Consider the following 122,675-nt stretch of genomic DNA (forward strand, 5'->3'; position numbering starts at 1 on the left):
TGGGAGTTGCAGGCCAAAACATCTGGAGGGCCGCAGCTTGGGGATGCCTGCTTTAGACTATTCAGCCCATGCAAGAGACCCTTTATACAATAAATAAATAAATCACTCTTAAAGGATGCCGCCCTCTTCACAATCCTGATATTGCCTTATGGCAGACCTTCTGAAGGCACTTGCTAAAAGTGGGGAAAGCCAGAAAGGGAAAATGGGTGGTGGGGCCAAAGTAAACAAGGAGGCAGGGTTACAATTTCCCTTTTGCTTGACATAACAATGCCTTCAGTTAATCAACTATGCAATCGTTGTGGACTGGCACACTCCCCTGACACATGAGTGACGTTGCTTGCTGAGATGTGCCGATTCCCTTAAAAGCTGCCTTTCAAGAGCAACAGAAGCGCTGGATGAGACTGGCAGTGCTGAAGCTGGTTGCAAAGCTTCTGATTGACAGAGGAAGCAATGAAGAGAGATCAATCTCACTGGGTGCTTCGGGTTCTGTACCAAGTTCCCTATAATGCCAGTGATGCACATAGTCACAAGCCAAAGTGGCTGAGGCAACCACTGCAATTTTCTTTGTACACACACACACAGATAAAATAAAAAAGGCCAGGGAAAAGCAGAGCAGGCCTGGTGAGGGTTGTGATCTGGTGAGCATCCCAAAGGCTAGAAAGAGAAGCTCTGGGCCTGAGGTTCCCCATTCCTGTTTGAGTTGCTTTTTGTTATTGTGTTTGATGCTGATTTTAGCTGGGGTCTGAGTTTCTTTATTTTTGCCTGGCCTTTTTTATTTTATTTCTGAGGGATTTTATTCTAGTTTTTTTGTGTGGATGGCATTTTGCAATTCCTTGCTTACGCCAACTGCCCAGAAAACTTGGCTAGGTGGCCGATATAGAAATGTAATAAAATGTCGCCATCATTATCCAAGGTGCAGGGACCAAATCACCACCAGATGAAAAGATGGAGCTGAGCAGTGGGATAATTTCTGGGATCGTTCTTGGGGTTGTTGCTGCAGTAGCCATTGCAGGGGGCAGCCTTTTCGCCTTCTTAGGTGAGTAATATATTCTAGAACCAGAGATTCTGGGGTTGTGTTCTTTCCCCAGAGATCAGATAGGAACCAACAGGTGATTTTAAACCATTAATATATCATCATCACCACCATCATCATCACCACTGATGACATTGGATAGTCTATTCTCAAAGTGATGAAGATGAAATGTAAACAGCAAAACCGACAACAATTACAAACCAGAAAACTGAAAACAGTGAGCCATAGAAAATACCTCAAATGCTCCTCTAGTAATGTAATGAGATGCACAAGTTCTACCTACCCCACTAAAAGATTAGCTCCACCACAAGACTCACTCTGGATGCGATTGTTTTTGTTTCTAACATTGTTGTGGCCCACCGTGAGAGAGCAGGGCAATTAAAGGCACAGAAGTCCTGTCCTCTATTGAGTCTGGCAACCCTAGTAATAATACCAAAGGAGAGAGGTTAGCTCAGGGATCAGGGAAACCCTTTGAAAAGAACCTCCCAAAGATGTCTGAAGCAGGTCGCAGAAAGGGCCCCTTTACAGGTTACCCAGGCCCATGCAGAGGAGGGGGCAGTAGGGTATACTTGACCCAGGCATCAGAGGGCTAAGCCAGATGGGGTGCCCCACCAGGGGCCTGGCAGACTTACGTTGTCATGCCAAGAACCCCCCCCCCCGGCCTCCCAGCCAACAGGACTCCCTCCTTGGCTTAGACAAGCTTTGTACAGGTTTGGGATAAACTCAATACAATGCATGTAACCTTCAAGAATTGCCCACATTTTTAAAAGCAGAACCAGGGTTGTTGTTTTTTTTAAAAAAAATTGCTATCCAGATCAAGGAACAGGGTAAGATGGGAATTAGAAAACACCTGTGCAGGTAAACCTGTGACTAAATATAGACTAGGATGGCCAGCTTACAGCACCTGGGTCTCTTTAAAACTGCTCCTGGTGCCCCATAGCTGATAAGATAGGACAGGATACAAAAATAGAATAAAGGAGCTGAGACTAGGGTTGCCAGACTCAATAGAGGACAGGACTTCTGTGCCTTTAATTGCCCTGCTCTCTTTTGAGTCTGGAAACCTTAAAGAGAAACCAGCAGACCCTTTGCTTGGAAATTAAACAAAGGGTCTGCTGGTTTCTCTTTAAGGTTTCCAGACTCAAAAGAGAGCAGGGCAATTAAAGGCACAGAAGTCCTGCCCTCTATTGAGTCTGGCAACCCTAGCTGAGACTAAGATTGGGCCTGAGCATTTGGAATGGATCTAATTCCCATTATTCTCCTTCTTCCAGGGTTCCGTCAGCGATTAACCAACGTATCAGTGATTTGACTTCAGTTTTTACAATGCACGTTGATATTTTCTATTCAATACAAGTGAGGGTCATATAAGATGAATCAAGCACAACATGCTGTATATTATTTCATGTTTGCATTAGTGCCTCAGCAATGCGCAGTTTAGATTAGATGATGGAGCTGGTGGAGGGTAGAGTACCTTCCATTGTATTCGTAAATCAATTCTTGGCTGCTGGAACCAAAGGACTGAAGGGAGAGGAAACCAAGAATGGATTATGTACCAGCAGAGGGTGTCTCAGAGAAAACCTGCACCTGGCTTCTTAAATGGGTAGAGAGGCAGGACACAGCAGTTTTTCAGTTTTTTTGTCAGGAGGTAATGCCACTCCACATATGTACAGAGGTATTTTTCCTCACTACTTAAAATGGCTCTCAGTTTCAGTTTTGTAAGTCCTGATTCTTTATTTTAAAGGTGAGGGGGGAAAGTTGAAAAGCACAGTCCTGCTAAAAAGGACTTTTTGATCTGTTTTTGTATTGTTTAAATTCTATAATAATTTAATCACTTTTAAACTATTGTTCTTTTCTATGTTTTCTTTATCAGCGCCGTTTTAATCTGTGTAAGCCACCTTGAGTCCCAATCTTGGAGAAAGGCAGGATATAAATAGAATCATAGAATCACAGAGTTGTAGAGTTGGAAGGGACCCTGAGGGTCATCCAGTCCAACCCCCTGTAATGCAGGAATCTCAACTAAAGCATCCATGACAGATGGCCATCCAACCTCTGCTTAAAAACTTCCAAGGAGAGTCCGCAACCTCCTGGGGGAGTCTGTTCCACTCTCGAAAAGCTCTTACTGTCAGAAAGTTCTTCCTGATGTTTAGTCAGAATTGCCTTTCTTGTAACTTGAAGCAATTGGTTTGTGGCCTACCTTCTGGAGCAGGAGAAAATAAGCTTGCTCCATCCTCCTTGTGTCAGCCCATAAGATATTTGAAGATGGCTATCATATCTTCTCCTTCTCAGGCCAAACATACCCAGCTCCTTCAACCGTTCCTCATAAGGTTTGGTTTTCAGACCCTTTGATCATCTTGGCATAGCTGTTTTCCCTTTTCTCGTGAGGAAGCCTATTCAGCATAAGGGAATTTCCCTTAAAAAAAGGGAGAACTTGACAGCTATGTATCTTGGTGGCCCTCCTTTGCACACATTCCAACTTGTCAATATCCATCTTAAATTGTGTCGCTCAGAACTTTTCCTGCTTGGCAGGGGGTTGGACTGGATGGCCCTTGTGGTCTCTTCCAACTCTATGATTCTATGACTCCAGGTGTGGCCTGACGAAAGCAGAATAAAGCTGGAGCATGCAGGATATAAATGATTTTTAGGGGGGGAGCACTCTCTCTCTCTCTGTGTGTGTATGTGTGTGTTATGTACTGAGCTGAATCCTAGAACAATAGGATTCAGAATCAGTGGGAGCTACCCAATCCAACTCCAGGTGGAAGTGAATCCGCAACCTGAGTGGCCTGCTGGAGCAGCCAATCAGGCGGCTGGCAGAAGCGAATCTGCTACCTGATTGGCCTGTAGGAGCAGCCAATCAGGCTGCAGGCAGAAGTCAATCCACAATATAATTGGCCCACAGGTGTAGCCCTGAAGTAGCCAATCACGCAAGGCCCATTGTGTAAATAATGTATATAAGCAGATGGTTTTGGGAAAAGAGCCATTCGTCTTCTCTTCTCCTCCTTGATGACTATGAGCTGAATAAAGAGCATGAAATTCACTCTCGACTCCGAGTATATTTCACTGGCGACGAAGGTGGGATCCTGCTGAGCTGACCGCCACCACGCACTGCACCGCAGCACCGCCACCTGCTGCACCGCTGCATCGCACCGTGCATCCAGGCTTCAGCTCCAGGACCCAAGGAACCCAGAATGGCAACCGACAGCAGCTTCTTGCCATTCAAACCAGCATCAGGAGACTGGGAAGGGTACGCCGCCCGTTTCAACTTCCTCCTGCAAGCGAAAGAAGTCACCAACGATGCCATGAAGAGGGCGACATTCTTCAGCGTCTGTGGAGAGGAGACGTTTGAAATCGCCCGGGCTCTCCTTGCACCTAGAGATGTCGCTACCGTCTCTTACAAAACAATAATGGAACGGCTGAAGGAGCACTTCTCACCACAGCCCTCGGTGGTAGCTTGCCGAAATGCCTTCTACGCAAAGCGGCAAGCCCCGGGGGAAACCATAACTGGGTTTGTGACCTCCCTCCGCCAAGCCGCCCGGTTATGCAACTTCTCAGAATTGGAGAACATGCTTCGTGACTGCCTCGTCGGTGGCCTGAGGGACGAGATGTTGCAACGACGCCTCTACGCCAAAAAAGACCTCACGTTCCAGATTGCTCTGGAGGAAGCCCTGGCAACCGAAGCTGCCGAGAGGTCAACGCAAGAGGCACGACCGGCCCCGCCATCCCAACCGAGGGTCTACCACGAAGACCTCACCGACGAATCCGAATCTGACAGGGAGGAAGTACACAGAGTACAGCGGCGCACTCAAGCAGCACACACACCACAGCAGCCTCGACGAGAAGGAGGGAACTGTGCAAGCTGCGGGGAGAACCACGAGAGGAGGACCTGTCATTTCCGCAACGCAGAGTGCAGGCAGTGCAGAAAATTAGGACACATCGCCCGGGTGTGTCGGGCTCGACTCACACGTCGACAAGCATCAGATGACCGACCCAGGAGCCCCAGGTCACACGGCACCATGCACCAAGGCAACTCGACGGAGATCACGGACTACCAGGTATTCCAGTTGCCCCATCCCAGCACAGAGAAAATTTATATAGAGGTACAGATAGAGGGAGCCCCATGCCGCATGGAGCTGGACACGGGTTCAACTCTATCCATAATCTCGGCCCGAACATTAAGGGAACTGTGCCCTAATGGGGGTCCCAAACTAAGGCCGGCCCCATTCACCCTCCGGGACTTCCAGAAACGTAAGGTCCCTACTATGGGGGTGGGGACCTTCAGGGTGCAATATCGAGGGCGAAAGCAACAATTGGACTTGCTGGTAGTTAAGGGCCCCTACGTTAGCTTACTGGGACTGGCATGGTTTGGACCTCTGGGGCTAGCCGTTACCGGGGTGAACCGCACTAGCTTACAAGTGGACGTGGACGCCATATGCAAAGAGTTTCCAGGGGTTTTCGATGGGGCATTGGGACGATATACAGGACCCCCCATTGCCCTACAGCTAGACCCCGCTGTACGACCCATCAGGCACAAGGCCCGCCGGGTCCCGTTCGCCCTGAAACCCCGCATAGACGAGGAATTGGACCGGCTCGTGGAGCAAGGAGTGCTGGAGCCGGTGCCCAACGCCCCCTGGGAAACTCCAATTGTCACACCCGTCAAGCCTAACGGTTCGGTCCGCATCTGTGCAGACTACAAATGCACCATAAACAAGGCTCTCACGGCCCATGCATACCCAGTGCCAGTGGTCAGCCATGTCCTCGCCACCCTGGCTGGGTCAAAAATCTTTGGCAAACTGGACTTGGCCCAAGCGTATCAACAGTTGCCTGTGGACGAAGCCACAGCAGAGGCTCAGACGATTGTGACGCACAGAGGTGCATTCAGAGTAAAGCGGCTGCAATTTGGCGTTAGCGTGGCACCAGGCATATTCCAGAATCTAATGGACTCTCTCCTTAAAGGGATTCCTGGCGTCACCCCCTTCTTCGATGATGTACTGATCGCCGGGCCCACACCAGAGGAATTTGAGGACCGCCTCCGCTCCGTCCTGCACCGTTTCCAGACAGCGGGCCTCAAGGTGAAGCGGGAAAAGTGTTTACTGGGAGTGCCGCAGGTGGACTTTCTGGGATTTAAGGTGGACGCAGAAGGGGTCCATCCAACCGGTGACAAGGTACGGGCCATTTGTGAGGCCCCAGCGCCCAAGAGCAAGCCCGAACTTCAGTCATTCTTGGGACTATTGAACTTTTACCATGCCTTCCTTCCCCATAAGACAGCGGTAGCGGAGCCCCTACACAGACTCCTAGATAAAAGGGCCCCTTGGGTGTGGGGCCAGCGACAAAGGGCCGCATTCCAGGCAGTCAAGGACTTGCTCGTCTCGAACTCGGTCTTAGCACACTTCGACGAGAGGCTGCCAGTGGTGCTGGCATGCGACGCCTCTCCCTATGGCATTGGCGCTGTCCTGGGACACCAACTCCCGGATGGAAGAGAGGTGCCGGTGGCATACTTCTCCCAGACGCTTGCTGCAGCCGAACGAAACTACTCACAGATTGACAAGGAGGGTCTGGCAATCGTGAAGGGCGTAAAAAAATTCCATGATTTCTTGTACGGGCGGCCCTTTACCATAGTGACTGACCACAAGCCGTTGCTTGGCCTGTTTGCCCCTGAGAAGCAGACCCCCCAAGTGTTGTCTCCACGTGTCCTCAGGTGGTCAATTTTCCTTGCCGGCTACCAGTATGCACTAATCCACCGCCCTGGGAAGGCGATGGGCCACGCAGACGCCCTCAGCAGGCTACCACTACCAGAAACAGGCCCCGACCCAGCGCCTGCGCAAGAGGTTATGACCCTGGAGCTGCTTCCCGACCGACCCATTCAGGCACAAGAAGTTGCGCACCATTCCACAAAAGATAGGGTCATCTCCCGGGTCCTGGACTGGGTGTGGCGAGGATGGCCCAGCAGCAGCCCCGGGCCAGAATTCGCTGGCTACACAAACCGCAAACATGAACTGTCGGCCCACAAGGGGTGCCTGTTATGGGGAAGCAGGGTTGTTGTTCCCCAGCCCCTCCGCAAAAGGGTCCTCACAGCCCTACACGAGACACACCCAGGGGTAGTGAGGATGAAGGCCCTTGCCAGGAGTTATGTGTGGTGGCCGGGGATTGACAGAGAGATAGAGGCCTGGGTCCAACACTGCCAGACCTGCCAAGAATCCCGCCCGGATCCCCCAAGGGCCCCAGTCCAGCCCTGGGAGTCCGCCCGACATCCATGGTCACGCTTGCACGTGGACTTCGCTGGCCCCTTCCAGGGAAAAACATTCTTCATAGTGGTGGATTCCTACACCAAATGGCTGGAGGTCGCACTGGTACCATCCACTTCTACGGCGGCAGCCATCCGGGTACTACGTAAGCTGTTTGCGACCCACGGGCTCCCTGACACCCTCGTCTCGGACAATGGAACCGCATTCACGTCAGAGGAGTTCCAGACCTTCACAGCGCAGAACGCCATCCGCCACATCCGCTCAGCACCATTCCACCCTGCCACCAATGGCCAAGCGGAGCGCATGGTGCGGACCACCAAGGACAGCCTCCGCCGCATGACACAAGGGGACTGGGAATACCGCCTTGCCGCATTTCTTCTAGCACAGCACAGCACCCCAAGCACAACGACGGGCCGGAGCCCAGCTGAATTACTAATGGGCCGGCGCCTTGCAACTAGACTGGACCGACTTCACCCCGACAGAGCTCAGGATGAGGTAGTGGTGGGGAAAGGCAGGAACCCCCGGACATTTGTGGCCCAGGACCCAGTGTATGCAAAGAATTTTGGGGCAGGCCCAGCATGGGTACCCGCCACAGTCACCAAGGTGACCGGTCCCGTGTCGTACGAGGTACTAACGGAAGGGGGGCAATGTTGGCGCCGCCACTGCGACCAGCTACGGCGACGATTCCCAGGAGGAACCCGGGAGGAGAGCGGGACAGAGGGGTCCCAAGGGGACAGCAGGGCAGTGAGGCCTGTAGAGCGAGAGGGGTGGGCAGGGGAAGCAGAAGCAGTAGGCACAGAGGGGCGCCCCGAGGCTGGAAGGACACCGGAACCAGAGCTACAACCTAGTGGTTCAGTGGCGCCAGACCAGACAGCCCTGGCACAGCCAGCAGCCTCGGAACACGAGCCAGAACCAGAACCCCTGACCAAGGAACACCCCAGGCCACAACGCACACGGAGGCGGCCAGCAGACCTTGGGGACTACGAATGCAACTTCCCGGGCAGGACTGGAACTTAGAGGGGAGGGGTGTTATGTACTGAGCTGAATCCTAGAACAATAGGATTCAGAATCAGCGGGAGCTACCCAATCCAACTCCAGGTGGAAGTGAATCCGCAACCTGAGTGGCCTGCTGGAGCAGCCAATCAGGCGGCTGGCAGAAGCGAATCTGCTACCTGATTGGCCTGTAGGAGCAGCCAATCAGGCTGCAGGCAGAAGTCAATCCACAATATAATTGGCCCACAGGTGTAGCCCTGAAGTAGCCAATCACGCAAGGCCCATTGTGTAAATAATGTATATAAGCAGATGGTTTTGGGAAAAGAGCCATTCGTCTTCTCTTCTCCTCCTTGATGACTATGAGCTGAATAAAGAGCATGAAATTCACTCTCGACTCCGAGTGTGTGTATGCATTGTGTGTGTATGCATAGCTGCCAAGTTTTCCCTTTTCTCATGAGGAAGCCTATTCAGCATAAGGGAATTTCCCTTTAAAAAAGGATATGGTGTATGGCTTCTTGAAATTCAGCTATTGACTCCTTCCTCATCACTGCCTGTTCATCTCCACCATAAAAAGGTGTGAGGTATGTATGTGGTTTTCTGCTTGCTTCATTCTTTATAGGCTCAGTAACGTATTAAAGCAGAAAATATTGCATGCATAGCATCATCAAATCACCAGAGCATATGAAGAGAGCTGCTGGATCAGGCCAATGGCCCATCTAGTCCAGCACTCTCTTCTTACAGTGGCCAACCACAAGTAGGACCCAACTGCACCAGCATTCCCCCCACTTGTGACTCCCAGATATTCAGAGGCCAAAAATGGATGTAGAATGTAGTCAACATGGTGTGTAGCTATCAATTGCTTTCTCTATGCACTTGTCTAATACTAAATACTTGAGACATACTGGATGTCTAAAGACATCCAGCTTGTTGGTCAACACTGCTTGTTGTCTTTTGAAGATGCATCAGAATTTACTGCAGAAAAACGTCCCATCCTGCCCATGAGTCTGCAATGATGTGTTTCAACAAATGAATTGACACTGCAGTGTCCTAAGTCCTGGCCCAATCCCAGATGCCTCCTTGTTTATACAGTTTATACTGCAGGCCTATGTTGGGAGCAAATGCTGTGCAACCAATTTGGTTGAATCTCCAAATTCTGAATCTTACTGGATTCAAATTGGAGGGTTCCCATTCAATCCTGAGCTCAAAACACTCTCTAAGAAAGCCAGGTAGCCGGCAAAGTGTTGCTGATTTGCAAAACACCACCATAAAAGGAGAGAGACCAGGTAAAAAGTGGGAGAAGGAGAGCTGGACTTTTTGCTCTCTCAATATTAGGAGTTTGGTGGCATTTGCTTAGTTTTTCATTTGTTTATCCTTTACAGCAGTACCCGTGTGATAGCTTACCAGTCATTTCCCAATCAGTCTAGTTAGCAATGTCATTTCCCCGATCTCTCCCTGCCTGCTGCATTTTGGCCTTAGATGATGATGATGATTGGTTAGTTTTGCATTTTATTTACAATTCTATTCTGACATAATAATAATAATAATAATAATAATAATAATAATAATAATAATAATTTATTACGGTCAAAGACCAGCTCCCATAACACAATAGTGACAGCATTCATAAAGATAAAATATACAATTAGAGTAAAGGTAAAGGGACCCCTGACCATTAGGTCCAGTCGTGACCCACTCTCGGGTTGCGGCACTCATCTCGTGTTATTGGCCGAGGGAGCCGGCATACAGCTTCCAGGTCATGTGGCCAGCATGACAAAGCTGCTTCTGGCAAACCAGAGCAGCACACGGAAATGCCATTTACCTTCCCACTGTAGTGGTACCTATTTATTTACTTGCACTTTGACGTGCTTTCGAACTGCTAGGTTGGCAGGAGCTGAGATTTGGCCTACCATAAAAATTGATCCTAAGGGACTGAACAACGGGAGTTCACCCCATCGTGAGGATTCGAACCGCCGACCTTCTGATCAGCAAGCCCTAGGCTCTGTGGTTTAACCCACAGCGCCATTCTACAATTAGAGTAGATTGCAGCAATAGCTCATGAGTTAAAATGGAGATATATACATACATCCGTACGGCTGAGATTTGGCCTACCATAAAAATTGATCCTAAGGCATCCCAAAAGGGGACTTCAGCTTTTCCCTAGTAAGCTATTTTATTCTAGGGGATGACCAGTGCCTACAGATCTGGGCACAGAATCTGGCCAGGTCATCTTGTGATATTTGCCTAAGAGGAGAGAATTAAGTTTGGACTTGTCTGGTAGATCGGCGAGCCTCTTCAGCAAAGGGTCGATGGTTTCTCTACAAATCTCAGCATAAAAAAGACATTAAAAATATATATGTTCGGGGTTTCCTATTTCCCCTAATGGGCAGGCGCAAAGTCTCTGTGTGTAGGGGACTCTTCCATAGGAGCCTTCCAGAACCGGTGAGGGCAAGGCCGAGCTTCTAGTGAGGGTGAAAGCCCTTCTTGCATTTCTGGATGTGAGGAAATAAAGATATGTTGCTGCAGCGGCTCTCTTTTGACTTACGTGTCTTGCCTTTGTTAGTGCTTTGTCATGTGTGTGCAAATGCATCAGGAAGTCTTGCACAAACACACACAGCCCATTAGATTATGCACAGGAACAGCCAGCGAACGATCACCATACAAACAATGTGCACCTCAACCATAAAGCTTGGATTTGTTTTTTAAAATCTTCATGGAACAGACCAGACAGGTGCACAAGAACTGGCAGGATTTAGCACTCAAGCAACTCTTTGTCCCTCTCTCTTACATTTTGAAGAGAGAAAAGGCGATCTTTAAAGATGTCTAGCACAAAAAGCTCTGGACTGACCTGTATGACATTTGGCAGGCTTAAACCCTTCTTGAGGGCTACCATATATCCAAATTTTATGTATTGTATCCAGGTAAGAAAAAAAATGGCACATGCATCTGGCAGTGCAAATGAACGGAGCTACAGAAGATGTGGGTTTCTGGATTTCAGTTTGGATTCTGTATCCAAATCAGGTTGGATCAGGAACGAATCAATCTAAACAGGTAGGTCCAGGGGCTTTCCGCCCTCAGATGTTTTGAGACTCTGACTCCTATCATCTTCCCAACCAGTGGCTGGGGATTATGGGAAAAGGAGTCCTACAACTTTTGGGCACCTAACAATGAAGAACTCTGCTGTAGCCCATATAATAGACAAGTGTTTTGCCCAGTTACTATTGTTACATGCCATTCTAGTGAGAGATTCTGGGGGGTTCTAAGAGCTTCTCCAGGGTTTGGTTTCCTTGGAATGAAGGTCAGCAGAGATTGTGGTGCCTTTAGGACAGGGGTCAGCAAACTTTTTCAGCAGGGGCCGGTCCACTGTCCCTCAGACCTTGTGGGGGGCCAGACTGTATTTTTTGGGGGGGAATGAATGAATTCCTATGCCCCACAAATAACCCAGGGATGCATTTTAAATAAAAGCACACATTCTACTCATGTAAAAACATGCTGATTCCTGGACCATCTTCAGGCCTGATTTAGAAGGCGATTAGGCTGGATCCGGCCCCCGGGCCTTAGTTTGCCTACCCATGCTTTAGGATATACAGTTTCTATATTCACATATATACAACCTGAGCATAGGATTTCTGAGAAACTCAAAAGGCGAAGAAGGATTGCATCATTTGTATTTCCCTCGGTGGATCTCCATGAGCTTTCTTTCTAGTTTGGTTCCTGCTGGCTTCCCCGCTTTCCTTCTTCATCATAATGGGCTTCTATTTCTGGATGGGTTGAGACATGAAAAAGAAAATGTTAGTGAGGAATGGAAAACCTTACAGAGTACTGGTAATTGCTGTGGTGTCATTTCTTCATCTGTTATTTCCCTTGCCATCGCTATGAAGTTTCCAAGTTGCTCAAGGGGGTGCCTGAAGTTGTGAAAGTGTTTTTTTTAAAAAAACAAATTACTGCCCTTGGAGTTTGTTGCAACATCCATTTTGCCTCCATTCTTTATCTCTTTGCTGGGGAGAACATTCCAGTGGGTCTTCATGATGTCTATTGTTGATCTGTTGAGGGACGATTTTGTGGAAGATCCGAAGATACCCAAGGGCTAGGAGGGACCCCTCTCTGAATGCCTGGAATGTCAGTGTAGGCAGAGCTAGATCATTTACTTATTTATCATTTATGGTACTTATTTATAATTTATTTCTACAGGGGACGCAGGTGGCGCTGTGGGTTAAACCACAGAGCCTAGGGCTTGCTGATCAGAATGTCGGCAGTTCGAATCCCTGCAACGGGGTGAGCTCCCGTTGCTCAGTCCCAGATCCTGCCAACCTAGCAGTTCGAAAGCACTTCAAAGAGCAAGTAGATCAATAGGTACCGCTACAGCAGGAAGGTAAACGGCGTTTCCGTGTGCTGCTCTGGTTTGCCAGAAGTGGCTTTGTCATGCTGGCCACATGACCTGGAAGCTGTACATCGGCTCCCTCGGCCAATAATGCGAGATGAGCGCTGCAACCCGAGAGTGGGTCACGACTGGACCTAGTGGTCAGGGGTCCCTTAACCTTTACCTTAATTTATTTATAAAGTGCACATGCCTAGAAAGAGAGGGGGAAATGGGGACATGTCTGATGATGTTCATTGTTGCGTCATACCACAGCCCCCCTTATGAATGAAACTAAGCATAATGTAGTTGAATATCAAGTTGAAAAGTGTGGCTGATTCTTAGCCAAGAGATGTTTGCAGATGATGCAGACTTGACAGTGCACTCCGAGGAAGCCCTACTCATCAACCATTTTGCCCAAGCCTGCAGGGAGTTTTCATATAATTGCTGAATCTCCAAACAGAAAAACACACCAGATAGAGAGGAATTTCATTCCTCACCATTTACAGGCTTGTCCATTCACAGTGCTCCTCCTATCTGGACTTCCATATTTCAGTTGTGGGCAGGATTGTGTTCCTCCAGTAACTAGAATTGCCCCATATTGCAATCCATGCAGAATCACATTAAGTTCTCTTTGCAGTTCACCTCCCAGTGGTTGGTGGGTTGTTTTTCCCGCACAATCCGAATGGGCTCACAATGTCTCTGTTTTCACAGAATATTATCAGAAGAAAGCACATGGCTGCTCCTTGAAGTTGGAGGAGTGAAGGAGTTCATTCAGGAAACTAAGCATGACGCAATGCTAGTAGTTACAGAGAATTCATTTTTAAGATAAATCGGTGCTTCATATTTCACAACTTAAAGACATTGTGCACTAATATGCCTTCATCATTTCTTCTTCGGAAGCAGACCCAGATGGCAGACAGCTTTGAAGACCAGCCTTTCTAGACAAGTGGATTGAGGCCATCAGGTGAGTGAGGCATACTCAGCAGATAGGGGGGTTTGTGGAGTGTTTGGAGGTCAACTCTCCTAGACTCTGTTGCCAACTTGAGATGCAGAAGAGTGGAAGAGAGGACATCAGTGTTGCAGGTAATATGAGGGTCTGTTGTCTAGAGATCTGAATTGCAGGAGATTCAGCATTTGCTACAGGGATGGGAAACCTGTGGCCCTCCAGATGTTGTGAGATCCCACCTCCCCCCATCAGGCCCAAGCAGCATGAGCAGTGCAATATCATACTGCTTTAAATAGCCATGGCTCACCTCAAAGCACCCTGGGAAGTGTTTGCTAAGGGTGCTGAGAGTTGTTAGGAGAGCCCCCCTATATAATAATAATAATAATAATAATAATAATAATAATAATAATAATAATATATTATTTATACCCCGCCCATCTGGCTGGGTTTTCCCAGCCACTCTGGGTGGCTTACAACAGAATATTAAAATACAATAATCTATTAAACATTAAAAGCTTTCCTAAACCTATATGTAAGAGCAGGGCTCTTCAGGCCCCTTGTGGACCTCCAGGCATCTCTATCGGGCTCTTGGAACTCTCCCCAGGCCACACCCCTCACTGGTCCTACTTTGCACCTCAAGTATTTTTGCTTGGCTGGAATGTGTCCTTGAACTTTGCCACCCTGGTCTCCTTTGGATGGAAGGGCAGGATATTAAACCTCTTCCCTGCCTGTAAGGAGGATAGTGAAAGGTGTGTGAGTGTGTGTGCTTACTGCACAAAAGTACAATTAGTTTTTTCACGCATATGTGCCTTTGGCCCTGGCCACCACTCACATGAGCCTTGGAAAGTTGCCCAGAAGCGAATGCAGTCCTAAGGCTGAAAAGATTCCCACACCTCTGGTTTAAGGTGTATTGAGACTATTGGTTGGTTCTAAAGAACATCTAAATTACTATCTTATTTTGAGCTTAGAATGTGAAGTTCATTAGCTTAGAAGTGCAGTGGAACCAATTGTTTTTCCAGATCTCCCCAGAAGTTCTCAGCCTCTTTGCATCTTATATTCTTTTCTTTCTTGCATTTCTTCTTCCCTTCATCTGCCTCTCTCTCCCATCTTCTTCCAAGATCCTATGGAAAAAGGCAACATGGCCAGACCAACAGAAATGAACCTCAGCCAAGATGACCCAACAGATGAACCTCCCCTGAGTTGGGGCCTTGCTAGCATCATCTTGATATCCTTCCTGGTGGGAGCAGCTATGAACAGGCACATCTTCTGGTTACTTTGTGTGAAGATGAAGAGGACAGTGAATACCATCTGGTTCCTCCACCTCACTCTGTCCTACTTGGTTTCTTGTTCCTGCCTGCCTTTTTTTGTTGTCCAGAATATCCTCAATTTCCGCTGGGTCTTTGGCGCATTCTTGTGCAGGGCGGTCAACTTCTGCATTGCTGTAGGTATGCTCACCCCAGTCTTTTTACTCGCCATCATCAGCCTGGACCGCTACTTGATAACCTGCCATCCGGTCTGGTCCCGACAGAACCACACAAAACCCAGAGCCAGGAGAGTGACTTGCAGGAGTGTGGACCCTTTCTGTGGTCATGTGCCTTCCCTATCTGGTTTCCTATGTGATTCAAGATGGCAAAAACAAGGTCTGTGTGAATTTTTTTTGCTTTCTTTATCACTGAGGATAAGGACAAAGCAGAGGCCCTGCACTACAAAATTGATTTGGCAGTCTTTGTTGTTCGGCTTCTACTCACCTTCTTGTTCCCCTTCTTCATCATTGTGGGCTGCTATCATTGGATGTGTCAGGAAATCAAGAAGAAAAAACTGGCGAGGAGGGCTGGGAAGCCTTTCCAAGTCCTTGTGGTTTCCGTGGCATGCTTCTTCATCTTCAGGCTTCCGTTCTACCTCTATTATGCTCTCTCGCTGTTTCATAAAAACCAGGGGACAATAGAAGTCCTGCGGATCATTTTCAGCATTAGCCTCTGTTTGAATATCTGCCTCACCCCAATTCTCCATCTCTTCGTTGGGGAGAAATTCAAGCAGGTTTTCAGGACATCCACTGTTGTTTTGCTAAAGAAAGGTTTCATCATGCCGATAGAGGATACAAATGCTGGTGAAGAGTCCGGCCACATGAATGATGGCGTGGCACCATGCAGATGATGCCAACTCAATGGAATAATCTAGGATCTCCTTGAAGAAGCTGCTATAGAGAGAAAAGCAGCCATTTCTATGAACAGTTATACCCCCGCCCCAATAATTACAATAGATTCGGAGTAGCAGTGAGGTGGCCTCCCTCTAGATATTGTTGGGCTGAAGGACTGACGGGAGCTGGAACTCAGCAACAACAACTTAGATGCACCATGTTGGCTGCTGATAAAAGATGTGGTTGTCAAGACACACTATTGCCCCTACAGGCTAAGGCTGAAGGGCACTGGAGAGCAGCGACATCTTGAGGTTGCCACGTTGACTGTAGAATTTAAAGATTTGGGTGTCGACTCAGAAAACGACTGTGCTTTGCTTTCCCATTTATTCAATAAAGGTAAACACGATCTAGTTGTTTCACTGATGTATTCCTGCTTTACACATATGTAGTTTTTGTTGGCAGAGTAGCTAATTAGCAGCTAGGAAGCCCAATCCTGTGGAGGACTGATTCTTTTCTTGAAATTAAAACAATGTCCAAACACTCGTCAAGATATTCAAAAGCTTTTACTTGGAGAACATACAGCTAAATAAGAATACCTGCAAAGTATTTACATTTACTGTATTGGCCTGAATATAAGCCACCCCCACCCCCCAAATTCTGACTGTGAAAAGTTAAAGGTGTGACTTATATTTGGAGCCGAGTGCCAGCACGGGCTTGGGGAGCGGGGCACTGAGCGCCGGCCGACCCCCCTCTTTCCAGTACTTGCACTCAGTCTTCTGGGTACATTACCCAGCTCGGCCATGTAGTTCCTTCTGAGAGGTTTCCACTTTTTCCTTCCAGCAGACTTCTCCTGACTGCTTCTTTGGGAGAACATCAACTTCAGGACTTCTCTCTGTCATGAAGCATTAGCACTCGGCTCTATTGCATTTAGAAAGAGAGTTATCTAACACTGTCTCTTCTTTGGTGTTCCTGGAGATGCAACCATTACAAGTCACTTACACACAAAACAAAATGGAGAATGTAATAAGGTACCTCCCATGTGACTAAAGTTAACCAAACACACAAGAGTTACTTGGGAACATTTCAGAATTAAACGCACAGTAATGCATTTAAGCAATCCCAATTTCAGTAAATTAAATCTCTATACTGAAGAGTTTTGCACTCCTCTGCACATTCATTCATTGTTACACTTTGTGGCACCTGCATTCATTATTGCTAAGAACAAGAGTTTATAAAGCATGTATCATTTTTCAGTACTATACAATTTTTTTTTTAAGGCAGTCCTAATCGACAGGCTTAACAATCACAACACAAGAGGGGATGAGGAGGAAATTCTACTTCCACTCTACGGTAGGGATGAGTTAGCCATATCCGAAATCCCCCCACAAGATGACTCAAGTGGTTTGTCCTGGGGAGGCGCTAGGGGTGCCATGGGTAAAGCCTTGGCCAATTGTCAATGGGGACGGCTTGGTTTATAAGCCTGCTCCTCCCCAAACTTTCCCCTCTTTTTTCCTTGTGGTGCCCTCCCTCCATCCCTCAACAGTATGGGCTCTGTTAGCCACCTGTTAAATATTTTGGATAGCCTCCCATTGGCTCGGGACTCATCATTTTTGCCTTCCTCATGGAATCATAGAATTTTAGAGTTGGAAGGGACCCCAAGGGTCATCTAGTCCAACCCCTGCAATGCAGGAATCTCAGCTAAAGCACCCAGGTAACCACCCTCATGTTGTAGGGAGTATTATGTTCGGAGTGGCATTTTCATTTGGTTTAATCTGTCTTCTAGTCTGAGCAGCAGAAGATCTTGTGGGGGAGATTCCTGTGGCATTACAGAGTAGCAACACTGTTTGTCATCCTACACCGCATTTGCTTTGTGCATTATTTGGGGTGCCCTGTGGGTGGAACATGCATGTCATGCTAGTGGGGTGACAACACACATGTCTCATTCACAGGCCCAAGGCCCTGAGAGCAGGGAGGAAGACTTTGTTCCAGTCTTTGCTGTGGGGACACAAAACAAGTTAGTCACCCTGACCATTCTTTAAGGGAATTTAGGAGGTAGTCCAAGGAGAGAGGAGCAGCTATTTTCATGGAGTTAGACTAGCAAGTTGCACAATTTTTCTGCAGAGATCACAAGTGGTTTTCACACCTCAGACATGAACGTGTATTTCTTACACAGCTGCTGGCGCTGAGGGAGGAAATGCAGAACCAATATAGCAAACCGCAGACTTCAGTACATTTAATTTACTAATCTCAAAATCTGAAAAAAGAAGGAAATGAGTAAAGTACAATTAAAACCCCCATTAATATGAAGAATGTGAATGCCCATCACCAGGGAACATTGAATGCCCTGCTCAAGACATGTTGGTATTTATAGAGATTGAAACACAAGCCTTAGTTTATTACAAAACACGTTTATGTCCAAAGGTGTGAAATTAGTTATTGTGGTCTGAGGTCATAAAAAAGGCTTAGAGAATTGCTCTTCCGGCTCATCTTCTCTGAATCAGCCTGCAAGAAGGACTCAGTACCTCTCTGGGAGAGTACCGGTAAGTATCACATCTGGTGACTATAACCTGTCTTGGCTAAGAAAACTATTTTGTTTTGTTTTGTATTTTAAAATAAATCCACTGTGTGGCATCCAGCTAAGTTTTACTCTGAGTAGGCTCATTGAACTTAATTAACTTCAGTAGGTCTATTCCGATCATGTCTATTCATTTAAATGAGACTATTCTGAGTATGACTATTTTTGAACTAAAATTAAAAAATTCCTTCAGTAGCACCTTAAAGACCAACTAAGTTTATATTTTGGTATATTTTATACCAAAATATAAACTTAGTTGGTCTTTAAGGTGCTACTGAAGGAATTTTTTTATTTTGCTTTGACTCAGACCAACACGGCTACCTACCTGTAACTATTTTTGAACTGTAATCCTAAGATTGCAAAGGGGGAAAGGTCCCAAAGGAGTTCATGTATCATATTCTGCACCCTTCTGGGCTCAAGGCGGCATGGTAGAAGTGAAGACAGTGCTCATCCATTTCCTGTTATTATTATTATTATTATTATTATTATTATTATTATTATTATTATTTTGCAATTTGGAAACTTGGGGAGGGAAAGGGGAAGGAGACATGATTTTGGGTACATGACTAAATTGAAGGACTGTTGCTCAGTGTTCAAGCATCTGCTTTGCAGGTAGAAGGTTCTATCCTCAGCACCTCATAGTAGGATTGGGACTGTCTCCTTGTCTGAGACACTGGCAGTCAGTGTAGACCAGGCATCCCCAAACTTCGGCCCTCCAGATGTTTTGGACTACAACTCCCATCATCCCTGACCACTGGTCCTGTTAGCTACACTCTGAGCATTCGTTTTCTTTCTTTTTTGTAATGTAAGTATTTAGCTCTCCTAGAAAGGAAGTTATGAGACAAAATGTGCTGCTAACTTCTAAGCGATCTCTGTGAGTCAAGAGTAAGCACAGTTTGACCACCTTGAATATTTTTCCTGGTAAAATATTTTAAACACACGCCGATGCATGCACATCTCTCTCTCTCTCTACCCCAATCCTCACAAGAAATGTTGTGTTTTTATGCAATCTCTTATCACTTAGGGAAGTGGAACAGGCATGACAGATTCTGGATAATTTGCTAAAAGGAAATGAGAAGTGGGTTTTACAGAAAATCTATTTGGAGAAGTGAAGGTGTTTAATTTGCACCCACAGTGAAATACCCCGTATTCTCTAAGCATTTTTTTTCCAGATTGGTCCTGACAGTTCGGATGACAACCACTTCTAGAAAAGAAGATCAAAGGTATCAAGTGAGTGGAGCTCTCAGGCTAGGTGCAACGGAGAAGGAATGGTTGGATAGCAATAGCCTCCAGTTCAGCCTGAGGTGGGGAAAGATGGGAATCAGAATGCCAAAATTCTGGGCCATGGATGTTCTACTACTTGGATGAGCTCTGGATGATTGGAGATTTAGCAGTCGGGTTTTAGAGGCTACATCAGGCAATGCAAGCACCAGGTATTGCTGAACCACAACTCCCATCACCCCTGGTCATTGACCATGGTGGCTGGGGCTGATGGGAGTTGGAGTTCCACAACATCTGGGGTGCTGAATCTGCAGCTCTGATGTGGTGGACAAAAGACTGCATTACTGTAATTTGTTGTTGGGCAAAGATATTATGTGCAGTGGGGTGGGGGAAGGAAGCATGGAAAGTTGAGAGCCAGCTAAAATCGAGTGAGGTCTTTGGATATAAAATTGGAGAAATCACATGGGAAAAAATAGAGAGGAGAGAATTGGAAATTCTTTTTTTTTAATTTTAAAAACAATCTTTATTTCAATCATTAAAATACAATGCAAAAAAGACAATAAAGAAAAAATAAATCCATACATATATAATAAAGTATACACCACTATACACCTACTATTAAAAAAGAAAAAAGAATAAAAATTAACTTCCAAATCATAACACATCGCTTAGCTTTCCCCTTTTCTTCACTTGAGATTGCTTACTTCTAAATAATATATACCTCTGCTACTAACTTTGTTTATATTTCTTTTCTTTTCTCTATTTTCCCCCCAAGACTGCCTAATTTAAACAGACCATCAATTCCGTCTTTATATCTCTCTTTTTTTAAATATTCTTCAACCACCCCCCATTCCAATTTAGATTTTTGTTTTGAAATATTTCTAATCGCTGCTGTCATTCTCTCCATATTCATGAATTCTATTAATTTTAGCTGCCATTCCTGGATTGTAGGTACCTCTTCTTTTCTCCATTTCTGGGCTATCAAAAATCTTGCTGCTGCACACGCATATAGGAAAATATTCTTTCTATCATTTGGCATATTATCTGGCAATATACTTAATAAAAAATATTCTGGTTTCTTCCCAAAGGTAATTTCCAGCAATTTTTTTAATTCTTCATATATCTTCCCCCAAAATTTGTATATCTTCTTACATCCCCACCAGCAATGAAAATAATTCCCTCCTTTGACATCACATTTCCAACAGTTATCTGTTTCTTTCTTGTATATTTTTGCTAATTTTTCAGGAGTCAGGTGCCACCTATAAACAAGTTTTAGCATATTCTCTTTTATACCCATGCTGGCCGTAAATCTCATTGATATTTTCCACAAATTTTCCCATTGTATTTTATAGATTGGTCTCCCCAAATCTTGGGCCCATTTTGTCATCACCTCTTTTATTTCTTCATCTTTTAATTCCCATTCGAGGAGAAACTTATAAATTTTTGATAATGTTTTCACATTATTTTCTAATAATAATTCTTGTAATTTTGATTCCCCTTTTCCAAATCCTATTTGATTATGCTCTTTGAAAATACTTTGTATCTGGTAATACTGCAACCAACTGTTGCAGTATTGTTTGACTTCTTCGTATGCTCTTAACTTCCATTGTTCATCTTCTCTAATTAATAAATCCTGATATGTCAACCATTTATTGTTTTTACCTTTCCCTCCCAATGTTGTCATCTCAAAGGGGGATGCCCACCAAAGGTACCTAGGGTTCTAATAATGGTTTGAATTCTTGCCTAATTTTAAATATTGATTTTTTCATCACATGATCAGAAAATTGTGTATATTTCCCTTTTTCTTCCTGAAGTAAATATGTGTGCCACCCCGCTATATTTCTAAATCCTTCCAATTCTAGGAGTTCCTCATCATCCAAGACTATCCAATCCTTAAGCCAGCACATACATGAATTGGAAATTCATCTACCGCTGTTCTATCTATGCATCTTTAGATAGGCTACCATGTACTGGAGACAAACACAGGGAAGAGTTGCAGCCTTTGTGTCCTGCTTATGGGTACATATTGAGAAGAAATTTTATCCTCCAGCAAAACTAGTAAAAATGTATAAAAATATATCACCCATATGCTGGAGATGTAAAAAAGAAATGGGGTCTTACTTGCACATGTGGTGGAGTTGTGTAGTAACTCGAGAATTCTGGAATAACATCTATGATGAGCTTAAAAAAAATATTTAAATTCAATTTCAAAAAGAGACCAGAAGCCTTCCTCCTAGGCGTATTGCCAATAGAAATAAGGGGAAAAAAACATAAGACCATTGTTCATGTATGCGACACCAGCAGCCAGAAATTTAGTGGCAAGAAATTGGAAGAACGAAACAATACCTACAATAGCAGAGTGGCAAGCCCTAATGATTGAATACCTCCAGCTGGCAAAGATGACAGGCAGAGTAAGAAGTCATCCGAAACAGAGAGTCTATAAAGAATGGAGAATATTTAAAGAAAAAACATTGTATGAACAAGAATCTCTTGGCAGAATTAGAGTGATTCTTGTAAAATAAAAAGTGTAAATTATATTCTGTGTGGATGTATGAGATAAACTAGCGTAATACGAGACAGTGCAGTACAAAGGAAAGAATAGATATAGTAAATGAAAATATTTGGAAGTCTTTTTAGTTTAATTCTAGAAACCTTTTCTGTTCTTTTTGTGAGTTTGTATTTATATGAATTCTGTGTTAATATGTTATTGTATTCATGTAGAAGAAATGTATTGTGCCTTGTATCTCTTTGTCCCTTTCCTTTCTTCTCTTTCCTTTTTCTGTTTCTGTACTAAACATTATGTACTTATGTTTTTAATCTAAACCAATAAAGATTATTGAGAAGAAATTTTATTCATTTCCCATTTAAAGAAAAAACAAACAAAAGTAATTTGCACTTTCCAAAAAGTACGTGAACTAAAATTCAGCCATCCTTTGAAATTTCCTCTGCTCTGAATTTTGTGGTGCAGTTCTGGAGCCAAGCAATGTGAATAAAAATCCACAGAGCAGAGCCTCCCCCCATCATCCTGACCAGCACTTCGCCCAGCAATAGCACAAGCAGTGAGTCAGGAGGAGGGAATGAGGAATGGAGCGGAATGGAGGGAGGGCTCAGTGAGGCGTCCGAGCCCTGGCAACGCTATGGGGAACAGAGCGGGCAGGAAGAGCTCAGAGACACATCAGAGCCTTGGCATCTGGTCGAGAGACAGCGGATGAGGGGCTCAGCGAGATGTTGGAGCCCAGGCGCCACCCCAGCCAGCAAGAGGGGAGACCTCTCCTTCCAGCACCCGAATTGAGGCCTGCGCCCACACGTAGGGCTAAGAGGCGGCGTTTCGGGGTGCCCAGGCTTTTATGCTGGCTCCAAAGCAGAAGGAAGCCATTGCCGGGTTCTGAAAGTGACTAGGTGGTCATGTTTTCTGCTATCTCTGCACTGCAAATAGTATGCACAATAAAACTCTTAAAGACTGGAGCGTCTTTACTCGAGAGTAGCCGCAACAACCCCCTGACAGTATGTTAGGTGAAATTTGTATAAAATGAAGATGATTTTTCATAAAGGCTTTCTTTCTTTGTTGAGTTGCAGACTAATGTGGTAATGTGGAGAACTGAATTTAGGATTGCAAAAATGAGGAAAAATGAAACTGACATACTAACTCACCCTCACTTGTGGGTAGCCACCGACATTCTTAAACTTAAGGCATGCAATAACCAAGGCAAGTGTATCTTTCAGTTTCTGTTTGTATCATTTTCTCATTTTTCCAGTGTTAATGGTTTACATTTCTGCATCAGTTTGCAATTGTTGTTGCAAATACTTTTTTTAAAAAAAACATTCTTCATGAGAATTGATCAGTATTTTAGTGTGAATTTCTCCTGATGAATTTATCTCTGTATACAGTTTTGCCTAATGTACATTTTAAGCATTTTTTCCTTGATAAGAACTATAATGTCCAGATAAAAGGAAGTAATAGTAACACTCTATTCTGCATTGGTCATACCACATCTGGAGTATTGTGTCCAGCTCTGTGCGTCACAATTTAAGAAGGAAATTAACAAGCTGGAACATGTGCAGAGGAGGGTGACCAAGATGATCAAGGGTCTAGAAACCAAGTCTTATGGAAAATGACTAAGGAAGCTGGGTATGTTTAGCATGGAAAAGAGGAGACAGAGAGGAAAGATGATAGCCATCTTCAAGTATCTAAAGGGCCATCATATGGAAGCTGGAGCAAGCTTGTTTTCTCCTGCTTTGGAGGGTAGGAACCAAACCAATGGCTTCAAGCTACAAGAAAGGAGATTCCAACTAAACATCAGGAGAACTTTATGATAGCAAGTGCTGTTTGATAGTGGAACAGTCTCCCTCGGGAGCTTGTGAACTCTCCTTCACTGGAGGCTTTTAAGCAGAGGTTGGATGGTCATTTGTCTTGGATGCTTTAGTTGATATCCCTGCATTTCAGGGGTTGGACTAGATGACCCTTGGGGCCCATTCCAACTTTAAAACAATATGATTCTATGATAAGGCAGGGAGGAGGTCTTTTAGAACTCATAGCCAAGGTGATCTCATTCTCCTAGCCCTATTCCTCCAAATGTAACATTGCTTGGCATCATGAACATTTCTGTTTTCAGCTCCTCCTGGGAGACCTTGTGGTTCTCGATTCAATTTTTAAAAGCTATGCAACAACTGGAGAAAATGAGTTGGAACACAAGGGGACTAATGTCTTTATATTTCTCTTTTGTGGGTTGCCTGTTTCCACTCCAAAAAATTACCCACCTGACTAGTAAATTTAATTTCCAGCTGTCTACATGTTATGTCCAACATTGTAATCCTAGGGCATAATGCTTTTAATTTCCATATCAACAAAAAACTGTTAAGGATGTTTCTTCTTGTTGCCTTGTTCCCCTCCTCTGCTATTAACTCAGTCTACTGTTTTCTATCTTCCTCCAGGGCTTCATGGAAACAACCATCTTGGAAAATGCATCATCAACAGTACGAACAAATGCCAGCCATTCCTATGTAGCCATAAGGCCCATGAACTTAACCATTGCCTGCTTTATCTCATTGTCTTTCCTGGTGGGGGCAGCTGTGAATGGGCTCTTTCTCTGGGTGCTGGGTGTGAAGATGAAGAGATCAGTGAACACTCTCTGGTTCCTCCACCTGATTCTCACCCACTTAATCTCCTCTTGGAACATGCCATTCTATGTTGCCTACATTCTTCTTGGTTTCCACTGGGCCTTTGGCACAGTTACCTGCAAGCTCGTGAACTCGCTGGGTTCTCTGGGGATGTTCAACACTGTCTTTCTTCTCACCATTATCAACCTGGACCGTTACCTCCTCACCTGCCACCCCATCTGGTCCCAGCATAACCGCACAATCTGTCGAGCACAGAGACTGGTCACAGGAGTTTGGCTTTTGTCCTTAGCCCTGAGTGCCCCTTACTTAGCTTTCCGGGAAACACGAGAGGTAGAGAACGGCAGGCTTGTGTGTGACAATAACTATGCTTTCTCAAATGACTGGGATGATGAAAAGACAAAAGCCCTAAGGTATCGCGTTCAATTTGCTTTCTTTGTGACTCGGTTTCTCCTGGCCTTCCTGGTTCCCTTCATGATCATTATGGGCTGCTCTTATTGCATAGCCCAAGAAATGAAGAAGAAAAAGTTGGTGAGGAGAACTAAGAAACCTTTCAGAATCCTGGTGGCTTCCGTGGCATCATTCTTCATCTCCTGGCTTCCTTATCACCTCTACCATGCTTCAGTGCTCCTTGAGGGATCTGGAATGATGGGAAATGTACTGAAGCCAATCTTCATCACTGGAGCCTGTTTCAATTTTTGTTTCACACCCATCCTCTACATCTTTGTTGGGGAGAAATTCCAGCAGGTCTTTAAGACATCAGTTCTTGCTCTAGCTCAGAAAGCTTTTCTTGATGAACCCATCACATCTGCCTATAATATAAATTTGACAGAAGGGGTGGGGAGGGAAACAATTGACAGGAGCAGCTTGGTGCTGACAGTGACTTAAGACAGTAATCTGCCCAGATTCCTGAGGAAGTAACCTTGGGGCTATACAGACTCTTCCCTGTCTTCTCCCTCTTCTCCCTGTGACCGCTCATCATTGTCTCACCAACAATCCCCGGACTCTGAGCCTTCTTCTGAGCCCCAGCTGATTCCTGCCACCATTCCTTTGCAGCCAACCAGTCCAGGACATCTGGCTATACTCAAACATATTTCATATCAGCATCAATTTCACCTGGACCCCTGTTTGAACATTTGGATGACTTATATTAAGGTATTACTTCCATGCACTGATTGTGGCTTACTATCATTATTAGCATTATTTTTGTATTATTTTTCTTTCTATTTTCATTTAATTTTATCCTTCCCCTTTCTCCACCCCCCTCCTGCTCCTTCTTTTTGTTAAATTTCCAAATAAAAAAATTAAGTTAAAAATTATGGAATGCCCTCCCCCCAATAAAATGCATCTGTTTCTCTCGTTATTAATTATCAGTAGGAATTTTAAAACTTTCCTGTTCAGCCATGCATTTCATGTCTGAAACATACTGTGCCTTCCTGCCATCTTTGAAATTTTTAATTGATAGATTAAAGGGCTGTTAATGTTTTCAATGCTTTAAATATTTTTAAAACATTTTAAAAATCATATTATTTTATTACTTTGGTGTTTGCCACCCTGGGCTCTTTTGAAAGAAGAGCAGGATAGAAATTACATACAGAAATAAACACATACATGATAGTGTTATTTTTGTGCTCCTGGGATTTGTTGGGTACTGTTAATTTGTCTGCTTGTCCACCAGGTTTCTCGTAGGCACAGCAGCCCAGGTCATATGGGTGGTGGTGGTGGTGGTGGGGTTGCAGTGATTTTTAGGAAGTCACTAGTTTACACCGGGCATCCTATTGGGAAGACCCAGTTCTCTGAGTGCATGTTCTGGAAGTTGGGCAATAGGGGCAGTACAGGATTCCTTCTGGTGTACCGACCTCCCCGCTACACCAAGGATTCCTTGCCCGAGCTGGCACTAAAATTTGTGGGTGCCTGTTGTAGTATGTTTGTTTGTGGGTCATAAATCCTTTGACCCATGGAGTCTGCTGCCCGGCACTGTAATTAGCTCGATTTACGATCTGGTCCGACATTTATGGCCACCCTGCATGCTTCCTCAGCGGATCAGCCACGCTTCTCTCTTGTCGGACGTTGCAGAGTTCAAAACGCAGCAAGGAATGACAGCTGTCTGTGTCTTAGTGATGTCTCAAATGAACAGCTCGACACCAGTGCTTCTATTCTAACAGAAGTCTTTATTACTTTAGTACAAATGAACAGAAAATCCTACAAAAGCAAGCTGCATGGCTGCAGTGCTTTTCTCTGTCTCTATCTCACCAAAACAAAAACCAACTAACACAGAACAAAGAAGAAATGCCCGGATAGTCTGGGCAGGCACCCAGTGAATAAGAACGCCTCCTGGAGTGTTAACTCTATACTGTCCTGAATCCCAACAGTGCCCATCTCCTTCATTGGGAATATTGTGGGTGCTGGGGAACACAGGGCTCCTATGCTGCTTCTTCTTCTTCTTCTTCTTCTTCTTCTTCTTCTTCTTCTTCTTCTTCTTCTTCTTCTTCTTCTTCTTCTTCTTCTTCTTCTTCTTCACCCCACCCATCTGGCTGGGTTTTCCCCGCCACTCTGGGCGGCTTCCAACAAATACCAAAATACATTAAAATATCACAGATTAAAAACTTCCCTAAACAGGGCTGCCTTTAGGTGTTTTCTAAATGTCAGGTGGTAGTTTATCTCCTTGACCTCCAATGGGAGGGCGTTCCACAGGGCGGGCACCACTACCGATGAAGGGCGATATACAATTTTAAATAATAATATTAATAATAATAAATACTACCAACTAACTCCCCATTGTCCCTGCACAAGGTTCCATACCTTTAACACATGCATGTCAGCCAGGAATCTAACAGATGCATCTTTTCCAGCATGGAGATGCAGTATTTGTGAAAGATACACTTGATCAATATTTCTTTGTCATTCATATGCTAAAGGAATAGATCTGCTATTAGGAGGAAAGGTGGCAGTCACCCTAAAGCTCAGCAGGGAAGTTTTTAATGTTTGATGTCTTACTGTGTTTTAATTTGTTGGAAGCCACCCAGAGTGGCTGGGGCAACACGGTGAGATGGGCAGCATGTGAATAATAAATTTGTTGTTGTTGTTGTTGTTGTTGTTGTTGTTGTTGTTAAAGCTAGGTGTACTTACCATATAAACAGGACAATGAGCCCCTCTGTCTTTTTGGCTTCTTCTCACAGATTGGTATTTCACAGGACACGGCTAGAATATATTAATACAGTATAAGTAGGAAAGATATAAGCACAACTTACAGGAAATGACATCTGTAAAACATGCCACAATCAAGATAAGAGCTCGTGTGGCTTCAGTGACATTTGCACAGATGGGAAATATTACAGAACTTGCCTGGCTTTATATTTCATGCAACATTCTGTGCTCTATGGAGTCTATTACACCAGCTGTTTTTTTTTACACTGGTCATATATGATCATATAAATATATCTGATGTGATCCTGCTGCTGCCAACCTTTGGTGATGACAGGGTAATGATGGGGAAATTTCAGGTTCTCACTTTCCCAATCTTACAATCAGTTATCCACTTTTCAACATCAGATTGTGGGTCGTTGTTGCTACTCAGAATGCACTTTACTCTGAATGCCTCCTAATGTTTGTGTGCAATTTTGCCTGTTATTCACATTTTTGCCAAGCGATGCTCCCTAATATAATACATTTTGTATGTTATTTTCACTACTATATTCAATCTTATGCACATTCTACCCTGTTATTTGTAGTTTTTGGACACACAGCTTGGTCAGAGGATTGCATTGTAAAATTCTGAGATGTGTGAATTTTGCAGGATAGTTGTGCTTCAGTTCACATATTGCAGGCATGTCCAACAGGTAGATTGTGATAGATCACAGGGTGTTCCTGGTAGATCCTGGTTGATCTCTGGTCCCCCAGCGATCTCCTTAGAAAAAAGCAAAACAAAAACAAAAACTTTGGTTTTCTAAAAAAGCTCCACAACTTTGGCTTCCTAAAAAAGCTCCACAACTTTGGCTTCCCAAAAAAGCTCAAAACTTTGGGTAGATACAACAATGGGTAGATCACTATCAGTTTTTTAATACTGTGAATAGATCGCAGTCTATTGAGAGTTGGACATCCCTGACATATTGTTTTGGAAAGTGAGAATTAGGTAAGCTTGCCTTTAAATGCAGACTGGATTGTATTTCTCTCCCATCCCCACTCCACTCTCTTCCTGCATTCATATCATTCGAAACTAAAGAATTCAATATTTTAAATTCTGAATGGTATGTGTTTGTTTGTGTGTAACATTTGATGGCTCCTAATAGTGTGGGGTCTACTCTGACATCTTCTAAGTTATGGAAGGAATTATTGGATTCTTAATGAAAATTAAAGCTATAACTGTTGGTGATAAATGCTTAATGGATTTAGGTAAGGTAGAAGTTCAGAAACTTAGAGAGATATAGAACAGGGAATGATAAAGTATTATACAACCAGTTCTACTTACAGTGAGAGGGACCCAGGTGGCGCTGTGGTTAAACCACTGAGCCTAGGGCTTGCTGATCAGAAGGTCGGCGGTTCGAATCCCTGTGACGGGGTGAGCTCCCGTTGCTTGGTCCCAGCTCCTGCCAACCTAGCAGTTCGAAAGCACGTCAAAAATGCAAGTAGATAAATAGGAACCGCTACAGCGGGAAGGTAAACGGCGTTTCCATGTGCTGCTCTGGTTCGCCAGAAGCAGCTTTGTCATGCTGGCCACATGACCTGGAAGCTGTACGCCGGCTCCCTTGGCCAATAATGCGAGATGAGCGCGCAACCCCAGAGTCGGTCACGACTGGACCTAATGGTCAGGGGTCCCTTTACCTTTACCTCTACTTACAGTAGCTGACTGCAGCTTCTGGAAACTCGTGACCAGAGGTTTATGAACAGGACTCACAAGCACTTATCTGAGAGCAAGAACTGTTGAATTTAGTAGTACTTCCAAGCATAGGAGTCAACTCCTAGGGGCTGTGGGGACTTCAGTCCCCCAATAAAATATTTGAGGGAGCGGCCGGCCCTCCCCATGCTGTACTTTGGAGAAAACACTATTGTGCTCAGTGAGACTTACAACTGATGAGACAGGCATTCTAGGGTTTCACTATGAGAAGAGAATAGTGAAGGTGAAAGTGACAAAAAAGGTCAGAACTTAAACTTAGGGGAAAGAGAAGTGAGGAGGAAGGCGGTTGATCCAGAAGAGAAAATTGACAAGAAATACCGTACTGGTGAAATGAGAAGTGAGTAATGAAATGCTTAGAAACAGTGGGCTACAACAGTGGGGGGAGGAAGGGGGTGCAGGCTGCCCTGGGTGTCACCACTGAGGGGGCTGGCAAAATGCTGGGTGGCACTCACCACATGGCCTGCAGCACGCCCGAGCCATGCGTCTCTCCTGGGAGAGACACTGTGGCTCGGGCATGCGCAGGCTCTGTGCTGCCCAAATGGTCTGCCCGATGCCTCCTCCCCAGCTGCAGGGTGGCTGAGTGGGAGGAAGTGTGCTCCTCCTCTATGGGTGGCTTGCCCCTCCCTCACCCCACCCCTATGGGCAGCTCGTCCCACCCCAGGCACCCCAAGCAATAACTAAGCCTTTAAACTAAAGTCAGGTTATTATTTCCTGAGTAGGCACAGATCAGGAGTAAAAATGAAACATAGCAGACTTTAATTTAGCAAAGCCAATGATTCATTCTGGATTGTGTGCTAGATAAGCACAATCAACGGAGGCCAAGTTGACTGTGACAGAAAAGGAAGGAACCGTCAAAAGGCAAAGGCCATCTTCAAGTGGTAGAAAAGTAAATAATAATAATAATAATAATAATAATAATAATAATAATAATAATAATAATAATATATTATTTATACCCCGCCCATCTGGCCGGGTTCCCCCAGCCACTCTGGGCGGCTTCCAACAAAACATTAAAATACAGAAATCCATCAAACATTAAAAGCTTCCCTAAACAGGGCTGCCTTAAGATGCCTTCTAAAGGTCTGGTAATTGTTGTTTTCTTTGACCTCTGGTGCAAATTCCCCACCCTGAATGGCTAGGTTTTGTATTCTCCGAGACTCATAAAAAGCAAAGATCCATTGGGAGAGTGCACAATCCACACATGGGCAGTGCCAACCAAAATGTTGCAAAATGTGTGGGTATAGATTGAACACTTTATGCTGTAAGCTTAACCATGTCTGTTTGGAAGCAGGGGTGCCAACTTGAATAAAATATTGGGGGAGCCCAGATAAGCCTCACGCCGCATAATCAATCACATGACACAGTGCACACCCACCATTCGAATGGCAAGGCCCATCAACTGGGGAGGGGCTCAAATACTTTGGGGGTGGGGCTCCTAGGAGTTGGCTCGTATGCCCGTGGAGCACTGTGCGTCCTATTAGAGGAGGTGTGTGTCTGTGTGGTCCTGGTAGGGAATTCATTCACATATTTTATCCCTGCTATTTATAGGGATATATCCCAAAAGGCTATTTATATCCCAAAGGCTCAGAGGCAGACAGAGGCTTCAGCAGAGAGCCAGGTATCTTTGCAGGTACTCACCACTCTCAAAAGTGGTTCTGTTGGGTAACTATAAAACCTTTCTATATTCTGAAAAAGTACCTTCTTTCGTCGCTTTTGTGGGCATCGTTGATGGTGAGGGGACAGTCCACTTGTTCCAAGTCCCCTGACAGATGGAAGTGATCATGAACAAAGGGTTCATCATCTTATAGAGGTTTTCTTTCAATGATGTACAAGTTGTAAATTTCATTCTTACGTTCCATAATTTCTGCCATTCTACGTAATCGATGTTGTATCCTAAGTCTATAGCCCATTTGATCATGACAGATTTGGTTTGTTCGTCTTTAGTCTTCCACTCTAGTAAAAATTCGTAAATTTTAGATAGCTTTTTTGTGTTATCATCCATTGCTATTTTCTCCAAAACTGTCTTAGATTGCTCAAACCCCTTTGATCTTTTGTCTTTCACAAATGTGCTATAGATTTGTTGGTATTCCCACCATCCTTGTACCATATTTTTTAGTTCTTCGTATGGTCTCATCTTAAATGTATTATTTTCCATTGTTATTATGTCCCTATACGTCAGCCAATTTCCCTTCATATTAAGCTTCTTCACCGATAGGGCCTCTTGGGTTGATAACCACCCTGGAGTCTTCGTTTCAAACCATTCCCTGTATCTTAACCACACTTCCAGCAATGGTTTCTTTATGGTGTGATGTAAGAAGTCCCTATGAACTTGTGCTTTGTTGTACCACAGGTACGCATGCCAACCAAATTGATTTTGGAAGCCTTCCAGATCTAATAATTCTACCTTTTCCAATTTTATCCAATCCGTTAGCCATAATATACAGGCAGATTCATATATAAACCAAGGTCAGGAAGGGAGAAGCCGCCCCTTTCTTTTTTATCAGTTAGTATTTTGAATTTTATCCTGGGCTTCTTACCCTGCCATATAAACCTTGAGATACCCCTTTGCCACTCTTTAAATTGTGTTGTACCTGTGATGATTGGAATTGTTTGAAACAGAAAAAGTAACTTCGGCAATATTGACATCTTTATGTCAATTCTGCCACACCATGATAAATTCAGTTTATTCCATGTTTCTAGGCTAAGTTTCACTTCCTTCCATGTTGGTATATAATTATCTTTATAGAGATTTGGATTTTTTGGTGATAACCAGATACCTAGATATTTTACCTTCTTTACCACAGTTATTTCTGTTTCTAATTGTAACTGGTCTGCTTGCGCTATACTCAGATTTTTCACCATCATTTTTGTCTTGTTTTTATTCAGTTTTAGCCCCGCTAATGTTCCATACTCCTCAATTATTCTCAAGGCCTCCTTTAGTGAAGTTAGCGGATATTGTAGCGTTAGAACTATATCGTCCGCGAAGGCCTTTAGTTTGTATTCTCTTATTCCATATCTTATTCCTGTTATGTTTTTGGTTTTTCTTATTTTCTGTAGAAGAACTTCTAATGTGAGTATAAATAAAAGGGGCGAGAGCGGGCAGCCCTGTCTCGTACCTTTCGAGATTCGGAAGGGTTCTGTCAAATCGTTGTTTATAATGATTTTAGCCTGCTGTTCTCTGTATATTGCATCTACACAATTCATAATGATCTTCCCCATCCCCATTAGCTCCAAATTCGTTTTCATAAAACACCATGAGACATTGTCAAAGGCCTTCTCGGCGTCGATAAAAATTAGGGCTGCTTGTTTATTAATTTTAACGTCTAGATAGTCAATTATGTTTAAGATGTTTCTCATATTTTCTCTAAGCTGTCGTCCGGGTATAAAACCTTGTTGGTCTAAATGAATTTGTAGTGCCAATATTCCCTTGGGTCTTTGTGCCAATATGCTCGCAAATATTTTATAGTCTGTATTTAACAGTGATATTGGCCTATAATTTTTGACGTTGGTTGGGTCCGTCTCTTCTTTATGGATCAGTGTAATGTAGGCATCTCCCCATGTTTTGGGTAGTTGACCCTCTTTCATTATATTATTCATCACTTCTTTCATGGGAGATAAAATCTGTTGATGTAGTTTTTTATAATATTTTATTGTGAAGCCATCTGGCCCTGGGGCCTTCCCATCCTTACCTTTTTTTTTTATAGCATCTAAGATTTCCTCTTCTTTCATTGGTCTTTCTAGTTGAGCTGCCAGGTCTTGTGGGATCATATTCAATTTATGGACTTCTAAATATGATAGGATCTTTCCCTTGTCTGGTCTCGGTGCTTTATATAAATCCTTGTAAAATTTGAAAAATGTCTTTTTTATCTCCTTCTGATTGTCTATTGTTATGTTATTCTGGGTAATTTTGTTTATAATATTTTCAGACCTTCTTTTTTTCAATTGTCAAGCGAGCCACTTCCCGGTCTTATTGCCAAATTCAAAACTCTTCTGTTTTAAGATGTTTATCTTCCATTCTATCTCTTGACTAATTAGTCCATCAAATTGTGTTTGCATCATTTTATATGCTTGTTTTAATTTTTGATCTTCCGGTTTTTTTGCTAATTGTTTCTCTATCTCCTTAATTTTTGTCAGGATGGTTTCTTTATTTCTTTCTTTTTCTCTCTTATGAATACAATTTTGCTGTATTAAGAGTCCACGCATGACCGCCTTACTGGCGTCCCATACTGTCTTAATGTCGGTGCCCTTATTCGAATTCATCTCAAAATACATTTTTAGTTGTTCTTTTATTTTTCCTAAGATCTTACCATCATCCAATAGATGGTCATTCATTCTCCATCTGAATGCTTTGGTTTCTTTCACTTTCCATTCTATTAATGTTGCTCTATGGTCTGATATAGTTTTAGGCATTATTTCCAATTTAATTACCTTAGTTGTTAACTCTTTTGATACCCATATGTGGTCTATCCTGCTCCAGCTCTGGAATTGTTGTGAGAAATATGTGAAATCTTTTTCTGTTGGGTTTTTCCACCTCCACATATCCACCAACTCATTACCTTTTGTTAGTAGGTCAAATGAGGCTGGTAATTTCCCCTGTCTAGTTTTAATTTTCTTTTTGGTCAATTTGTCCATCTCAATGGATGTTACTCCGTTAAAGTCTCCTACTAATATAATCTTATGATCTATATATTCCATCAGAGTTTCTCCTAGTTTCTTATAAAATTCCACTTTTGCATCATTGGGAGTGTATACCACGAACACCTTCCTTGTTCCCTTATAATGGCAATAGCACTTACCTGAGAAGTGCCATAAGTGAGTTCCAGCAAGTTCCAGCTGTTTGCAGAGAAGGCACAACTGTAATTGACAAAAAATAGACTGTAATCATTCAGAACCACCCCCATCCCAATTGCTAGCATGATATATATGCTGCAATAGGTTGGTTTACCTGTTAGGCATGATGCTGAGAGAACTGAGAACTGCATAATCTGTAACTGTGAATTATAATACAGTGGTACCTTGACTTATGAACGACTCGTCAACCGAATTTTTTGATTTACGAGTGGGGCAAATGGCCGCATGCTTACGAATTTCTCGACATCTGAACAGAAACTGCGGCAGTTTTAGATAGGGTTTTTTCGACTTACGAATTTTTCCATTTCCAATGCATTCCTATGGGAAATCACGTTTCCAATGGCGCTTTTCGACTTACGAATCTTTCAACCTACAAAGGTGCCTTTGGAACGGATTAAATTCATAAGTCGAGGCACCACTGTACATCAGAGCAATACTAGCTATGAAAAATATACATGGACAGTATGGAAACCTATTATTCTCTTGGCTAATCTCACAAACAGAGGAAAGAACACAACACACTATGGGACAGAGGAAAGAACACAACACACTATGGGATAGAGCTATCGTAGATGAGCAGGCCAAACAGCAACTGAAGGTAAAGGAGAAACAAATTCAGATGCTATGTCCTGAATGTATATCCCACCTTTCTTAAAACATGGGAACCAAGGTAGTGACTATAGAGTTCCCAGTTGTCTCCCATCCATACACTGTCCAGACCCAGACCTTCTTAACTGCACCAAATGGAGGCAACATGTGCCCTCAGACCAATTCAGACAAACCAAATGATACAATCGGAACACTTCCTTAGGCAGCCTTCCCCAACTGTGCTAGCTAGGGGTGATGGAAACCGTGGTCCAAAACATTTGGAGGACACCAGGTTGGGGAAGCTGAGTTACTAATGACTAGGTCCCACTGAGCGCAATGCTAAGATTAATAATCTTACCCCTTTGATGTGTCAGGAGTATCTTTCCAAATCTTCCAGTAGTCCCCCTCTACCAGTGTGTCTGCCACATTCCACTGTGCTAGCAGCGATGCAGGAAACTGATTGATTATGCAAGAAAATGAGAATAAGCAGAAACATTTATCAAGACTGTAAACAGTCAGCCACAAATTGCATCAGGAATGAAGGTGCAATGTTCTGATGAAGTGGGCTCCAGTCAATCTTATGCAATAATACAACAGGTAGGTAGTCGTGTTGGTCTGCTGTAGTCGAAACAAATTTTTTAAAAAATCATTCCAGTAGCATCTTAGAGACCAACTAAGCTTGTCATTGGTATGAGCTTTTGTGTGCATGCACACTTATTCAGATACACTGAAGCAGACATAATCAATCACATGACATGACATACACATACTATTTGAATGGCAATGCCCATTAACTGGGGGGGGGGAAGCCCCTCAAATATTTTATGAGGGGGGCAAAGACCCTTCGGCCCCTAGGAGTTGGCTCCTATGCTTTCTACATTGCCTACATCTTTCTTGATTTCACTGGGTCTTTGGCACTGTTGTGTGCAAGCTCATCAACTCCTTGGGTTCTCTGTGAATGTTCACCACTGCCTTTCTTCTCACCATCACCAGCCCGGAACACTACTTTCTCACCTACCACCCCATCTGGTTCCAGCATAACCAAACAATATCTCGAGCAAAGAGACTGGTCATAGAAGTGCAGCTTGTGTCCCCGAGCCCTGAGTGACCCTTACTTAGGTTTCCTGGAGACACAAGAGGTGGAAAAGGGGAGGATTGTGTGTGTCAATAATTACGCTTTCTTGGGGACTAGGATGATATGTAGACAAAGGCCTAAGGTATCATGTTCATTTGACTCTCATTTGGCTTCTCCTGGCTTTCCTGGTTCCCTTCATAATCATCATGAGCTGCTCTTATCAGGTAGGTCAGAGAACGAAGAAAGAAAAGTTGGTGAGGGCTGGGAAACCTTTCAGAATCCTCGTCACTTCTGCGGCATCATTCTTGATCTCCTGGCTTCCATACCACCTCTTTATAGCCATAAATTGGCAGAGAAGCTAGGAAGGTGTTGGAAAAGCTGCTTCATGGGACTCTGAGTGCATTTGCTGCCTGATACTTCATTCTTTGCTTTCCTCCATTATCCTCTGTTTGTATTTTTCCAAATATAGTCAGTGTCACAAAGGCATGATAATGAGAGTTCAAAGTGGGGCGAGATATTATCTGGACCTAAAACCATCCCATTTTTTCCTTCAAAAATTTGAAATAGAAACCACCCCACATCCTTTTTAAAAAAAATTGAAGTGAAACCGCCCACTGAAGCAGTGAATGCAAATGATATTTCAGCTACAGGGACTTGAGGCTGCAATTCTTCAGAAAGCCAAAGGCAAGCAGACAAAGCCAAAAACTAAAATAACAATGAAACAAAAAATGGTAGTAAACCTTGTTGCAGACAGTGAAATTTACTTCTGAGTCAACATGCTGAGAGTGTTACTCTAAAACAGGCAACATTGGCAATGGAACTTGCTAAGAATATATGATTCAAGGGCACTCTGTTCCCAAAAACTGAGGAGAAGTCTTTCAGTTCTCATAAAGATGCTATGCCCTCAGAAGGCTTCTACTAAATGCTGAAACGCACAGTGGAAAGTGCTGAGGACAACTATTTTAGACGAGCAGAACAAGTGAGTGGACATGCTCTGAAGACTGGGTGGCAAGGTCGGTGGGGAAGAGAAGGAAAGTTTAAAATCTTTAAAATTGATTGTCTTTGTAGTTATGGAAGATGAAGTCTTCAGATGGAAAAGGGTGGGTGTTGGAACTCAAGAGATTGGCAACACAAGGCTCTCCAGATGTTGGTCACCTATAGTTCCCATCATCTCTGTTCATTGGTCTTGCTGGCTGAGACTGATGGATGGAAGCTAGAGTTGAGCAACATCTGGAAGTCCACAGGACCTTCATGCGGTCTTGGGTCAGAGTTCTAAACTGAATGATATTCAGCAATCTTGTTTCCAGCTGTTAATGGGAAATGGGTTTGAGCAGGGAGGCTACGAATTAGGTCTGAACTCCAAACCTGATATCTGTCCTAGTGAAACCATATGAATGTATGTGGTTATTGATGTTGTTTCTTTGAAGTTTGAGTGCTAAGTTGCTTAGTTTTGATATTTGCTTACTCAGAGTGCACAAGCCTGACTGGATAGATGCATTTTCCCATTTCCAGTGTTCTGATCTCTCCCCCAACTTCCCCGTGTTCCCTCTAACTTTCACCTGCCTCCATCTCAAATCTCTTCCTTCTTCTTCCAGGGCACTATGGAGAAAAATAACACAACTATCACCTTGCAGAATTCCGGCAACACACAAATGGATGTAAGCCACCCTCCAGCAGACACAAATCTGGTTGTTGCCATCCTTATCTTCATATCTTTCTTGGTGGGGATAACTGTGAATGGGTTCTTCCTCTGGGTGCTGGGGATGAAGATGAAGAGAACTGTGAATACTTTGTGGTTCCTCCACCTGATCCTCACCTACTTAGTCTCCAGCTCACTCATGCCTTTCTTTGCTGTCTTTGTCCTCCTCAATTTCGACTGGATCTTTGGCCGAATCATGTGCAAGATCTTGCTCTTCTCCTTCTCTCTGGGGATGTTCACTACGGTCTTTCTACTCACCACCGTCAGCCTGGACCGCTACCTCTTCACCTGCTATCCTATCTGGTCCCAGCGTAACCGCACAATACCTTTGGCACGGAAGGTAATTGCAGGAGTCTGGCTTGCTTCCCTAGCTCTGAGCACCCCAAACTTGGCTTTTCTGGAGACTCAAGAAGAGGAGGGGAAGATGAAGTGCAGCTATTATTTTATTTTCTCCCCAAATCAAGATCATTTCTACATTCATTTGGCTTTCTTCTTGGTTCGTTTTCTGCTGGCCTTCCTGCTTCCATTCATCATCATCATGGCATGCTACTGTCGGATTGGTTTTGAAATGAAGAAAAAAAGTTTACTGAGGACAGGGAAGATTTCCAAAGTCCTGGTGGCTGCAGTAGCATCATTCTTCATTGGCTGGTTCCCCTACCATCTCTACCATGCTTCACAGCTGTTTAAGGAAGTACCCAAAACAACAACACAGGTTCTATGGGATACTACAGCCACCGGAGTTTGTTTCAATTTCTGTTTCACCCCGATTCTGTACCTGTTTGTTGGGGAGAAATTCCAGGAGGTCTTCAAGACATCAATTTTTGCAGCGTTTAGTAAAGCTTTTGTGGACGATCCCACCAGTCTAGAGGACAATGTCCACTGCGAGAGGGTTGACCAGAACCATTCAGAGAGCTCAATGGGAAAAACATCTGTTTTGCACACAGAGTCCCATGTTCAAACCTCAGCATCACCAGGTAAATCTGTGAGAGACGGGTGTTAGAAATCTTGGCGGTCCACTGCCACTCCATGCACTGGACTTAGAATCATAGAATCATAGAGTTGGAAGAGACCACAAGGGCCATCCAGTCCAACCCCCTGCCAAGCAGGAAACACCATCAAAGCATTCCTGACAGATGGCTGTCAAGCCTCTGCTTAAAGACCTCCAAAGAAGGAGACTCCACCACACTCCTTGGCAGCAAATTCCACTGCCGAACAGCTCTTACTGTCAGGAAGTTCTTCCTAATGTTTAGGTGGAATTTTCTTTCTTGTAGTTTGAATCCGTTGCTCCGTGTCCGCTTCTCTGGAGCAGCAGAAAACAACCTTTCTCCCTCCTTTATATGACATCCTTTTATATATTTGAACATGGTTATCATATCACCCCTTAACCTTCTCTTCTCCAGGCTAAACATACCCAGCTCCCTAAGCCGTTCCTCATAAGGCATCGTTTCCAGGCCTTTGACCATTTTGGTTGCCCTCTTCTGGACACGTTGGTTGCCCTCTTCTGGACTTCATGGACTAACTTGCCATAGGGCAGCTTCCTATAGAGAATGACTGTAGCTTGCTGGTATTTCACAAATGTTGCATGCAAAAGTTCCAAAGCTACAGTCCCTAGCATCTCCAGCTACCACTGTGAGATACTTCTGCCTGGATCCTTCAAGAGCCATTGCCCAGCATTGTAGACTCTGACTAATGGTCCAGCTCAATGTAAGGCAACTTCTTATATATGGGGAAAGTACCCAAAACCTGAAAGTGATTTAGAGGATCAATCTACCATATCCCTGAAGCATCTACTTTGGACCACATGTAGAGAGGAAGGTGGGGGGTTGTGTCAAAAGACATTTGCTGTGTCCCCTCCCCTAGTGGGCTCATGAGGCAGAGACCATGCTCCCCACTTCACCAGGTGGCTTTTTGTTGTCATTTAGTCATGTCTGACTCTTCGTGACCCCATGGATCAGAGCACACCAGGCACTCCTGTCTTCCACTGCCTCCTGCAGTTTGGTCAAAAGGTGGCTTTTACGGATGACCAAATCTTTGCATCTTGATTTATTACAGAGGTCTTTTATCTTTTAAAGATAACAGTCCAGAAAGCTTTTTTGGGTGAAAGGGATAACTTCTTTTTAAAACAGGGGTGGAGAAGCTTTCTGGCCTCTTTTGGGGCCTGCTCCTTATCTGACCCCATACCTGCAAGCTAACTTTGATAGGTGGAAGAGACAACCCACCTGCTAATCATTTTATTTTATTTATTAAATTTCTGTACCGCCCTTCATCCAAGGATCACAGGGCGGCTTACAGTATAAAAACACAAAGATGCCAACAGCAACAAACAAAACAATACTCAAACCAATGGCTTCAAGTTACAAGAAAGGAGATTCCGACTTAACATTAGGAAGAACTTTCTGAAAAGTAAGAGCTGTTCGGCAGTGGAACAGTCTCCCTCGGGAGGTTGTGGAGTCTCCTTCCTTGGAGGTTTCTAAGCAGATGTTGGGTGGCCATCTGTCATAGATGCTTTAGCAAAGATTCCTCCATTGCAGGGGGGTTGGACTAGATGACCCTCAGGTACCTTCCAACTCTACGGTTCCATGATTCTAGATGACATTATGATGTCAGATGATTTGATAGGGTAGGTCACCTTGCTGCCCTGCCAAAATTCCCTGTCCCATGGAGTTTCCCATTCAGACTTCCTTTTGTGCCATGTTTCTAGGCACAATTTAAAGCTATGTGTCCAAGCACTTTTTTCTTTTGCCCCAGTGCTTTCTCCATGAAATCTCACTCTTGACTGCTGAATTGGAGCAAACTGAAATTGGAGTAAAACCCAAATTTCTGCCCCCCCCCAAAAAAATCACCATTGCACCATTAAAGAGTGGGTTTTTCTGGTGAAAGTGTTGGTCATGGAAAGCAGATTTTTAGTTGATTCCTTTCCAAAAGATGACCCCATGCTTTTACTGCAGCAACGACAGCTTTCTCCAATAGGGAACAAATCCTTTATTGCCAAATCTGGCATAGCATGCATAATGTAATGAAGAGGTAGGGAACCTCAGGTGTATATAGGGTGGATTACCATGATACAATTCTAGTCTATCACCATGAAGCCCCTATTGGAAGATTTGTAACACTGCATCAAAATCCCAGCTTTGCATTAGGTCAAACTGCAGCCCTCATTGGAAGTTTTGGTGTGCCTCATCACAACCCTGAATTTGCATGAAGTCAGGCTGTGGGTGGGGGGAGCAAAAGAGATGGCAGGTTGCACAGCAGCAGTGGACATGGCCTGGGAGTGAGCAGGGCGGAACACTGAGGAGGAAAATGTGGTGGTTTAGAAGAACAGGAGGGGTCTGAATAGACTGGGAAGGGAGGAAGACTGGGGGCTTCATTTAAAACAAGTTCTAATGAAGCGAAATAGTGGAGCTGGGCACAACACAAAAGCCAGCACTAGAATGCTGACACTGCAAAGCTTTCTCCACTTTTCTTGCTTAGCTTCTTTGATATAATCACTCGTTTCCTCTTGAGAAAAGAAAATAGCAATGCAAAATGGTGAATTTGTAACATAGGAAGCTGACTTGTATGAAGTCAGAACACTGGGCCATTGTCTGCACTGACTCACTGTGGCTCTCCCTCTCCCTCTCTCTCTCCCTCCCTCTCTCTGCCCTACCTGAAAATACCAGGGATTGAACCAAGGACTTTGCCATCCAGCACTCTATGTGTCCACACTTCTGCTTGTTTCATGCCTAGAAAGCATGGGTGAAAGACTTGTGTCTTAGCCTGTGGCAATTGAAATAAACTGCCTAAGTGGTACCGGCGTAGCACATCCACAAATGAATTGCCATTTGCCCCAATTCAGGGATATGTGGAAATATGTAGAAATACCAACTTAAAGAATACAGAATCTTTCAGGAGCCAAACTGGAAATTCTGTACACCAAACGAACACCAAAGAGCATTGGGCATTAAGGGACCTTATCCCATTTTAATTATTCTTGGACTCTGCCCCAAAAGAAAGAATTAGGGGTTCTTCAGTCTCAGGTAGCATGTAATCCTACATCTGCCTTAGACCATCAGCTGTACAATAAAGTGTGGCAAATAGCACTTATGGGAAAACGGACAAATAAAATAAAATTGGCAAGAAGTTTGAAGCATAAATACTTTTTGCAAGATTGGTACAGCTTTATTGTCTACATGTCTAAAAATGAAAACAGGATTGCCGTCACATAATAAAACTTTTTGGTTAGCATTAGCTGTACACCGCCTTCTATACATATGGTTGTCTGCGACAGGAAGCTACTATGTTATTTGGATGTTATTTTTGGTGAATTGCCTGAACTCCATTGTCCAGGATAGGGTGGGATATTTTATTTTATGTGTGAATGGTGTTGGTAATATGTTGCAATAAATTAATGAAATCTATCAAAATAAAGATAAAAAACAATACGGTGCCCACTATATTCATTGCACCACAAATGTGCAAGCAGAATACCGTAAACACTTTTCTTAGAAGAAGAAGAAATCATCCATCTTATTTCTGTGTATGAAAGAGCAGTGCTAATAATCCATGCTCTTCCTCTTTCATTTGAAATAAACATATTGATGCTCTTTCATTGCCTGGACCAATGGCACCTGGGAGTACACAGTGATGTGTGTGGTGCTGTCCCTCTCCACTGAGCAAAGGAACGGCAGGAGATCCAGTCACCATCATTCTTTTTGCTTCCTTCTGCCCTCTTGGGTCAATGGAGCCTTCCTCCGGTTCGAATACCAAAAGGCCAAGAAAAAGAACACAAAACAAAACAGGACCCTAAAAGCAGATGGTGACATAAGAGAGCCATTAGCCAAAAGAGGGGAGGAGGAAACACCCTAGGATCAAGATCAACAAAGGCTAAAGGGGATTTGGGTGGGCTCGTTGCTATCATCATTTCACACAGGTGACCCCCCACATTTCAGCCAAATCTGGCTCCCAGGGCAGATACAAAAACCGGAAGAAGGAAGATTACTTACTTCATCAGGATGAGGCCTAGCACCAAGGGAACAATCAACTCAGAAGAAGCTGAAAAGAAGCAAAAATAGAAGTCAATGTGAACAAAGCAGAACCGGCCCGCAATAAAGCAAGAGACAGAAAACAGGAGGCAAGATTATTTCACACAGGGATGACTAATCTGTTCCCCTCCAGATGCTGCTGGACTATAGCTCCCATCTTTCCTGACCATTGAGCCATGCTGGTAGGGGACTGTTGGAGACCAACAATAATGGGAGAGTCATGGATGAGACTCTCCAGTGTTGCAGGGTGATATTTTCCACGAGAAATCAGAAACTTGACAGCTGCCAAGGCCATGGAGCCTTCCATCACCACCACCCCAACTCAATGCTGCTGAAGAGCAATGCCAGCCACCAGTGGCCACCTTCTTTTTTCTAAGTAGAAGTAAGGCTCTAGAGCTCCTGGGGCTCTGCTGGCAGTGATGCCCATTGGGACTGGCTGGGAGGGGAGGGGAGGGAGGGAGGGAGACCACCCTGGAACGAGGGAGAGCCAGTGTGGTGCAGTGGTTAAGAGCGGTAGACTCGTAATCTGGGGAACCGGATTCGCGTCTCTGCTCCTCCACATGCAGCTGCTGGGTGACCTTGGGCTAGTCACACTTCTTTGAAGGCTCTCAGTCCCACCCACCTCACAGGGTGTCTGTTGTGGGGGAGGAAGGGAAAGGAGAATGTTAGCCGCTTTGAGATTCCTTAGGGTAGTGATAAAGCAGGATATCAAATCCAAACTCTTTTTCTTCAATGACAGCTGGAATCAGAGACTGGTGGAGCCAACTAAATCCAGTTATAGTCCTATCCTCCTCCCTGCTGAGTTGTGTAAGGGTAAAATGAAGAAAACTGGCAGTCTGGGCCACCGCCTTGTAAGTAAGAAGGCTGCCAATTGGGACTGTCTGAGGGCAGATTGGGGCAGTGCCACATTTGCCCCAATGGACCAGCCTGCACAGTTCTGATGGGACCATATGGTCAGCAATGACTGTCCAAGAGAGGATGGCTCTCCCTCGTTCCAGGGTGGATCTACACACAGGGGAAAATGCTATACATAAGTCATAAATTAAATCAGTATAACAAAAGAAAAAATGGTTACAGGTAGGTAGCCGTGTTGGTCTGGGTCGAAGTAAAATAAAAAAATTCCTTCAGTAGCACCTTAAAGACCAACTAAGTTTTTATTTTGGTATGAGCTTTCGTGTGCATGCACACTTCTTCAGATACAGTGAAATGGGAGTCCCCAGGCACTTATGTAGAGAAGGGGTGGGGAGGGGTGGGGATGGGGAGGGGGGAATCACTCAGAAGGGTGGTGGAAATGGGTGATTGACTGACTGATAGCTGTTGATGACCGAAAACGACTGCAAATGGTTTTGCATGAAAAAGCAAGGGTTGAAAAATCTCTATGTAAAATTGCTCTAGAGTTTTGTGCTCTCCAGCACCATCTGGTGTTGCATGTTTATAGCACATTTAAAATGCTGTTTTTTGACTAATGAGCTGAGTCCCCAGTGTAAGACAGACAGAGCAGACAGAGCAAGAATTAAAAGCATTTTACAACAAAACATTGCAATGCTGTGATTGAAATCCAGGTTGTGTGTCTTCTAGCCCTGCTTGGATCCAGACTTTCCCCAACCCCACATTGTCTATGATCTCAGCTCATTTTGGGTTGTATCCAATGCTAATCCGACACAGAGTAGACTCACTGACATAAATGAACATGACTAAATTCATTTCATTTCAGTGTATCTACCGGTGACATTCTGTGTGTAAAATGTTTAATTAATTTTGCAGCACTATTCTGTTCCTATCACTATTGTTGTCATTGCATTTTTTGAAAGAGGCAAGAGAGGGGATTTTCTAATATCAGCAGGGCTGCAAAAGTCAGGATTTTTCAGTCTGGTGGACTCTCACCTGTTTTCAAGGAACTAAGGAGGAATTGCATGGTGTAGGTTCCCAGAGAATTGCTCCCAAGACAGATGATGCTGAGGTCGCCATCCGGGCTACCTGTCCAAATTAGGGAGCTGGTGACCTCATTCTCCTGGACTGAGGAAGAGACTTTCAGGTTTGCCGTGCTGCTGTTCTCAGCTACAGTCATCCCGCCCACTTGCCAATGGATCCGAGGTGGAGGCTTGGAGTGCAGGGAACAGTTGCAGAGGATGTCATTGTCCTTACGCCAACAGGTAGTGTTTTTCTGGGTTTTTTTGCTGAGCTTGGGGGCATCTGCAGAGAACCAAGTAGCCAAGGTGAAGAATACATTCCAATCTAGCTAATGACAGCACCATACCACAATTCATCCACAAGAGGCACCCGGGAGCAGACATTGCTGCCACCCTAGTTCCCTACTCTGTTGCATAAGGTAAAATCCTGCTTCTGTTTGCGTTCAGAAGGCAGGGAGTTTCTTTCCCTCTTGTGTCTAGTTTGAAAATAAAAGCAGAATTTACAGGAATGGTGTCACGGTGGCCGGAGTGGACTACTTCAGAGTAACGACGCTACGCAGCTCTGCATTTTATTCTTTTATTGGTGCTGCGTATTTACAGTGCTCAAGTCATTGCTATTTACACGGAGTGATGTGGTCAGTCGGTTTCAGAACCTCCTAATGGCTTTTGGCGCGTCTTTCTCCAACACAAAAGCTTTGGCAGACCCATCCTCTTGCCCCTCCTCTTCCTGCGTAATTCTGGAGTTGGGGGGATGGGTCTTCCCCCCTTGCTTGCCCCTTCCTGTCCCACCTGGGACCCTGGCTCCTCTACCTTGCCTGAGCCTCGGACACGACTTCCTGCTTCCCCACTGGAATCGGAACTCTCCCTGCTTTCCCCTTTGCTCGGGGACGGGCTTGAACTCAGGAGGGGAGGGACTTCGCGATATCCCCTGTCCCTCACAAATGGTTTACAAGAACTTAAGAGCTGTGTCTCATAGAATCTTAGTGTTGGAAGGGACACCAAGGGTCATCTAGTCCAACCCCCCGCAAGCAAGAATATCAAGCATCTAAGACAGATGGCCACCCAACCTCCAAGGAAGGAGAGTCCACCACCTCTTGTGGGAGAAAACAATGTGGCCTAGGCTTTTCCAGTCACGGGACAGCAACCATAGCGAAAGTGGCAGTGAATGGGTTTCTTCTGCTTATGCTGCTACTAGAGGCTCAGGGACCCCTTAATGAAAAAGGGAGTTGGCCTCCCTAAATAGGCACACTAGGCAGCTACTTTCTACTAAAAAAAGAAAAAGACAATGCAGATTCTCGGTATGCCAAATGAATATCAGAGTATTTGGTTGTGCAACACCCCAACAGCTAAACAGAAGGCCCACAGCACCAACTATGAGGCTATCACATAGTACCTAAGAGGGGAGAAAGAAATTGCTTAGCAAAATGACTTAGGTCCCCACAAACAGCATCCTTATGGGAGTCTTTTCATTGGATAAGCAAAGGAACTATGTTCTGCATCTCCAGGTAGCAAACAGTGAGACCATTGCCACCTGGAGATAGTCCTTCATGAGATGCTCATTGGACAAAAAGGTCTAGAAGCAACAGAAGATGGGGAGGTGGGAGAGGGACATCCAGCCATTCTCCTCCATTGTCCACGCAGACCTTTTCTTCCAAAACAGAGCCACGTCCTACACATCCTGCTTTATGGGCAGGACAGATACGTGAACAAAAACTTCTAAGTCTGGCCTTTGTATTTAATATTAGAGAGCTGTCATTCTGATGAGAGGTTGCATAAATATGCCCTCTCCTGGTGAATAAGGATACTCCTACAGATTTCAGACAAGACTTATGTTCAGTGACTTGAATTTGTGGTTTTGCCCCTGGGGCTGCATTTATGCATCCTGAAACTAACTTCTTAGAAAACTTCTGCAAATGTGTAAGTTCATCATGGGGTTCTTGAACTTGTGATGAAGCTGCCAAAAGCTGCATCACACACTACTAGACTGACACACTGTGCAATGCAGCCACAGCCATGTACATTTGCAGAGGTCCCCTTAGTGGATCTCAGCATGACTGTGAAATTTATAAAATTATTATCAAGTGATGGGAAAACTAAGTAGGGAAGTTTGTTGGTATTAGTTGCAGGTCAAGTCATTTGGCATACAATAAAATTTCCCAGGTTAATGCCCCCAAGGAACTTCCCGCTCCCCATCTTCTCTTACATTGCACAATCACTGAAAGATTCTTCCTGATAGAGCCATGTGGATTCTCTGCCTGACATTGATACATCCCAGCATCCTCTGATTTAATGTTGGACAGTTGAAGAGTTTTTTTACTGCCCTGCATATGGTTGTTTAGGGTCTTGTTGTTCTTCATCCATGTCACGGAGGGAATAGGTTTGCCCTGAGTGTCACAAAGCAGGCTGACAGTGTCACCTTCTCGGACCACCAGCTTTTCTTCCTGTGTGGAAAAATCTGTAAGAGAAATGCAATTAGATCACAGTAATAGGACCTGGGATGCCTGATTCTAAGGAATCCTCACTCAATGCTCAGATGTTCTTGTGTATTTTGAAGAAGGATGGTTGACACTAGATCTGCAGAAGTGGGGATTCAAATCTTTACAATGATTATTAATTAAAATTGGTTCAAGACAACTTTGGGCCATAGTTTTGCAAAAAAAGAGACAATCCCCTCATTTCTCTGCAAGTTCAACTGGCAAGAAAAATAATAATAATATCCCTAGTTTTGCCTTCCACAGGGAAGATTTGGGCCCATTTCTTTTCCTTCTCATTCCACTTAATGCAAACATGGGATTCTAAGTGGCTTACAAAGTGCAAAAACCAGTTACACAAACATTAAAATATAAACACCCACAATTTAAATATGCAATAGAACAGTCCCATTCAATAAAAAACCCACTGCAATTAAATGAGGAGACTCAGGTCAAGCGCCTGAAGGATGCTATGGTGTGGAATGAATTTTGGTTTGGGTGCAAGGATGTGTGCATGGCATGGCATGGCTGCTGGAAAAACCCAGTGAGCCCAGCTCCTCCCTGTTTGTCTTCAACTCCCCCCCCCTCAAACCGCCATCCTGGACTCTGCCCCAACTCCCAGCCATCTCTAAAACCCTTCCTCCTGCACAATCCCCACTCTGAGATTCCTAAGTAGCTATTGGTTGTCCAGCAGAGCAGAGCTCAGCGAGGATGGGGATGTGCAAAAACACCTAGAATTTGGTATCTCACCAGGGTGTCCAGACCTTGTGATTCTGATGTCCTGAGGTGGGTCTGAAACATAAGAAAACAGTGAGGGGAGCATGAAAGGAGTAAATTAGCTTGCATGGGGTAGAAAGAACTGTTGGCCATTCAGGGGAAGGGGAAGCAGTACTGCGCTGTGGAAGCTACTCACAGATCACTTCAACAGAGATTGTATTCTCAACTGTTCTCCAAACTGCAGGATATGTGACACGGCAAGTGAGGGATTTGCCTTGAGCCTGAAGAGTGCGTGTGAAGGTGAAGCCAGAAGCAAAGGTCCAGCTCCCATTGCTGTGCTGATGGTTCTGTGCAGTTCTTGTTCCTTGCAAAGGAGTACTCCATGAGATTTCAGGCTGGCTCCTTGATTCTTTCCATGGGCAAGTCCCTGGCGCCTGGCAGATGAGGGTGACACTCTTCCCCCAAACCACCTCCGATGAGTTCAGGATCTTTGGCTTCTCTGCCAGCTCTGAGAAAACAAAAGTCCCCAGGATGGGATCAGAAGAAAATTCACAGATTAAATTAACTAGGGAACAGGATACAGGAATCTTGAATTATGGATGGTCACCAGCACTACTTTACCCCCCCCCCACACACACACTTTGTAGCAAATCCTGCCCTTCTTTTGTTTGGCCTTTAACAATAATTTTATGTATCTCTCTTGGTAGCCTAATTTCCCATGCAATGTCCTGATTTCTCTACCAATGTTGGTCAATGTTTCTGCTCATTGTGGACTCAGCTTGGAGAGGGAGAAATTTCAATGGCTGCCACTATGCTGCTGAACATGATGTTTGATGCTTCAGGATCCTGAAATTGGAGGACAAAGACAGATGTGATTTGGGAGACACAAAGTAAGGAGGGGTCACTTAACCCTTGAACTATTTTTTCTGAAGCAAATGGCCACCCATCCAAACTGCTCACTTGCATACAGGGGAATAAGAAGCAGGTCTGCATATCTTTTGCTGCAAGGTGAGGAGCTTGGGGAGGGCAATTTCTAGGGACTCAGCTATACAGTTGCAAATAAAACGTTTCAAGTATGTTGCAAAGTGATATATAGAAATTTGGCACTAGATGGCGATGGTGAGCCATGGCAAATTCAATACATTTTTGAAAACATTTTTTAAAAAAAGCATTTCCTCAGAGTTTTTTTAAATATGTGTGTAGATTCCACCTAGGCAACATGTAAAAAAATCCAGAACTGCCCTGGCCACACTCCCCCACCCCCTCCATGAACACACCTTCTTCCAGGAATGGGTTGTTGAACTGTGATAATATGTCTAGCTTGACTGGATAGAAAGAGGTGGATGACAATGTAGAAACAGCTGACATTTACCTGAATGCAGACACAAGCCGACACAAGTCTGGCCTCCACATCACCTTAACCCTAGCTGAACTATTGTTTGAAGGTGAATGCACAATGTGTTGGTCCAGGGGACCCAAATCAAAGGTGTTTTGCTCCTGCCATGTTGCCAAGAGCTAAGCCATGGTTTGGCAGAATGTTAATCTAAACCAGTGGTTCCCAATTAGCTAATTACTAAGGACCCCCTATTTTTCAAATGGGCAGCATCGAAATCAGATTGATTATATTCTCTGCAGCCAAAGATGGAGAAGCTCTATACAGTCAGCAAAAACAAGACCTGGAGCTGACTGTAACTCAGATCATCAGCTTCTTATAGCAAAATTCCAGCTTAAACTGAAGAAAGTAGGAAAAACCACTGGGCCAGTAAGATACAATCTGAATCAAATCCCTTATGAATACACAGTGGAAGTGAGGAACAGGTTTAAGGATTTAGATTTGGTGGACAGAGTGCCTGAAGAACTATGGATGGAGGCTCGTAACATTATACAGGAGGCAGCAACGAAAACCATCCCAAAGAAAAGGAAATGCAAGAAAGCAAAATGGCTATCCAACGAGGCCTTACAAATAGCGGAGGAGAGGAGGCAAGCAAAATGCAAGGGAGATAGGGAAAGATACAGGAAACTGAATGCAGATTTCCAAAAAACAGCAAGGAGAGACAAAAGGGTCTTCTTAAATGAGCAATGCAAAGAAATAGAGGAAAACAATAGAATGGGGAAAACCAGAGATCTGTTCAAGAAAATTGGAGATATGAAAGGAAAATTTCGTACAAAGATTACCATAATCAAGGACAAAAGTGGTAAGGACCTAACAGAAGCAGAAGACATCAAGAAGAGGTGGCAAGAATACACAGAGGAATTATACCAGAAAGATATGGAGGTCTCGTACACCCCAGGTAGTGTGGTTGCTGACCTTGAGCCAGACATCTTGGAGAGTGAAGTCAAATGGGCCTTAGAAAGCACTGCTAATAACAAGGCCAGTGGAAGTGATGATATTCCAGCTGAACTATTTAAAATTTTAAAAGATGATGCTGTTCCAGAAAAATGTCTACTTCTGCTTCATTGACTATGCAAAAGCCTTTGACTGTGTCGACCACAGCAAACTATGGCAAGTTCTTAAAGAAATGGGAGTGCCTGATCACCTCATCTGTCTCCTGAGAAATCTCTATGTGGGACAAGAAGCTACAGTTAGAACTGGATATGGAACAACTAATTGGTTCAAAATTGGGAAAGGAGTACGACAAGGTTGTATATTGTCTCCCTGCTTATTTAACTTATATGCAGAATTCATCATGCGAAAGGCTGGACTAGATGAATCCCAAGCCGGAATTAAGATTGCCGGAAGAAATATCAACAACCTCAGATATGCAGATGACACAACCTTGATGGCAGAAAGCGAGGAGGAATTAAAGAACCTTTTAATGAGGGTGAAAGAGGAGAGCGCAAAATATGGTCTGGAGCTCAACATCAAAAAAACCAAGATCATGGCCACTGGTCCCATCACCTCCTGGCAAATAGAAGGGGAAGAAATGGAGGCAGTGAGAGATTTTACTTTCTTGGGCTCCTTGATCACTGCAGATGGCGACAGCAGTCACGAAATTAAAAGACGCCTGCTTCTTGGGAGAAAAGCAATGACAAACCTAGACAGCATCTTAAAAAGCAGAAACATCACCTTGCCGACAAAGGTCCGTATAGTTAAAGCTATGGTTTTCCCAGTAGTGATGTATGGAAGTGAGAGCTGGACCATAAAGAAGGCTGATCGCCGAAGAATTGATGCTTTTGAATTATGGTGCTGGAGGAGACTCTTGAGAGTCCCATGGACTGCAAGAAGATCAAACCTATCCATTCTTAAGGAAATCAGCCCTGAGTGCTCCCTGGAAGGACAGATCATGAAGCTGAGGCTCCAATACTTTGGCCACCTCATGAGAAGAGAAGAATCCTTGGAAAAGACCCTGATGTTGGGAAAGATTGAGGGCACTAGGAGAAGGGGACGACAGAGGACAAGATGGTTGGACAGTGTTCTCGAAGCTACGAACATGAGTTTGACCAAACTGCGGGAGGCAGTGCAAGACAGGAGTGCCTGGCGTGCTATGGTCCATGGGGTCACGAAGAGTCGGACACGACTAAACGACTAAACAACAACATTTCTGGGTCAAAATCGTTATTGCAGTGTGATTTTAAAAATGATTTTGGCCAATTTATTGAAAAATTGCACAGTGAAACAGACCATAAAATTTGTGATATTACCATGCAAAAATGTCAAGAATTTAGTTGGGGAAAAGGCAAGGGATGGGGCTGTGGAGCCCCTGTGTGTAATCCATGGACCCCTAATTGGGAACCACTGGTCTAAACTCAGGTTCATGATTTGTTTCTCTCCCAAAGAAACCATGAGGTTTGCTTTTTAGCTAACTGCTCATGGTGCTACACCCAATATGCCAGCAAGTTTGGAAAACTCAGCAATGGCCAGAGGATTGGAGAAGATCAGTCTACATCCCAATCCCAAAGAAGGGCAGCGCCAAAGAATGCTCCAACTACTGCACAATTGCACTCATTTCACATGCTAGCCAGGTTATGCTCAAAATTCTACAAGGCAGGCTTAGGCAGTATGTGGACAGAGAACTCCCAGAAGTGCAAGCTGGATTTCGAAGGGGCAGAGGAACCAAAGACCAAATAGCAAACATGCGCTGGATTATGGAGAAAGCTAGAGAGTTCCAGAAAGACATATACTTCTGCTTCATCAACTATGCAAAAGCCTTTGACTGTGTCGACCACAGCAAACTATGGCAAGTTCTTAAAGAAATGGGAGTGCCTGATCACCTGTCTCATGAGAAATCTCTATGTGGGACAAGAAGCTACAGTTAGAACTGGATATGGGAAAGGAGTACAACAAGATTGTATATTGTCTCCCTGCTTATTTAACTTATATGCAGAATTCATCATGCAAAAGGCTGGACTAGATGAATCCCAAGCCGGAATTAAAATTGCCGGAAGAAATATCAACAACCTCAGATATGCAGATGACACAACCTTGATGGCAGAAGTGAGGAGGAATTAAATAACCTTTTAATATGGTCTGAAGCTCAACATGAAAAAAAACTAAGATCATGGCCACTGGTCCCATCACCTCCTGGCAAATAGAAGCAGAAGAAATGGAGGCAGTGAGAGATTTTACTTTCCTGGGCTCCTTGATCACTGCAGATGGTGACAGCAGTCACGAAACTAAAAGACGCCTGCTTCTTGGGAGAAAAGCAATAACAAACCTAGACAGCATCTTAAAAAGCAGAGACATCACCTTGCCTACAAAGGTCCGTATAGTTAAAGCTATGGTTTTCCCAGTAGTGATGTATGGAAGTGAGAGCTGGACCATAAAAAAGGCTAATTGCTGAAGAATTGATGCTTTTGAATTATGGTGCTGGAGGAGACTCTTGAGAGTCCCATGGACTGCAAGAAGATCAAACCTATCCATTCTGAAGGAAATCAGCCCTGAGTGCTCACTGGAAGGACAGATCCTGAAGCTGAGGCTACAAACTCTGGCTACCTCACGAGAAGAGAAGACTCCCTGGAAAAGACCCTGATGTTGGGAAAGATTGAGAGCACAAGGAGAAGGGGATGACAGAGGACGAGATGGTTGGACAGTGTTCTTGAAGCTACAAACATGAGTTTGACCAAACTGCGGGAGGCAGTGGAAGACAGGAGTGCCTGGCGTGCTCTGGTCCTTGGGGTCACGAAGAGTTGGACACGACTAAACGACTAAACAACAACATGGTTTTTTTGGGGGGGGCTCAGACATTAAGCTGAGGCTCAATCTCCTGTAAAGTCACCTGCCCCACACCAGCAAGGGGAAGGTTCTCCACCTCCATGCTAACCTCCATGCTTAGCTCTGTGCAGAACAGCAGCAGGAGAAACAGGGGAGGAGCATAGTGCCCCTAATTTTAGCCCTATGCCTCAACCCACTGTGCACTCACCTCAGAACCAGTCAGCTATGGGGAAGTGACCTGAGTTTGAGGCCTGGACAAAGATAAGAGGCACATCTGTTCTTCTGCCCACATTTGCTTGAGGCTCCATCCATGTGTGCTTCTGGCCCTGCCCACCTGGAAGGTTTCCCCAAAGGGAATGAGGCCCATGAGTGGAAGAAATGTCCCCCACCCCAAGCACCCTCTGGTCCTAGAATTCAGGATGCAGTGGATTAGGACAGCATTCCAGATCTGCACTGGGGCTGATTTCAAAGGTGGCAAGAGATTACCTCTCTGCTTCTCCTGCCATTGAGAAAGCTGTGGAGAGATGCTGGAGGAAGGAGAAGAAGCAGGTGATGGGATGGCAGCTGGAAGTGAGGGAGAAAGTGCCTTGTGTTTCTTGTTTCTCCAGACTGTCAGCATAGAATCCATGAGAGAGTTCTTCCCCTCTAGTAGCTGTGTAAAGTGTTCAAACATTTGAAGATGCAAATGATCTAATTTTGGCATTACAATAATGGAGAGGAACACGAAGCGTGAAGCACTTGTACCTCCTGTCCCTTTCACATCAGCATAATGTCCAGAGGTTGGAAATGCAAAGAAAAGATAGGTACATTTATGCATTGCTGGTGGCATTGCAGAAAAATACAAGAATTTTGGAACAGGATTTACGAGAAATTAAAAAATATTTTAAAATTAACATTTGGAAGAAAGCCGGAACTATTCCTGTTAAGCATGCTACCAGAAAATATCCCTAAAGAGAAGAGGAATGTAATACTATATGCGGTAGCTGCAGCAAGGATAGTAATAGCACAAAAATGGAAAGGGGAGGAGGTGCCTTCGATTCAGGATTGGTTAATTAAAGTGATAGAATATATGAATTTGGACAAAATGACAGCGGCCGTAAGGAATGTAGCAAAACAGAGAGTACAAAAGGAATGGAAGCCAGTAGAGGATCACCTGAAGAAAGAGGGTTTGAATTGTGAATTAGTAGTTTGTCTAATTTAATTTAAGGATTGCTTAAAGAGAAAATAGCAGAAGCGATGGGAGAAGAGTTACCCACAAAGGGTGGGAAAACAAAAAAGAGGAAAACAGGGAAAATAAAAAATGGTGAGAAACGGTATATCAGCAATCGGAAGATTTTTATTCTTTTATTCTTATTTTTTAAAATATATGTATATATACATATATGCTTTTCCTTTTTACTTTTTTTTCCCCCTTACCTTCCTTTCTTATTACTTTCTTTTTCGCCTTTTTTTTCTTTTTTCTTTTTCTTTTTTCTTTTTTCTTTTTCTTTTTTCTTTTTTCTTTTTTTTTTTAGGGTTTTGGTGTATAGCTTTGTATATATTATTTGTAGTTATATTGGTGTTCGCTTTCTTTGTGTTGATTTGGTCGATTTTGTAGTTTGTATGTGTGTAACTTTTTTAAAAGAATAAGAAATAAAGCTTTTTAAAATTAAAAAAAAAAGAGACTGAGATCGTGTATGCTCTTGAGCTGCACCATGATGAGTTCCCTGATGATGAGCACAGGGTAGCGTTTATTGTGGAACACCTTACAGGGGCAGCCAGGGAGTGGCTAAGACCGTTAATCGCGACAAAAAATCCTTGCATGAAGAATGTCAAACTATTTCTAGAGGCTTTAAAAACTATGTATGCGTCCGATAGTCATATGGACCAGACCAAGGAGGAACTGCATAATTTAAGGCAAAGAACAATGACAGTTCGCGAATATTGGGCGAGATTCACCATGCTAGTGCACAGACTGGGGTGGGAACTGCACTCGCCTCCGATGGAAGCGGCGTTCTACCTGGGGTTGAATGAGGATGTGAAAGATGAGCTCTCGAGAGGTCCAAAGCCCAGTAATATGGATCAGCTGAGCAAAGCGGCTCTGGCGGTGGGGGTGAGACAGGAATCCCGGTGGAACGACAAGCAAGCAACGCGCGCAAAGCGGGCTTGGTTCCCACGGTCGCAGGAGAAGCCACTCCCCCAACAACCCTTCCAAGCCACGCCTGGGACCAGCCAGGACCAGGAACCCATGCAAATTGATAGCGCGCGCGGGGGGGCTTTTCAAACCCCAGCGGCGACAAGACGCAAGGAGGGAAGGGGCGGGAATTGCTTTCTCTGCAACTCCCCCCAGCATCTCGTCAGAGACTGCCCACATCGCAGAGAGTGGCAAGGAAAGGCGGGAACGGTTGTGCCCTCCCCCACTGACGCAGCACCACAGCAGGGAAACGGGAAAGCCTGGTTGCAGGAGACAAGGGGCAGCAGCCAGGCGCAGTCAGCAGACAACAGCCCCAGCCCGCCCACCCGCACAGCGCGGAGCAGAGCCAGCCCACCCCTCCCAGAGCAGGAGTGGTTCTAGAAGTGACGTTAACGCTCCCAAATGGCTATCCCCTGACAGTCCTCGCCTTAATTGACAGTGGTGCATCTGCCAACTTCTTCTCGAGAAACTTTGCAGAAGAGCACCAAATACAGCTTCTGCAGCTGGACTTTCCCTTGCACGTAGCCACCATTGACGGCAGGGAGCTGCTGGGAGGGGCCATCACTCATCAAACCCCCCCCATGAGAATGACTGTGGGAAGGCACTCTGAGACACTGGCATTCAACGTCACCACCATCTCAGACCCCCCCATCGTCTTGGGCATGAGCTGGCTGGCGCGCCACGACCCCTCCATCAGTTGGCACCAGAGATGCATCACGTTTGGGTCGGACTTTTGTCTGGAACATTGCATGCAGCACCAACCAGGGGAGGGGCCTCCAATAGCCACGGTGGCCACCATGCACGTCAAAGGGGGTGAGGCGATACCCAAGCCGTACTGGGACCTGCAGGAGGTCTTCAGCGAAGCGGAGTCCGACCACCTACCCCCCCACAGGCCTTTCGACTGCCAGATCAACCTGGTGCCAGGGGCAACTATACCCCCAGCCAAGCTGTACGCCATGTCAGATCAGGAACTGGAGGATCTGCGCGCTTTTATCGACAAGAACCTCAAGCGGGGGTTCATCAGAGAAAGCAAGGCAGCAGGGGGCAGCCCGGTCTTCTGGGTGGACAAGAAAGACACGCAACAGCGCCGTCTTGTGGTGGATTTCAGACGACTGAATTCAGTGACAGAGCCAGTGGCTTTCCCCATGCCCAGAGTGGATGATCTCCTGACAGCGGCACGCAGGGGCAAGATTTTCACCAAGCTAGACCTAAGGGGGGCGTACAACTTGATCAGGATCCGGGAAGGCGATGAATGGAAAACCACGATGTTCACGCCTCTGGGCTCTTTTGAATATCTGGTGATGCCCTTCGGGTTGCAAGGGGGCTCAGCATGCTTCCAGGCCTTCATGCACCACGTCCTGGGGTCCCTACTCTTCAAGAACTGCTTGGTCTTCCTAGATGACATCCTTATCTATTCCAATGACCCAGTGCAGCATGTGAAGGATGTCAGGGAGGTGTTGCAGCGCCTGAAGGAGAACCACCTGTATGTGAAGCTGGAGAAGTGCAAGTTTCACACCAAAGAGGTGGACTTCCTAGGCTACAAGCTGTCTGACAAGGGGCTGGCTATGGACAAGGACAAGGTGCAGGCCATCCTGGACTGGCACAGCCCCAGGACGCGCAAAGATGCCCAACGCCTACTAGGCTTCGCTAACTTCTACAGGAAGTTCATCAAGAACTTCTCTCGTGTCACGGCTCCTATCACCAACTGCCTGAGAGGCAAGCAGAAGTTCCGGTGGACACCGGAGGCGCAAGCAGCGTTCGAAAGCCTCAAGAGGGTGTTCGCTTCAGACCAGCACCTGTTCCACGTGGTGCAGGATGCGCCCCTACGCCTGGAGACAGATGCTTCAGACAAGGCTTTGGGAGCGATTCTGTTGCAACTGGACGCCAACAGAGAGTGGAGACCCTGTGCCTTCTTCTCCAGGAAGCTGACCCAGCCAGAACGCAACTACACAGTGTTTGATAGGGAACTTCTCGCGATCCACGCTGCGTTCCAGCACTGGCGACACTTCCTGGTGGGCGCCAAGCACCCCATCCAGGTGTGCACAGACCACAAGAACCTGGAGTTCTGGAGAACTGCCAGGGTGCTCAATCAGCGGCAGATACGGTGGGCAGAGTTCTTCTCGAACTTCAACTTCTCAATCCACTACATCCCGGGGGAGCAGAATGTCAGGGCGGATGCCCTATCCCGCAAGCCAGAGTACATGGAGGAGGAGTTGCCACCTGCACCCAGGCACATTTTCCCCCCATCAGCATGGTCCTGTGGAGCAGCAGTGGTGAGCGAGGCAGAACTCACAGCACTGACAGCAGCTGATGAATTTGCCACCCGCATCTTCAGAGAACTGAGAGGGGGGAGGGAGCAGGCAAAAGACTTCACAGACCGCAGGGGGCTGCTTTTCTACAAGGGTGCACTGTACCTGCCCACCACCCAGCTTAGACGTAAGGTCCTCAAGCAGATGCACGACAACCCAACGGCGGGTCATTTTGGAAGGGACAAAACCGCTCACCTAGTCATGAGACACTTCTGGTGGCCAGGGGTGCGGGAAGATGTTAGAGACTATGTACGGGGCTGTGACACCTGCCAACAAGCAAAGGTGGTCAGAGCAGCACCAGCAGGGTTGCTGGAGCCATTAGCCACCCCGCACAGGCCGTGGGAAGTAGTGTCAATGGACTTCATCACAGACCTGCCGTCGTCCAGGGGCAAGACCGCAGTGTTGGTGGTGGTGGACCTTATGTCCAAAATGTGCCATTTTATACCTTGTGCCAGGGCGGTCTCTGCAGAAGAGACAGCCAAACTGTTTGTTGACCACGTATTCAGACTGCATGGATTGCCTTTAAGGGTTATTTCGGATAGAGGCCGCCAATTTGTTTCCAGGTTCTGGAGGCGGCTCATGAACCTCCTGCAGGTGGAGGTTAGCTTGTCGACGGCTCGGCACCCGCAGACCAATGGACAGGCAGAGAGGGTCAACGCCATTCTGCAGCAGTACCTGAGATGCTACGTCAGCCAGAGGCAAACGGACTGGGTGGATCGCCTGCCACTGGCAGAATTTGCCTACAACAATGCGGTGCACGTCTCCACAGGGGTGTCGCCCTTTAAGGCCAACTACGGGCGCGACCTCAGATCTTTCCCGGAGAGGGAGGGGAGGAGGAGGAGGAGGGCCCGCAGGCAGAGGATTGGGCAGAGGAGCTGGAGACGGTGCACCAGCAGCTCAGAGAACACTTGGAGAGGGCCAAGGAAGCGTACAAAAAGGGGGCAGATCGCCACAGGCGACCGGGGGAGGTCATCAGGGTGGGGGACAAGGTTTGGTTGTCCTCGGAGGGCCTTCCCACCAGAGGGAGGTGCAAGAAGCTGGCACCCAGAAGGTTGGGCCCTTTCACGGTCACGCAGCAGGTAAACCCGGTGGCATACAGGCTGGCACTGCCAGAGAACATGAGGGTGCATCCAGTGTTTCATAGATCGCTGCTGTCGCCGTACAGGGAAAGCAGCAGGCTCCGAGACAGCGAACAAACCCCCGAGGGAGGGCGGGAGAGGGAAGGCAGGGAGCAACTCAATGAGGCCACGGCCATCCTTGATTCATGGAGAGGGGTGGGGGGCCTGGAGTACCTCATGGCATGGGAGGATGCTCCACCGTCACAGAATGAATGGGTCCCAGCCACTCAGATACAGGAGGAATTCCTGGTAGAAGAATTTCACGCCCTCTTCCCCCACAGACCCAAGCCCTGGCACATGGAAAGGGAGGGGGAGGGGGAGGAAGCACGGGAGAGCAGTTCACCATGGCGCTGGGAAGCGGAGTTTGAGGAACCAGAGGACGAGGTATGGGCGTCACCGAGATCCACCCAGTCAGAGGAAGAAGCAGATTGGCAGAACATTTTTACCCCCACCAGCTCTGACGCCACGGATTTTTAGGATTCCCGTCCTCCCAGGCGGAAGGGGGGGGCTCGCAGGACTGGGGGGAGGTGTTCACACCAACGGGCTCGGAAAGTACTGAGTTCTTAGGCTTCCAGTCGTCACCGACACATGGGGGGGACCTGGGGAGGGGAGAAGGAGAGCTTGGGAGGGGGGTGGATGTGAGGGACAGGGGATATCGCGAAGTCCCTCCCCTCCTGAGTTCAAGCCCATCCCCGAGCACAGGGGAAAGCAGAGAGAGTTCCGATTCCAGTGGAGAAGCAGGAAGTCGTGTCCGAGGCTCAGGCAAGGTAGAGGAGCCAGGGTCCCAGGTGGGACAGGAAGGGGCAAATAAGGGGGGGAGACCCATCCCCCCAACTCCGGAATTACGCAGAAAGAGGAGGGGAAAGAGGATGGGTCTGCCAAAGCTTTTGTGTTGGAGAAAGACGCGCCAAAAGCCATTCGGAGGTTCTGAACCCGACTGAACCCATAGCTCCGTGTATATAGCAATGACTTCAGCACTGTAAATACGCAGCACCAATAAAAGAATAAAATGCAGAGCTGTGTAGAGTCGTTACTCTGAAGTAGCCCGCTCCGGCCACTGTGACAGGCATATTTGTAGGCAGAGCCTTTCCCCCCTTTACAGCATGAAAGAGCACAAAACAGGGAGTGAGGAAGCAAATAAAGAAGTAGGAAACTTCTTACCTGTCACAGAAACATAAGGCAGTGTATCAAATGTATCAAAATCACGATAGCTGAATTTTAAGATCTGTCCTTTCTCAATTCGAAAATAGTACTGCCCTGCATCCTGAAACTGAGCATCATTGATGCTAAAGGAGCAGTCACCTTCTGCTGGGTTTCCAGTCAACTGGAAACGATTCCAAGCAAATGAGGCAATGCGTTGATCCTTGTCACTACTGGCAACAACACTACCAGACTGCCAGGTGTTGCGAATAGGGGACTCAGCACCATCCTTCTTAATCCAGTAGACATATAATTTATCCGAACATGGATCCTCAGAAGTGGTTGAGGACTGAGTGGGATAAGTGAAGTTGCAAGGAATGTGAACGCAGAGACCTCTCTGCACGGTGACAGCCTTTAGTGCTGTAAGGTTGAATCCTGAGAACTGACTCTGCAGACCTGTCAAAGGAAAGAAGGAAGGTGTTCACTGGTTTGTGGGCAGATGCTTAGAGAAGGCCAGTTTTGCAGCTGACCCTCTTGTACTGTACACCTCGGGGAGCATTCTGCACAGTCAACAGCATCAAAACATCAAGGGTTGTCTGGAGCAGCAGTGCCTGGGGATTATGGTGGGTCTCCAGTCCCAACCACGCACCACAGTCGCAGGACCTCAGGGGAAGCATTTCCTGGGCCTGGGCAAGAAGGAGGAGGACATTCAGGTGTGAGTGTCTAGCAGGTGCCACATGCACTCTCAGTCAGAGGGATGAAGGTGCTCTCAAGCCCCCTCAGCAAGGACCCTGAACCAGGGGCATTCCTGTGTTCCTTGGGCCTCACACTGGAGCTCTTCCTGCCATTTGTACTCAGGACTCATTATTTTCAAGTTTTCAAATTCTTCACTCTTAAAATAAACCATGAAGTGAGCAAAACCTAGGAGGAACATAGGAAGCAGGACTGGCCACAAGAGGTGACATGGTTGGGTGTCTGTCAAGAGCCTTTGTCCCAGTAGGGACTCAATTATAAGAACCCTCTGGATCTTGCAGTGAGGAGGGAGACTCTGTGAGGAAGGGGCAGGTGTGGAGGATGTCTTATTCAAGGACCACCCAAAACCTGGACCTGATAAGAAGCTGCCTTATGCTGAGTCCATCCATTGGCCCATCTAATTTTACTCTGATGGGTTGTGGGTTTCTAGGGTCCCAGACAGGAACCTCTCCCAGCCCTTTGTGGAGATGCTGGGGGTTGAACCTGGATCTTTTTGCCTGCAAGTTGTTGTTGTTGTTTTTGGTTGCTGCTGCTGTTGTTTATTTATAAAGTGGCTTACAGATAAAAATATAAACAACTGGGGAGGGGATAGTCACTAAAAACAATGAAACATTGGTAGAATCAAAACTACACACATGCACTTGATTACAATGAAAATAGCACAGCACCACCCCTGTCATTAAAGAACATTCAGTTTCCAAAAGGGAGTACTCTTCCACTGAGCCACAGCCCTTCCCTCTTGGGACACAACACTCAGAAGACCAAATTTTCTCATTTCTGCACACCAGGGATGGATAATATGTGACCCTTCAAAAGTTGGGGGACTCCAGCTCCCCCCCCCTGAGGGTTCCCCAGCCACCATATCTACCTTTGCAGAGAAAGGCAAGGATCAACAGTGTCACCATCGCCATGGATGAGGCTGGGTTCTTCCCTTCCCAGATGAGGCACATGAGTTCTCTGGTCCTTCTGCCTCTTGGCATCTTTTTTGAACTGGAGGCTTCTTTCTGAGGATGGAGCTCTGGGGCAAAGAAATAAGAGAAGAGGAGCATGAGGCACTAAGTGAGCAGCGCTGGCTGAAGCAGGGAGGGTGCTTGGAACTCATAGATTCCAGAAGAATAAAAATATGCAAGCAGTATTTGCCACAAAGTCTCCCATTCCTATTCAACCATCTACCACTAGCAGCAGCCTCACTTTTCCTGTTTATAATGGAGGGTTAAATTAGCCAAGGGGGTTGAAAACCTCAAGCCATGGGGGGAGGGGGCCAAATGTGGCCCTCCAGTCCTCTGTATCTGGCCCTTGAAATTCTTACTAGGCTACACACCTTTTCACTCTGCACCCTTCTTGAGCATTAGCTTGCCTGGAATGTGTCCCTGGATGGTGAGAATGCATTTTTACTTTCCTGGATTGAGGATATCCAGGAAATCCCCTTGTGAGGCAAATAGAAGCTTGTGGGGGAGGATGAGCCCTCACATGTAAATTTGGAGAACTAAAGACTGGAGAACTAAAGACTGGAGAACTAAAGACTGTGTTCTCGAAGCTACGAACATGAGTTTGACCAAACTGCGGGAGGCAGTGCAAGACAGGAGTGCCTGGCGTGCTATGGTCCATGGGGTCACGAAGAGTCGGACACGACTAAACGACTAAACAACAACAACAAAGACTGGGGAAATGAGACACTGAGAGAAACCAGGGGGAGTGCTCTGGCAGGGAGCTTGAAAGTGGAGATCTGTACCTAGAAACACAGCACATAAACCATGGATGAGCCCCTTGCTGTGTGTAGCTGCAACTGCAGAACAAATGCAAGAAACAGGAGAACTACCCGTCCCAGCACCGTCCCATTCTTGCCTGAGTTTTGTTCTGCAATAGTCGCCCTTGGGAAAAACAGCCTCTTTAGCTCCTTTCTCTGAGGTTGGGAGAGAAAGAGAGAGAAACAAAAAGAAAGCTGCCTTTAACACCATGGCAAGCCCAAGACATTTTGGTATTTGAGGTGGAGCAGGAAATGGCCTACACACACACACACACACACACACACACACCAAAACAAACAAACAAAAAACACAAGGTATTAAAGGCTAGTCAAATTATTATTTTGACACAACTCCTGAAATCAGCTTTCTGCCTGAAGCAGCTCCCTCACCCTACCCAATAATAGGGTTGGTTCTGCTCACCAACCCTCAAAAGAACCTCCCAAACATCTGCTTACTGAACCACTTCTTGTGAACTGTGAATCCTCAGAATGGTAGCTTACCCCTCACAGAGCTACAACTGAGAGCAGCTTAAAAAAATGACCTTTCCTGGGATACTTCTCAGGGTGCTTTAAATGTGTAGTGTGTATGCAGCCTTTGATTCAGGTTCAGTTCTGGCTCAGCAGACATACCTCTGTCTAGACTCAGAATTCCCTTTCCTCTCCTCACCTCTCCTTGAAGCAGTGAGCGAGGAACCTCCTTGTTGCTTCTGCCTTTCTGTCTGTGATTCTGAACCTCAGGGAGAATTTTTCTAAACTTAGAAGGGAATTAATACAAAACGGAAAAGCAGAAGTCTTAGAAGATGGCTTAGTTAAACAGGATGTAAGCAGAGTTAGATTCTCAGGCATCTTCCCCTTCTATTGTTATGGGAAATCATTTACAAAAATCTGCATGGAATGATTCTGTGACTTGGGGGCAATGTCCCACAGGGTCTTTTCTGTCCCAGCACCTGGGATGTAGCAAATTATTTTCTTCCATGGAAGTGGTCTTTCACTAGCAATGGTACCCCACACTCTGGTTTTTCTGCTACTTAAATTTCTTTTGGAATGTTCTTTAGATTTTTAAACAGAGCTTGGCTCTCAGATTTTTAAAAATGATTGTTTTGATCTTCTTCTGTTAATTGGAATTATTGTTCAATTCATTTGGAGTTAGCCATTTTGGCAGAAGGTAACAGTGGAGAAATGTGGTCAGTGTTTTGGGCTCCCACTGGATAAAAGCCCTAGTTCAACTTCTGACTTCTCCCTGTCTTCTGCCTCTCTGGAGAAAATGGTAACAGTTTTGAGGCAACAACAACAACAACCTGAGTCAACGTTAAGCTGTTTATTGGGATTCTGCACACAACATAAAAAGAAAAATGGGCTTCAAGACAGACAGGATCAAGTAAAACAAAACAACATCTAACCTTGTCATCCATGGCTGCCCCAAGACATTTGTCTTCCTGAAGCAAAGAGCAAGATTTATTCCCCACCAGGACCTCATGCTCTTGTTCCACATACAGAAGCTGACCTGACTGGCAGTCAGGTCTTATTTCAGCACTGGGGATGGGACAGCAACCACCCCAGTACTTTAAGGCAGCAGGCTAACTTAAGGAGCATAGGACACACTTCAGAGAAGAATCCTAGCAGAACATCTGCTTGGCATAGAGAAGGTCCTAGGTTCAGTCCCCAGCATTTCACCATAGGGCTGGGAATGCTTCCTGTCTGATTCACTGCAGAGCAGTTGCCAGTCCGTGTAGACAATATTGGGCTTGCTGGAACAATAATATGATGCAGGAGAAGGCAGCTTCCTTTATTCCTCTGCATGGAAGCTTTTCCTCCAGCATCACTTGCTGCTCTGCCTGCCATCTATTGGCTACATACTCAAAAGAATTCCACCAGCATGCATCAATCGAGTAGATCTGGCATGCAGAAAGGCGGTGGGATTGCATGACCTGGGCTGCCTGCTTCTCTGCACATCGCAGTCATGCCTCCTGGGAGGCATTGAGAGAAAATGGCAAAGTGTGACAACTGCTGGCCTAAGCCAGCAAGAAACAAGCACTGGGTGATCCCCAAACAAGGATGGGAGAGAACTGCAATTTTCACACTTTCCTAAACAATATGCAAATTGAAATGCAACTGTCCTTCAAATTCTTATTTCCCCAAATGTTGCAATGCAGTTCTCCAACTGAATGTGAATGTGAAAGCATTAAAGGAGACTGCTTGCAAAAATGTGCATTAGGCCACATGGCGTACAAAAGGAGAACACTCTAGATTACTGACAAATTTTCATGAGGAGGAGGAGGAGGAGGAGGAGGAGGAGGAGGAGGAGAAGAAGAAGAAGAAGAAGAAGAAGAAGAAGAAGAAGAAGAAGAAGAAGAAGAAGAAGAAGAAGAAGAAGAAGAAGAAGAAGAAGCAGCCAATTGATGCCAAAAGAACTGGACAACTCGACATGACTGGCAAATTGAGAATGGAAATGGACAGGTTAACACCCCAGAGGACTGGGCTAACACCCCAGAGGACAGGATCACACTTCAGAATGACCTTAACAGATTAGACAACTGGGCCAAAGCAAACAAGATGAATTTTAACAAGGAGAAATGTAAAGTACTACACTTGGGCAAAAAAATGAAAGGCACAAATACAGGATGGGAGACACCTGGCTTGAGAGCAGTACATGTGAAAAGGATCTAGGAGTCTTGGTAGACCACAAACTTGACATGAGTCAGCAGTGTGATGCAGCAGCTAAAAAAGCCAATGCAATTCTGGGCTGCATCAATAGGAGTATAGCATCTAGATCAAGGGAAGTAATAGTACCACTGTATTCTGCTCTGGTCAGACCTCACCTGGAGTACTGCGTCCAGTTCTGGGCACCACAGTTCAAGAAGGATACTGATAAGCTGGAACGTGTCCAGAAGAGGGCAACCAAAATGGTCAAAGGCCTGGAAACGATGCCTTATGAGGAACGGCTTAGGGAGCTGGGTATGTTTAGCCTGGAGAAGAGAAGGTTAAGGGGTGATATGATAACCATGTTCAAATATATAAAAGGATGTCATATAGAGGAGGGAGAAAGGTTGTTTTCTGCTGCTCCAGAGAAGCGGACAAGGAGCAACGGATTCAAACTACAAGAAAGAAAATTCCACCTAAACATTAGGAAGAACTTCCTGACAGTAAGAGCTGTTCGGCAGTGGAATTTGCTGCCAAGGAGTGTGGTGGAGTCTCCTTCTTTGGAGGTCTTTAAGCAGAGGCTTGACAGCCATCTGTCAGGAATGCTTTGATGGTGTTTCCTGCTTGGCAGGGGGTTGGACTGGATGGCCCTTGTGGTCTCTTCCAACTCTATGATTCTATGATTCTATGATTCCATTCCTAGCTCAAAACCAGTGTAGAGAATGGTCAAGGACAATGGGAGTTGCAGCTGAAGAACATCTAGAGCAGGGTTTCCCAAACTTGGTCTCCCCCTGTTTTTGAACTACAACACCCATCTTCCCTAGCTAGCAGGGCTAGTGGTCAGGCCTTTGTTCACCCCTGGAGGCCTGGAGCACAGGGAGCAGATGCAGAGGAGGCCATTCTCCTTATGCCAGCACACAGAATTTCTTTGGTTGCTGCTGAGCCTGGAGCCACCTGGGAAGGAACAAAAAGCCAGGGCACGTGATAAGCCAACTCCGGTGGGCAGTAATAGGTAAAGTCCTGCTGGATTTCTGCCTGTAAATGTAAATATTAAAGTCCTAAGCGCACTACAAAAAGAAGAGGCCAGCAAATGTAATCTAGAGTGGAATCTACACATATAGAAAACGCTGTGAAAATGCTTTTTAAAAAACGTTTTGAAAAATACATTGCATTTGTCATGGCTCACTTTTGCCATCTAGTGTCACCTTTGTGTATTGCACTTTACACCACACTTAAAATGTTTATTTGCAGCTGTATAGCTGAGTCCTACGTGTCCTCGGGTAATGTTGGGACTTAGCATATGTGGCCAGAATTCTGAAAACCAACAACCATAGGAGGGCTCTCTGGCAACCCCGATTTTCCATTTTGTCACACACCCATTGCCATTTTTCTTTTTCTAGAAAAATAGTCCTGCTTAAGGTACATATGTAAGAGGTTTGTTTATCATTATATTTTGGGAAGGATTCGAGTTCACATGTAGCTGCATGGTTTTATTCTTTCTGGATGTCCCATGATTGTGTTATAAAGTATAGTGGTACCTCTGGTTACGAACTTAATTCGTTCTGGAGGTCTGTTCTTAAGCTGAAACCATTCTTATCCTGAGTTGCGCTTTCGAGCCTCTGGTGCGCTATTTCTGTACGCATCCTGGGGCAAAGTTCGCAACCAGGAGCAGCTACTTCCGGGTCAGTGGAGCTCATAACCCGAAGCGTTCGTAACCAGAAGCGATCGTAACCAGAGATACAACTGTAGTTGTGTTCTGTGTTACAAATTAAGCACTGCGAGGAGTGGTTTCTTTTTGTTTTCCAATGTATTTCGTATCAATTTTAAAAAATCGGTGTAGCGCAAACAGGTTTTTATTCTGAAAGTGTGGCCCAGAGGAAAAAGTTTGAGAACCAAAGTATTAGGGGGTATGATGTGCTTCTACCCCACCTCCATCTAGTTCCCACCTGCTTACATTCTGCCTTACAACTAAGTCTGGCATTGGCTGGGTTGGGGGGACCCTGGGAGAGACAGTTCAATGTCTGGGGACCCAAACTTGAAGAACGCTGATTTAGGAGACCTGGTCTCTGAACACACCTTAGTTGCCTCTGGTGCCCAACTTGTGTGATCCACCCCTAATCACTAGGCAACTTCAATCCACTTGTCTAAAAATTGTTGGGGGGTTTTGGTGAACTGTCTGGCTCATTCAAAGACTGATTTCGCACCCTAGCCACCCCTGCTGCCCAGCCTGAGCAGCCCACCCCTACTCACTAGGTGACGTCTTTTGTTTCAAAAATTGTTCGGTTGCGAAGGGGTTGTATTTTATTTTAATATTTTTGTAATTTTCTGATTCGAATTCAACATACCAAACTGATGTGGAGAAAGACCAGAAGGGCACGAAGTACTTTAGTTGGAACTAAATGACTCTTATTCTTTCCTCCTGATAACGGTTTATCTGCCCATCCAATTTCCATATTGTAGACATGCTAAAAGGTCTTGCAGGCGTTATTCTCTGAAAGTTAACCCTTATCTCTTTTCTGCCTATATAAATATTTTCCAGAAAACTCCTCCAACATACCAGTCTGCAGGAAGAAATCAAAGAAACTGAAGGACAACTCTGCTGGTTTAGAAGGTAAGCACTCATAGAATCATAGAATCATAGAGTTGGAAGAGACCACAAGGGCCAGCATTTACCTCCTCATGGTCATCAGCCTTGATCAATGTGTTTCTACAAGGTGGCCGGTGTGGGCTCATAACCACCGCACCCCTCAGCGAGCTTCCATTGCAGTCTTCGGAGTTTGGATCTTGGCTTTGGTGCTATGTTCACCACACTTCTATTTCAACAACATTCAACATTTAGATGGCAAGAAGCAGTGTGACTCTGATTATGGCAGCACTCAGGAACAAAAGAAGTTCACCCATAAAGCAATGATCACCAGTCAATTCATCTTTGCCTTCGTCATCCCCTTCAGTGTCATTGTCGTTTGCTATGGGACAGTTGTTCTGAAACTGAAGAGGAACCAGTTGAGCCAATCAAACAAGCCCTTCAGGGTCATCACAGCAGTGTCTGTGGCCTTTTTTGTCTGCTGGGTACCCTATCATATCCTCTCTTTCTACCAGGTAGAACTAGGAAACAAGGGGTTGCAGTCAAAGCTTTTTATTATTGGTGAACGTTTGGCATACTGCTTGGCTTACACCAACAGCTGCCTCAACCCCATCTAGTATGCCTTCATGGGTTATGATTTCAGGCAGAAGCAGAGGCACTCACTCCTCTCTGCATTTGAAAACGCTTTTGCTGAGGACAGTGACCAGAACACAGGAAGCGCCAATATCAAATCATCAGCTTCACTGGAGCTCCAGTAAATAAATATTGTTGTGTTCAGCACATTCACTCCAAATCTGCTCTTCTGCATCCCCCCGCCCAATATTCTGAATTAATTGCTTCTCCCTTGATTTTAGGCTCAGTTAGCTATCCAGGAAGAGAGATCTATGTGTACAGGAAAAACAAAATAAAAAAAATCCTTCCAGCAGCACCTTAAAGACCAACTAAGTTTTTATTTTGGTATGAGCTTTTGTGTGCATGCACACTTCTTCAGATACATGCACACAAAAGCTCATACTAAAATAAAAACTTAGTTGGTCTTTAAGGTGCTGCTGGAAGGATTTTTTTTATTTTGTTTCGACTACGTCAGACCAACACGGCTACCTACCTGTAACTAGGAAAAACAAAGTAAGCCATGTTGGCCCATTAACAAAATCCCCAATCCCACAGTAGGGTAATAAGACCTTTATTAGGCCCATTGAAATATAATAAATAAATAAATAATGTGCAAGCTTTTGAGTTCTTCAGAACTCTTCATTGGGCAAGATAGTAAATGAACTGATCCATCAACCAAGGAGATAAGTAACTACTATACAACCTTTAGGAGACATCTGAAGGCAAGCCCTGTATACTGAAGCTTTTGATGTTATTGTTTTGCTGTTTCTGTTTTACTTATTTATTTATTTTTATCCTGCATTTCATTCTGTGAACCTCCCTGACATCTTATGATGAAGGCCAGTAAATAAATCTTATAAATAAATAATGTTTGGTGCTTTAAAAGAAAAAGAAAAAGGTTTCATACATGTTGGAAGCCACTCAGGGTGGCTGGGGCAATCCAGCTAGATGATAATAAATAATAAAATAATATAAATAAAAAATAAATAAATTTGTTGTTGTTTTTATTGTTAATACTGCAACGATTCAAATTACCGAATTCCCTTCAGTCAGGAGCAGCAACCTATATTCACCTCTTTCAGGTTTCCAAATGCTGCAGGCAACGATTCGGGTTCGGCTCTGCAGCGCTTACCTATTGCAATTTGGTTGAGTAGTAGGAACTTTACACTGTAGTGCCAGCATCTCTGTGCTCGCCTGTGAGTATATCCTGAAAGCATAGATGGCATTGCATCAAAACCATTGTCACCCAACCTTTCCAGTGCATATCCCTGTCCTCTTCCTTAATGCTAAAAGCCCAGTCTTTTGGAAAAGCAGGTTTGCTGGGCAAGATTTCAAAATCAACATTAATGGCACAGGAACATTACTTCATCCCAAGGCAGGTGGTATTGTGATCCCCATCCAAGCTCTGTTTCCGGCACAGGAAATTGATGCCATCATTTGCCTGGACTATAACAAGCCACCTTTAGGCTATTCCCATAGCAGGTCTCTCCATCCACTTGTCACTGAAGCTGAGGTGGAGGACTGGAATGCAGGGAGCAGATGCAGTGGAATCCAGTGCACTGCATTTCTTTGATTGCTACTGAGCCCAGGGCCGTCTGGAATGGAACAAAAGCCAGGGTGTGTGATGGCACCATCTCTGGGATATAAATATAGGCCCACAGTGTCACTACAAATCACTAGAGGGCAGTGCAAAGTGACTGCAGTTAAGCAGTGACAAGACGGTCCTATGCAGCAATGCCGCTGTGATACCAGCTCCTTCTTACAGATGAGCTGTATTACTTTGTGACAATAAATGGATTAATGCTGTCTCTTGGTCAATGGAATCCTGACTTCAGGCAGAGGTTGTGGGCAGTAAAAGGTAAAAGCCTCACCTGCTTAATTTCTGACTGTATGTGCAACTACAAAAAACACAAGAGGAGGAGAAGGAGACAGAAACACATTTAATCTAAGGATCTAAGCACATTAAAGCACATTTAATCTAAGGGCCAATGTTAGGGTTTGGCATCTGCAGACCCTGTCCCTATTTTCCAGGGACAAACCCGGATTTACAGAAGCTGTCCCGGTTTCTGATTTGATCCCGGAATGTCCCGCTTTTCCTTAGGATGTCCCTATTTTCATTGTTTGGTATGGAATTATGTGACCCCCAGATGGGTGTGGTATAATAATAATAATAATAATAATAATAATAATAATAATTAGAAATTCCTATTTTCATTGGAGAAATGTTTGTTGTTGTTGTTGTTGTTTAGTCGTTTAGTCGTGTCCGACTCTTCGTGACCCCATGGACCATAGCACGCCAGGCACTCCTGTCTTGCACTGCCTCCCGCAGTTTGGTCAAACTCATGTTCGTAGCTTCGAGAACACTGTCCAACCATCTTGTCCTCTGTCGTCCCCTTCTCCTAGTGCCCTCAATCTTTCCCAACATCAGGGTCTTTTCCAAGGATTCTTCTCTTCTCATGAGGTGGCCAAAGTATTGGAGCCTCAGCTTCACGATCTGTCCTTCCAGGGAGCACTCAGGGCTGATTTCCTTAAGAATGGATAGGTTTGATCTTCTTGCAGTCCATGGGACTCTCAAGAGTCTCCTCCAGCACCATAATTCAAAAGCATCAATTCTTCGGCGATCAGCCTTCTTTATGGTCCAGCTCTCACTTCCATACATCACTACTGGGAAAACCATAGCTTTAACTATACGGACCTTTGTTGGCAAGGGAGAAATGTTAGAGGGTATGTATCTGTGGCCAGCATGCTGAAACTTCACCACCTTGGGTGGAAATGCTGGCAACCCTGGTTCACAATGGCTCATGTAGAAGTGCCTCTTCCGTTATTGCTAGCCCATATCTAAAAAATTTCTTGGGAGGATAGATAGATAGATAGATAGATAGATAGATAGATAGATAGATAGACAGACAGACAGACAGACAGACAGACAGACAGACAGACAGACATAGCTGTCGACTTCTGTATTGGAAAATAAGGGATCAGCAGCCTCACCCAGTGGCTTGGCACCGGAAATCGGTTCTGCACATGCCCTGCGCATGAGGCGATTTCTGGCAGCACTCGGCAAGTGAGCGAGCAGCAAGCCACCGAGCGAGGTGTTTTACTAGGCAGCGGCTGGCTGCTCGCTCGCTCGCGGGGGAGGGGTGCCGAGTGGAGCCTCCCTAGCCAGCAGGGAGGGAAAGGAGCTGCTTCCTTTGAAATCCAGGAAAATTACGGGATATCTAACGATCTGGGGTAGCAGCAGGAAACAGATTGAAATAAGGGAGTTTCCCACAAAAAATGGGAGGGTTGACAGCTATGTAGATAGATAGATGATAGAGATAGAGATAGAGATAGAGATAGAGATAGAGATAGAGATAGAGATAGAGATAGAGATAGAGATAGAGATAGAGATAGAGATAGAGATAGAGATAGAGATAGAGATAGAGATAGATAGAGATAGAGATAGAGATAGAGATAGATAGATAGATAGAGAGAGAGAGAGAGAGAGAGAGACAGACAGACAGACAGACAGACAGACAGACAGACAGACAGACAGACAGACAGACACAGACAGACAGACAGACAGACAGACAGACAGACAGACAAATATGTAGATGATAGAGTCCCCCTTAACAGCTGTAGCAGGGCCTTCTTGGTCACACACCCCAATTGTGGAATTCCCTCTTGTTGTAGATGCACTCATCTCCATTGCTTTCCACTTTCTGTCACCAGGCTATAATCAGGGGCACAGAATGCCCCTGTGTTTCCTGCTTGACAGGGGGTTGGACTGGATGGCCCTTGTGGTCTCTTCCAACTCTATGATTCTATGGTTCTATGAATGGGACTACCCACCTGCAATGCAGATGCTCTAGCACCAAGCTTTGGTCCTTCTTCTGCCTATCCAGCACTCTAGCAAGTAGTCCTGCTAGATCAGAGGTGGAGCACTTGCAGCTGTGCAAATATTACCAAAGTCACCAACTCCCATCAACACAAATCAGCATAGCCACCTGTCAGGGAAGAGGGACATTGTAGTTGAGCAGCACCTGAAGGGTGCCCACCCTGACCTAGATCAGTGATGCTTCAACTCCCACCATTGCCCATCTGAAGACCACATCTTCCATAGTTGAGAAGAGAATCACTTCAAGCAGGTACCTATATGTTGTTGGACTACAGCTCCCACCATCCTTGGCCTAGGGGGACCCAAGGTTGAAGAACGCTGATCTAGAAGACCTGGTGTCCAAACACACCTTAGCTGCCCCTGGTGCCCAATCTGTGTGGTCCACCCATACTCACTATGCAACTTCACTCATCTCAAAATTGTTGGGGCTTTTCGAACTCTCCGACACATTCAAAGATTGCAAAGACACCAAGTACATTAGCTGGAACTGAATGGCTGGTATCTCGCAGTCATTCTTCTTAATAACTGATTCTCCATCAATCCCACTTATTTATTTTTGCTCTAAGAATCCTTCGTGTATTCACTTATAACTCTAAGAATGCTTATGAGCTTACACCATTGTTTCCTGTAAGTTATGCTTGTTCGGTCATACCTTGGTTGCCGAACGCCTTGGAACTTGTTCGTTTCAGCTCCCAAACGATCGAAAACCGGAAGTGAGTGTTCTGGTTTTGAACTATTTTCAGAAGCCAAACGTGTGGTGTGGCTTCCACGACTTCCAATTGGCTGCAGGATGTTCCTGCAGCCAATCGGAAGCCGCACCTTGGTTTTTGAACAGTTCTGGGTGTTGAATGGACTCCTGGAACGCATTCTGTTTGAGAACTAAGGTATGACTGTATAAATTACCTTTCAGCTTATATGAATATATTCCAGCAAAATCCTGTAAGATGCCACCCTACAGAAGGGAAACAGAGACAGAAGGATCCCTCATCTTGCTTATAAGGTAAGCACACCTAGCTTGGAAGGGGGGCTGCATTTCCACCTAGCATTTCTTTAAGAGATGAATGACGGAGAGATCTGCAGCAGGTATATCTTTTACACAAATCCTGGGGATGGTAGTTTCTTAAGCGTTCATAGGAGACACCTCTTCCCTTCACAAAGCTACAGCTGCCAGATTGATTTAACAATCAATTCTTCTTCACAGGGAGCTCTGGGAATTGTATCTCTGGCAGGAAGAAAGGGGTCTCCTTACACATCTCAGCACCTTTAGCACAGCACAGTTACCAATGGCTTCAAGTAACAAGAAAGGAGAGTCCAACTAAACACCAGAACTTTCTGACAGTAAGAGCTGTTCAACAGTAGAAGGGTCTCTCTTGAAAGGTTGTGGACTCTCCTTCATTGGAGGTTTTTAAGCAGAGGTGGGGTAGCCATCTGTCATGGATGCTTTAGTTGGAAAAACAGAGACACTGTATGTATTATTATTTTTAATTAAAGAAAATCTTTAACAAAAACAATTGAAAAAAACAATATTCATGGCCGGGCATCGAACTCAGTCGAGGACTTGTCCTTGGTTCCAGAAATGCTCTGGCTGCTGTCCTCAGAAAAGGCGTTCTCAAAGGCAGAGAAGAGGGAGTGTTTCAGCTTCTCCTTGAAATCGTGCCCCATGAAGACATACAGGATTGGGTTGAGGCAGCTGTTGATGAATGTCAAGCTGGAGGCAAAGGGGTAGCCAATACGCAAAACCCCCATCAGCTCAGGCTGCACGAGAAGTTTTGTCTCGAGGAAAGAGAAGACGTGATAAGGGAACCAACAGATGAAAAAGGCCACAATCACAGCAGTGATGACTTTGAAGGGCTTACTCGATTGAGCCAAATTCTCCCTCCTCAGCTTCAGGACAATGGCCCCATAGCAAACGAGGATGGCGCTGAAGGGAATGGCGAAGGCAAATATGAACCGGCTGATGATGAGAGCTTGTCGGTTGAGATTCACTTCCTCCTTGGTCTTGCCATAGTTGTTAAAGCAGTTGATCACATTCTGATCATTGGGGTTTGGGGCGGTGTCCCTGAAATGTAAGTAGGGTGAACACAGCACCAGAGCCAGGATCCAAACACCCAGCGACACAAAGGAAGCCAGCCGGGGGGTCCGGTGATTCCGAGACCATACAGGGCACCACACAGAAATGCAGCGGTCGATACTGATGACCATGAGGAGGTAAACACTGGCAAAGAGGTTGAAGAAAGCAAGTGTGCTGATCACTTTGCACATCACCAGGCCAAATGGCCAATGAGCATTCAGGGCAATATAGACAACAGTCAAGGGCTGCGGGAAGGTGAAGGTGAAGTCAGTAATGGCCAAGTTGAGGAACCAAATTGTGTTGACCGTCTTCTTCATACGGAAGCCGGTGATGAAAATGACCAGCCCGTTACCAATGACTCCCAGCAGGAAGGCGAGGCTGTAGATGATCATAGTGATAATATTGATCCACTTGTACAAGTCATAGGTCCCTCCATTGGCCTTCTTCCCCAGAGAGGGGACAATCGAGGCATTAGAAGCATTGTCGGGAACAGTGAAAACTGGCGGCAGAGTTGTGTACTCCATTCCCTTCCAACCGAGACTCAGCAGTCGTGTTTTCTTTCTTTTCCTACCTGGAAAAAGAGAGAGAAAGACTGAGAAGAACATAAGGAGCTGAGCAAGGCGTTGGACCAGAGGAGCTCCAATGTCCCTTTTCCTTGGCTGGATCAGATTAATATCCATCCATTTCCCACAGAAGACAATCAAATGTCTCTAGAGAAGGGGTAGGTAGCCTTCAGTCCCTAGCACTAATTAGACTCACCATGCCTCCCAACTTCACCTGTAAGGCCATTTTATCCAAGATACATCCACTTGCCCTATATGACACCAAATATGTGGCTGGTGGAAACCTGGCTCAGTCAAAAGGTTGTTTGCAGAGCCCCTTTCACAGGAGTGTAGCACTAAATTAATAAAGTATAGGGTTCCTTCATGATACTTGCAGCCACGTCACATCACAGCCATGTCCCCTCAGTCATCCTCCTTATAGCCACAGCCCTTCTAGGATTGTTTTTATTTTTATTTATTGAATTAATAAATTTATTCACAGAATAAAATCAAGATATAAAACCACAAAATACATAACAAAAACAGCAACCCAATAGCCCCAGCCCCCACAAAAAACACACATTTTAAAAGGGCATAGGATTATACAGCCATCTGGGTTGGTAGAGACTCCTACCCCAAACCCTAGGAAGCCACTGCCAATACTGAGCTAGGTATACCAGTGGTCTGACTCTGTACAAGACCACTTCCCGTGTGCCATTATCCAGAATTCGTTTTTTAAAAGGTTAGTTCTACACTTTGCTTCAAGAGATGCTGCCTTCTTCAAGTTGATGTTCTAGGGCAGGGACATCCAACTCCCAAGAGACTGTGATCTACTCCTGGGGGAAAAAAATAGCCATGATCTACCCATTTGGGGGAGGGGACCCAAAGTTGTTGACCTGGGGCACACCATAAAACACTGCCCATGTACTAAACCTGAGGTTCCATTGTATTTATATTTTACCATTTTTGCCAACTGTGGCTGGTGACAGCTACAGCCATTCCTGGAGCGGAAAAACCTTTGCCACAGTACTTTATGCACTGGTTGCTTCAAGACTGATTATTGAAACACTCCCTATTTGGGGCTTCCTTTGTGTTTGAGCCAGAAGTTGCAGTTAATGCAGAATGCTGCAGCCCGATTGCTGACAGGAGCAAGGCTTTGCCAACATATAACACCTGCATTCAGAGATCTGCACTGGTTGCTACCTGGCCAAGCTGAAGGTGTTACTTTCAGAATATAAAGCCCTTAACAACTTGGGACCCATTTACCAATGAGATCGCCTTACCCCACCTGTGCCAACTTGACTGCTTTGATTGGTGGAATTGGCACTATTCCAGCTGCCGTATAATAGCCGTTCCACATTTGTAAGAACTCAACCGTTTAGTGTGGCAGCACCTGCACTTTGGAACTCCCTCCCTCTTGAGATCAAACAGGTGCCATGCTCTTTTTACCCCGCTATCACCCGAGGATCGACCTGTCAATCGCAGTCAACCGGTTGGACATCCCTGATCTATGGCAACGGTCCCTAATGTGACACCCATGAGCATGACGGCATGTCAGAAGACTTGCTGCCATGCCCATGATGCTCTCTGCCTGCTTTTGAACTGTTTCTTAACTTTCTTTTCTAGCAGAGCCACTGGGGTGTTGCAAAACATAATGCCAACTGAGATTCTAGCCACCCAAACAATGTCACACTTAACTTGACGCCATGTCCAGATCCCCTGTAAAAATGGCAAAAAAAGAAAAGGGGGGGATCAATTCCTAACATCTGCTAAAAGAATTTTTTTGGGGGGGGAGGAGAGAGGAAGGGGAGGGGGAGAATGTGGCTCTGCATTAGAGACAAGTGAATCGGTCAATTTCAGTTTCTTTCCATTTCTTTCCTTCTTCCAAGTGAATTGCTACACATTTCCACGTGTTCCTGTGGTTTGGTTTTTTTTCTTTTTATCCATCAAATTAACTCCCCCAGCTAAGCTGTTTTGGTAAAGGCAGGTCCTTTTTCTGCCTTGTGAAAGCCAAAGACGTCCACAAGCCTCAAGAAGGGTAGCTTAAGCTCTTTCTGGGTGTGAGGTGGAAACATAACCAAGGATGACGAAAATGCTGTTTCACAGTAGATTACGCAGATCTTAGATTATGCAGTGGAAGAACAAGAAGCTGGGAGGGTGAAGTAGTTCCTTCCGGGGGCAGAGGGGAGGGAGTAGAGTTTCCTCGGGGGGGGGGGGAGGGAGTAGAGTTTCCTTCAAAGAACATAGCGCAGGCTTCTCCTCTAGCTTAACAGTGGTATAAAGGGGTCCATTTTATAAAACGCAGCTTCCTTCTCCCTGGAGAAAATCTCTCCCAGCCCAAAGATGTCACAAGCTATTTTGTAGAGATATTAAGGATCCAAAAGATCATTCCCTTATCATTCATCCATATGTCCATTGGCTCATCTAGCACAGAACTATCTGCACCGAGTAGCCATGGTTCCCCAGGGTTTCATTCAAGAGTCTTTCCCAGCACTGCACACCAGGGATGGAACCTGGGACCTCCTCCTAAATAGAAGGCAGGTGATCTACCACAGAGCTACAGTGTTCCCCGCAACTGCTTCTTGCACGCAGACCATTCTACATGGTTGGGTTGCTGAGACTGAAGGGTTAGGGTAGAGTAGCGGGAAGGCGGGAACTAATAAAATCACAGGAAGATTCCTCTAGTTGAGGGTCCCTCTAGTCCAGGATCCTGTTCTCACAAGTGGTTGTCTAGATTCCCTTGGGAAGTCCACAAGCATAATATTAAAAATAATTATAATTTATTATTTATACTTCGCCCAAGTGGCTGGGTTTCCCCAGCCACTCTGGGCTGCTCCCAACAGAATATTAATTAAAAAAAAGCAACCACATCAAATAATAATAATTCCCCTTAACAGGGCTGCCTTCAGATGTCTTCTAAAAGTCAAATAGTTGTTCATTTCCTTGACTTCTGATGGGAGGGCATTCCACAGGGCGGGTGCCACTACCGAGAAGGCCCTCTGCCTGGTTCCCTGTAACCTCACTTCTTGCATGGAGGGAACCGCCAGAAGGCCCTTGGAGCTGGACCTCAGTGCCAGGGCTGTCTTAAGCATATGCGGCACTGGGGTGCAAATATTCGCCTGCCCCTCCCCCGATTGCCCAGTCCCAGGTGCACAGGAGGGCGGAGCTGGCCGGCCGCCTCAGCGTCTCGCTGGCTTGGTCTCCCCCCAAACTCGCGGTGCAGAGCCGCCCACAGTAGAAGTGCCCACTGTTGCACTCTGACCGATGGGCGGGCTCTTCCCCGGACTCAACTCTCGGGCCCGTACTCTCGGCCTGGTGCCCCTGAGAGCCCGGTGGCCAGGTGCCCTGCACCCCTAGTGCATATGGGTTAGATGGCCCTGCTCAGTGTCTGGGCTGAATTAAGGGGGTGGAGACGCTCCTTCAGGTATATTGTGCTGAGGCCATTTAGGGCTTTAAAGGTCTGCACCAACATTTTGAATTGGGGGAGCCCATGCAGGTCTTGGCAGCCACTCCCAGTCACCAGTCTAGGTGCCACATTCTGGATTAGTTGTAGTTTCCAGGTCACCTTCAAAGGTAGCCCCACGTAGAGCGCATTGCAGTAGTCCAAGCAGGAGATAACCAGAGCAGGACCTGATCACAACAGCACTCTTGTGATTTTCAGCAACTGGTATTCAGAGTCCGATTCCCTCACACATTAGGATAGTCTTGGTGCTAAGGGTCTAACTCAAGAGAGACTAGAAGCAGAAATGGATGTGATTAAGGGTGCAGACACTAGAGTCATTTGCTATTTGTCAGTTCCAATGGCAAATGACCAGCTCTCCTGAGTTGATGCCATGGAAAGGGACATCATTACTTCTGATTTTTGCAATCCGGCTGTCACCTCAAGGAAATATCAAATCCCACCAAAACACTTTTTTTAAAAAGTAATCATTTTAAAAGAAAATAATTCTGCCCATGCCTTATTCTGTGAGGAAATGCTTTCAAAAATATGCACGTAAACGTGCTTTCTCTGAGGACCTTTAGAAAATTGCAGATCAATGTGGAAAGAGAAGTGAATGGATTTAACTAGTGGAATCTACCGGGTCCAGGAAGAGACTGAGCTGTTCTTCTCCAAAGTTGAGCTCCCTGCCTCGGGTTCCCCAGCCTTTACTCTCCTCTCTGTGTAGAACTGTTACTGCTCCCTTTCTATCTCTCTTTCCCCAACCTGTGCTTTTCTTAACAGCTGCATTTGGGACAGAAGCAGTTTTCCCCCTGAAGGGGATACAGTGATGAGCAAAGTTGCACCTACTAAATTTCTCCTGTTGTGCATCTGTTCTAAGAATGTTTCCCCATCAGGAAAACGGGAGATGGCAACCCTCCCTCCCCACCTTGATGTACTTACGTTACACGTGAGGATGTAGAGTTTTGCTGTGTCTCTGACTTCTATCTGTACTCTGGAAATGTGGCCGGATTCTGCTAAAACATCACACTTTAATATTGCGGGCAACAGGATGAAGAAGCAGAGGAAATAGGAAGATATTTACATTGTTGTGCAATTCAGTAAAAATCGAATGCTAAAACTAAGTACAGGACACACTGTTCAGTATTTGGCCCGGAAAGCTGCAATGGGAAGTGGAGAAAAGGGGTCAATTAGGTAATTTTTGGGTTTTCTACATGTTGCTTAGCCACCAGTGCTCTGATTCATGTGCAATTTCATACATAAGCTAGTTGCTTAGATCTCCAAATACTGCAGTCAACTGCAGTATAAGCATCTTGTTGGAACTCTTAATATTGCATAATGAAGGGAATCATATTATGTCACATAGAATTGCTGTGTTTACAAAATATATACATAAACATTTCTCTATAAGGAGCTCAAGTGAGGTTATTCCATATTTTTAAATATGTTTATAACAGAAGTATGGAATGATGGGCCACACAAAGCTACAAAAAGATAAAATGTGCAAGCTGTTTTGCTATGAGCAAACTTTTTCAGCAAAAGTCTGAATATAAAATATATAGAAATGCTGTAATATAGAATAATACTTTTTTGAAGCTGGAGGGAAGGATGGGAAAAGCAATTATATTATCCAAGGAAATCTTGGCATCGTTGTTGTTTAGTCGTTTAGTCATGTCTGACTCTTCGTGATCCCATGGACCAGAGCACGCCAATCACTCCTGTCTTCCACTGCCTCCCGCAGTTTGGTCAAACTCATGTTAGTAGCTTCGAGAACACCGTCCAACCATCTTGTCCTCTGTCGTCCCCTTCTCCTTGTGTCCTCAATCTTTCCATTCAATCCATTTCCATTTCCAATCTTGGCATTAGTTCATTAATAATTAGGATGATAGGGACGCGGGTGGCGCTATGGTCTAAACCACTGAGCCTCTTGGGCTTGCTGATCAGAAGGTTGGCAGTTTCGAATCCCTGCGACGGGGTGAGCTGCTGTTGCTCGGTCCCAGCTCCTGCCAACCTAGCAGTTCGAAAGCACATCAGTGTAAGTAGATAAATACAGTAGGTACTGCTCCAGTGGGAAGGTAAGTGGTGTTTCCGTGTGCTCTGGCTTCCATCACAGTGTTCTGTTGCACCAGAAGCGGCTTAGACATGCTGGCCACATGACCCGAAAAAACTGTCTGCGGACAAACGCCAGCTCCCTTGGCCGGTAAAGCGAGATGAGCGCTGCAACCCCAGAGTCGTCTGTGACTGGACTTAACTGTCAGGGGGTCCTTTACCCTTTTTAATTAGGACAGTACACTGGATCTGGACAAAGCTTGGATCCCAAACCAAATTGGGCCAATTCCAGTTTTTTTCTGGACTGGGTTGGGAAAAGCCCCAGATCACCACAGGCTGGCCCACCTGGAGTGATCCAGCACTGTCAAAAGGCAGGGCAAATGAGCCATGGTGGAGGGAGGAGGAGAAGGTGGCTGCTTTTAAAGGGTCTACTTTGCCAGCGTGTTACCTGAACTCTCCTCTCACCAAGGTTCAATCCTGCTCTCTGCAGTATAATCAGGAGAAGGGTGGGGAGGAGATGCGGGGTTTCTTTCTTCCCCCACCCCATCCAACCACCTTGGTAATATATTGTGAAGCCAACATTTGACACCCTCCCGCCAGCCCTCGTGGCGCTGGCTTAAGATGAGCTTTGGGAAGGAGGCACGAGGCTCTGGCAGGGTCCTAGAACCCTCCTACCTCCTTCCCAAAATAAGCACTTATTGGGCTTTGAGAAGGCACCCTCATTGCCTGTGCGCCCACCCCCCTCTCCAAGGTTTGAGGGACAGTGGACTGGAAATGTTTGTTGACCCCTGGGTCTAGTCCAACCGCTTGCAATTCAGGAATATGTAGCCATCCCATATGGGGATCGAACCTGCAACCTTGGCGTTATCAGCACCACGCTCTAACCAACTGAGCTATCCAGGCATGTCCGCAAGTTCTAGTGTTATACGAGTGGGAGAAAAGCTTTTCCCTTCCCACTTTTCTCCATATCACATGTAATTTTGTAAACTTACATCAGATCCCGTCTTACTCATCTTTTCTCAGAACCACTTCATCATTCTGCTTCCTCTTTTCAACTCTACATGATCTTTCCCAAGGTGACGTAACCAGAAGTGTACCACAGTCAGTGCCAGATTTACATGTAAGCTAAACAAGCTATAGCTTAGGGCCCCACTCTCTTGGGGGCCCCCGAAAAATTTAAAAACAACAACAACTGGATGCACATTTCCAAAATATAAGATAAAAAACCAAATAAAATAAAACCTACATACAACAACAGTGTTTTGTGTTGTGTAGGCTCCTATGATATAAGTAATTTGCCCCGCCTGCTAGCCTGCTCCCTAAAATATCACTGGTTTGCTCATTCCTATATATATGCCTACATTCTGCATGGACTGGTTGCATGAATGGCTTTAGATACCTATTAGATCCATAAATTAAAGGTAAAGGTAAAGGGACCCCTGACCATTAGGTCCAGTCGTGACCGACTCTGGGGTTGCGCGCTCATCTCGCATTATTGGCCGAGGGAGCCGGCGTATAGCTTCCAGGTCATGTGGCCAGCATGACAAAGCCGCTTCTGGCGAACCAGAGCAGCACACGGAAACACCATTTACCTTCCCGCTGTAGCGGTTCCTATTTATCTACTTGCATTTTGACGTGCTTTAGAACTGCTAGGTTGGCAGGAGCTGGGACCGAGCAACGGGAGCTCACCCCGTCACAGGGATTCGAACCACTGACCTTCTGATCAGCAAGCCCTAGGCTCAGTGGTTTAACCCACAGTGCCACCTGGGTCCCTAGATCCATAAATTACCATATACCATATATTCAATGCAAAAAAACAGTGACAATTTGTTGTTGACAAAGGACAGCTGAACATATAAAGGGCCCCATTACCTTCAGCAGCTTAGGGCCTCATGAAACCTAAATCCGGCCCTGACCACAGTGTTCTAAATGTGGCTGCACCATAGTTTTGCATAATGGCAATACAATATAAAAATACAAAATAGCTATTGCTCTGATGCTGCTCAAGTTCCATTCCAACCCTGATAAACTGTTGATAGAGATTCACTTTCCTCTCTAGATGCCAGGAATTGAAGCTGAGAGCTTATCTGCGCAAAACAAGCCTACTCTCCTAACTCTGGGCCACAGGAAATATGTTAAATCCTTGAAAGACAAAGGTTTTATGTGTTCTCAAGTCTGGGGTATGAGGAAATGGCCTGTTCTAGATGGGATTGCACTTGCCTTGAAAGAACAGGCTTGAACCTTCTTCTAAAGCCAACGCTGGCACTGGAGGTTCAGGTAGCCTTGGTGGCTGTGAGGGCCTCATCTTTCCAGCTACATCTGGTCCCTCATCTACAGGCTCCCTTGGACTAGGGCACTCTGCTCCATTCCAGATTGGAATGTCGCAACGCCAGTGGCGTAGTGTGGGTTGCTAGTGCCCGGGGCCGCAGAGAGGGTGGGGTGGGAAGGAGGGAAACAGATGGAGTACACATGCACATTCGACTGCCCAATAGAGTCTGCATCATCCAGGAGATCTCAGCCACAGAGATTAGAGAATGAGCCTTGGTCTTCCTTACCACATCAGTTCTTGTGTTCTTATTGTTTCATTCCAGCCAAGGGGAAAGAAGAGTGTGAAGGAGAATCTCACACGAAAGGGAACAAAAAACACAGCTACATCCTAGGTCTCTGATCCAGGAGGACTCTGACCTTATTCTTAACTGTTGGACCATATCCAGGGGCATTTGAACATCTCTCAAAGGAGGAACCCAGAGCTAAGTCATGAAGGAACTCCCGTGTGATCAGAACCACCGATGCAGCTGATTTTCATTCTGCTTGTCTGCCAGTACTTTCCCCTTCCCAGTTCCTTCCTTCTCGGTCAGGGCTGTTCCACACCTGAGAAGCAGGGAGGTAGTTGTCTCAGGGCAGCAAAATCTGGACAGCTGGTATTAAATTTAGGGGATAGCACACATTAAAATGCTGCTTGCAGAACTTATTTTTAAAAGTTATTTTATTTATATATTCAGTCAGTCCATAAAATTTATAAGCCATTTGTTAAAAACCACAAAGCACTTTACAAAAAGATAAAACAGTAAAATCGAGAAGAATTCACAACCATACTTTAAAACATACAAAACTTTACTGGGAAATGATATACAATGAATTGAAAAGGATGTTTAAAATAACTTTTTAAAAAAACAAAACCCAGAAGCTTTTCTTTGGGGAATTATAGGGACAGGACTACCGAAATTGTATAGAAATTTATTTATGTATGCTACTTGCCCCAAAGTGGAATATGCAGAAATGACGAAACTTACCAGAAGATTAAGAAATCAAGAAAACAAACTGTTTATAAACAAATGGAAATGGTTTATTGAATATTCATTCACAGAAAAATTGTAAACAGATAAAGACAGGATTAGTGTAATAACCTGCAGTTTCATAAGTGTATATATTTACAGTAGGCAAATAAATGAGCAAGTTAAATGAATTTGGATATGTAGAAGACATTAAAAAATAAATTTAAGGAACCACACAAAGAGGGGGAAGGAAGTCAAACTTTGAAACGTTAAATTGATTGTAAAACTAATGAAATGTATAAACCTGAAAAGTATAAATAAAAACTTTAAAAAAATTAATAATATTACAAAACTTTAAATACTAAAACAGTTTAAAATTACTTCAACTTCCTAACCATTTGGACTGGCTTGTCTAAACAAGAGTGCTTTTGACAGGCACCAAAAAGAGTATAGTGAAGGCACTTGTTTGATCTCAAGGGGGAGGGAGTTCCAAAGTGCAGATGCTGCCACACTAAATGGTTGAGTTCTTACAAATGTGGAACGGCTATTATGTGGCAGCTGGAATAGTGCCAATTCCACCAATCAAAGCAGTCAAGTAGGCACAGGTGGGGTAAGTCGATCTCATTGGTAAACGGGTCCCAAGTTGTTAAGGGCTTTATATTCTGAAAGTAACACCTTGAGCTTGGCCAGGTAGCAACCAGTGCAGATCTCTGAACACAGGTGTTATATGCTGACAAAGCCTCGCTCCTGTCAGCAATTGGGCTGCAGCATTCTGCATTAACTGCAACTTCTGGCTCAAATGCAAAGGAAATCACCCAATAGGGAGTGTTTCAGTAATCAGTCTTGAAGCAACCAGTGCATAAACTACTGTGGCAAAGGTTTTTCCGGTCCAGGAATGCCTGTAGCTGTCACCAGCCACAGTTGACAAAAATGGTAAAATATAAATACAATGGAACCACAGTTTGCAGACGTAATCCATGACGGAGGCACGTCTGCAACCCATAGTGTTCGTAACCTGCAGCGCTGCGTCTGCGCACGCGTGCGACACAATTTGGTGCTTCTGCACATGCACAAAGCACGATTTAGTGCTTTTGCGCATGCGCGAGCGGCAAAACCTGGAAGTAACCCTTTCTGGTACTTCCGGGTTTCCCACGGTGCGTAACCTGAAAACGCGTAACCTGAAGCGTCTGTAACCCGAGGTACCACTGTTGTACACACTGTGCTTTCGTTTGACAAAATTCTGAGGCGAAAGCGAGGAAGGCAAAAACTGGAGACACACATGGAAGAGGGCACAAGCTTGTTTTCTCCTACTTTGAAGGGTAGGACTCGAACCAATGGCTTCATGTTACATGTTAATGAGATTCTGACTAAACATCAGGAAGAACATTCTGACAGTAAGAGCTAGTCGACAGCGGAATGGTCTCCCTCAGGAGGTGGTGGAATCTCCTTCCTTGGAAGTTTTAAGCAGAGCTGGAGGCCAACTGTCATGGATGCTTTATCTGAGATTCCTGCATTGCAGGGGGTTGTACTAGATGACCCTTGGGATCACTTCCAACTCTCTCATTCTATTTGTCTGTGTTGTGGACAGGGATGGGCTTATTGTCAAATGAAGGAATCATTCAAGAGCGTATTTTTCAGGACAGCGGTCTTCAACTTGGATGAGATGTTTAGTAGGAAGGGGCAATTGTAGAGCAGCATGGGAAGATGTTTGTGGTAACACGAGCAATGAACAGAGGCTGAGTTATTGCGGCAACCAATCAGGAGTTACAAATATTCTGCAATGGGTCCTGGGATAGACTCTCTCGCTTCAAAACAGGGTACCCAGAATGACCCAGGGCTGGATTTAGCTTTGATGAGGCCCTAAGCTACTGAAGGTAATGGGGCCCTTTATATGTCCAACTGTCCTTTGTCAACAAAAAATTGTCTCTGATTTTTTTGTTGAATGTATGCTATATGGTAATTTATGAACCTAATAGGTATCTAAAGCCATTTGCACATAACAGTCCATGCAGAATGTAGGCACCCTATATATAGAAATGAGCAAACCAGTGATATTTTAGGGCAGGCATCCCCAAACTTCGGCCCCCCCAGATGTTTTGCACTACAATTCCCATCTTCTCTGACCACTGTTCCTCTTAGCTAGGGATCATGGGAGTTGTAGGCCAAAACATCTGGAGGGCTGCAGTTTGGGGATGCCTGTTTTAGGGAGCAGGCCAGCAGACGGGGCCATGACTTTACATCATAGTAGCCTACACAACACAAAACACTGTTGCTGTATGCCGGTTTTATTTTAATTGTTTTTTATCTTATATTTTGGAAAGGTACATCCAGTTTGTTTTTTCTTTGAATTTTTTTGGGCCCCCAAGAGAGTGGGGCCCTAAGCTATAGCTTGTTTAGCTTATACTTAAATCTGGCACTTGAATGACCTCATGTGGGCTGGTCACATAATAGTCCAACACTACATTTAACAACCTGAGGGCATGAAGTCTGGTAAAAACTATTCCATTACATGGCTGTGTATGGAATTTGTAATTAAGAGGTATGAGCCCCCAAAGCTGAAGCTCGTTCTGTTTAATCTTGGATGCACGTGACCTTGTACGTGTGCCTTGGGGCTTCTCTCTGCACTGGCATTTCATTCCTTGAGGCAGCAGAATTCAAGAATGGCCACATATGTATGTGTTTGCATTGCCTTTTCCACGGGGGGCGGGGGGGGGGAAGAAAGCATCCTCCTTAGCACTTCTTTGGAACCTCTTGCATCAGTGGACCCTTCCTCTTGTTCAAATCCGAAAAAGCGTCAAAAACAAGAAACAGCATATCAACACCCTAAAGAACAATACAACGAAGAGATTAAGAATATAAGAAGAGCCGGATGTGGAAGCCAGAGTGCACGGAAACGCCGTTTACCTTCCTGCCACAGCAGTACCTATTTATCTACTTGCACTGGTATGCTTTTGAACTGCTAGGTAGGCAGGAGCTGGGACGGAGCAACAGGAGCTCACTCCATCGCAGGGATTTGAACCACTCACCTTCTGATCGGCAAGCCCAAGACGCACAATGGTTTAGACCATAGCGGCACCCACATCACCTACTCGGGAAGTAGAATACAGTATATACAACATGCCCTCCTGTTCTGTACTTTCTATGCGGGAGATAAACAGCATACTATTGTCCCTTTGCTGACCAAACTCATGGGGAGGTCAGTTCCATTTTATGTTAAATACCTAATGGAAGATTAAGACCCAGAGAAGTCACTGGTAGTAGCTAAATTTCTACCAGTAGCAGTGAAGGACCATGTTCAGGGACTAATTCAAAATTACTGTAGTTTTATGTGATGGCTCTTATGTTGCATTTTGAATTCTATTTTGCTCTGATATTCTTGTGTACAGTACACTTTTTTATTTCTGACCTATTGATTGTAATGAATTGATTGATTGATTGATTGATTGATTGACTGATTGTTGCTGTTGTCATTTCCTCAATATCTGTCTTGTTTTTCAAACTGACTGCCAAGGCAAGTATCAAAGCCAGAAGAAGAACCACTTACTTCATGAGGGAAAGGGCTAACAGGAAGAGAAGAGTATTGTTCAATTCTCCGGACTCTACAGTCGGGCCCTCATTATGGGCTCCTGTGAGGGTAAAAAAAAAAGATTGAAAAGAAGTTCAGAGAAGCACAGTAGTGTTTAGAGAACCCCAGGACTCCAGTATAGACCATCACCACCAAGAGAGCATCTGGGAATCTGGATCGTGGTGATTGTGGTTTGTACAAACTACAGTTCCTCATATTCCGAACAGGAAACTGTGGTTTTGTTATAAGCCCCAAACAAATGGTTTGAGCTTCCTTCTCTCCCATACAAAGATGCCTGGGCAGCACAGAAGCCCAATGCTCATACTCTCATTCTCATCACAAAAAATAGAAAAAACAAGTGTTGTGCTCTGGTTCCAAAGAGCCAGAGAAGCACTCTAACAAGTATTGTATACTTGCAGGAACATTTCTCTCACTACCCGCTAGCCTGTGCTTTAAGATCAACAGAAGATACCCTTTGATTCCACTGATGAGCATAGTTCATGGGGCTGTAATGTGCAGAGGACCCTTTCAGTTGTGTTACCCCATCCATGGAATTGTTTCCCCCTAAGGGTACAGTTGGCTCCCTCTTTGTTGCGTTTCAGCCATAACATGAAAACACAACCCTTTAAGCCAGAGTGGTGCTGTTGGTTTCCTATTATGATTCCTGCCCTAGTTTTCTTTAATAGTTTGGATTCTGTAATAGCAGGACTATTTACTTGATTGTCAGTATACGTTTTACTGCTTTATTGTGTTTTTTGTCAATTTAACAGGAGAGAGGTACAAACTGCCCTTGGGATTTTTTTAATTTTTATTTTTAATGAAGACAAGTCAAAACAGAATAAACACATAAACAAAATAAACAAATGACTCCCTGCAGAGAAGCAGTATCCTTTGTTTTATCTGCAATTCACTTTCCTCGTTTAACTTCTTTTTAAAAAGCAATATTCCAACTGGCTTAAACCAGCCATGTAATTTGTAATGCAAATGCAGAAACTAATGTGCGTCCCAGATAAATGCCTTGATCCTGAGGTAAACTGGGTTGCCTTTAGTAGCCTGAGTAAATAGACTCTTTGAAATTGCGCTTTTGCTGAAGGTACAGTCGCAAGTGAAACTGGTAAAACTGTTGTGCTCTCTTGTTACTTTTCCTATTGCCAGGAGATGTAATGTTGCTAATGCAATCTTGCTATATTGATAGTATTGAAATTTTGTGTTTTTTAAATATGCTGTTATATTTGCTATTATGTTGCAGTTTTATTATGAAATTGCTCTTGCAACACTTGATTTTGAGATGTACAGTGGTACCTTGGCTCCTGAACGGCTTGGCTCTCAAACAAATTGGCTCCCAAACACCGCAAATCCGGAAGTAAGTGTTCCGGTTTGCAAGGTTTTTTGGAAACAGAACGTCCATTTCAGCTGTCGGCATTGTTTCTGAGGCCAATCAGCCAATCCAAAGCCACGCCTTGGTTTGCTAACATTTTGGAAGTCAAACGGACTTCCAGAAAGGTTTGAGTTCGGGAACCAAGATACCACTGTATTCTTGTTTCCATTGTTGAAAGCTGCTTTGAGCATGATTTCTTTTGTGGAAAAGAGGGAAACAAATAAAATAATGAAGGAAGGAATGAACAACAATCAGATGGTCAAATGTGGCATGTATGTGTTCATTAAAAAGGCTCTTACATCAGTTAGACAAGCTGCACCCACAAATAGTCATTTGAACCCCCACTGTGCTTAAGCAGCCCTTAAAATTCCTAGGGTTGTAGCAAAGACCAGTCCTACCTAGAGTGGAGCCATTAAAATTAATGGACCTGATCAGCTTAAGACTATCCAATGGGACTTCTCCAAGTAGAACTTAGTTGGATGCAACCTCTAAAGTCTGGTGCCCTCTTTCTTACCTGTTGTAGTGTAGTTTAGCAGAAACTGCAGAGTGTGGCTTCCAAAAGCGCTTATCCCAAGACAGATGATGGTAAGGTCTCCATCTAGGGTTCCTGCCCAGTTTAAGAAGCTGGTGGCCTCCTTCCCTCGGACCCAAGAAGAGACCTGCACATTCCCATTAGTATCATTCCCACTGAGGACCTCCCCAGCCACTTGCCACTGGAGCTGGCCTGGAGGGCTGGGGTGCAGGGAGCAGGTACAGAGGAAGCCATTGTGTTGTTGCCAACATGTGGCGTTTGTCCGGGTGCTGCTGAGCCCAAGGACATCTAGAAAGGAGGGGGAGGAATAAGGGAGAATTAATTACTGTATATACACGGATGGAATCTCTGCCTGTGGTGGCGCAACAGAGCAGTAGAGGGCTCACTGCAGATGCCAACAAGCAATGCTGAAAATGTTATCTAACACAGAGATGCTGCTGGGATGTTTTAAGGAGATGATGCCCTGAGAGTCTGTTGGAACTAGGGCTGGGGAGGGGATTGGTTTTGTTGGCATTTTAACGAGAAGCTACCTAATTCACACTTTCTGAACCAACCCACAAACCGAAACAGAGCTTCCCTTCAAAATTCACTCTTCTCCAATCCTCAAGATGAAGCTTTCCAACCAACTAATGTACAGTACAGAAAAAATGGATATATTACAGAAAAGTAATACAGATAGATATATATTTTTAAAAACCCACTATACTAGTCAATATTACACACAAAAATATGTTTATTGGGAGAAATTCACATTAGGGTGCTGTTTAATTTTTATGAGGATTTTCTTTTCTTGTTACAAAGGGTTTACTGTGGTGAACGTCTGTAAAATCACCAAGCTCCCTTCCTCCCCCCTATCCCAGCCCCAACTTCATAGTGTTTGAACAGGATGTGAAACAGCAGAGTGCTCTTATGTGGCAAGAAAGATATGAATCCCTGTGACTGATGTGTGTGGGACAAATAACAAAAGAATTGGCTGGGTGCCTTGATTCGAAACATGGGGCTTTGCACACTCCAGTGGGAGAGAGACCCCCCAAGAGCAGAGTTTAAACACACAAAAGTCAAGCAGCAGTATAGTGTTAGGAATAGAGATTGTTAGACCCTTTTGTCCTGTTTAGTCCACTTGCAAATAGCAAGTATTTTTGCCTGCATTTCAGGATGCCTGATTTTGCAGGTGAAAGCTTTGCCCATGGTGATCTGCAAGTCCAGCGTCCACGCTGTGTTGATGACTCCATGGAGAGCTGTTCTATGTTTTGGGCTCAAGTTGACCAGGAAGTTTTGGATGGGGTCTCCAAGCAGCTCCCTCCTTTTTCCAGCGATTCCAGGTTTCCCACTTTATTGTCCCTTATACAAAGAGCTGCCTCCCAGAACAAATATGTGGTGCCTCTTTCTTTTGACTTACTTTGGGAGCTTCCTCGAGACCCATCTTTTCTCTTGTCAAATCCTTGGCCCAACCCCTAGTCCTCACATCTTACTCTTCGTGTAACTGAAATAATGCGTATTATTTGTTCCCCTGTTGATACCTGGACTCCATTATGCTGTCCTTCTTCTTCCGGGGAGTTACAGATTGCAAGCACTTAGGGGCAGAGACCTGTCCCCTTCTACTTTATGGATAGCTCTGCATAATCATGACATAATAATGATAATTCCAGCCCCACAATTCTATGAACCAAAATAAATCAAGTAAGCATGTTATGCAAACCAATTTGCATTTCTCTCTCTCCTTTCTGGATCCAGGGAGAGGTGAGGCTGTACCTGACATAAATATATATAAGAAGACTTTTCTCTAACCATGAAGCATCAAATAAAAACAAACTAGTCAAGGAACCGGGGGCATTGTGAGAAAACGTATGGGATGCAGGGCACAGGTACATGACACAAACTTGAATTAAAACGCATGTGCAAATTCCCAGCTTGCTCTGGGAAATCAAGATAGTGCCTGGCTGGACTTACATCAGCATCATGTTTTGCATTGCATCTAACCAACCAATAAGCAAAATAATTTGAATTATTAAGAGAGCAAGAGATACCAGGTCCACCACAAAAGGCTTAGGGCTTGAGCACCCTGTACCATCCCCCGAACAACAAGGAGCAGTAAACACAGGAGGAATGGGAAACCCACCTACCTGTCACAAGAAGCTGAAATGAAGCATCCACATAGCTGTAGTGAACTTCCTGCCCTTTCTCAATTCTAAAGTAGTATTGCCCCTCGTATTCTAACTGTACATCACTGATGCTGAAGGAGCAGTTGCCTTGCTCTGGTTTCCCTTCCAACTGGAAACGGTTCGCGATGGACTGGTTGATTCTCTGGCTCTCATCGTTGGTGGCCACAAGACCACCTTTGACATAGCGTTTGGAAGAGGGGAGATAGTGCCTGGTCTCTGCTGCCTTAAACCAGTAGCCAAATAGCTTCTCTGAACTGTTCTGGTGCAGATTGTTGTAGGTGAACTGACAGGGAATGTGAATATAGAGACCTCTCTGCACATAGACAGAAGCAGGCATTGTCAATTTAAAGCTAGGGGTTAGCTGGCTCAGCATACCTGTTGGAAGAAGTAAAAGGGGGAGAAATTAATGGGTAAAAATTATATGATATTTCCAGTTTGCCATCCACCCCCATTCTGTACATGAGGCTACAATTCTATGGTCCTTGGGGAGGCATCTGAGGGGGTCATGGGATGCATCAGTGCTCCATCTGCCAGGTCAGAGAGAGCACTGATATCAGGGAGGGGAACCTGATGTCAGACAAACACATCCTTTCTCGTTTGTCCTAGTAATCTCCATAGCTCCTTATTGGTCCTATGAACATCAGTAGAGCCAATAAAGGGGCAGGGGATGTAGGGGCAGTGGTTTTGGAGCATGACAAGGATGAACTGAGGGGAAGCCTCTGAAGGATATATAGAGGGCCCAGAACAGACACTTACTGTCCTGAAAACCTACACTGGCTCCCTGTATGTTTTTGAGCACAATTCAAAGTGTTGGTGCTGATCTTTAGGGCTCTAAATGGCCTCGGCCTAGTATACCTGAAGGAGCGTCTCCACCCCCATCATTCAGCTTGGACACTGAGGTCCAGCGCCAAGGGCCTTCTGGCGGTTCCCTCACTGTGAGAAGTGAGGTTACAGGGAACCAGGCAAGGGACCTTCTCAGTAGTGGTGGCCACCTTGTGGAACGCCCTCCCATCAGATGGCAAGGAAATAAACAACTCTCTGATGTTTAGAGTTACTGCTGTAGCCTAGTCTACACAGGAATAGGCACAGCTGATACACCAGCTTGTTGTTGTTGCTGCTGCTGCTGCTGCTGTTGTTATATATTTATTGACACCCCACTTTTTTTCCCTGACAGGGGACTCAAGGTGGCTTACAGATAAAATATGAATAGTTGAAAGTACGGGGGGGGGGGGAATCCCAATAATTAAACAATTAAACATTAATAAAATTAAAACACACATTCTGTCTGTCTGTCACTCACTACACACACACACACACACACACACACACACACACACACACACACACCACACGCAAAATAAAAATAGCACAGCACCAGTCCTTTCATTTAAAACAGTCAGTTCCCAAAGTCTGTTGGAACGAAAATGTCCTCACTGGCTAGTGGACAGGCAACGAGGAGAGAGCCAGTCTAACTTCTCTAGCGAGGGAGTTCCAAAGTCTGGGGGCAGCCACCAAGAAGGCCCTCTCCTGCGTCCCTACCAAGCTTCTCTACTAAGCTGGGCAAAGGCATCCCTGACCACATCACCTCCTGGGAATCCAGATGCAAGCCTGAATCAAGGAGCACCTGCCCCTCAAATGCCACCAAACCCGGTTCTTCAATCAGGGTACTATCCTACCACTGTTCCAGAGCCCATCTCCCTTCTAACCAAGAACACATCCATCTTGTCATGCTTACCTTTGCAGAGCAGGGAGAGGATCAGGATTGACGATGTCATTATAGAGGAGACCAAACTTCCAGTCTTCCTGGAAATGTTTGGAAGCTTCAAGCTCTTTCCCTCCTGCATCCCTTTCCAGGTGTGATGCCCTTGGACAAGTGACCTGCCAAGGAGATAGGAGAGAGACCCACCTTGAGCGTTTTCTTTTGTGAAGGGGAGGATAGAAAGCCTACTGCGCTCAGTGGTCCTCCTGTCTTGCAGCTCAAATAGCAACCCCTGGAAACCTTACTTAGTTGGATCTCCTGTTAGGGTCAGGTGCAAAGAGGGGAAGAGCCCGGCTGAGCTGTCACAGCTCAGTTCCTCTTATTGGGTTCCAAAAGCAACTAATGGCCACAGAAGAAGGGATCTGAAAATGGGCTGCTTGACACCTGTGAATCAATAGCAGGGGTGCAAAAATTGTGTCACCCACCTGTCTGCTTGTTCCCCAGGCCTCTCCTCTGCTGCTCTGGGTGGCCAGGCGAGGTGTGTAGCCTCTGGGGGCCTCGGTGGAGGAATCTGGAGGAAAGTCAGAGAGAGTGGGCAAGAGTTGCAGGAGGAGGAAAAAGAAAGGGAAAGAGGAAAGAGGAGGAAGGGAAAGCAGCAAGTGGCTGCAGAAGCCAGGGCAGAGGGTTGCTGCATAAGACACAGGTGTAGAGAAATAGAGGAAGGAAAACTCACCAGAACAAACACGGAAACACTAGGGTTGCCATATTTCAAAAAGTAAAAACCAGGATGTCCTGAAAGTTGTTGAGCTTTTGATTGACTTGCCTAAGATCGAGGGCAAAGCACCACTTTTCAGAAATTCCACCCAGACGTCAATTTCATTAATGTTCAGACATATGACAGCCCTAACAAACACCAGCCCAGTGAAAACAGACTGCCTGAGTCAAAGGTCCACAGAATACAGAAGCTAGGACTTTTATGTGGACTCCTTTTCAAAAACCCAACTCATATTCCTCATTCCGAAGCTGGGCAATTTTATGGTGTCAAATGAAAATATAGAAATGAATGGGAGCCCACAGTCCTTGTGCCAACATTTGACTATCTACAAGGAAGGTCACAGCTCAATGTAGAAGGTCCTAGGTAGGACTGGGAACATCCCCCATCTGAAACCCTGGACAGCTGCTGCCATGGAAGGCATGCAGCATTGGGTTCTGTGAGGGTTGCCATGTTTCAAACAGTGAAAATCTGGACAAAAAAGTTTTTAGGCAGTTTTGCAAAAAAAGAAGAAGCAGCAGCTATTTTAAAAGAAGATCGCCTAAATGTACACTGCCAACATTAGTCGCCATACCCCGGATTTTCCCAGACATTTTAAGCGATTTCCGATAACTATAGTATATATTGCACCTGATGCGAACATCAATGAGGCATTGGGTCTCCTGCACGATGCTGTTAATAGACAACAATGCAAGTATCCTGAGGCTGCATCTATTGTATGCGGGGATTTCAACCAAGCAGATTTGAAAGTGGTCCTACCTAAATTTTATCAACATATAAAGTGTGCAACCAGGGGCGAAAGGACTCTGGACAGACTGTACACAAATGTCAAGCAAGCCTATAAAGCTGAACCGCTGGCACACCTGGGTCAATCTGATCACGTGTCCCTGCTCCTGACTCCTGTATACATTCCACTGAGGAAACGGATTCCAACAACAAAGAGGAGTATTACAATATGGCCGGCTGAAGCATCTCAACAGCTACAGGACTGTTTTCATGACACAGACTGGGCGGTGTTTAACCAACAGGACATAGAGACTTTTACTGAGGAAGTGCTGGATTACATCAGGTTCTGCACTGACAATGTAACACAGAGGCGCCGGATAAAGATCTATCCAAATAGGAAGCCCTGGATGACAAGGGAGGTACAGGGGCTGCTAAAGGCAAGAAATACTGCTTTTAGAAGTGGAAACAGGATGCTGTACAGCTCAGCCAGAGCAGATTTAAAGAGAGGTATCCGGGTGGCCAAAGAGGCGTACAGACAGCGGCTGGGGGATCACCTACAGAGTAATAACACCAGGCAGGTGTGGCAAGGTGTACAGGAACTGACGGGGCAAAAATCCAAAGATTCCTTGGTGGACGAGGGAGGGGCATCCCTCGCAGAGGAGTTGAATGTCTTTTTTGCCCGCTTTGAAGCAACATCTGCAGCAACACCTGCGGAGGCTAGGCCACCATCACCACCGTCGCCACCATCGGTGCAAAGGAATGTGGTATTCAAAGTGGAGGAAGGAGAGATGAGGAAGGTGCTGAAGGGAATCAACTCAAGGAAGGCTACAGGGCCAGATGGAGTAGCTGGAAGAGTCTTAAGAGACTGCGCAGACCAACTAGCGGGAGTCTTCACTGGGATTTTAAATCGATCCCTAGCCCAGGCTACTGTCCCATCTTGCCTGAAGTCTTCTATTATTGTTCCAGTACCAAAAAAATCCAATCCGGAGAATCCGAATGACTTTCGTCCAGTAGCACTTACACCCATAATTATGAAGTGCTTTGAAAAGCTGGTACGAAATTATGTCATTGCCTGCCTACCAGAGGGATTGGACACATTCCAATTTGCCTACAAAACGAAAAGATCAACAGAGGATGCCGTGGCGATTGCCCTCCAAGCTGTTCTTGCACATTTGGAGCAGCGGGGGAGCTACGCCAGACTGCTTTTTGTAGATTTCAGCTCGGCATTCAATACCATTCTACCGCGACGTCTGATAACTAAATTGGGAAATCTGGGGCTCCCGCTATCACTCTGTGGGTGGATACTGGACTTTCTCTCAGATCGCTCCCAGAGGGTCCAGTTGGGCCCTTATATGTCTAACATGCTTAGGACTAACACAGGAACACCACAAGGATGCGTGCTTAGTCCGCTCCTTTATACTCTTTATACATATGATTGTGTCGCTGCCCACCCTAGAAATAGGGTTGTCAAATTTGCAGATGACACAACCGTGATCGGGCTCATCTCTGATAAGGAGGGTGAAACTGAGTATAGAGATGAGGTGGAGCGGCTGACAGAGTGGTGCAGAGTCAACAACTTGCTCATAAACACAAAGAAAACTAAGGAGCTTGTGGTGGACTTTAGGAGACAGAAGAACGAGGTCCAGCCACTCTTGATTGACGGAATTTGTGTGGAGAGGGTAACAACGTTTAGATTTCTAGGCATTGAGTTACAGGAGGATCTGTCCTGGAGTGTTAATACAAGGGGGCTTGTGAAGAAGGCGCAGCAGAGACTGTATTTTTTGAGAATTTTAAGGAAAAACCATCTTCCACAAAAGCTGCTACTTGCCTTCTATCACTGTGCCATACAGAGCGTGCTCACGTACGGTTTATGTGTGTGGTACGGAAGCTGTACTTCCCAGGACAGAGCAGGGCTGTGTAGAATTATTAAAACAGCAGAGAGCATTATTGGCTGCTCACTCACCACATTAGAACAAATTTACACCACCAGGTGCCATAGAAAAGCACTAGATATATCAAGAGATCCAACGCACCCTGGTCACCATTTCTTTCAGCTCCTGCCATCGGGACGGAGATATAGAACAATGCAGGCAAGAACGAGCCGTCTCAGGAACAGTTTCTTCTCTAGAGCAATTTTGGCCTTAAATGGAAAGCCCGGACTTTGAAGTCATCTTATTTTACTTGTTATTTTGTAGTATATTTACTGTTTTTAATTAGCTTTTGTAATTTTGGATTATGCGGAATGCTTTATCTGAGTGGATGTAGCAACCGAGTAATTTCGTTGTTCCCGCAAGGGGACAATGACAATAAAGATATCTTATCTTATATCTTATCTTATCTTATCTTATCTGGTATTCCAGATATGTCTGGGAAATTTCGGACAAAATGGCAACCCTAGTTCTATGCATGGTATAATAACTAAGGATAAGGACTCGGCAAAAATGACTGTGGTTGCAATGCAGGGAGGAGGTGTAAGAACATTGAGGGGGGCCATTGTGTATTGCATGCATATCAGTCTTTTTGCTGTGGTAAGGGCACAGAGAGCCCACTCATATTACCCTTTTGTAAGGTTCCATGTGCTGGGTATATAATTCAAAAGGGTATTTTGCAGGGATGGTAACCAGAAGTCAGGATAAAAGTGCTTGAGGCAATGGAGCACAGGGAGGTGAGGTGGGATAGGATTCGTCTCCCTTTACCAAAAACAATGGTAAGAATTAGACACTTTCCCTACTCACCTCTTGTTCTATATGTGAAGCTTGCCCATTGCTATTAAAAACTGCATGGCCATGCCCTCTGGTGGCTAGATTTATCTACAAGTTCCAGGCACCGACTACTTTCAGCCAATGAGATTTGTAGTTTCACCATCTGGGTGAAATTTATGTCATCATGAGCAGCAGTCTCCTTTGAAAGCTTTGTAACATGTAAGCCAGGCATCCCCAAACTGCGCCCCCCCCCCAGATGTTTTGTCCTACAACTCCCATGATCCGTAGCTATCAGGACCAGTGGCCGGGGAAGATGGGAATTGTAGTCCAAAACATCTGGAGGGCTGAAGTTTGGGGATGCCTGGTGTAAGCTCATCACATGATTCCTGAAGCTCTGATTGCATCTGATGAAGTAGACTCAGGTCCACAAGTAACAGATTTGCTAGTCTTCACAGGTGTCACAACATTCGTTGTTGCTTAGGCTGTTCTACCACAGCCTGCAATGCAAACACTGGAGCAGCAGTTCCTTCAGGGGATGATATTTGGAGAGAGAAAACGCTTGAAGAGTCACATTAAGCTCCCCATAAACAGATCTACCTTTATTTTTTTAAAAAAATTAGAGAATCGTGCACACACACACACACACATACGTTTTATATATGAATGAGCAAGGCAGATATATGAACAGCAAACATGGCCACCCCCTTGAGGTTTAGTTTTGAAGTTTAGATGTTACATTAAAGCTCTGCCACTCTTTACAGGTGAAATGGAGCATAAGCATGCTGCCCTCTCGTGGCAAATGAGGGATGTGTCCTCAGATTTCAGGCACCAAATACTGTACATTCAATGACTGTAATTTGTGGTTCCACCTCGAAGGTGAACTCTAATATCTCAGATATTTTGGAGGAACTGTTTCAAAGTTTTCTTTTTCTGAAGGAGGAGGCGTCCACCAAATTTCACCACCTGCGAATGCATCCTAAGCAATTCTCAATGAACTTCACGGAAAGGTCTTTTACAGGGGCATAGGAAGATAGGGGCGGTGGGGGCGGGGTGCCCCGGGCAGCGCAATCCCAGGGGCGCCATCGCGGCTGCCCGCCCCGCTCCAAAATGCATGCCCGTCCCTGCGTGTGGCACCCCCTACCGCCCAATCGTGTGCCCCGCCCCTGTGTGTGGCATGCCCCTCCCCCAAATCACGCATTCCGCCCCTGTGCGCAGCGCCCCCCGCCCCCAGAATGCGTGCCACGTCCTTGGGGGCAGAGCGCCTGTTCTCTGCCCCCGATGGCAGAGCATGAAGCTCCGCCTCTGGGTCTTTAATCTGCAAGCACAATTCCTGACATAAGCAGGCTACTAGCACAGAGAGGTTTAAAAGAGGAATAGATACACCATGGAGCAGAGGCACCGACTTGGGCCCCCCACTGTGGGTGCCCAGCATGCACGCACCGCGCTGCAATGTCATGAGTTGCAGTGTGCATACCCTCCAACATTTCTCTGATGGTAATAGGGACGCCCCATATTAAAACATTAAACTTTTTTTAAAAAACAACAACAACTTCCCTATAGAGGATTGCCTTTGAACAGCTCGGGGGTCAGATAACTACATCCTCTCCAACATTTCTCCAATGAAAATAGGAGCATCCTAAGGGAAAGCGGGACATTCCAGGATCAAATCAGAAACCGGGATGGCTTCTCTAAATCAGGGTCGTCCATGAAAAATGGGGACACTTGGGAGGGTCTGGATGACAGAGGCAAAGTAGGTGTTGAGCAGTTTCCTGTGTCACCCAGCAGCATCTCTCTGTCTTCTCTATACCAAGGAGCTACTATTTGCTTGTTCTTCCTCTTCCATAATGATAATTGTACTATTTATACTCAACACAACTTACTGGGTTGTCTCAGCCACTCTGGGCAACTTCCAACATATATAAAAACATAATAAAACATTAAACATTTAATAATAAAAAACACCTTCCTTATATAGGGTTGCCTTTCAATGGCTCGGAAGATGGATAACTCCATACCTTCCAAAATTTCTCCAGTGAAAATGGGGACATCCTACCATACAGGGGCATAGCTAGCTGCTCCGGCACCCGGAGCAGCAGGGGTGGGGTGTGCCATCCACAAGGGTGCCACGGCGATCCGCCCGTGCGTGTGTGTGTGTGTGTGTTGCAGCATTCAGCCCAGGGGAGTGGGGGGCGAGTTGCCCACAGAGTCCGCCTGGCGGACGCAAGCCCCACGCTGCCGTTTCGGGCAGCGTGTGGCCCCGAGCCAGCGCGTCAATCCCAGGAGAGACGCGTGGCTCAGGCGCGCTGCAGGCCAGGCCCCACAGTAAGTGCTGCCCCCCGCAGTGTGCCATTTTGTCACCTCCCTCAAGGATGACCTTGGGCCGCATCCCCCCCCACACCCCTTCCTACGCCCCTGCTACCATACCCTCCAATATTTCTCCAATGAAAATAATGACATTCTAAGAAAAAGAGGGACATTCCAGGATCAAATCAGAAACCAGGACAGCTTCTGTAAATCCAGGACTGCCCCTGGAAAATAGGGACACTTGGAGGGTCTAAGGGTCAGCAAATGTTTTCAGCAGGGGGCAGGTCCACTGTCCCTCAGACCTTGTGGGGGGCCAGACTGTATTTTGGAAGAAAAAAAAGAACGAATTCCTATCCCCCACAAATAACCCAGAGATGCATTTTAAATAAAAGCACACATTCTACTCATGTAAGAACACCAGGCAGACCCCACAAATAACCCAGAGATGCATTTTAAATATAAGGACACATTCTACTCAAGTAAAACCACACTGATTCCCGGACCATCCACAGGCTGGATTGAGAAGGCAATTGGGCCACATCTGGCCCCCGAGCCTTAGATTGCTAACCCATGGTCTAGCTCAGGCATCCCCAAACTGCGGCCCTCCAGATGTTTTGGCCTACAACTCCCATAATCCCTAGCTAACAGGACCAGTGGTCAGGGATGATGGGAACTGTAGTCCAAAACATCTGGAGGGCCGAAGTTTGGGGATGCCTGGTGTAGCTGTTGAACTATTTGTGGGCTTCCCAGATGCATATATTCAATTGCTGTGGGAAAACAGGAAGCTGGACCAGATAAGCCTTTGGTCTGATCTAACTGTCTTCTAGTTGTGCTAAATTCAAACAGCACGCCCGCCCGCCCCCACTTCCCTTTCAAATAAAATCAAATAAAAAGCTAAATAAATAACATTCTCCCCAACATCACTGTCTGAGGCAACTGCGTTACTTTTACCTCACAAAAGAGGCCTGGCCTTGTACCTTAGAGAGAAGTCCTGAGGGTTTGCCAGTACTTCATAAATATAAATAAAAATACAAACACCGGAGATAATACATCTTTTTAAAAATCATCCAGGGAAGTGATTCAGTGTGAGTAGTGCTAACTATGAGGCATTGGGCGATTTGGAAGGAGGCCGGTATGTTGCCTCAGATTCTATCCCCCTTGGCTCCCACTGAAAACCTTAAAAAAATGTCCAGAGGAAAAAGAATATATATATTTTATTTTTATTTCAGAATGATTCAAGGAAGTAATTCAGTGAGTCACACTAAACATGAAGCATTGGGCGATTTGGAAACAGGCAAGGGTTTTTGCCTCAGATTATATCCCCTGGCTGCTGTTGAAAATATGAAAGAGTTGTTTAGGGGAACAGGAAAAGTCGTTGAATCTCCAAACTTAGCTCTTGCTAGGGTTTGGTTGGCTGAAAAGCAGGAATTGGTACTGAGGGAAAGGCATAAACTAAAGCAGGTGCTTAAGCACCACAGAGATTCAGGCAAGCATGGCAAAAATAACGTGGGAGGCAACAGTTTCAAGTTACCGGTCTCTGCAGCCACAACAGGCGCTGTGATTCTCCAGCGGTTTGACTTCACACCCGGAGGCGCACTCCATTTTCTCTTGAGACAGACGGATGATGACAAGGACCCTGTCCTGAGACCCCTAGGAGCTGTAGTTTGTTAAGGATGCTGGGAATTGTAGTTCTGTCAAGGGTAAACTACAGTTCCCATTATTCTTGGTGTTTAGGCAGCCGTAGAACTGCTTTTATGTACTGAGCAGCACCAGCAGAAATCAGCAAGGGAACTCCAAGGCTCAAAAACAAAGGGAATTCAAATGTATTTTCAGGGCTGCCACCTTTGGTTTGCCAATCTCAGCTACTGCGCCTTTAAGGACAGCAGCTTATTCCAAAAGCATTATCAGGTTATCGCGTTTCTCTCTGTCTATGAAAAGCTTGACTTGCTGGTTTCTGCAGATCAAGCTGCTGTTAAGGCACAAGAATGGAGCAGACTAGTTGTATCTTTTATTGTTGATCTGTTGGCATCAACCACCCTAGTATTTTAGACCTCCTCCTCAGCTGACGCTTCTCTGCTCTTTTCCTTCCCTCTCCATGTAGGATCTCCTGGCCCTCTCCCCAAAGAAAGCTTCAACCTTTTAACCAGCTATATTTCTGGCAGAAAATTTACAGGGGCAGCTTTTCCCCTGCAGGAGAGGCAGAGATGGACAAAGCTGTTAGATCATTCCTGTTCAGGCATCTGTTAAAAGAGCAAGTTGCTTTTGTGAGGGGAAAAGACAACAGTCTTCCATCACTTACAGGCCATTCCTTTTCTCAAATAGGGCTGCCTCTGTTTGCTGTTGTAGGCCATGATCTGTCAAGAGAACACTATTAACACCCCAAGCATGGTAATACAGGAGCAAGGAAGAAATGTCAGGAAGTGGTTTGTGCAAAATGTTTATGTGGGAAGTGGGTGTTACCATCCCACCCCCTAAACTCTTGAGCATTCAAAAGCAGCCGGAATTTCAAGAACAGAAGCTTTCTCCAGCACTAAAATTCCATCCACAACAGGAAAAGCTGTACCTGTTAAACTTCTGCCTGCTAAGTGGTTGTTAAAGGCCCAGGAGTCCTCTTATGGGGAAAAAGGTGAGTTTTATGTGGAACCTTCCAGGCAACTTTTGACTACTCTGAAGCCAGTGTAGCTCAAAAGATTGCATGTGAATTTCCACATATTTAACATTTCCCAAGGGGTAGCTGTCTTAGTCTATTGTAGCCAATAAAAAGTACAGAATTTTGGTACCATGATAATACATTTTTTCAATTTTTTCATGCAATTTGTAATAAATAAATAAATAAATAAATAAATAAATAACTTGTACCCCACCCATCTGGCTGGGTTTCCCCAGCCACTCTGGGCAGCCCCCCACAGAATACTAAAAACACGATAAAACATCAAATATTAAAAACTTCCCTAAACGACTGCTTTCAGGTGTCTTCTGAAAGTCAGATAGTTGTTTATTTCCTTGACATCTGATGGGAGGGTGTTCCACAGGGCGGCTGCCACCACTGAGAAGGCCCTCTGCCTGGTTCCCTGTAACCTCACTTCTTGCTGTGAAGGAACCGCCAGAAGCTGGACCTTGGAGCTGGACCTCAGTGTCCAGACTGAACGTTGGGGGTGGAGATGTTCCTTCAGGTATACTGGGCCGAGTTAGCCCACTGGCCCTTACAACAATCCTGTAAAAGCGTGATTTGCCAAATATCATGGAATTGTAGAGTTGGAAGGGACCCTCAGGGTCATCTAGCCCAGCCCCCTGCAATGCAGATGTCCTATACGGGGATTGAACCTGCAACCTTGACATTATCAGCACCGCACTCTAGCCAACTGAGCTATCCAGGATATCATCATATCATTTCTTTTCTGTCTGCATTTCTGTGTGGTTTCATATTGTAAGTCAGTCATCATCACCATGCTGTTGTTGTTCATCACCATGCTGCAGCTGTAAGAGAGGAAAAGACAGAGGAAGAGCTGGAAAGGGGTTTGCACTAGCACAGCTTTTCTTCTTTCCTTTGAACATGGGGCCCTCCAGATTTTTCAGGCACGAATCATCACCCCTTGACCATCGACCATGCTGGCTGCTGCAGACAGGAGTTGTAGTCTAAAACAGCTGGAGAGCATTGCATTGGGGAAGGCTGCATTAACCCAGCCATTGTCTGCAAGGGAGACACCCCCGCTCCCTATTGCATCAATTCTATTGGGCAGCTGAGTTTCTTGCTACCTTATAGACTGGCTTGCTCCTTCCAGCTTCAGCACTTGCCCTTGTGCTCTCTCCCTGTGTCTCACACGCTCCACATTTCCCTCACACACAGAAAGACAAAGATATACAAGTGAGCCCCGCATTACCTTGCAGGGAACAGCTAATCCGCTTCTCTAACACTCAGTGCTTGGGGGCTTTTCTGTAATAGACGGAGCATTAGCTTCATTGCCCACAGCACTGGGCTCAGGTCTGGATCAAACAGCATCTTCCACTCTTCTTCTGGAGCTAGCAGAAAATCACCCACACCTTCTGCTGGCAGATGGACAGAGGAGGCGTCGGCCAGAACTCACTACCTTTCTAACCTGTTGAAGAGACTGACAACACCTGCAGCAAGGTAAGACAGCTTGATCCCAAAAGGGATTTTCTCCTCCTCCCTCTTATACACCAGCTCCTTGGGATGGTGGTGGAGAGATAATGGGTTGTATTCCATGCTAGTCTTACTCAGAGTAGACCCACTGAAATTAGAGGACATGACTAACCAGTGTAACAAAAAAAGCCTTTCCAAGACAATCTCCACCGAACTTGTCATTATAATAATAATTGCCTTTTTCATGCGTAAGGAGCTACGGAACTTTGTAAAACCACCTGCTTCTAACGATGGATAATAATTAACAATCTGACGACAAAAGCCTTTCTAAAGCCCTATCCACCGAATTACTACAAGAGTAATTACCTTTTTAAAACCATAACTGGGGAGATATCCAACTTTGTAAAACCATCTCTTTCAATGGATTTAGGTCCAAATTAAAAAGTGGGTAGGAAGAGTGTTCGGTCCTCCTCCTTTTCCCCTCTCCATACATGTTCATGCACACACTCCCCTGTGCTAGAAAAGGATATATAAGATGCATCCTTTTAACATGCAGGTGTATTCACCCCCCCTACCTTTGGGAGTGCTTTGGGGGGTTAGAAATCTGGCGCTGTAACTTGGCGACAGATAACAGGTGGTAATAGGACCGTTTCATAGATGGGGAAACTGAGGCAGAGGCGGACATAAGTGTTTGGGTTGTTAATCCCTATACATGTCTACGCAGAAGTAAGTTCAGTGGGACCTGTTCCCAGGTAAATGAGTATGTGATTGCGGCCAAAAGGAACTCTATATAAATCATCTTATTGTTCTTATTGTTTAGTCGTTTAGTTGTGTCCGACTCTTCGTGACCCCATGGACCAGAGCACGCCAGGCACTCCTGTCTTCCACTGCCTCCCGCAGTTTGGTCAAACTCATATTGGTAGCTTCGAGAACATTGTCCAACCATCTCATCCTCTGTCGTCCCCTTCTCCTTGTGCCCTCAATCTTTCCCAGCATCAGGGTCTTTTCCAGGGAGTCTTCTCTTCTCATGAGGTGGCCTCAGCTTCACGATCTGTCCTTCCAGTGAGCACTCAGGGCTGATTTCCTTCAGAATGGATAGGTTTGATCTTCTTGCAGTCCATGGGACTCTCAAGAGTCTCCTCCAGCACCATAATTCAAAAGCATAAATTCTTCGACGATCAGCCTTCTTTATGGTGCAGCTCTCACTTCCATACATCACTACTGGGAAAACCATAGCTTTAACTATACGGACCTTTGTCGGCAAGGTGATGTCTCTGCTTTTTAATCATCTTATTAGATGTGAGTTAAAGTCCGTACAGCCCGATGCTTTGCCTTCAACAGTGACTAGTCAGGTGTCTTTGAGAAACTCACAATCAAGGCAAGAAAGTGATTGGAACTCCTTGTTCTTTGTTCCCACCTAGCATCCCACAAGGGCACACTGATTCTGAATATGGAGGCTCTATTCTCTCCTTTCATTTCTTTTTAAAGGAAACCTAAGGCAAAGAGGCCACAATTCTTCCCTAGAACTTAGGACCCTTCAATGCTTGTTCTAAACAGCAACTTCACAGGTCACAAAATTTCTGCCCAGAAAGCATTTCCACACAGGGAAACTGTCTGGTATCTCTCTATCTGTCTCTGTCTCTGTCTCTGTCTCTGTCTCTGTCTCTGTCTCTGTCTCTGTCTCTGTCTCTCTCTCTCTCTCTCTCTCTCTCTCTCTGTGTGTGTGTGTGTGTGTGTGTGTGTGTGTAGGGGAGAGGAACTCTCACACTTGGGGGGTTAATTCTGTTCCCTGCAGGTAAATTGCTCTCTGTGTAGGAATTCTTACAGTATGTGGAGCAGCTTCTGCTCTGTTTGGTATGCTTCTGCTTGCGGCAGTGTAAATGGAGAGAGAATCATAGAATTGTAGAGTTGGAAGGGATCCTGAGGATCATCTAGTCCAACCCCCTGCAATGCAGGAATCTCACCATGAATGCCTTCCTTGTTCTCTTACAATGGCAATGGCGCCCACCTGAGAGGTACGGGAACTGAATTCTGGGGTGAGTTCTGGCTGAAAAAAAGCCTGACTCAAACATTGTATATCACTAAAACATCACTTAGAACTGTGATTAAAACAACACAGAAATTACTAGAGTGCAGAAGTGGAGGGGAAGCACAGATCTAAGCAGTTTTCCACTTGACCCAAGCTGTCTAGGCAGATGTCTGAGTGGTTTTCCCCTTGCACTACTCCTTTCCCAGGGAAAACCAACTCTTTAGCACTAAATCGGAGCAAATGTCAATCCAGAGAAAACTCGAATTGTTGTTTGCTCCAATTGAGCACTAAAGAGTGGTTTTCCCTGGGGGTGAAAGCAGCAGGCAAGATGAAACTGAGTCCTAAGAGTACAATGAAAGTGCCAAGTGGCTCGCTGAAGTGAGGGAGTTCCATTGCAAGGGGCCACCACAGAGAGGGCTCTCCCGTGCACCAGTGCCCTGGGATCCCAAAGGATTGTGGTACCATCAGCACCACTCACATTAACATTTGGACAGCTCTGTATGTGTGGAGGCACTCCTTCAATTGTTTGGGATGCAAACTGTTTTGCGGCTTTGTAGGTAAGGTAAGGTAAGGTAAGGTAAGGTAAGGTAAAGGACCCCTGGATGGTTAAGTCCAGTCAAAGGCGACTATGGGGTTGCAGCGCTCATCTTGCTTTCAGGCTGAGGAAGCCAGTGTTTGTCCACAGACAGCTTTCTGGGTCATGTGGCCAGCATGACTAAACAGGTTCTGGCGCAACGGAACACCATGACAGAAACCAGAGCGCAAGGAAACGCCGTTTACCTTCCTGCCCCAGCAGTACCTATTTATCTACTTGCACTGGCATGCTTTGTACATCAATATAACCACCTTGAATTGGGCACCTTGGAAAAAAGGGATATAAATGTCAGCAATACAGGTTTTCAGAAAAATTTTGAACTGGGAAAATGCCCAGATAATATTGCCATGCAAATTAGGATAATTTCCATAGTGCAACAAATCAGAAACAAACCATTTTGCATCAGGGGTGGGGGGATGCGCTAAAACAAGGTTAGCCAATGTGGACCCTCCAGATCACGGGTGTCAAACACAAGGCCCGGGGGCCTAATCCGGCCCGCCAGACCTCGTCATGTGGCCCGCGTAGCCGCCAGCGACATTAACCGCCGACAGTAGTTCTGGAGCCTGCGATTGGCCGAGGGTCAAAACCGGGGGCGGGGTTGCAGGCAGAGGCCGGGGCGCTGGAGCCGCGCTAACGGCCTTGGCCAGGGAATTTCAATTTCGAATGAGGCTGAGGGAGGCGGTGGCACAGCGGCCAGACGGGGAAGTGAGATGCAGGAGGAGGAGGAGGAAGCCCGCCGAGGAGGTAGGAAAGCCCTACAGGCGCCGCCGGCAAAGTTGGTGCCGGGACGGAGCAGCGCTGGATTTTTTTTTGGCGGGCTTTGCTGTTGTCTCCGAGAGCGAGTGAGGCGGCACTGGGGAGCCGCCGCCCGCCGCTTCCCTTCCTCTCCTCGGCTGCATCCGGGAGGTGGGCAAGCGAGCGGGCGAAAGGGACGCGGAGTGAGCCTGAGGGGGAAGTAGGTGAAGCGCAACAGCCGCTCTCTTGGTGGAGCCGGGTTTCTCTTCCCTCTTCCGTTTTCTCCTCATAGACACTCGGGAGGGTGCCTGGCTTTTGCTCTGCCCCCCACCCCTGAGCCGCCCTTTGGCTTCTCAGTTCCGGCGGAGCTGCTCCCCGGGGGGCGGCCGGGAGGGAGGCGGCGACGACGGCACGGGTTCCTGCTCTTCCTGCTCTGCCGCCGCCTCCTCTCAGCCCCTCGTGATGTAGGGCTCCAGATGGAGTCGCCTCGCGGTTTGAGTAGGTGGGAGGGGAATTTTTTTGGGGGGGGGAGGTTTTCAAGCCTCCTCTACCTGCAGTCCCGGTAGGGAGAGGCGGCGGTGAAGACGACAACAGCGCGGGTGGGGGGGAAGAGCAGCTCTGAGGCGAAGATGCACGTCCGCTGGGGCTGCCGCCGCCTTCCTCCTCGGGAAATCTGCTGCCCTCCCTCAGCATGAGGGGAAGGGACTCTGGCGCTGAGGAAGGAGGATGCAAAAGCAAAGCAGGGAGTTGGCGCTGCACCGCATGTTCCTGCCCCTCTCCAAAGCATGGGGTGGGTTGCAGCGTGTGGCATCCTGCCTAGCGGGGGTTGGGTGTGCGCAGGGCGGGAGAGGGAAGCCCTCTTTCCATCTGCAGGTTTTTAATCCCAGCAGTGGCTTTCTCCTTCCTGCCGAAGGTTTAGTTGAGCCCCCCCCCCGGAAGCCGTCGATCCCCACCTTTTGTTCAAATTTCCCTCGTTTACATCCCCTCGCACACACACGCGCCACGACGCAGGAATGTGATCCGCGTGGGGGCGGGAATGAGCTTACATTATTACAAAAAACAGTAATAATTGAATGCAGTGACAATAATTTATGATAATAAAGAGTGGATACATAGTCCTACAGACGCAACCGGCCCTTTGAGGGTGACCAAACTGCTGATGCGGCCCCCGGTGAATTTGAGTTTGACACCCCTGCTCCAGATGATGTTGAATTCCCATAATTTATTGTCTTTTTTCTTTTTCTTTTTGAAGATTTTATTGGTTTTTTTTACAGTTTTATATTCAATCAAACACCACAATAAAACATTTGTCATATAAAAGAAAAATAACCCCCACCCCACCCCTCCCTGTGACTTCCCTCAACTTCCCCTTCTGGTTCTTTAAATATTTACCTTGTTGTTGTTGTTTAGTCGTTTAGTTGTGTCCGACTCTTCATGACCCCATGGACCAGAGCACGCCAGGCACTTCTGTCTACTACTTCTTCTTAATTATTGAACTCCCATAATTTCTGACACTTTCTGGTTGGGGCTGATGGGGGGTGAAATCTGGAGGGCACTATCCTGGCTACCTGGCCCTAGAGAGTAATCTAACAAGGTTTATTTTACTTGTATTTAGGCTAAACACTTTGAAAGTACAAAGCTTGCCTAATATTGTATTCACAGCTGGCACCCACTCATGGTTACTAATGAACTTATAAAAGGGAATTTTCTTTACCGCGGAAAAATTAAGCAGCGCGAGATTTTTCTGCCCAGCAACACTGATCAGTGTAATAACATAATTAGATTTTATGGATATTGGAGCGGATACCCTTCTTACTAAAGGGGAGGCGGAGGTAGGGATACGGCTTTAAGACGAAAAGTCCCAAGGATCGAGATCCCTTCGTGGTCTTCTCACCACGGCGACGGGAGTGGCGTCCAGTGGTCAGAGCGGGAGTTAATAAAACGGAGGGTGTCGCGCTGTGTTCTCAAGCCTCGATTAAACCTTTTCCTCCCCGGCCAACCCTTTACTCCGCCTTGTCTGGAGAGAAAGCGCTTAATGAATTAACAGCTCGCCGGCGGCGTGCCTGGCGTTTGTTAGCTGTGCGTGCGTCGAAGCAGCTGGGCGCGCATCAATTAGCGCGCCTAATGGGCCTTGGCGGCTCCGGAGCACGTGGCCCTGCGCTCCCCCGACGGCTCCGGTGTCCCAAAGCGGCCCGCGGGGCCGGCTGGCTCATCCTAATCCGTCATTATTAGCAAACCTCCCGCCGTCGCCGCCGGGGACTAGGGCGCAGGAATGGGAGCGGGCGAGCCTGCCTGCAGATCTCCCGCCCTGTCGCGGGGAGGTTGATTGATGAGCCTCATGTAGAAGGAGACGCCCGCTTGGAGGCAGCTAACTGGCAGGGGCCAGGCGCGCCCCGCCCGCTGTCTGCACAACCGAGCGCCGTCCAACCCTGTTGGCGATATAGAATCAGAGTTAGAAGGGACCCCAAAGATCAGTCCAACCTCCTGCCATGCAGGAATAAGCGGCTGTCCCATACGAGGATTGAACCTGCAACCTTGGCGTTATCAGCACCACGCTCTAGCCAACTGAGCTGTTCAGGCATAAGAGGCAGCATAGTTCAACAGGTCGAGCTCCCCCCCATGGAGGAGGGAATGCTAAGAAAAACCACACCGGTTGAACATCTGCCTTCATGCACCAGTAAGAATCCCCTTTCCCAGTTTCTCCCCAGCTTTAATAAATAAGGAAGTTTTTAAAAAATGATGGTCCAGTTCCTTTTTCATATATCATCAAGAAACGGGGGAAAGGTGTCGTTTTCAAAATCTCCTGCAGACTGGTGACTTTTCTTTACACTGGCCTGGCTTTTTGTACTCGGTACACAATGTCTGTTAAGAACAGTTTTCCCTGACACAGAGAGTGTGGAATTTTCACTTGCTTAACTTCTGTGCTGGGCTGCTGTTAACAGCAGAAGAGCAGGGGGTTAGTAAAAATGGTGGTCTTGCAACCCCCAGCTACCTGCATACCTTTTTTATTTTGCTGTTTCCAGGTTATATGCCTCTGAGCATTTAAATAGCAGCTGGAATGAGTTTTGAGAAAGGTTGCACAATGTGTACCACCCAGGTTACAGCCGCCCCCAGCAGGGCAGACGCAACAATAGCTGTTATTTATACAGCCGCAGGAGTGTTGCATAACAAGATTGCATACAGATGGTGATTTCCAGCAGGGATGCAAGAAACAGAGCCGAAAACCTAAGTTCTCATCCGATAGAGATTCAGCAGATTTTTTTCTCTCCTCCAAAACTGAAATGCCAAAATTCTGGATTCAAGAATAGTGTTATATTTATACCCCCACCACCATCAAAATTATCATTGCACAACTGAACTCTGAACTCTATTAACAATGTTACAAGCTGAAAATTCAGTGTGGTGTAGTAGTTAGAGTGTCGGACCAGGACCTGGAAGACCAGGGTTCAAATCTCCACACAGCCAGGAAGCAAACTGGGTGATTTTGGGCCAGTCACTTACCTACCTCACAGAGTTGTTGCGAGGATGAAATGAGGAGGAAGAGAACCATGTATGTCACCTGGAGTTCATAAGAGGAAAGGTGGATTGTGAATGCAGAGAATAAAAATAGATAAAATGTGCTATGGTTTCAAAAAAAGCTCTCACCATTTTCTACATTTGTGCCTGCAAATCTGAAAGGAGAGATTAGATCTACCAGCACCTTTTCCCACTGGTCTACGTCATTAACATATTCCTACATGTTTGCCTTCAACATGGATGTTGAATTTAGGGAGAGCTTCACTGTGGGGTTTGGGTGCAGGTGAACGGCCTCCATGTGCGGCACAGGTCACCACTGGCCAACTCCCACCATGGCAGCTCTGCTTGCTCTGCCTCTTCCCATCTCTTGGCAACAGAAGATCTCTACAACCCCTTATGCAACTTTCTGCTTTGAACGGTGCTTCATCCACCCAAGCCGCCCTCCAGCTCCCCTCCCCCCCTCCCCTCTGCTCTGCGTAATATTCCCAGCTAGAAAGAAGTTGTGCTGTAACCAGAGCAACTGAGATTGCCCTTGAGAATTTCACTTACTGATATATAGTAATTGCATAGGGTGGGGGGTGGGGGGGAGAGAAAGAAAGGAGTGGTGGAACAGAACTGAAAAGGCTTCTCCTTTGGATGAAAACCCAGAAATCCTGGCCCCTCCAGTCAGGCAACCTTTTTTCCCCTTCACTTGTAGATCCTAGAGGAGGCTTGGTCCAATAGGGTAAAATAGGGTAAACTGGACACTGCCCCACCAATCTCAGTCTGCCCTTAGCCAACCTCCTGCAAGTCTGCCTTCTTTTTTTCCATATATATATATATATATATATATGAAGTTTTCAAATCATAAGGACAAATTTACAAAAGGGAAACGAGAAAGAGAGGAGAGAGATAAGATCCCTCAGTTAATTACCAATATGCTGAATGTGTGGTGGATCAAACAAAAATGTTAATCTTAATTCTCTTGAGGGTTTTTTTCATATGAATATGATCAAGACAAGATAAGAGAGCCTGGGTGTGTTGCATCTTATTGTTTGCATTTTCGTGTAACCCATACTGTAGCAAAAGCTGGAAGGACCACCCACCCATATACCTCCTTATTCTACTCTTACAAGCCACCTAGATTTAGTGGCTAAGTACATGGAGGGCTGAGTTTTCCCTTTGGGTTGCAGACTCTTGCATTGGATAGAGTGGCTGTGAATGGAAAGAGGAGGGTGGGGGGGTCGAAAAGCTGCAGCAAGGATGCAGAACACACCATTCTGCCCTTTTATGCCTGCCCAAAATAATGATGAAGTTGATGGTGCTTATCATTTAGGTGGTGCAGTGATGGTCAAGGAGCTCATGTACCCTCCAGAGTATGAGAAAGTGCTGTTTTTTTATTGCTTCTTCCATTGATTATATTGTTTTTTACTGCAATGCAATCTGAATTCTATGGAATGCAATATTTAATAAATAACAGAAGAAACAGTAATGCAATTTGGAATCATGCAGCATCTAGCACATTACAATTGTTGCAAAAGGCAGAAATGGTGATCCACCAATACCATCTGCAATTGTCAAGTAGTCTGTGGGGAAAGGAGGTTTGGGGACCACTGGAATAAGTTGTAGTGGTTTCAGGTTCCCCCTGGATCTATGGGCCTGGATGTGGCACTGAGTGGGGCATGAGCTCGTCCCTTGCTTTCATGCAGCACATAGTTAAAACTATGGAATAAGCAGTGATGGCCACCAGTTTGGATGATGTTAGAAGGGGATTAGACAAAATCATGGAGGGTACTAGCCATGGTGACTATGCTCTACCTCCACTGTCAAGTGTCAGCATACCTATGAATGCCTGAAGCTGTGAATCACAGGTGGGCAGAGTGTTGATGCCCGCAGGTTCTGCTTGCAGGCTTCCCCAAAACATCTGGTTGGCCTCTGGAGAATAGGAGGCTGGACCAGAGGGGCCTTTAGTCTGATTCAGGCAGGTTATTCTTAAATTCCTGTGCTGGGTGCTCATTGCAAAGCCACATCAAGGCCAAGGGAGCTGTCCAGGGTTAGGTGCTGCACTCCTAGACCACTGTTTGTCCATGAACCACAATTTGGGAACCCATAACCTATCCCACCTGTGGCTGTTTGGCCATCCATGATACACTAGTACAGGGATGGGATACCTGAGGCCCTCTAGCTGTTGCTGGGCAACAACTCCCATTATCTCTAACCTTTGGTCATGCTGACTAGGGCTGATGGGACTTGGAGCCCAACCAATGTGCTCTCCGCCCCAACATAAGTGATGGCACTATGTCAAAATTATAATTAATGCTAAATGGGTTTTCTCTCCTTCTCCTTCTCTCTTTGGCAGGGAGATGTCAACAAGCCCAGCAGGCAATGTCTCCTCATCCTCTCTGCTCCTAGAGGAAGCCACTGTGCGCAGCACTGTAAAGGTCATCACTGGGGTGATCTTCAGCTTCATCTTCCTGGCTGGGGTGACCGGGAATGGGATAGTGTTGTGGGTCACCGGCTGGAAGCTCCGCTGGACCTCCAACACCATTTGGTTCTTCAACCTCGCCTTGGCCGACTTGGCTTCCACCTCCCTGATCTTCGTCACATTGTTGAACTTGGCCCTGGACCTGCACTGGCCCTTTGGCTCAGTGGCCTGCAAGGTGGCCAACTGCCTTTTTGGGCTGAGCGTGTGCAGCGGTGTCCTGCTACTCAGCTGCATCAGTGTGGACCGCTGTGTGCTGGTGGTGGCCCCCGTCTGGTGCCAGAACTACCGGACCCCACGTCTCACATGGGGGACTTGCTGTCTCCTCTGGATGATCTCCCTCACCTTCTTCGTCCCCAGCTCTTACTTCTTCACTGAGATCTCAGTGGAGAAGAATAACCGGAGCTCCTGCAATAACCTGGACATCTTCCAGGACTGGCAGGAAGCAGAGGTCCTCACCATCTGCATCTTTCTCTACCAGTTCCTCCTGCCATTGCTGGTCATCTCCATCTCCTACACCATCCTGGTGGTGACCATGCACAAGAAGAAGCTCAACAAGTCCAGCAAGCCCTTCTTGGTGGTTACCAGGGTGGTCTTCTGCTTCTTCCTCTGCTGGCTGCCCTACCATGCCCTGGCTCTGGCAAGGATCTCTATGGATGCTGTTCCAGATGCTGTGCACCTGGTGGCTATCCCTCTTTCCAAGTGCCTGGCCTTGTTCAACAGCTGCATCAACCCCTTGCTCTATGTCTTTGTGGGGCAGGAGTTTAAGGATGCAGTGAGGAGGTCCTTGCTGCAGGTCTTCAAGACAGCTTTTGAAGAGGCACCAGTGGCCACCAGTGTTTGAGATAAGCAACTGGCAGTGTTGCAGAAACCAGAGAAGACACTCTTCTTTTTAAAGTCATTGTATCTCATCACAGTGCTCCATTGACTGTGCAGCTGGAGAGGAGAGGATCCATAAACACAGACCTGTGTATACTGTGCATTTAGATACAACATTCTGCAGCAAGGTCCCATGCAGTGACATTCTGCAGCCTATATTCAATTCTGCAAAACTGACATATGTCTTTTTCACTGTTAAAAAGAGAGGAGAATTATCCTATTCCTACTCATTATAAGGAGGGATAAGGAATTAGGTACTGAAAGCTCACCTCTGACAATTAGAAATCCTGCTCAGGCTTCCCTTTCTTGAATCCTGAGATTTCCCCAGATATTGCCCATCAATCTTCAAGCCTTTTTTTTTGCAATCACAAGGGCTAGAAACTGGACATTTTAAAAATAAGGCTGAGACTCACAAGGTGTCAGGGCTGGAGTCAGGCAAAGGTCAGCAAGAAAGACACAAGGCTCCGTTGCCAGTAAAGTCAACTCTTTATTCAAGGAAACGGCAGACAACTCAGCAACCCTTCCCAGCAGGTCTTGCCTCTATGGGGCAGTTGCCAGGGCTGAAGGGCCCTGTCTCCCACCCTTTCTAAGGCTCCTCCTCTCCCGGATGTTTCCCAAACAGTCTCAAACTGTGTCTGCACACCTCTGGTCTCTGCCCTCCTCTTTATTCTGTGTGTTCTTGGAGACCAGTGGGGAAGAGAGCTTGTCACAGGAGGAGAATCAGACTTTCTGGATTCTTCAGCAGCCTCTTGACCCCCCTCCTCTGCTTCAGCCTTGGAGTCTGAACTGCTTCCTGTCACCGGCTCTCCCTGCTCACTAAATTCCATTGCCCCTTCAGCATCCAGTCCTGCCTCTCCTGTTGACCTCTCTTTAGTGTCCCACCAGCAACTCCCAGGCTCTGAGCCTTCTTCCTCTGGGGTTTCCCTTGGGGGTTCCCCGACTGGTGCCTCCCACCACTCCTCTCTGTCCAGCCAGTCCCTGACACAAGGTAAGACATTTTACTCCGCCCTTGTGTTGTGAGCATTGCTAAATGCACACAACTCTGCCAACCTGGGACTTCTCAACCCTCCTCGTTGCCTCTTAGTCCTGATGCCCAGTGTGCTGTGTAATCCTGCCCAGAGGTGTATCTAAGGTCCCTTGGCAAGGAGCTGCATTGGTGCCCATCCCCTCATCCCTTGTACCCTTGGAAAGGAGCTGTATTGGCACCTCTGAAATTGGGAGAGACCATGAGCCAGAAACTCAAAACGTTTGCTTGCTCCACCAGTGAATTCCTCCATGGCCATTGGGGTCAGGTCTGCTCTGTGATGGCCCATGCCAGCAGCCAAATTCCTCCACCAAAGCACCCATATGAGCCTGTGTGCCTTGCCCAGCCACCCAGAGAAGCAGATGAGCAGCCTGGGGAGCACACAGATGGGTGGGTGGACTCAGTCACTCTGAGCCAGAGTGGCAAGGCATGATTTTTGTGCCCCTGCCCTGGGCCTGCATCCTTCGTGGAAACCAACCTTTACCAGCCCCTTGGTATACCCCAATCTATATCTACTGAGATTTCAGTCCTATTGTGATCAATTGGACTTACTCCAGGGCAGCATTCCCCAACCTGATGCCCTCCAGATATCATTATGACCGATTTCCATCAAAACCTGCCAACATGGTGGACAGTCAGGGGCGATGGAAGCTGTAGTGACAACAACATCTGGAGGGCAACCAGATCGGGAACTACATCCTTGCCCCTCTAATGCAACGGCTGTCCCTGTTTTAGCGAGCAAAGTTCTCCGAAGCTGGGTGTGACATTTGCCAGCATTACCCTCGGATCCTATTCAGGAATTAGCCTGCTTCTGCATTGGTTCTTGAAGATGCTGCTCTAAATAGCCTCCATCACCATCACTGGAAAAATGAAGTACTGTAGATCTTCTTGACCCTTTTGCAACTTTCCCACTCGGATGGAGCTGATGGACCGCCAATGGTTTATGAACCACAGCTTGAGAACATTTAGTTTACAGGGTGTCTGACCAGCTTTTTGTAGTGTGGAAACCTACCACGTCACTGCTTTGTGGTGGAGTTGGGCCCAGCAGGAGAGTCCCACATTTAGACCATGGCCAGCCAAAGATGGAGGCTGGAGGCAAAGAATACAAAATTGCTACTACCCACTAAATAACACAGAACTATAATTCAGCAGGGAGTTGTCTTGCACAGCTCCCCCTTTCCTTGTGTGTGCCTCTTCTAAAATAGTGCGTGCAACCTACATTTTTTATAGGTGTTTCGTAAAAAGTTATTTTTTTCCTCTTAATGGTGTACCAATAAATTGGGGTGGGGGAGTGCTTTTTAATCACTCACACAGAATGTATGGAGCTGCCTTACACTGAGACAGACTATTGGCCCATCCAGCTCACTATTGCCTGCACTGACTGGCAGCAGCTCTCCAGGGTTTCAGAAAGGGGGTCTCTCTCAACCCTATGTAGAGATGCCAGGGAATGAACTTGGGAGCTGCTGCATTCAGGGCAGCTGCTTCAGTCCTGAGCTACAGTCTTTCCCTGAATGCTTTTAACTCAAAATGCTTTTAAATCTGTCTTAACCGATTCAGCACCACCAGCACTTATTTATTTTTTTGCAGTTTGGGGTTATTTCTTTTCTCTCTCTTACACAAAGTGCGTTTGATGATTTTTAAGCAAATTCCTCATTTTTAAAATTTGGTCTGCTTGTGTCTCTTTATAATCCCCAGGGGCATTTCATAGAATCATAGAAATGCAGAGTTAAAAGGGACCCTGAGCATCATCTAGTCCAACCCCCTGCAATGTGTGAATATGCAGGTGGCCCATTAGGGGATCGAACCCACGATCTTGGCCTTATTAGCACCACACTCTAACCAGCTGAGCTAACTTGTGGTCGAGCAAATTATCTTACCATTGCAAAAGTTTTTATTGAGGGGGAATGCAAAAATGGGGGGCCGTTCCATCACAACCCAGCTGGTGACTGAAAGATAAGGGAGTGGTGTGTGTGTGTGTGTGTGTGTGTGTGTGTGTAGAGCTCTGCTGTTGGTCACAGAGCAGACAGGGATAACTATTATTATTATTATTATTATTATTATTATTATTATTATTATTATTATTTACCACCATTGGTCCTCAAGATGACATTGCAGTCCATCAACCCCACTCAGTATGCCTGATGTACAGAGATAATTGGAACTGTAGTACAGCAACATCAGGACCATCACCAGCTTCCCACCCCTGGTGTCTACTGCAGCTGGATTGAGGATTTTTTCATCAAGAGGAGGTGGGTCATGGGGAACTGGCATAATGACTGGATTCCCTGAAACACCAGCAACCCCAATTTCTCAGCTTTGTAACATCCCCAGATTGCATTTTGTTTGTTTGTTTTCATTTTGCTTGCAACAATGAGGGCTAGAAACTTGATAATTACAGAAGGAACTGCTGCCCGGATGCGCTGAACACATAGCAAGTAGGGTTGCCACCTGTCCTGCATAATACAGGATTGTTTCCGTATTTCAGTGTGAAACGCTACTTCCTGTACTGATACAGTTTAGTCCTGTATTTCTCTCTCAATCTGTGCCAAGTTAAGAGATCCGCTCCAAACGCATCTGCTTGAAAGGGTGTGTGAAAGGTCATGTATTTAAGCTCTGGATAGCCAAGCACAGACAGATTTACAAATTCATGTGTATGTATGTGCAACAAATTCCAGAGAAGCCATCCTGTTAGGTTGAAATAGATTGTAATGGATTGCTTTGAAGACACTTCAGCACCAGCTTGGGGGGGGGGGAATTCCCTGCAACCCCCACCCCCACCCCTGTGCTGTATTTTGCCAGAATAAAGGTGGCTACCCTACATGCAACATGGGGGAATGTTCAAAATGCTTTTTTCAGTGACTTGACATCGCTGGTGGCCTTCGCAAACCCTGTTTTAAGAGAAGTATAAATACCCTTTCTATACACCGCCCCCCGCCCCCCGCGACTTCTCTTCAGCTTGCATCTGCACATTTTGATTACCAATCAAGATCTCTGTGGGATTGTTTGAGACTCCTGCTCATCAAAACTGATTGATGTTTACAGAGATTAAAAGAAATGACTTTTGCGTACCTGTAACAGGAAACACTGCCCACCTCATTGCTGTAGACACTGTGCCTGCCGTCTCTGCTTCAACTGATGCCTGACTCATGCGATGCCTGAGACATATTGCTGCCTTTCACCAAGGACAAGATGACTTTGCACTGACCGTTCCAGTGAACAGAACCCAACCCAAGAGGCAGCTGAGAACTGAAATACTAGCAATGGGAGGAACTGTAGCCTCCACCACTGCCGAATGCAGCAGGCTAGCTTCACTGCCACTGCCAACCAAGGCAGCTGCCTCACTCTGCCCGATGGTAGGGCCATTCCTATTGGGCCTGCTCTGATACCCCCCCTCCAGAACCGAAGCTGTTGCCAACGGCTTCCCCTCCTGCTTGGTGCATCACAACTCCCATCACCCCTTATGCAATCGCTCGTAAGGCGAGTGTATATGCAGCAACACTACCGACCAGAGGCCTCAGGGCTCTCTCAAGCAGTTTTTGCTTTCCTTTTTTTCTCTGCATGGGGTTTTAAGCAGGCAGCAATTTGTGGCATCATGCGTCAAGTGTGCCTTGTCTCTCTCACAGTTTGTGGTGGTGGCAAAGAGATCGAGAGATGTAGCTGGAAGTCTGAAGAGTCGCAAGGCTCAGCCCACACTGTAGACTTCACCACTTTCTCAGCAAGTGTCCCAGAGTTCATTCCTCCTCCTCGCTGCTGAGTTCTTGGGAGGAGGAAGCTAATGGGCAGGGTTGTTAAGCAAGGCAGGCAGGCAGGTGAGGGTTGGCGAAGGGGAGGTGGAAGCTAGTTGTTCAGCACATCCTTTGCCCTAATGAATGATGCAGATGACTGCATGCTCGCCTGCTCCTGGTGAGGCCATGAACAGCGGGAAAGGAGCATCTTTCCCTCTAGATGGGCACACAGACAACAGAGAGCTGTGACATCAGCAAGGAGGACCTATCCAGAGAATCTTGCCCAAAGCTCCCCTCTGGCCAGCACCCAGATTGAATTCTCGGTGCTGAATACAGCATCCAGTGACAAAGCCAAATGCATTGGAGTGGGGGCTCTGCTGCTAAAACATCAGCTACAATAGGCTTGCCTGAACCACTGATTCCTCCTGCTTTCTGATCAGTGGTCCCCAAGGAACAAGGATCTGGGGGCCATCTTGGCTTAGGCTCCTCCTCCCAGAATCCGCTGGTGCCAACTCTGGACAGCTGAGACGTGAGATGAGGAAGAAGAATCACCAGTGTACCCTTACATTATTAATTAATTAATTAATTAAATCTGCATACAACCCTATACCCACAGGTCTCAGGACTGGCTCCAGGCAGAGTGGAAAGGTCCCATTATTTGCATGCTGTTCAGACACATTGCAGTGAAAGGAATATCTGCTTGCCAGCATCTCAATACAGGCAGAGGGCCCAGCGATTTAACATGTGCCAGCCTTTCCCCTTTGCAGGGAGCTCCCTAATCCGCAACACTTTTATTATTAATTGTTAAATTTCACAGTTGAATTAGTTGATGTCATTAATCAGCAAACCTGGCTAGTTTGGGAAAGGGGAGGGGAAGTTGCCAGAAATGTAAGGAACAAGACTGGCTTTCAAATATACATATAAACAGCTTGCTTACTTCTTTGTGAATAGGGAGGTTTTGAAGTAAGCTCTTCTTCCAGATCCGACAAAACTACAAGCTCCACCCCAGGTCTTGCCCTGTTACCACAGCTATTAATTTTAAGAGCTAACAAGTTTGCATTTCCATGTGACACAAGGAGTAGGGCCAGACTTCCGAAAGCAGCTTCAGAAATGCCTTTTTGAGATTTCCTGTCCTCTAGTTCAACTCAGTTTTGAACAAAGAACCATAATGCCTCCAGCTTGACAACAGCTTACCCCTCTGAGCCAGAGTCTAGAAATCATAGAATGAGTCCACTCATTTCCCATATCCTCTGGTTAGAATACTGCAAGCTCATTGTGCACTGCAAATGGGTCTTTCAGCATGGTCTATCAGTGATGCCTAATTGGACTCAGGGATTGTTATCCAGAGAGCCTTAAGTGTTCCTTTGATGGCTGTAGATGTTCCTAAATGGGCAATTCGAGCCGCAGAGACAGGTGGTCTACATATGACAGCGCTTTTACAGCTGAAAGGGTCCAAGAGAGGGGCAGGGGGTGGGGAGAGAATAAGCTAGTGTTGCTTGAAGGGAGAGGACCTTAGGCTGAAGGCCACGTAGCTCTGGAGATTGTTGCCTTGAAGACGTGCCTGTTTGTGTGCTTGTCAATAAAGCAAATGTTACAAAGACTGCAGATTTCTCCTGTGCTCCTTTTTGGGAAGCTAAGTGGGGTCCATTTGGTGGGTTTCTGGTTATGACATCAACTCATAACTTCCTTTTCTTGAATGAATGCTGTGTTATGTCCCAGTGTTGGCCCTGAAACTCTCAACCTCACTTCCCACTTCAGGGTTAAGTGGGAGGGCACTTTGTGCATGCACAGAAGCACTAATCACGGGTGTTAAGGCACAGCCTTTGAGATACACCTTCAACAGCTGGAAGGTGGTTGTGTGTAAGTGTTGTTTTTTGTTTTGCATCCATGACAAAATATCCTATGCTCTCTCCCCTTGCTGATTCTCTCAGGCAAAATACCCCCCATTCCTCAGTGGAATGTCCCAATTCCCCCAACAGGTCCAGTTGTCTACATGTTAAATTTTGCCGCCAGGTGCCTGAAAATTAAGCCCAGCTGCATAATAGCAAGATTTTTAAAAAATAATTATCTCTTAACAATGACATTTGGCAAAACCTGTTAGTTTCTCTTCCAAGCAGTTTGCCAAAGCATGACCAGAATACGAAAAATGGGCTAAATAAATGAAAATTTAATGCAGTGACACCAAGGAATAGTAGTTGTTTGTTATCAAAGCCCCTCCAGAAATTGAAGCTGTTCCAGCTCTAAAAGAGCTCTCTCCTCCCAAGGGAGATGCAAAGAATATTTGCTCAGCAAAACAGAGAGAACACACAGAGCTGAATACATGGAAAGTAGAAGGGGGGTAGTTATTCAGAAACTAGTCTAAAGGACAGAACGTCCCCCTCCTTCCACAATTCACGTTTTTTTAAATTAAGTTTTCCAATATTTCCACAATAACCAAATTATAAAAATAAGAATTCCCAAATTATACCATTATCAAAGTGCCAATCAACTTTCAATTAATACGTTTTAGTTAAAGTGGCTCCCCGCATGGTTTGGGTGCATTTCTGATCTTATGTCACTGTGTGCCATAATCTTAACTAATGTCAGTTACATTTTAGTTATAATAATCCCTTAGTCAAATGAGGAACTCATTATCTTTATTCTGCCATGTGTGTGAAAACTGTTATATCCATGGAGATTCCTTCTGTCCATATATGCTGTTGTCTCGAACTTCCCAGCTGTTTTCTCCCATCATGGCTTGGGGCAGAACTGAATCTCGAAGTTTCTCAGAGGTCTTATATCTCTCCGTCCCTCGCTTCAATGTTTTGGAACAGGTGACAGTCTGCTAGAAACCATTCTGCCTCACTACCGGTAGTAAAACATGTCACAGATCTTTGCCATTTCCCTCTCAGCCTAGGAAAAAGTGGGCAGTTCTCAACCGTGCTGAAGATTTAATCCTTTCCAACTCTCAGAATCTCTGCAGCATTCTTATCACAGCCCCCATTTTCTTTCCAGCAAGAGATTTATGGCCTAATTAAACTTACATTCCGTCAGCAGCACGCACAAATAGTCTCTTTTTCCTTGTTTTTAAAGGGAGGTGAGGGGTTTTTAAAGGCAGTCTTGCCTTTCCAATACTGTCATACTTGAGCTCCCTCTTCATTTCAGCGTTTCCATTTTTGCTTGTCAATATCAGCATTACTCCAACATCCTTTCACCTGTAAACATCGTTTTATCTTATATTCCAGAACGGGTTGTCGAATCCTATATAAAAGAAAATGTGCACTTCCCTCTCCCCAATCGGCTCTCACTCCAAATAAAATCTTACCTCAATTCAAACCTTTGATCCGTGTAGCTGGTATATTCTGCAGTATGTTGTTGCAACCCTTTCCCATCATGTGCCAGTACTTTAAAGCCAATTTAACATCCAATTAAACAGAGAACTTCTGCTTCTTAATGGCGGTGTAGGAGGGTTTTCACCAGGTGAGGTTTTTTTGCACGCCTCCCTGCCTCCCACATCTCATGCCAGAGCGAGAGCCAGGTACTTAAGACAAACTGCAAGTGAAGCCCATTCTCCCCAGCCCTGGAGGGAAATTGCAAGGGCTTGTCATCCTTGTTTTTTGTTTGCCGATTCCCTGCTGTCCTGATGGCTGCCTCCATTAAGGCAGGTGGGACTGGAAGCCCCAATTCACTTTTTTTTTCTAACCCCCAACCACAAATGTTCCCATCCTGCCAAGATCTGGGGGGAAAGGCCTGCAATTCTTAGAAATGAAGCCCTCCAAAAGTGCTGCAGTACGGGTTGTTTACTGGATTACATTGTTGAGCTCCTCTCCAACAACAGGAACTATGAGCTGTAGTTCAGCGATGGGATAATGAAAGGGGCACTAAAAATAATTAAGACATCCAGAGAAGACAACATGCAAAGTGGTGATATCGGAGTCTATGTAGTCAGCAAACGCAGAGAGGAAACCTGAGGCTCTCCAGATAACAGAAGCTTGTTATATAGAGAAGAGGGATTTGTTTCTATTGCAGAGAAGTATTTGCTTAGGGTGCACAACCTGTGAGCCATGGGTCCCGATTCTGCAGGATTTCTCTTGTACAAAGCCCAACTGAAATGTACAGAAGTGAATACAAATACAGAGCTATAACCTAGAGGCGACAGGCTTCCTGCAACTACTTCTCATTAAAGCAGTGGCCAGGGAACCTGTTTCTTCTGGAAAGCCACATTCTGCTGTGGGCATCCTGCAAGGGGCTGCATGCCAGGACTGTGTGGGGCGAGTGGGTGAAGCAGCAAAAGTGACTTTTTGCCTAGCAGTGGACCAGAAATTGCTACATCTCTCCTGACCTCCTGCCCCCAGCCTGTCTCCATCTGGGCAAGAGGCATGATCACAGTTCTAGCACACGTTCCATACAAGCGAAAGCACTCTAGGAGGATACAGAGCAGGGATAAGCGGTGTTTGTGTGTGTGTGTGA

General features: G+C 45.7%; 5 protein-coding genes, 1 long non-coding RNA gene and 1 pseudogene across 6 annotated transcripts; 5 read left to right on the forward strand and 2 right to left on the reverse strand.

Moving 5' to 3' along the window:
* The first annotated feature begins 18,138 nt into the window (after positions 1-18,138).
* On the forward strand, positions 18,139-23,268 carry LOC118086501 (uncharacterized). The gene is made up of 3 exons (XR_004692751.2): positions 18,139-18,242; positions 19,450-19,507; positions 23,075-23,268. It is a non-coding gene; the product is annotated as an uncharacterized LOC118086501 (long non-coding RNA).
* Positions 23,269-23,610: 342 nt separating this feature from the next.
* Positions 23,611-25,851, forward strand: LOC132591117 (probable G-protein coupled receptor 33). The gene is made up of 2 exons (XM_060275268.1): positions 23,611-23,627; positions 24,406-25,851. Exons 1-2 carry the CDS (start codon positions 23,611-23,613, stop codon positions 25,499-25,501), a joined length of 1,113 nt encoding a protein of 370 aa, XP_060131251.1. The 3' UTR covers positions 25,502-25,851.
* Positions 25,852-37,622: 11,771 nt separating this feature from the next.
* LOC118086245 (probable G-protein coupled receptor 33) lies at positions 37,623-38,720 on the forward strand. Its single transcript, XM_035117641.1, has one exon. The coding sequence runs from the start codon at positions 37,623-37,625 to the stop codon at positions 38,718-38,720; it is 1,098 nt and encodes a 365-aa protein (XP_034973532.1).
* Positions 38,721-44,589: 5,869 nt separating this feature from the next.
* Positions 44,590-63,643, reverse strand: LOC118086246 (sialic acid-binding Ig-like lectin 5). The gene is made up of 7 exons (XM_060275269.1): positions 63,632-63,643; positions 62,304-62,387; positions 59,753-60,179; positions 48,036-48,347; positions 47,873-47,953; positions 46,855-47,106; positions 44,590-44,934 (listed from the first exon to the last, which is right to left on the reverse strand). The coding sequence occupies exons 1-7, from the start codon at positions 63,641-63,643 to the stop codon at positions 44,606-44,608; spliced, it is 1,497 nt and encodes a 498-aa protein (XP_060131252.1). The 3' UTR covers positions 44,590-44,605.
* A 1,013-nt stretch (positions 63,644-64,656) lies between these two features.
* On the forward strand, positions 64,657-68,213 carry LOC118086247 (chemerin-like receptor 1; annotated as a pseudogene).
* A 5,240-nt stretch (positions 68,214-73,453) lies between these two features.
* LOC118086248 (chemerin-like receptor 1) lies at positions 73,454-78,999 on the reverse strand. The gene is made up of 2 exons (XM_035117644.2): positions 78,939-78,999; positions 73,454-74,586 (listed from the first exon to the last, which is right to left on the reverse strand). The coding sequence occupies exon 2, from the start codon at positions 74,537-74,539 to the stop codon at positions 73,472-73,474; it is 1,068 nt and encodes a 355-aa protein (XP_034973535.1). The 5' UTR covers positions 74,540-74,586; positions 78,939-78,999; the 3' UTR covers positions 73,454-73,471.
* Positions 79,000-112,479: 33,480 nt separating this feature from the next.
* On the forward strand, positions 112,480-114,239 carry LOC118086502 (chemerin-like receptor 1). The gene has a single exon (XM_035118156.2). It carries the CDS (start codon positions 112,480-112,482, stop codon positions 113,440-113,442), a length of 963 nt encoding a protein of 320 aa, XP_034974047.1. The 3' UTR covers positions 113,443-114,239.
* The last annotated feature ends 8,436 nt before the right edge of the window (positions 114,240-122,675 follow it).

This window comes from Zootoca vivipara, chromosome 6, assembly GCF_963506605.1.
Source record: "Zootoca vivipara chromosome 6, rZooViv1.1, whole genome shotgun sequence".
NCBI classification, from domain to species: Eukaryota; Metazoa; Chordata; class Lepidosauria; order Squamata; family Lacertidae; genus Zootoca; species Zootoca vivipara.

Excerpts from the sequence above, each read along its gene's own strand:
- LOC118086245 (XM_035117641.1), top strand. The coding sequence starts at position 37,623 with ATGGAGAAAAATAACACAACTATCACCTTGCAGAATTCCGGCAACACA.
- LOC118086246 (XM_060275269.1), bottom strand. Across the intron at positions 60,180-62,303 it reads ATGGGACGGTGCTGGGACGG|AGTCAGTTCTCAGGATTCAA; the intron begins GTAGTTCTCCTG and ends ACAGGTCTGCAG. Across the intron at positions 47,107-47,872 it reads CACAAGGTCTGGACACCCTG|ATTTTTCCACACAGGAAGAA; the intron begins GTGAGATACCAA and ends TTTCTCTTACAG.
- LOC118086248 (XM_035117644.2), bottom strand. The coding sequence starts at position 74,539 with ATGGAGTACACAACTCTGCCGCCAGTTTTCACTGTTCCCGACAATGCT.
- LOC118086502 (XM_035118156.2), top strand. The coding sequence starts at position 112,480 with ATGTCAACAAGCCCAGCAGGCAATGTCTCCTCATCCTCTCTGCTCCTA.